This window comes from Serinus canaria, chromosome 3, assembly GCF_022539315.1.
Source record: "Serinus canaria isolate serCan28SL12 chromosome 3, serCan2020, whole genome shotgun sequence".
Lineage (NCBI taxonomy): Eukaryota > Metazoa > Chordata > Aves > Passeriformes > Fringillidae > Serinus > Serinus canaria.
The window spans coordinates 58,910,284-59,040,641 of record NC_066316.1 but is presented as its reverse complement, the minus strand read 5'-3'; the positions used below and the strand labels follow the sequence as shown (position 1 = coordinate 59,040,641).

The 130,358-nt window shown below is 39.0% G+C and overlaps 2 protein-coding genes across 3 annotated transcripts; one reads left to right on the top strand and one right to left on the bottom strand.

The window, feature by feature from the left end:
- Nucleotides 1-14,797: 14,797 nt before the first annotated feature.
- AKAP7 (A-kinase anchoring protein 7) lies at nucleotides 14,798-96,887 on the top strand. 2 transcript variants are annotated; one of them, XM_050972853.1, is made up of 8 exons: nucleotides 14,798-15,062; nucleotides 20,016-20,165; nucleotides 21,200-21,345; nucleotides 26,060-26,196; nucleotides 30,370-30,530; nucleotides 37,030-37,142; nucleotides 47,291-47,435; nucleotides 95,598-96,887. In XM_050972853.1, the coding sequence occupies exons 1-8, from the start codon at nucleotides 14,906-14,908 to the stop codon at nucleotides 95,795-95,797; spliced, it is 1,209 nt and encodes a 402-aa protein (XP_050828810.1). In that variant the 5' UTR covers nucleotides 14,798-14,905; the 3' UTR covers nucleotides 95,798-96,887. The 2 variants fall into 2 exon arrangements, with proteins under 2 accessions (XP_050828810.1, XP_009093467.1); XM_009095219.4 differs by lacking the exon at nucleotides 95,598-96,887 and adding an exon at nucleotides 94,635-95,207.
- MSH5 (mutS homolog 5) lies at nucleotides 41,318-43,926 on the bottom strand. Its single transcript, XM_009095218.2, has one exon. The coding sequence runs from the start codon at nucleotides 43,924-43,926 to the stop codon at nucleotides 41,491-41,493; it is 2,436 nt and encodes an 811-aa protein (XP_009093466.2). The 3' UTR covers nucleotides 41,318-41,490.
- Nucleotides 96,888-130,358: the final 33,471 nt, after the last annotated feature.

The following is a 130,358-nucleotide window of genomic DNA, read 5'->3' as shown; positions in this document are numbered from 1 at the left end:
CAATGTTGTACAAATATCAGGATGACAAAGATGCTTATTTCACCATAGGGCTGGAGTAAAACATTGCTGCAGTTTGAAAATTGTACTAGAGCAGCCCAGTTCTGAGAAGTATCTTACAAACCTTTTTGTTTAACATTATTTTGTGTTTTCTTTTTACTATTTAAAGTGTTCTACAATTAATAAACCAGATAGCCTGAAGTGGGTTGTTTGTTCCTCTACTGAAATGACAATTGGGGCTACCAAAACAAAGCACTCAGCACAGGACTTGTTTACATGTTTAGTCTACTTGCTTATCATATTTGAGTGCTGATCAGTGCTGCCTCAGTCTCTTTTTCCAGAGCCTCTGGTTGCCAGCCTGGAGTAGAGCCTGCAGTGTGGGTTTTTTATTAAATGCTTAACAATAAAAGTAAAATTCACAGAGAAATATTTTCCCTTTATAGTGTAGAAATCTCAGCAAGCATATAAAAAAGTCTATGGCATTCGGAATGGGTACATCTGACATTTCATTCCTGTAAAATGCGCCCACAGACTAACAATGCATCATTCAGAAAAGAAACCAAGTATTTTCAAGGTAGAAACATAAGCAAAAAGGTATTCCTGTACATAAATGAATATTACTGTAGGAAAAAACGTTTTTACTGATTGATCTGTTGGAATTACAAAAGCCTACAATTGGCTGAACAGATTCAGTGTGGAATTAAATTCAGTGTGGAATTAAAAATCAAACACTAAGGAACTAATTGAGATAATTTCTGCTCCTAAGCTTTTTTCTTTTTTGGGGGGGAAGTAACTTAGCAATGCAAGTCTCTTCTATTTGTGATAGTTATAAAAAAATGAAAAAATACTTTTTTAGTTGTGTATAAATACTATTGCATAATGCCATGTTGGTCTCTGATCCTTGTGAATGCAATTATTTCCTTTGGACAAAACCCTCTCTTCATTAGCACTGAATGGTATTTGTCAGTCTTTTTCCTGTTTAGATAATTTGTTCAGTGTTGATATATTTGAAAACATTCAATTGGTTGGAATAGTATCTGTGGCTTTCCATCAAAGGAGTGATGGCAGTGGCTGTGGGTCTAAATCTCAAAGCACCACTCTGTGGACTTCCTAAGTGATTAGTACAGAGTATTATCGCTCTCCACCATCTGGCTATCTAATATGGAAACGATATTAAAGGAATCAGAAGACCTATACAGACTTCGTCACTTTGGATGTACACAATGTCATAGCAAAAATGTGGAAGCTACATTTAAAACAACAGGAGATATGCTTAAACATAAAAGAATTGTTTCTATTTGCAGGGAAGATGTACATCTGTCCTCCCTATTTTAATTACTTGCAAGTATATAAAGCCATACATATGTATACTGAGACAATGCAGCTTAGCACATATAGGCAGGCCGCATGTTTAGCATGCTAGGAGTGGAACCTGTTTAAATTAAGAGTCTCATTTTGGTTTTGATGTCACTTCAATTAGTTGATATGTTTCTGAGGCTTTGATTCATCTATGCTTTAAAGGTTTTGAAGTTAAATGCTTTGGGTAAGGCAGAATTAAATAATCATCAGAAATTTCTGTGCTAAAGCCTCACAATCCAATACATAAAAACTCTTGTAATTCAGTGTACTGTATATCTTTGTGTATAAAAATATCCCTTTATAAGGAAGAACAAAAGATACGCTTCTCCACTCCAGGAACATTACATGGAATAAAGAGCCTCTGAAAACCTCCGAAGCACAGAATGCAAGCTTGTGCTGCCAGACAAAAGTGAAAGCCTATCCTGTTTTCTCTCTCCCTGATGTAGTTGCTGTGTCAGATGAGGGCATCAGGGCAGATTCAAAAGTCAGAATAAAGAAAAGAGAAATATTGCAGAGAGAAGTGTGGTGAATTTAGTCGTATGAACACCTAGGTTTTCCCTGTGCAAGCCCAGTTTTAGGCTTTTTAATTTGTTTGTTTTACAGAAGTGCAGATAAAGGCGGTAATTAAAAATGAGTTATCAAATTCCACTCATTTGTAGGTGTTGTGCTCCGGGGGACTGTAAGCCTTGTATCCGGCAAAGAGGAAAGAAGAAAAAAGGGAGGTCTTTTCTCCTGTTTCCTTCAAGCTGTTTAGGAAGTTATTTCTTTATTTCTTTTTAAACAGTTTTATTTTTATCTCACAATGAAAATCAGCTTTGCCTTGCCAGAGAATCCTTAGCTAATGGGCTTTCTACTCATGTTACAAAAGTGCTGTAGCTGCTTAAGAGGAAACAACATGTTTGGCTGAGCAGCACAACTATTAGAGTCTGGTTTGGTAAAGATTTTAATGTCTTTTGGTCCTGAAATCTCCTTCCCCACTGCAGTGATCTCAGGTTCTCCTGTGGCACCTGCCTCAGACAAAAGACAGGATAAACGGCAGCTAACCAGGAGGAAGCATGGTAGCAGAGCTGAGAACCTTTCCCTCTGCTAAAGAATTATTTTCCTTTCTCTTCTTGCTAACTGTAGGGGTTTTTTTAACAAAGCTTTTTTTACAAATTCATTGTCTTTAAGATGACTATCCTGTTGCACATATGGCTGAAATTGGTCACTGACTTCAAATGATAAAGGGCAATGGCTGAAAGCAGTTGCATGGGCCTAAGGAAACTAGGCTATCAAATCACTTCTATATTTTATATTTGATATTCTCAGTACTTTTGACCACAGTTCTCTGACCTTTGGTTATGTTCTTCATGATATTCAAGGAGTGTAGTAAGTAAGAAAACCCAACAAACATCATCTTCTTGTCCAAAATGTCTCTTCTCTTTCTTCTCCATGTATCATGAAAAGAACACAGCATCTTTTCCCTTCGTGTACAAGCTACTTATTATACACATGAAGGCTGTGGAACTGTGTAGCACTGCTTTTGGCAGCAAAGCCAGCTCAGGTCACGTTGATGAGCTCTGTTTACTGCTCCCAGTCTGATCTATCAAAAAAGATATTTGTGGACAGAGTTGCCTCTGGACTCTAGGATAAGGTGGCTCATTAAAATTACACACATTAAAAACCCCACAGAACTAATTTTTTTAAGGTATTGTTAATCCAAATTATTTCAATGTTCTCATTCTCATTTCTTCTGCTTCAGAAGTTCAGGGGCAAATGTGCACTGCTGGAGTGGGGAAAGGAGCTGGGAGATGAGTCTTAAAGCAGATCTGCTACCAAAGTGGAATAATTTTGAGTTATTCCTGAAGTGTGAAATTCTGTTCTGACTGAAGATACAGCAAGTTTGTCTTTTACTGCAGGATGGATAGAATTCCATCTTGGGCAACCACAGCACCAGGGCAATAATCCAGGCCCTACTGACATCAGAAGTAAAATATCCCATGAATTCGACATTGTGGCACTGAATAAACTCCAATAGTTGCTACTCTGTTCTAGGAGAGCTGTAAAATCTGTGAAACGTTATCTGTCAGAATCTCCCCTGCCATTACAAATTCCAATCATAACTATGGAAAAAGAATTATTAAAGGACCAAAAGATAAAATTAAAATTGCTCCATACTTAACTGTCCCAATCTTTGAGAAATTATTAAGGATACAAATAACTTTCAATTCTACTGTGCCTACATTTGCATGCATAGTTTAGGCAAATATTTTAAGAGAGTATTTAAAATTTTCTTGTACATTTTTTTTTTTTAAAGCCAGTGTCAATTAGTACAGACTGTGACGCATTTCCCATAAAATTGGCACTAACAAGGCAGACAGGGGCACACAGTTTGGCAGTACTAAAGACACAGGTTTCACATACCTAAAAATAATCAGGTGTGGTAGAATATATAAGGAGAGAGAAGAATTGTCAGCCTCTGTGCAGGGTTCAGCCAGTTCCTAATAACCTTCCATGTCTGGTTTGTAATGTACAGGACCTTCTCATGAAGTCCTAATTCTGGCAAAGATTCCTTTCCCTGGAGTAAGGAGCATAGAGCAACCCCACAGTGAACACTCAATAACAAAGCCTATGAAAACTAGCACAAGATGGTTTTTAGTATGGAAATATGCATTTTCCAAACAACTTAGACACTTTATTTTCAGTTTACACCCAGAAGTATCAATGTAGTCATAACATTGTAATAAGCTAACTCAGTTAAATGTAGTTATTCTCAACTTTAACTCATTGTTAGGCATGTACAGTCTGTGGGTAAAAGCAGGAACACAACAACAACAGAGTTTTTTCCTGATTTTTCCTGATTTTTGGCAGAAATTGCCTTGGTATTCCAAAAGCTACTGTCTCCTTCCAGTGTGCTAGTGGTCGTGTAGCAACTGTAAAATCTCTATACAGCATAATGACAGTAAGCATATACCCCCTTTTTTCTGCAAAGGACTTATTAAATATTCTCTTGTCCTCATTGTAGAGAGGCAATATACACATTCCCTTTTTTATGGTGTAAATTAGAGAAAGTATATGAAAATGCCAGTTTCAAAAAAGCAGATTAAAATAAAATATAAACCACTTTATAATTCTCTAGACTATTCCTTCTAGTACAGCTTTTATTAAGGCTTTACATCCTGGATTTCAACCAACATGGATGTCATTCTCATGCAATTAAACTGGACCATTTTCAACAGTGTTGGATGAAAAAAATCACTTAGAAATCTTTATAAATACACCTGGGGGACAGTAAACTTTTAAAGTAATAATACTTTAAAAGATTCAGAAATAGGTATTTATAAGAAGATATGTCTTTTATGACATATGATTTACTGGAATTCTTATGTGTTTTTCTGAAATTATCTACTAGTAGTTTAAAATGAGATTTTAAAATAAAGGTTTACAAAGGATACCAGCTCTTTTGTCAAGGCTTGATACTTATCACACAAACAAGAAGTTACCTTGTTCAGTTTTCATAGGAGAGATTTTAGTGGTGGCCATTTCCTTGGTTATAAAGCAGAGAAGCTCCATCTGAGCTAGATAGACTGCCGTATACACCAGGGAGCCATATGACAAGCATTAAACGGCTTAGAAGATTGTCTTGGTGCATTATTAGTTCAGCAGTTGTAAGGATTATTGCTGTTGTTGTTTGGGATTTTTTTTCTGGCAATATCATAGTAAACAACAGTTTAAACGAGAACAACAAAGCAGTTTTGCTGTGCTAACGGCGGTATTTTTTCAAACAGAAGGAGTGCAGGAAAAAGCCATAGATTCCGTGTCTGCACAGTACTAACACAGCACTGTCCACAGATATCTGAGCTGCTTCTGAATGACTTAAATTCACACTGGGAGCAGAACAAATTAATTAGTGCAATATTCTCTCTGGGCTGTTTGCTTGGTCAAGAAGCCCAGTACAGCCCATCCAGATGTACAGCCGCATCAAACACAGCCATCCAGGTCACAGTACCCAAGGCCAGTTGTTAAGATCTGGACTCTGCTTCTCTTGAGCTATGCAAGCACAACTAATAGCTCCTGTTTAAGTTACAAACCTTTCAGAGAAAGAAATCAACCTTCTCAGTATTAAGGACAAGATAATTTAGGCAGGCATTAACCATAAAGAATAAAAGGCAAGACATCTAAGTTGTGTGCTAAAATATAGAAGCTGAAGAGGCATTTAAGATAGGTTATATTGCAAAAGTTGAAATTGTAGAAAAAAATTACCTTTCCAAAGACATTCTAAATCACTGTACACTAGAATTAAATTGCATTTTTCAAGGCCACAAAAAAAAAAAAAAAAATCCACCCCAAACAAACAAAAAAACCCACACATATAAAAACCAGTTCCAGTACTTTAGACATAAGGTGAAGATCAGGACAAGAATTTCAATAGTAAGCATTACAGTTTATATTGACAAGACTCTATCTTAGGTAAAAAGTTAACTTCTGCCTAAAACATGACAGATTGAGAGAAGAGCTTTCAGAGGTTTGAGACAAACATAATGCTTATGTGATAAGAACTCACTGACTGGCAGGAGCTGTGCCTCCTGGTGACTGAAGGAATATGGAGAGCAAGGACGAGGACAAACCATGTTTAATGATGCTGCACATAGGCTGAAAGCCAGACATTCACAAACAGATCGTCAAAGTCAGGCTGAGATCTTAATTTGAAAAATATGAAGGAGAAAAAAACCTGAGAGTGAATTTGATAAAGATAGTAACTTGTTCATTAGATGGAAGACAGTAAGAAATTAAAGGTATACATAAAGGGGTCAAGGAATAAAACAAATCCTCCAAAAGCAATGCAGAAACGTGGGATAATCATGAGTCAACGTTATCATAAAAATCAAGTGCGACAAGGTTTCAGTGGCAGAAGTTTGACCCTGATTTGAAAGATGTCAACTAACCACAAAGGACAATTATGGGCCTTGGGTCATTTGAGACTTGAGTGAAAAGAGATTCAACTGTAAGGCAGACAATGGACTGTAGAACATGCAATTTTAAAAGAACTTACACAGCAAATGTAAGCAGAATATTGACCGAGGCTGGAGATGAATGGGTAAGACATAACATTTACAAAAGCAAGTACATACCTTATTTTCAAAGGCACAAAGGCCCCTTAGTTTGCCAAATCCCATGAGAAGTCAGTGAACTCTACCTAATCACACTCCCCTCTCTGAAATCCCCCTAATTATCATTCTAATTACACGGATATGACAAGTCAACTGTCATTAGTGCTACATCCCATGAGTATCTGGAGTCTTGCAAATACAGTATGAAATTGGTAAAGCCTGCTGTAGCCCCACTTGACACAAGTGCAGCTCATCATATTGTTCAGCAATTCAGTTTGCTTTTTTCCCTCGTTTTTCTGAAGGTCCTTCTCCTCATCAGTTAAGAGAAGAGATCCTTGCTATATTACATCACTTCAGGAAAGCATTAGTTCTTTCACAGAACTTACCTCAAGTGAAGGATCCTATTATTGCCTTCCCAACTCTCACAAAAGCATAAAGCAACCTTTTTCTGGGTATTATTTCACCCTTTTGAAAGTCTCCATGCACCTTACCTGTCTAAGAGAGCTGTGTTGTGAGGAAGGTTGTTCTTAGGATTGTAGATACCATTTTGCCAAGACACAGCAGAAAGACACCTACATGTCCCGTAGTATTATTTGTCTGCTATTTTCAACTTGTCTGTTATTTTCAATTTTGATGCTTATATGTTTGCTCAAAATCTTGATGATGTTTTTAGGAATCAGTGCAAAGTAGAAAGACAGCAGTTCTGTCACCCTGTCATGCTTTGTTTCATGGGGAGTTCCAGCATTTGGCCAAAACACAATGCAAGTATATCTCATACTGAATATTCTGAACCGAGTATGAGTTATGTGTCAAAAAAATTCAACGATTCCCTGGATGCCCACCACAAATAGAGTTTTTGATAGAGTACATTTTGATGTGTGCCTGAGCTCCTTCCTTTCAGTGTATCAAAGCATGTGTAAGCTGTCATGACTTTTAAGCTGTAGACTGATTCTCTTACATATAAGCAAGTCCAGCTCTCTTAAAATGAAAACCATCCAGAAAGTAAATAAAAATAACACCAAATAACACCACTTTGTTTTCTTTCCTACATGGGTACAAGTTCATGTGGTAAGACCAAATAGCTTTCATCAGACCAAACGAACTACAGTTCTTCTAGAGCCCTGAGGAGATGTTTTCCCCCTCCATCTCCTCACCTTATACTAGCTATATTAAACAGCTGTTAGTCCACTTTTATAGATACATGATAATAGTCACATGTTGGCTTATGGAGACAGACTGGATGTCTGTCAAAATGACCCAAATATGGTTCTTTCAATAGGGATTTTTAAAACATTGTTCTAGCCTGGACTGAAAGTTAGATGTACTACAGGAAATGCAAATGTTTTCCTCCCTTTCAGTTATTGCAGTTCATCTAGTGCCAGAGTATGAATGTGAATTGAAAGTGACTCAACAAAAGTCTGCAGTATTGAATAAGAACTGTATGATATAATCTATTAAAGACATAGCAGTGTGCTAATCTGGAGAATTAAAATGTGTCCCTTTCCCCATTAGTCAGAATGTGTTTTTCTTTAATTGTAGTTTTTCTTTCATGCTTTGTCATACTAAAATGTGGACATGAGTTAATGTCTTTGATCTAGGTTAAAATCATGATTGTAAACAAGGGAGCTTTGAACTGGTTCATCCTTGTGATTTTATAAATTAAAACCTTGAGCCTCAAGAAGAGGATCATGAAACTCCATCATCAGCAAAGAGGTGGTGAATAGCCTCAGATCCGTACATACAGATGGATCCAATAACTATTAAGAGATTTCAGTGACAGAAACTGGATGCCACATCACATTGCTCCAAGTGTGAGTGGTAGCTAAACCAATGTTAGAATTGAGATCTCTCATTTCTGTTGAGGTCAGGGGCGCTTTTCTTCTTCAAACAATAAGTTACTGTTTTCCTGAATATGTAGTAGGAAAGGTATTTTGAGCATCACTGCCTTTTTGTTCTAGACTTTAGGTTAAACATAAACAGACTTAAGAGACTGCTGATGTGAGAGGTGGGTGAGATTTTTTTTCCATGGTTACACCCAGCAACACCAGGAGTAAATCAATTTCAAAATTCATGTGAAACATAAAACAACACCGCTTAACTATTTCTTCCTAGGTAGGCTCTAATTTGGCAGGATCACAAAAACCTACACTGCGTGAAGTTTTCTGAGCACTCAAGCTTTGCAACATTAGCCATAGCCATGGCAGGTTCTTCCAAAGTGATGAGGGTTAGTATAACAATCAAGAAATGCTGTTTTGACTCAAGTGTTTCCAGTTAGACAGCGGATGTTGAATTTAATTGTCTGCGCTTCAAAAGACTTTGCCAGAGCAAGTTTTGGGCTAAAACATGAAGTAATTTTCTTAATTCTAAACCAGGTGATAACAAATTTGTTATCATAAATGGATCAACAACCAACGTTGATCCATTTCACCCAACATCAGCCTTCTAACCAACATGCAAATTAGAAGTTGTGCCTAAGCAACACAATCCTGGTTGTTCATGGAGGGAGTAAAGCATCTCTAGAACAACTACTTACTTATTATACAAATTACAGTTCACATAAGCCTCTGTCTTTATTGACTGGTGAAAAGTCCCAAAGCACATACATTCACACCTTAGCCTAAATGAGCAAGTGTCAGAAGCTCTGGTAGTGCTTGTGAACTAATGTCTGGGCTCCTCTTAGGAAAAACAGCAGGTACACACCAGAAATGCATGAAGAGAGAATGAAGAGCTGAACTTCAGGAAAAATTCTAATATGTTCTGGCAATAAGGAACATAGATTTGTTTTTTCTTTATTGGACATGCAGGAAAGATACTGCCTTTATTCCACAGACATCCTAACTTGACAGAAAATCTATGGATAAGAGAAGGAAATAGATACAAGGCCACACACAAAGCCTGCATCGTGGTCACAAATACAGCGTGCTTGTACAATACCTGAAGATTGAGAAGGTAGGAAGACAGAGCTAAAAAATAAGCTTGTGTCTGAAGGGAGAGACAGAAGAACAAGAGCAGAGAGGAGTGCAAGAAACAGAACAGACTGGCAGCATAAAATCAAGATTTTTCAGTTTAGTAAGTAAATACGTATTTCCCCCACCCACATCTGGAATAATATGAATTCTGGATTCAAAACAGCATTCTTTATTTCCTTAAGACTCCCAGTAAAGTGTCTTTTGCTCAAGGAATGCAGGATCTAGTTAGTGTCAGCTGCATGACTTCCACATGTAGTTGAGCATATTCACTTAAACTTTTTAATTGCAGGCAGTGTCTTCTCTTACTTAAACACTTTCCATCCACTTTTCCCCTGCACATGCTTTTTTCAAACCTCTTTTTCAGTCAGGAAAAAAGAACAGCTCCAGGGAACTGGACATTCCAGATCAAACCTAACTTGACCTCTAGAGCTAAAAACTGGAGTGGGTTTAGTAAAGTGAAAATGAAATCTGCTTTTATTTCAGTGTACAGTCCCTTATATTGCAGGTGTGTGAAGGTTTCCTATCAAACTGAATGTTGTCTTCACCCTGCAGACTAGCATGCTTAAGGATCTCCAGGACAGGCAACTTTTTGCTTCAATCCACATTATATTTGTCAAGAATCAGAAAAACAAGATTGTGGTAATCAAAATCACTTAGACTTATTTTCTATTTTATAGTTTTGTTTGTGTGTATATAAATATTTAGCAAACAGAAACCTATCTACTCACATTACAAAATATGAACCACTAGAGATACTCCATTATATTATTTGTATTCTAATTACCTTACATTTTAGAAAATGTAGTGATGTATACCACAGTGATGGATTTTTTGCTTCTGAGACAAAACTAAAGAAATTAATATCTTCTTTCAACATGATGGTGGATGGAGCAACATAAGGAAGACTGATTTTGTTGACTAGGAAAGGATGATGTAACTCTGCAGCAGAATGAGGATTTACATGATTTCTGGTGGATTTTCTGTGTAGAAAAATGAAAGGAAGATTAGATGAGGAAAAGCATAGATACAATTTGCAAGGTGAAGGGGTAAAGCAATAAATTAGCTTTAATAAATGCTAATTATGTTCAGGGAGCAAATACTGTAGGAGTTCAGGCTAGAGATTACACCTAACAATAGAACCCAGTGAAGAGTCCAAGTTGGTCAAATATGTCATGGACCATTAAGTTAGGGCACAAATGCATCCAACCATTTTGGCTAAAACCCATCAGGTGCTAGATGCAAGGTTTTACAACTGTCTTTGTTGAATTTTATGTAGCAAGCATCTGCTGTTCCACTTTTCAAGCCTACTGGGGTCCCCCTAAATTCCAGGCAATCTCTGCTATCATTCTATCCTGCATCTGCATTCCCATTATCTACCACTACCCCTCTGTCTGCACAACAGCTTTTAGCTCTTCCAGTTCTCCAGCTTAGGTCTGGTGGGACTGCTTCTCCATCTTTCAGCAACCTAGTTTAAAGCCATCCTTATGAGGGTGGCAAGCCAGTTGGCAAAGATATTATTGACACACTTTGTTAAGTGAATCTTCTCTCCACCCAACAGATGTCATTCCTCAAAAATCCTGGAGGAACCTGGAAGTGTCTGAAATATTACATTGACATTCACAGCATTTGTTTGTCTATGCTGATCTTTAGCCCACGTCCCTAGCAACAGGTCGCTATCCAGAGGGTAGCAAGAGCTGCTCCTCTTGGTAAGCAGTTAATTTTTTAGCTGCCTTCTGCTGTTCTGTTCCCTCCTCCTGAAATGTAAATGAACTGCCTGTGATCAATAGATCATGAAAATATCTATTTATATTATTTTTCCTGTCAGCTGTCAATCAAATACATTTTCTATTTATTAACTATATCTGATAGCATCTTCACGCACTTCTTCCTTTTATACTAGTTATTGTAGAGACTCCAGACTACTTGCTTTTTGACCTTTGCATTAAATTACCTTACCCTAGACACTCCTCTACCTCTCATTTTCCATTATCTGTAGTACTGCAGCTCAAAGTTTTCTTTGTTTCTCTGGCAAATCTATTATTACTATCAGGTCACAGCTTGTTATTCTTCTTCGTTTGTCAGAAAACAAGATGCTGCAAAGCAGTGACAGTAATGAAAACTTGTTTTGTATCAGTTATGTCCTCCCTTCTTATCACAACAACCCAAGCTTCCCCTACAGCTTCCATGCCCTCTCATTACAATACCTTCAACTCCCTCCCATGTCCTACACAATATCCCAATGTCTCCTCCTAGGCTCCCTGCAACACATCCCGTTCCTGCCTTTTTACTACCTAACTTCCCTCAGTGAGTCATGTTCCAAATACTCCTAGCTCATAGCTCCCCCGTATCTCTTGCTTGAATAAGATAAGACATAATATGTATTGATAACATGTGAGTTGGCCAATACTCATGGACAACCACTCTTGGAAAAACAGGCACACAGCCCTGTTTCTTCTTTCCCTCATTTGGGACTGAAATTGATCTTTCTTTTCTCCCAAAACACCCACTTTCAGGAAAGCTGTGGGAATATCATACTTCTGAATCCTCTAACACTCTACAGAATTTGCCTGAAATTGGTGGGTACATTAAGAGAAGGAAAGGTAGGTGAGAGGCTAACAGGCATTGGCAGTGCAGTTGTGTAAGCAAATACAACCACAGACCTGACCCTGCTTCCTCTTTCTGCCAGTGTAACTCAGCTGTCATAATGTGATTTTTTTTTTTCCTTTGAAGGGACAACTGTACTGCTGAGAGGTTAATCAGAAACTTTCTTTAATAAAGGGAAGGCCACAGAAAATTGTTAAAGTGCTGGCTTTAGCCCAAACCTAAGCAGTAATGAAAAGCAGTTTCTGCCAGGCATCAGGTCAGTGATCTCAGTGAAACTTGTGCAGTATTTGGACAGGCAGAAAAGTCACAATTTGTTACTTCATCTTTCTACTCCTCAATCGAATGCTTCCCTCCAACACCACTTCTGTGACTTGCAGGGACAATTCACGGGAATTGCTACCAGCTCTAGCTGAGGTACTTTTAATTTCTCACTTCCTCTCATCTTGGAGGTAGTATATTCAGGCAAGTTGTGTGACCAAAGAATACATCTACAGGCATTTATCATTTTAATGCCAGGCTACTAGTTGCTGGTTACAGACAATTTTAGCTTCATAAAATGCACTGCATTTTCATTTGTTGAGAGCACTATTAAATGCTATCTTAATTTAAACATTACATTGGACTCCCCAGTCAATTTTTCAAACAGAAGTGTTTTTTCCTGAAGTTTTCTTGCTGAATATTTCTGCAAAAAACTTAATGAGTTGATTTGGAGTAGTTTCAGATCCAAATTCCTTTTTAAATTCATATTTATAAAAAATACACCTAATTCCAAACCCATTTTTTTCCAGTATTTGATCTATAACTCTCTAGAATCAAAGTTTTATGGAAGTACTGCAATGGAAATGGGCTAGGAAGATATGACCACTTATGCATTTAGTCTCCTAATGATAGCTGATATTTAAATGAAATGTGATTCAAAACTGCCAGAAGCCTCATCCTAAAGCTTCTCATGGATCTCACAGAACTTGGATTTCTGCATCACATTCAACCTTTGGCCTCTACAGAACTATGGAAATCAAATAAAAATTCAATGGGAATAGCAAACACAGCTCAAAATGGATCAAAATAATTGTAAAAAGAGTAGCCAAATACAGAAAATGGCCTCATTTTTCACTCTTCTTTCAACCAGCTTCTAACCTGCAGCAGATATGCTGTTTCCTCCAACCATCCTATTTTATTTATTTGCTTTTGCCATCTATGGAAAACCAGACACAAGCATTTTTTGTCTCAAACATTGCGACTGTTACAATGGGAAAGGTGAGATCTAAAGATATAGAGGTGGGGCAGAACTGTTCTGACCCAACTTCCTGCTTCATCTTGACACTTGTGCTCAGTGTCCCTGTCCCCACTCACCTCCCGTGGGAGGGCTCCAAGGGCTGGCTGTGCACGCATCAACAAAACAGGGCAAAAGATCTGGTTTATGCAAAAGGCTTGCACCAGGTTATCTATAAAAGAAAACAGGTCAGGCCCTATCATACTCTCTCTTTCTCATTATGCCAGCTCCAGACCCTCCAACACAGCAGGACCAATGCGGGATCTGAGGATCTGTGATATTCTTTGTACTCTCTTTCCCTTTTCTTTCTTTATTTCTCTCCCCTCTTGCCCCCTGGGCAAAACAGGGAGGGTATATTCTACCTCCCATATTGAACTTTGCTGTGGATGTAGGGAGCTCATGGAGTTGTGCTGTGGCTTCTGGGCCAGCACCTTTCAGTAGTTTGTTTTGCAAGGTGAGAACGTAATGAAGTGTATGGTATAAAACTGAGGATTTGCTAGCTATAACGTTTGTGGAAATGTATTATAAGATTCAAGGGCTTCTTAGCCAACAACTCGATGCTCAAGAGCGGGCTGGTTGCCAAAGTTAAAAACTCACGAGTTCAGCCTGATGAGAATTTACAACTAATATCACCCCTCTACTGATGAGTCATAACACCATCCGTGTTCTATTTACAAATGAAAGTAGGAATCTTTATGTGCACACATTCCACCTGCTCCCTCAGGTCTGGTTTACATGGATAAGCCAGTCAGCAGAAGCACCAGGTGGCATTTAGCTTGGCTTCTCCCACCCAACGCCCTGACAGGATTTGGCTTCATTCGGCTTCTGAGAGGCACCAAGTCTTTATTTAAGCAGGAAAAGACCATCTCCCCTTCCTTCCCTCAGACAAGCGGCCTCTCCCATACACTGCCCTTTTTATGTTTCTCCACAGGTTCCAGCCACTCTTATAATCTTGTGTGCATAACTTTACGTCCTTTTCTCTCTCCTTGCCAGTCAGTTTTTAAGGTCTATTCGGTAACTGCAGGTAAACTCAAAATTTCTATTCTTTGTGTAATTTATCACCCTTGAGGCCATTCCCAACACGAGACTGTAGAGCCAGAGCTGCACAGTTGTACAGAGCCATTACTGCCAGCGGTCAGAGCGCCCGGGGCTGCGGAAAGCAGAGCACATTCAGAGCAAGACTGGCTATTCTCCGTTGCTAAATTACTGCTAATTATCGCCGCCCTAAGCTACAGCCGCTTATTTTGAGGGACGCCAAATCCCGCTGGCTGCAGCCCCCCGCGGGGCCGCGGGGCGAGCGCTAGGACAGCCACTCCTCGTTAAAATACCGAGTGAAAGGAGCGCTCGCATCGAGGCTCTCGGGTCGCTGCCCCCGCCGCCCGCTGTGAGGGGCGGCCCCGCCGCACGCCGCCACCTCGGAGGGCCCGCCGGGGCAGCGGAGGGGCGGGGCCGTGCGGCCGCCCCATTGCCGCCGCGGAGCGTACCGGGAGCTGTAGTTCCACGGCCGCAAGGCCCTGTTCCCTCGCCGCTTCCCCGAGGGCCGCGGCGGCTCCGCCAGACCCGCTCCGGCCCCGCAGCTTCCAGGCGGGCAGCGCTGCTCGCCCTGGCCAGGCATGCGGCCGCTGCTGCGGCGGCTTCTCCCCGCGCTGTGCTCGGCGGCAGCCCGAGCCCTGCTGGCCCGGCGCGCCGTGCCCATGGCGCTGCCGGCGGAGGGAGCGGCATGGGCCGGGGGCAATGTCCGGAGCGCGGCCGGAGCGGCCCCAGAGCCCGGTGAGAGGCGGCGGGGTGGGGGCGGAGGGCCGGCGCTGGCGAGACCCCGAGCCCGCCTCCCCTGGGCTGCGGGCGGGCGCTGGGGCGTAGGGGAAAACTTTTCAACTTAATTATTAAGTTTTTAATTATGAAGTAGGGCTTTGGCGATTCCCTGCCTGCCCCGCTCAGTCCCTAGGCTTGCCGACAGTGTCTGCATCCCACCTGACTGAACAGTAAATCTACCTTTCTTTCCAATAAGTTTACTACTACTCATTTTCTTTTTAGTTCCATGACTGTGTATGTGACCTGGCTGAATGCTAACCCTACTTTTTTTTTCCACAGGAAACTACATTATTATTATTAATAATAATAATAATAATTTCCTTAGCTGTGGTAAATGTAGTGCCAGCACTGGAGGTTCAAAATGTGTCAACATTAAGAATGTCTACTTCTACAGCAGCTCTCAGTTAAGCTGTCTCTAAAGGATTAATTTATTATTAAAAATATGAATAGAAAGCAGCAGGTGAAAGCTCAGCAAGAGTCAAGGTGCTCCAACCCTTTTGCCATCATGCAGATGGAGGGGAATGGAATAAGGTCCCTGCTCAGAGGGGTGGAAGAATCTGCTCCTGGCATCCTTTGCCTTCCCAGGTCCCCTTACAGAATAGGTAGGAGGCCCTGGATCTTGAGAGTCAGGCAGACAACAGTGGAGAAGGTTTATCTGGAGGGTCTTCCAGACTAATGGAGTCAACCAGCTGGATCATAAATACATGTATTAAGAAAAAAAGAAGGGTAGTTGTAGTGGGTGACTTGCTTCTGAGAGGAACTGAGGGCTCTGTATGCTGGTTGGACCCATACCACAGGAAAGTCTGATGACTTCCTGTGGCCCAGGTAAGGGATATTACCAAGAGACTCCCTGAGCTAATTCTGCCCACTGGTTACTACCCATTGCTGGCTGTCCAGGTTCACAGTGACAAGGTTGATGAGAAAAGTAGTAGGGTAAGCAAACAGGACTTCAAGGCACTTAACCACTTAGGTGCTCTCAAGGGTATGGATCTGGATGGGATCCATCCTAGGCTGATGAGGAGCTGGCAGAAGAGCTCATTATGCTGCTGTCCATTATCCATCTGTCATCAATCATGGCTAACCAGGGAGGTCCCAGGCTACTGGAGGCTGGCCAGTGTGATGCCCATCTATGAGAAATGCTGGAAGGAGGATCTAGGGAACTACAGGTCTGGCAGCCTGACTGCAGTGCCCAGCAAGGTGACAGAGCAGATCATCTTAAGTGTGATCATACAGCACAGGCAGAACAACCAAGAGATCAGACTCAGCCAGCACAAGTTTGGGAAAGGCAGATACTTCCTGACCAACCTGATCTCCTTTTATGACCAGGTGATGCACCTGGTGGATGAGAATAAGGCTGTGGATGTTGTCTACCCGGACTTCAGCAAAATCTTCAGCACCATCTCCCATAGCACACTCCTGGCAAAGCTGGCCTGGCTTGGGCAGGTGCACTCTTCTCTGGGTTAAGAACTGGCTGGACAGCCAGGCTTAGAGACAGAGGTGGTGAATGGTACCACATCTTGCTGGCAGCTGGTCGTTAGTGGTGTCCCCAAGGATCACTGTTTGGTCCAGTCCTGTACAAGATCTTTATTGATAATCTGGATGAGGGGATCAAGTCTTCCGATAGGAAATTCACAGACAAGATCAAGTTGGGTTAGAGTGTTGACCTGCAGGAGGGTAGGAAGGCTTTGCAGAAGCACCAAGCTGGATCAATGGGCTGATTTCAATGGTATGAGGTTCAACAAGAACAAGTCTGGGTCCTGCACTTTGGCCACAACAATCCCCTGCAGCCCTACAGGCTGAGGACAGAGTGGCTGGAAAGTGGCCCAGTGGAAAAGGACTGGGGTACTGGTTTTGACAGTCAGTGAAACATGAGCCAGGAGTTTGCCCAGGTGGCCAAAAAGGCAAGTGGTATCCTGGCCTGGATCAGTGATAGTGTGGCCAGCAGGACCAGGGCAGTGGTTTTCCCAGTGTTTCTGGCACTGATGAGGCTATGCCTCAACTCCTGTGTCCAATTCAGGGCCCCTCAGTTCAGGAAGGACACTGAGTTGCTGGAGTGTGTCCAGAGAAGGACAGTGATGCTGGTGAAGGGTCTGGAGCACAAGTCTGATGAGGAGCAGCTGAGGGAGTGTTTAGCCTGGAGTAAGAGGCTCAGGGGGATAGCTCTCTCTACAGCTACCTGGAAGAGACTGTAGCCTCCCTAGGTGGGGATTAGCCTCTTCTCCCAGGCAACCAGCAACAGGACAAGAGGACACAGACTTAAGCTGCACCAGAGGAGGTTTCTGTTGGAGATTCGGAAGAAATTCTTTGTGGAAAGGGTGGTTGGATATTGGAATGGGCTGTCCAGAGAGATGTTGGATTCATGTCTCTGGTTCTGTTTAAGGAAAGACTGGACATGGCACTTAGTGACATGGCCTTGTTGACAATGTGGTGTTCAGTCATAAGTTGGACTCAATGATCTCAGAGGTCTTTTCCAATCTAATTGATTCTGTTATAAACCTATTAAACACATTAACATAAACATAGTGAGCAGGGAACAGTGCCTGAAGATCAAGTCTCACTGTGATCTGTGATACTTATATGTCAAATAATAGAAGATTGTTCTATCTGAAACTATAATCTGAATATGTAGAGAAGGCAGCTGGTATCAGAGGGCAATCAAATGTTTTATTGCTCCTTATTTTTGTGGTCTCTCCTTTATGAGGTTGGTGGATCACGATTTTTTTTTTTCTGCTGGAACAGATGACAAATGCTGGTGAAGATAAGCAGTCACTTAAATACAAATAAAGGAATAATGGATACACCTACTCATATATGAAATTTGGGCAAATATAATTAAGAAAAAAGAGCTTATCCTATAACAGGGTGATGGTCAAGGAGTTCCTACAGAAGCTGATTTTGTACTTTAGGTTTCAGATTATCAACATTATGTCAAGAAGTTTGAAAAACCTTTTTTTCTAGTTGTATTAGTGACTAGAAAGCAACTCTTGAATTTTGTTGGTGATTTCTTTAATTAGTATTTTCAAAAGAGTGAGGGAGGTTTTTTTTTTTTTTGTAGAAGCACAACCTGTAGAATTTAGACACAGTGCCTGCTCAGTTCAGTTTACTGAAGGTGCATTGTTAATTAATTTAGCTGTGCCTTTACTATTGTGAACAGGCTGCATTTTGCCAAGTGGTACAAGTATGTTGCTTTTTGAGTAGACAGAGCAAAGGAAACCTGTAATCTGCAATATATACCCCTCAGATTTATGTGAGTCCTTGTTCTGTAGCTGATGCTACCTTCACAAACCCCATTTGCTCTCAGCTGATGATCCTGCACTGCTGAATTTTGAGGTTTTTCTGCCTCAGTCTGACCTACTTGTTTGTCAGTTTCATGGACCTCTGTCTTGTCCTTCACTTGGAGATCTCTTTGGATCCAGGGTTGTTTTCTGTATGCTCATAGATACCAGAAACAATCTGTTTTGTATGATCTTTAATCTAAATGTTAAGTAATAATTTTATTATTGCTTTAGCATCTGTTTGTTATGCATAGTTCTTTAGTGTCTGCAGGGAACAAGTAACAAATCTAAATACTTTGTTTCCTTTGAATAGCCTGTGGGGATAAAGTTAGGTGTCAGACTACAACCACAGAGTGATTTATGCTTCCCTACTTTAGCCTGGAGTGAATTAGCATTTAATCAGGTTGTTCTTTTATTTATCTTCCCTAGCAAAAAGTGATATGTGTAAGAAACATTCCACAGGGTGATAATCACCTGCACTGGGTCTGTAATATCGATTTTATACGTGTGTAGCCTTGCATGCCTTAAGAACATAGTGTACACTTTTGCTGCTGAATTTTCCTCTTAGGCCAGATTTGGGCCATCCACACTGGTCCTGAGAGGAGCTTTGAAAGTTGTTGTCTGAAGTAATGAGCTGTCCTGGGATAAACTGCAATTCTAACACATGGCTCCTTCCACTACAGTAATTCCATTGTAGAGTTGTCCCAAAAGAGTATTGCTGGGTGTCTGATTATATGCCCATTTTTGCTGCTAGAGAAGATTTTGCTTATTCTTCCTTTTTTTTTTTTTTTTTTTTTTAAGGTATGACTTAATATGCCAATATTAGAGTTTACTGATGCAGAAGCATAAGTAGACATAACAAAATGACTCATGCTCAGTTAGTACTCTTGGGAAAAAGACTTTTTCAAAATCTTGTTAGTGGACATTGTTCTGTCCTGTCTAACTTAAAATATTCTGTGATTGTGATATTATTCTGAGGTAGAGCTTCATGTATACCTTTGTACATGCAGGATGTGTTTTCATTTACATTGACTTTCTTCCTTAGCTTAAATACTAAAAGTCAGTTTTTAGAACGAGAAATTCAGATCATTGCTGTCTAAAACATGCTATACTGAGTGGGAGATGCAGGAATAGAGTGATCATCTCATTCCTGAGTGATATAACAAAGCGTTCTCAGCTGACTCTATGTGGAATGATAGGATTCCCTTCCTGCTTCTTCATGCCTCATTTTCAGTGTGTTTACAGTGGAATTAATTTGTCAATGTTTGCACTGAATTTCATATGCCATTGCTGTTATCTAAAATTAACTTTATTTGATCTCTGAAGGGTATTATTTTTTATGCTCAGTTCTACGTATTTTTTGCAGTAATTTTCATTTACTTGGAACCAAACAAGACCCTAGGTTATTCAAATATAGAAAACAGAACTCTATCTTTTGCTATTTCACATATATGTTACAGTATTTTTACTGATCTATTCACAAAGAAGAACAACAGGATCCTTGCAGGGTTATATGTCAATATTTATTTGCTGATAATTAATGAAATATTTACTTGTTATGTTGCTTATGTATCGTGCCTCTTAGCTGTCTATATAAAAAACTAAGACCCAGTGTGTTATTTTAAATATATTACAGATGGGCTGGAAAATATACAGCAGAAGAAAATCTTTAAAGAGAATAAGGAAAAAACACAGCAGAGTGAAGAGCCATGTGCTGCTGATTCAGTAGATTCTTTAATGGCAGAAATGCCATTTGTGGACACAGATATTGAAGATGAACATGCTAGTAAGTACATTAAACAGAAGAAATGTGAAAGCATTGACACATCATGCACTCAGTTCTTGGTCCTACCTGTTGGCAAGGATACATGGGCCAGGCACATGGAACAGTCTCCCTGCAAACAGGTTACAGTCCAGAGCTTCTCTCTTTGCTATTCAGTCCTGCAGTACCTGAGCATATTGAGAGTTCACCCTTTTGTTATCCTGTGGAGCAATGAGTCACAGAATAAAGACATTTTGTAGTCAATTCACATTACTGTATGGGAGCTTCTCAGGTGAGGGGTTTTGTGAGCTGTCCTTCCATATGTGTATTCCCAGTGTTAGGCTGGAAGTACACTTCTGATTGGACAGTGGATGTCTGCAGCCTGGTCAGCTTGTGGGTGTGTATGGCCATGTGGTGGGAGAGGGTCTGTAAGGCTCAAGGAAATGAGCTGAGAGAAACACAATTATGTGTGAAGAAAGAACTGAGGACACACAGATTTCTTTCACTATATCAGAAGGTGTTTCTGGAAAAGGAGGAGGTAGATAGCAATTCTGGCTGGGATGATATTTTCCTCTGGGCTGGGTTTGGTTCATGTGCTGTTGTTTGGTTAGTCTTAGTCTACTACAACTTTTAGCTTTAATAATCCTATGTATTGCTGCTTTTTATATTTCCAAATACAGAATGCATGGGATTTTTGAAGTTTAATATTGGCCCTTCTGCTCTACAGTCATGTCCATGTTCAAATATGGGCAATTTGCAGGCCTGTTGTCCTGCTGCATATGTTGGCTAAGCTGTGTGTCTGTCTGTGTTAGCAGCTTATAAATCTGGCTTAGAGGTGTAGGGTGATAGTTCAGGTGTGGTACTTCAGTTGCATGGCTGCATTAATTCAAGTCAGAGTCGGATCCCAGTCAGACGGTTCAGAGCATGGGCAGAGCAGGTGAGTGGGAAGACATGCTCCAGCCAGTTGACTCAAGTCCAGCTCCTGTTGTTGTGATACCAAGAGTGTCTTTGTTTAAATGTCTGTGTGCTGAAAGTGATTTTGTTCTTTTTCTCTTCAGTGTGTGCAACTTCTGAACTAAGTACTAAGAAGAAAAGAAAGCGGACTATTGGAAAGGAAATTGAAGAAGGCATTGAGAGAAAGAAGAAAAAGAACAAACAGTATCAGCCAAATTATTTCATTTCTCTTCCAATTACTAATCCAAAGGTGATATTCTTTATTATACTAATTTGGTATAACCAGAATTACTTCAAAACCTGCATGTGTTTATAAGAACAGTGTTTGATATTGTGCAAAAAAAATTTTTTTCAGGTAATTTTAAAGAAACATTAGCAGTCTATTCATTGAGGAATGCTATGTTATGTAACATTTTTTTGTGAATAAAATTGCTTTTCTAAGAAAGAATGGAGGAAAAATACTTACATTTTTATTCAGTTTATCAGGTTTTTGGATTTCACTGAAGCTGGCTGAAATTTCCCCTCTGCAGTGTTCAGTATTGCCTATTTTGTTGTTCATGTAGAATAAGGAAGAGAGACATTCCTGTTGAATTTAATGGGGAAAATTCTAGCAATGTGTTTAGATTTCTTTATAGATAAAAAATTATATTTGGATCTGTTACTGTTTTAACTTGGCAGTTTGTAGTTTAGCATTTTCCAATAACATGGTTAATATTATTTAAAATTCAAACAACTGCTGTTTTAGTGAGATGTTGCTCACATAAATTCAGAAAATGCAAAGAACTCTTTAAGAAAATGTATTTCCTTGCAGTTACATAAGTTGTCTCATTTAGGCAATAAATTAAAATGATTTCTTACATGCTGCAGGTTGTCTCTGATATATCTTTGATATCTTTTGTGTCTGAAACCAGCAAAGTAGGTGCCTTATGTTTAAAAAGTTGAACCCAGCAGTTTAACAGCATTTGCAAATTTAGTTTGTGGGGTTTTTTAATATCAGAAACTATCTTGGATGAGTTTTAACTTATATTAAAACACATTAACTCATTTTAACTTAAATACGTTTGTATTATCAGTTCTCTGAAAAAGTAAAAGAAGATTAAGAAAATATGAAATGAGACTAAAATAGGTTTGAGAATGACACTGCAGTTCTTGATTCTTCAGAACATAATATGTGAAGAAGAGGTTTTAAAGGCTGGTTTTATAAGATCCAGGATAGCTCATTACAAATATTGTAGGATATCTTTTTGTGACATCTTATTTTAAAATATATTTTCTTCCAGATCTGCTTAACAGGTTCCATGATTTAACAAGGGCCAGAATAATGTAGGGGTTATATAACCTGGTAATTGAGAATTCCTGCTGACGATTGTTACTATGCCCAAGGGTTGGTTAGGAAGATCTTAACTATGCTTGTTTTTTTATATGTCATTATTTAATCATATTGTTTTTTATATGTCATTATTTAATCATATCATTTACAGAGGTAAAGAAACAACTCTTTAAATTTAATCTCAGAGCATTTGAGAACTCCAGGACTCTGCTAGAAAGTTTTGTTTATACTTGCCTTAGAGGTAGAGTTTTTCTGACAGTAGAAAATACAGATTGGAATTTTTATAGTCAATATTAGCCAAAATTTAGACACCTCGTTTCTTGATAGCCAGAATGAATCTGGTAATTGCTGGTAGTATTTCAGTTGGTAATGAGAGACCTTTATTTTTGAAGGGCTTATTTTGTTCCAGTGAAGTATTTTAAGCATGAGTGTTTATTTGTATTTTATGAAGTAATTTAAGCTTTACACAGAGGAAATTTTGTAATAAAGGATACCTCTGAAACATTTGATCAGCTGTTCCTCTTGGAAAATGAACAATTTCCTTGTTTTTATTTTAATTGTTTTGAATCTTTAGAAATGAAAAGTGTTCTTCCATTAATTTTGAATTTATATTGAACTTTGCATTATTACTTGTGTAAAAATAGTTAAATAGATTATGATCATTGTATCTTTTTCTATTTGTTTGGGTTTTTGTTTTTTTTTTTAAGTTATGACTTACATGATGTGCCATCACTTGGAAGGTTAGCCTTTCAGGGTTCTCCAGTCTTGACTATAATTACTATTGATCTGTTAAATCTTTAAAGCTTTACATTTACTTACTAGTAGTATCCTTGTAATAAGCAAAGCAGTATTACTATTACTCCTCAGAATAATGTACTTCAAGTAATGGAGGGGAGATCTTGAAATGAGTAGTTGAGGCCTTTTTTTTGAACTTTTTTTTAGAAAAAAATTCAGAGGAAGCAATTGTTTAGTGTGATCTGCCTTAAAAAGGTTTTGGATTAAGTTAGGACATCTCAATTAAAAATAAATAGCATAATAGCAGTTGAAATGTAAAACAATACTTTTTAAGGTAATGTAAATAACAGATTAAATAGCAATTCAAAATTTTTATTTATGCAAAAAAATTTTATTTATGTGGGTCAAAGCTTGTTATATAGCATTGGGAGAGTCTTAGTTTGCTTCATTAGAATAGTACACTCAAGTGTTAATTGCACCTTAGATTTATTGGAGAAAACAGAACAAATCTGAAATTGTGATATGCATTGTGATAGCACACCTGTTTAACAGCTGTTGTCTTACACTTTGGTTGCATAACTTCAGGGAAAACATCTGAAAAACGAGTTTCTAAAACAGAAAAACTTACTTGAACACTTTTTTTTCTTTCAATTAATGTTGATTGTGTAGAGCATTGTCATTTAGCCAGTGAGAGAGGATGTGCTCAGCCTTCTTTTTATTTTACCTGTATCCAAAGGGCAGGATTTTTCATACTTTCTTGATGGATTCAGCAATAACTTTTCTCTGGAACTGATAACTGGCTATCTTTGGACTTAATCTTGTTCCAAAGCCATATTATTTGTTAGGTTTTTAGCTTGGTTTCCTAATAGAGTTTATACATCTGTGAGCCTATCCATTCAGGTTTTTTGGGTTTTCAACCTGTTGTCCAGTTTTGGACAGAAAAATTAACATCTCAGAGATTATAATTTCCTACAGTTTTTGTGTCATTGGTGCTTGCATGAAAGAGTGAGCCGTGAAAGAACATGCTTTTCTAGCAGTACTATTGAAGGGAACTATAGGCGTATGGGGATGTGGGGTATTGGCTGCTAAACTAAATGCTGAGTAATATTGATCTCTTTCAAAGCTAGGATGCTTTTACCTGCTGTGAAAACACAGTTCCACATCTGTCTTCTGTACTCTGAAGGGCTTGTATGCTTACATTTATATTTTTTTTTCTTTTGCCAGCTCACAGGTGCAAATTAAATTTAGACACAATAGTTGAAAATGTAATAAAATTGCAATTAGTATGACACATTTAATTTTTCAGTTTTGTTTCGTTTTTTTTTTTTTGCTTTAGCTTATAAACTTAAATAATTATTCAGTCAATACATTGTAATTAGCAGGGATCACATTACCAGTTCTTTGCTTAAATATGGATGAAATTCCTCCTGTGTCTGAAACAATGAAACTGTTATTTATCCAGGTTAAGATCAGTTCTGACATATGAAGGAAGATGATCTCATTGCAACATGATTTATGATAAAATGTTGGCAGAATTTTCTTAATATGTCCTACAATACTTAAGACACTTGTGATTTTGTGAATGCCATATCCCCTTTTCTGGCAAGTAGCTTTTACCTTCCATCCTTCTTCCTACCCTTGCTAGCATCAGTTCATTTGAGTTATGATTTAATTATATTTATATGACACTACTAGATATCTATGGCTCATTAGGTAAAACATCTGCATGGCACAACTCATCTTAAGAAATTCAGTCAGAAAAATACTGAACACTCCCATTAGATTGTGGTTTTTTTCGCCAGAAAATTTATATGTTCCTTATGATTAACAGAGCTACTAAAATATATCAATGCTTTTTTTATACCTAAGAGCTACTTGTGCTTATTTTATAAAAGTCAAGTCTGTACAGTACATTTGTGAAGTGTTCACTACTGAATTTCAAATAAGTAAACAACAAAAAAAGCGAGATTGGAGTTTTCAACATGCTTGGTTTAGATTTTATACACCAAAGATGATTTGTCTTTGTTCACTGTGCTTTAAGAAGTAATTCATTTTGTCAGATGGTCAGGTTTATTTGACTTGATCTAATTTTCACTAACATACTCAAGAATTCTTGCAGGTCTTTGGTGTTTTGTTTTTTAAATTGCTACAATACGACAAGCACAAATGTCAAGCACAGTAAACATTTTGGATACAATTTATAGAGCATGTATAACTATATTTTAATTTTAATTTAAAAATTTAAAAAAATAAATTAAAAATATTAATTTGAATTTTAAATTAAAAAATTAAATTAAAAATATAATTCCAGTGTTTTTAAAGAGAAGGACTGATGAAGTTAAAATTCTATACCTGTTGCAAAAAAATTTTTCTAAATACATTTGAAGGGAGTATACATTATATCTGTCTATTGGACAGTATAATCAGAATTGCAAATCAGATATCTCTACTGAAGATTATTTACTGAATATTCTGGTTTTGTATGTGCCCAGTCCTGCAAAGATCAGGTTTTTTTCAGTCACTTACCTGTGCATAGCAAGACAGATATTTAGCAGAGTGTGCAGAGCAATTCCTTGAAGAAGCTTTTTGTTGGTATTACTGGCAGTGTAAAACTGGATGATCTTAACCTGCTTCGGGAGTTTATGATACTTATGGAAGGAAACTCCTATTAAGACGTGATGGGGAGTGTCCAGTGATTTATTAATCACTCTATTTGTACCCAGTTTGGCTTCACTCGGGTCAGTTAGCACAGCTTTGTCAGCAGATAAAACTTTCTTCTGCTAGAATGGTTTTAATAGAAATGTTTGGTTTTAGTTTGAGTGCTTTCTTGTTCACTTGTGTGATGGGATACAGTAATTGTTGTAGTGGCTAACTGTTGTTTCTGTGTCTTTCTTCCCAGATTACTGGCAGTATTCAGGCTGTCCAAGATGCAATAATACAAAAGGATCAAAGGTTTTCCAAAGCAATGGTTCGCTCTGGCTCATTGCATGTCACCATGTTAGTGATGCATTTATCCAGTGAAGAAGAAATTGGCATGTAGGTATTTATTGTAAATTAAGTATATACTAGTATTTTTGCCTAATTAAGTATATACTAGTATTAAGTGTTCATAAAGAGACTAGCAGGGTTAACTGTCGCTTTTTTGTGCCATACACAGCCCTAATTTACTAGGATTATTGAGCATTTAATTAATGTTGTTTTTAAAATGCTAGTCTTAATATTAGCCATTTTCATAACTTATATGTCATAAACTTGGAACAAAGTATGGGTTTTTCCATTGCATTTTTCCTACTGTGTGCTGAACTTGCACACATAGATCTCATGTTTGCTTAAGTAATTCTTTTAAAATAATGTTTTGATATAGGGGACAGGGGAATTAAAAAACTGTTGAAGTGCAGATTGCTCATAAGAAAATGAAAATCCAAGGTAGAATGTAGGAACCATTTGGTAGTCAAGGGCATGCTTCTAAAATGTAGAAGTATTTTGGCTGAAAGCATTTGACACACCTAAAAATAATGAATGATCAGTATATCTAAATCAGCTGCCTTGTTTTTACATGCTTGTTTTCTTTGAATGCTATATTCTTGAGATCTCTATACTCCTACCTGTCTTCTACTGTGAACATGCAAATTTGTCAGCATCAACAGTCTGGTCTAAGGGGAGAGAAAGAGCCAGGAGCAGAGAATAAAAAGGCAAGCAAAGGATACTAGATCTGGTAGATTCTCTCCCCTCTCCATGTGCCTGGTTAATGAGTAAACTGTGATAGCACCTGAAAATTGGTGAGAACAACCACCAGCTGTTTATGTGAGATTTTTTTTAAAGGGTTTGAAGCAAACTTTCAAAAAAAGAAGCATGGGATAGTACTTCATAGCACATGTGCTTCTTCGTGAGTATTTTTTAAGAGTCCAAAACTGTATACCAAAACAAATATTCTCTAATTCAGGATATTCTGCTACTCTGTGAGCCCCTTCTCAGCTTTCACTGTCTGAATGCCACTGAAGCACTGACTTACAGAGTTCTTCTCTGCCTCTCCCAGCAGAACTCTACAGTCCAGGCACTCAGAACTGTCCTCTAGTCAGCAGCAGCTTCCTCAGAGATTCACCCCTTTCCTGGCCAGATGCCTCCTATAGGTTTCTAGCTCAGCTATCCTCAGGTATTCTAGATTGCATGTTCTTTTTAATGAGATTTTTTCAAAAAAATTTCATAATTAATGTTTTTTTGTTTAATCTTCTGGGAGATTTGCTGGGAGTAAAATGCTGAATTTGCCACCTTCTTGCTTCACCATTTTTTGATACGAGATTAATGGAAAGAAACCAGGATCCAGGCTGGCAAACAAACCTGTGTGTAATGCAGGGGGAGAGTAATCTCTCAAACAAAGTGTAGCTAGTCAACTGGGCATCTGGGAGTTCAGAGATCTTTAGGTTTTGATCCACTGAGTTACTTAGATATCTACAGTTTTTCAACTGTGTTTGCACAATAGTGCCTCTGTCTATACAGAAATGAAATGTGTTGAATGCTATTTGAAGTCAAATGCGTGATAAGAATGTGCTAAACATAACATTCAATTCAGCACAAAGCCCTTTGTATGGTATTTTAGTACATACAGCTTTCACCCTGAAAATGGAAGATCTGTATTCTAGGCCGCTCTTTCTAAGGGAATCCAGACCTGCAATTCCCATGTGAGTTTCCTAAGTGATTGACTGTGGTCTAGCCTTCATGAATACACTATACATCTCTTTTTGTAGGACTGCATGAAATCAAAAATGTGAAATTTTGAAACTAGAAAGAAAGCAAACAAGCAAGACTCATGACAGCACTCCCTTCAAGCCAGGAAGTTCTACTCTATGCTAACTGTGCATAGTCATGGGATCAGGTGCTAGAAATCAGGATGCCTGCCTTTGCAGTAAATGCCTAATTATGAGATTACAGTGTCAAGATTTTCTTGCTCATTTTCTGTCAAAGACTCTGTGAATCTCACCTTTGCATTACAAGTAACAGGAATGGCAGAATTGAGTTGGGCTTTTTTTGTGATATCGCTTTTTTCTAACAAGTCATCAAAATTAAAACTCAGAAATTTCTAAAAAGAAACTTGGTGAATTTTAAGTGCTACAATATTTACATTACAACAATATAGGAAAAAAACAGACGTTGCTTCTATAATTCTAGCTTGTGTTCACTTTGATTATGCTGTTTAATTATTTTTTTTAATTTCCTTTTTTGACTTTAGATCAAAGTGCTTGTAAACTTTTTGGGTATCTCTGTGGATTAGTTGCACTGCTTGTAATTACTAGCTGGCATTGTAAATACTATTTGGTATGGAATAACAAGAAAATAGCACTGTTGTGTTTTTAGCTATTGACTCAGTGGAAATCCTTGCGCATTATTCTTACAAAAAAATTGTTAGGTGTTATGAAGTGGTTGATAGAATACAAAAGGTAAGATAGCTAGAGTGAGATGACAGCTATTTTTCTACATAATTTAGTGTTTCCAAGGTTATAAATAAAAGAAAAAGTAGAACTAGATCTTCAATGCCACAGTGCTAAACTGAAAACACACTGCACTGTGTGGACTGACCTTTCATGGAACTCATTGAGTAGACTTGGTCTGGTCAGTGAGTTCTGCAACAGACTCTACAGTATGGAAATATAAATCTGTGTTCAGCTGAGGAACAGAGTTTTCCATGGACTTTCTCTGGACTAGTTCTCACATGTAAAAATCCAGAGATGGAATTTAGATACATGAATGAATCAATACTTAAAAGCCCTCTGCAAGCTTTAACTTAATTTGACTCAGTGTATTTGAAATTTCTGTACTTGTTTTGGACCAATTTTTAGGTTCATGTTGATAAATAAATCTTAGCCTGTTTACATGTGAAGTAATCTGACAGGTAGAACCAGTATTAGATGGTGTTTTTGAAAGATCTTGAAGTACAGCACATAAGGAAGACACAGGAACTGTCTAACAGTGATAAGAGGGTAGGTAAGTGACAGAGACTGCACTTACAGGAAGATATCCTTTACAAGGAACAAGTAATGCCATTGGTGTTTACAGTGGTTATAAAGGAGCTAAAGTACTTCTAGCTTATAGATTAAAGCCCTCTAAAAAGACTACAGGAGGGTTCTATCAATGAAGGCTATTCTGTCATGTAATCAACCTTCATGTGTTTCTTGACTTGCCCTAGGTTCGAGTTAATGCACATTTCACATCAAGAGTCCACCTTGTTAAACACAATGAGAATGTGTAGAGATTCTTGGAATTGTACAGGCTTCAATGAAATAATTTAACCTACTAGAAATTGGTGATTGCTTTCATCCAGCTAGCACAGAAAAAGCAAACATACCTCTTTTGAGTATTTTTAACCTATTACTGCCATCTAGCGTTTATAAAGTCTGCATTGACTTGGGGAGAAGATTGAATTCAGGTTAATTGAATAGAATTAAAACTGTGAGATAGGAGAAATCTTTTAAAAAACACTAAAATGTTTATGTGTTTTTTGTTTAGAATTTAAATCACTTTTAGTGCAGGTCAAAACAATTATTTCATGTAAGTGTACATGCATTTGATGTGGCTAATTAAGCTGATTGTTAAAAGGTTTCTACCCTGTTATTGCAGTTATAGTGTGCACGTCTCTTAGCTCTTACAGAAAGTAAATGTAAATTGAGATTATGCTTCTTTTAATAACAGTTCTCCATGAGCTTAATTGTAATTTCCATATAATTTTATCATTATATATGTAATGTCATATCTGATAATAATTTAACTAACACTGTTGTAACTTGGACTGAAGAAGAATCTTAGTTCAATTGACATAGCAGGATAGGCAAAAAGCTAATTTAAGAATGGAAAACGAAATGCTTCTAAGTAATCATCTTTTTTAAATGGGATTCACAAAGTAATAGGGACACTGTCATGTTAGTATCTGGATACCTTGAGGACTGAGATAAACTCTTTTGAGGAATTACACTCACTACTAAGTCTGCTTTTATTATTTTTTTGGTTTTACAGCATAGTTTATGAACCACTTTACTTTTATAAAAATGTGGTAGCAATAATAACAACAACTGTATTGATAGAAATTAGTGCAAATTACCACAGTAGGTAATAAATTGGTACAAAAAAAATCTTTGTTACATTTACTGATATAATGATTATTAGCCATATTAACAGCAGAAATATATTTGACATTGGTCTTTTCTTTCCTCTCAACAGAGCAGTTGGTGCTCTTTCAGACAGCAAGGTTTTTGTAGATAATCTCCTGAAAGGAAAAAGAGTGGATTTGTCTTTTCAAGGAATTGATCACTTCAGAAATCAAGTTGGATTTGTGAATTTGGCAGAAAATGATCATACAGCACTACTTAAGGAAATAGCAGGTACAACTTGTCAATCTAGTTTAAGTGTTATAAAGACTTCTCAAAAACCTAAATGAGAATGGAGCACAAAGATAAGTTTGTGCTAATTTAGTCAATATTAATTTACCTTTAACAACTGTAAATGCTACATAGTTAATTTCCTAGCCTACTTTGCATATTTCAAAATGATGTTAATGAATTACAGACAGTGCTGTTCTCTGATAACTTTTTATTTAGTAAATGTAGAAAACATAGTGCAAATTTGTAAATGGGATGTAAAGACTCCATGCTACCTTGTTTTGGTCCCATTTTTATCTGCCTATGAGTCTATACTTAAACTATGTTGTTTACAGATATTTAATAAAAATTCTCAAAGAACAGTACTGTCTGTAATTCATTGGTGTCCTTTAAAACTATCCCAGTAATTCCAACTATTCCTTGGAAAGATTCTTTAAAAGAGTTTTTCAGTATTGATGAATTATCTTTTGTGTTCTGAGGAATGTGAGGTCACACCATTTTTTAATAGAGCAATAACCCATTTTGCAGAGTAGCAAGGACTGCTGCTGTCATACTACCTCTTTGCAGTCCAGTACAGAGGGAAAAATTGAAAAAGTCTTTATTAATACAGTGTTTTCTCTAGCAATTCATTAGTTTCATTTCTGAAGTGCAGCTGGTTTGACCTTTTACAAAGACCTCAGTTGAATTTATTAAGGAATCACTGTTTCGCTACTTCAAGATTATGTATGGCTTCTGCTATGTTCTAAGGTGAATTTTGATTTCAGGTTGTTATTTTGTGTTGTACATGAATGAAGGAGAAATATTGAAAACATAGTCAATAGAAAATAGATGTAGTTAAATTTTCTTCCAAATGGTAGGAAACCATTTAGTTCCATAAATTGTATAGAGAAATTGTTTGATAATAACATCATAACATCTGAATGTGGTCATTGCATGTCTGCTAATACCAGTGTAGATGTAGGTTTGCCAGAGATGGAAGTCCAGGAAAAGCAGAGCTAATGTGAATCTTCTGTTCTGATTTCCTAGTTACTTCCCAAAAAGCTATTAAAAGATTATCATTTAATTATCTACCAGGAATAGTGCTTAACAGTTCTGACAGAAGTTTGAGGAGTATTTTAATAACTCTTTGTCCAAGTCATTTTAGAAATTGTGCGCTTACAATGACATATACAATTACAGGACATTTTGAAAAACTTTCTTTTTTCTGCTTTGCTGCACCACAGAATATTTGAAGGACTGTTGAGGTTTAGTCCCAGCTGGCCGCTCAGTCCCACAGCCACTTGCTCACTCTTCCCCAGCTGTTTGGGGGAGAGATTCAGAAGAGTAAAAGTGAGAACTTGTGGGTTGACATAAAGACAGTTTCATAGGGAAAGTGAACACCATGTGCTCAAGCAGAGCAAAACAAGGAATTCATTCACCATTTCCCATGGGCAGGCACATATTCAGCCCTTCAGTGATTCAGCAGGGCTCCGTCACTAAGAGTGACTTGGGAAGACAAAGGCCATCGTCCTTCATTCTTCTTTCCCCAGCACTATATATGCTGAGGGTGATACCATACAGAATGGAATGTCTCAGTGGGGGTCTGCTGTCCCAGCTGTGTCCCCTCCCAGCTCCTTGTGCACCTCCAGCCTGCTTGCTGGAGAGGTGAACTGAGAAACAGGAAAGTCTTGGCTCTGTGCAAGTGCTGCTCGGTGGTAACCAAGACATCCCTGAACTAACAAACCTCTGTTCAGCATAAATCAAAAAAATAACCCTATGCTAGGTACTATGAAGAAAAGTACCCAGCCAAAAACAGCGTAAATACTAAATGAATTTCAAAAAAGTAATGTTTTTATTTTGATAACTACATTGTAAATGCTGCTTAAAGCTGATAAAAGTGAATAAGTGAATTCTGGTTTTTTATCTACAGGATTTGCATATGTTATTTTAATGGATTAATATGCGGGTTATGGTCTGACCATGAGAGGGAGCTTGAATTTCACAAATAGAAAAATTACGCTTCAGTTTATACATACAAATATTTCATTTGCTTTTGGTTCTTTGTTTTAAGAAATGTTGATTTGTTGTCTTAAATATTTTAATTCAGTTAGGGCAGCACTGTAGTACAACAGTCAGTTAGGCTGACATGCAGTACAACTGACTTAGTAATTTTCTTTAACTTTATTTGTGTATAAATGGCATTTAGTCTAATCTCTTTGAGTTGATTTCCTAGCACTTAACACTAGAGAGTGAGAGAAGTGGAAAGGGAGTCATACTGTCCATCATCTTCTCTAGATACATTACAGCTTTACTTGAGCATAAACTTACATTGCCACCATACCAAAGCAATCTGACCCCTTGTGCAGCCACGTGGAGAATTCAGCTGTGGAAAAGTTAACATTTTTACCTTTGCCAGCTAATTTTTAGCTTATTTAGCTTGCCCAGGAAGTTTACTGTATAGCTACATAACTGTTGACAGGAAAGATAGGAGCAGCGGCAGGCATGGGGCTGGAAAGGAACAGTCTGTTCTGACAAGGATGATAGTTTTAAGCTCATCAAGGATGAACTTCTTTAAAAGTCGTGAATCCACACATTTAGCATCCATTTGAGGGTGAATTGCATTGCCCTCCCTTCAGGCAGCCTAGGGAAATAGTTTAATTCAGTTAATTTAGTTCGCTTTAGTTACAGATGGCTGAAGCTATGATAAATGAATTTTGCCTCTTGTCAGTTGTTCTTAGGTCATTTCACATGATGAAAAAATTGGGAACTCAAAGGTATTGTAATTTTCCATTAGAACAACTGATTTGAACAAAGTGAACAAAAAGGTGACAGTCCAAATTGCTGTTGTTTAGTTAGGTGGGACTGGAAACATTCTCTAAAATGATGAAATGATTCTCTGAACTCATACTGAAAATGAGGACAGCAAATGCTTTTCGATTTTAATCTGCATTCTTTTTCACATTGTGCTGCCCAACACTGAATTACAATAGCTCTGATAAATAGCTCACTGAAATGAAGCAATATGCTTACTGTGGTTTAAAAGAAGGTATTATCACTCCCTTCTTTTTGTGGTCATAACAAACTTGTAGGAAGTATTAGAATGGCTTGAAGCCAGTATAAGAAGTTTTATTAGGAAGTTCTAGTTATGTTTCTTTTTCATTTTAGGACTTTACCTTCATGTTGTCACTGTCTTGTAAGGCTTACCTTATGTACTGACATTGCTAGACCCAGCTGCTCCATGGATCCTACTTTATGAACGGGCTCATCTTTATTATGTGTGTGGTGATGGAGATAAACAGAACAACCCATGCATACTCTTGATGAGTGCTTGAAATAACAGTATAGCTTGCTGATACATGGCAGTGGTCCTGGACAGTGACAGCTCACTGTAGAAAAGTCAAACTAATACACAACTAATACAACAAAGGAGCAATGGAGGAATTACTGGGAAACTGGCTTGACTCTGCCTTATCTTTTGGCCCATCTCTTAAAAAACCCTAAGAATTTAATAATTTTAGCAGGGCTTAACATGATAGTTCTAATGGTAAGTTATCTATGCTCAGCATTTCATCATTTCCAAGTGTAAAGTCAAAAAAAATTCAATAAAAAGACAGAATACTGTTTCTAAATTGTAAGCCTTTTAATTGAAGGAACATAGTTTTGAGACAAGCAAAAATTAATAGTCTGGAAGTAAACATACATATGTAGCAGGTTTCTGTATCTAATGAAGTCTTCAGAAAGGAGATGGCCATTTGAATTATAGAATATGGCTCAATCTTTTCCCATGTAAAGTGGTTCTGAGTAAGCTTCATATATCACATTTCCATTCTAATTATAGGGAAAGAGTTGTCTAATGGATTCAGCTGCATCCAGTGTAAGAGGCAGATGATATTCAGTAATTTTGACATTATAAAAATGTGGTACAAAATGATATTACAGAGTACTTCAAACTGCATGAAAGGCAGTCTAAAAGCTGTCCAAAAATTTGTTCCAGGAAGTCATTGAGCTTGTAAAAATAGCTTTAACATTTCTAGGGTATACTTTGAAGCTGCAAACATCAGTCAGCCTGAGGCTAATAAGGGAAAACATAGATTTTGTTTGATTTTTCAGTCTAAGTAGTAATGCCAATGTCTGGAGGAAATGGAGGATACTCATTTGTCAAGATGCCTTGGCATTGTCTATCTGTTTTTCTCATCACTGGCCTCTAATTTCTTTTAGTTTAGGTAATCTCCATCATAAACTTTAACTTTTGTGTATTTGCCAGTCAACAAATCCACTTTTATGCTGTTGCACAAACCTAGAACTTTCTCTTGCCCACAGCATCCCTGTGTCCTTTCCAGTTTCTATTAAATCCCTATTTGTAGCCATTTCTTCAAAGAGCTTCACGGATATTAATAGCATTACATTATCTTGTAACCTTCCTGTGCTCTCAGGGAAACATTTCTCTTTATTTCTTTTTTTCCCCTCCACTTAGTCAGATTTCATTCTATTTTTCATCATTTTTTGAAGAAGAAAACATTGTGTTAATTATGTTCATAAGTTACCTTAACCAGTAAAACGTCGCGCTTTTTGTTCATGCTAAATTCTACAAAGCTGGGGTTGTCTGTAGTCCCAGCAAGCCCAATGTCTTGAGCCTGTGGTGTTTAATATGTCTGTGCCATGACAAAGCTGTGTGAGAAGTCTGATGCCCTGAGAACATGTATAGACACACACCTACACACACATAAATCTGTTACGTTGAAACTACGGTCTCTCTCTCTTCTTGCCTTTCTCTTCTGACCCAGGTTTTCATTGTTTTTTCTTGATTGGAATTGCCAGGTATGAAAGAGGATTTTGGAAAGATAAATCTAATAGATATCGAACAAAGCTATTTTGCACAAAGCAAACACAGGCAGGCTGGTGGTTCTGTTCAGCAGGGTAAAATGCAGGTGCTCAGCTGTCCCACCCACCTCTCACACAGTCACAGCACTGTGTGCCAGGTCTGCTCTGCTGAGATCCCTGGGTTCGCAGCCCCGTGATCAGAGGCACGGTAGCAAATCTCTGCTCTGATACTAAGCTCTTCCGGGAGTTAGGAGGGAACACCTGGAGAGGTGCAAATCTTCATCAGCACAGATCCTAATTGCAGAGTGTTAGATAAGAATGCATGGCCTAAGATGTGATGGCAGAAAAAAAGTGGAGTTTTCAGAAGGGAAAAAAAGACTGCTATGCACAAGACTGAGTCAGAACATCACATGATAATGTAAATCTGATAAGATTTACCCTTTGCTGGAACATCAATGTCAATGGGTCCCCAAATTGTGCTTCTCAGAGAATAGATACAGGAGCCAAAAAGTTCAGTGGGGATTCAGTTTAAATTTAGAAATGTCTCCCACAGACAAAATTTAAAATAATACAAGTAGGTCAGCTGTACTGGTGTTGTTTGCTTCCTGATGTGATGCTGTTTCTTCCAGGTGTCAGAAAAAGAACTGTTTAACTATCAAGCAAAAAAATAATATATTTAAATAAACATACACTGTTTTGTTAAGGGCTAATTGAATTTATGTGATAGGATTGATAATGTTTCCCCTATTTTGGTTTTAGTTTGATTGAATGAGTGAGCTAGACCTACACTGAGTGAAAAACTGGAAGTTGTACTTGCAAAGAAATAAAAAGCTTAAGGCTTTGCAGTTTTTCTGTTTTTTAGCAATAGAAATACTCTATTTTCCAGTATTATTTTTACCACAGTTTTTTTCAATTTTATCTAAACCTTTTTTCAAACAGAAATTTTTCATGTTGAAAGTATTTAATCTAAATAAAACCATGGAACATAATTCAAAAGTTGCACTGACATTTATTTCCAAGACATTAAACATTACATTGGGCAGATGAGTTGAAAAATAGTAAACTAGGTCAGTATTGTCGAGTTGTTTTGGCCTGAACTGTAAACAAATAAAAGTAGGAAAAAGTACATTAAAAGTAAGAAATTAGCTCAGAAGGCAACAGTGAAGCTTTAAAACCCAAACAAAAATCATCAGCACACCTAATATGTTCTCTAATGCTGGCATGTAAATCCAGTGCCAAAACTTAGAGCTTTCACTTCCAAATTTCCTTTGGTCTGAGTGGGAGATTACACAAATAGAGATAATAGAATTACCACAGAATACTGGGTTTCAGTTGAGAATTCTATTACATACTCAGAATTTTCCTGAAGTTTCCCACACTTCTAGTGAGAGTGACTTCTGAACAGTGCTCATGTTGAGTTTCTATTTTGATAGCAAAATCAGACAGCATGAACAGCTTTCTAATTGCCATTATTTAACTGATACTAACTGCAGATATGTCACATGAAATATCATATCCATTGTCACATGAAAGAATATATTCCTCTGAAGAAATAATATGTAGAGATCTCCCTACGTTTTAGTACTCATCATCTTGTTTCTTTCACATGAAGGACCCGTGACTAAAATTACATTTGAAAGCACATTTTAAGCATTATATTATGTAATATCTTTGTATTTATACAATTTTCTCCTCCCGTCAGAGACTATGAAAAAGATATTTCAAGAAAAGGGGATCATGACAGGAGAAGAAAGATCTTTTAAACCACATCTGACCTTCATGAAGTTGTCAAAATCAACAGAGCTGCGTAAGCAGGTGAGCTCACATGTCACAACTCAGTGGCAATCTAGGAAGTTTAGTTTGGAGATGGACAGTGTTGTTTATGCTGTAGCATCATATTTGCCACTGTGTAACCAGCTGAAGAGGTAAGACTTTAATGCTTGGTTTTTAAAGAAATAATTAAGGTATCTGCCATATGAACAGTCCTGTACTGTAATTTGCCACTCTTGATATTCTCGTTGCAGTAATATCATGGTCTGTTTTCTGTTGGGAAATTAGGCAAGACCAAAGGATGAAAGTACTTGTTCAGAGTTGCAGAACTCCCATTAGGGCGTAGATTTTATCCATGCAGTTTGTTTGCTGAGTTTTGTTACTGTATAGGAGAAAATGAGCAAAGAAACAGTAGAATTTCTGTTTGGATTATGCATAGTAGGCAGTTAGTTCTCTACTGAATATGCTTTGGTGAATTTCAGAGTAATGAGGAAAAACTATATTAATAAATGTATATAATATAATTAGTATATCTTCCATATTTTCTCTTGCAGGAAGTTATTTCCTGCGTGTTTATTTGGGTTTTTTGACAAAATACACAAATACATGAAAATAAGATTTAACTGTGATTAAAATATATAGAAGAAATACTAGCATACCTTTTTAAAATTTCATACTAATTTAACTGTAGTCCTGTATTATTTAACACAAGGTATACGTCCATACATTTTTTCCTGTCATTGTGTAGAATGTTTTATGTGATTCTTTGACTAGGAAAATAATTTTCAGAAAAAATATTTTAAATAAGAATTAAAGTACATAAAACTAATCTTTTAAGTTGATTTTTCCTTAATAGTCGATTAAAGTTAATACTTAAACTTTAAAGTTTAATTAGAAATATCTCTAAAAATGCTGAAGGTGCACGTTTTAATTAGGTAGTATTTTGAAATCAGTAGAAAGAAGGTAGTGAGATTTGAGATACATCAAGAAAATTTGAGGGTATGTGTACTTGCTCTAAAATAGAAATAAAGACTTAGCCACAGCATGCAGGTGGTATATGATAGATATTAAATTTTTCAACTCACAGAAGCTTTTGCTTGAAATGACAGTTGGGCTTTTAAAATGCCAATTTTAAAAAGCCACAGATCTTCTAGAATATCAGCTGTTCAGTGATATAACTGGTTAAAACATCTCAGACAATCAGAGTGGGATTTTTGCTATTCTGTATTTTTGATGTTTTTTTGGCTGGCTGGTTGTTTCATTTCCATTTATCTACCTTCCATGAAATATTAGCCATGATACATCTCTTCTGTGTTCTGATATTCACTGCTGCTGACAGAACCAGGTCAATGTCATTCCAAATCATCTTCCTGAGCCCTCTATAATGCTGGATAATGCATATGATCTACTGCATAGAAAGATACTATGTATTAAAAATCTGTACACTTTTCTCTGTCAATTCAGTGTGAGGCATAAACATCAGTCTTTAGTATAATTTTTTCTTTCATTTTGTTCCTGCAGTTAGTTAGATAGTTTCATGCATTTACAGAAAACAGTAAACAAAAATATCTATCATAAAGGAATAATTATTTGGCAGTACATTTTGATACAATGTCTAATTGCATTTTCAGATCTTACTACAATATGAAAAGCAAGAAAAGGGAAGTGGATGAAGGTTACATGAGCAAGCTTATAAAAGAGAAAATGGTACTGAAGTGGTTGAGTATAGTTCTCAGTCATAGTTTTATATAACTATATTAATTTACTTTTTAAATGTAAGCTTCCTTATTTGAAACAATATTCTATTAAGTCACCCTCTTCTCAATGACATCTAAATTTCACCAAAGTTATATTTTGGGGGAAAAAAAAGCTCTTTTTTAAACCTTAATATAACTGTAGTCATTTTTAAATGTATATATTTTGTAGAGATTTTAAATTTTCCAAAGTTAAAGATTATATTTACAAAGCAAAGAGTTTGAGAATTCAGAACTAGTAAAGATCTCAAGAAATAAAATTTTCTCTTTGAAGGCAGATAATTAAGCTAACAATGGTAACTCTAAAAAACTTGGAAACAGATATTAATAAAGGATGGAAGTGTGAAAAAAAGTGGATTAGAAAAGAGCTATCTGGTTTACTGTACCCCCTTCAGCTTCTCAAATTCAAGGACTTATTTACCTACTGAAAAGTGGGACTAATTCATTCTTCATGCTTATGGACATTTCTTCAGGTTAGATGTGCCACTGAACACTTCCCCAAAAACAGGAGGTATAGTGTGCTCCTAAATGTCCTTGTGGAAGGAGACAAAGGGATATAATTTACTTGCTCATGTTCTGCTATTTCCAGTATTATTTGAATGAGAAGAATCCTGGGTTAGTATCATTATCTTCTATGGAAAGAACCTAATGAAGCACAATAAAAGAAGCAACTGGAGTTTTGCATTTGAAGATAATGTTTCTGTTCCTGCTTCCCTCACTCACCTCCTAAGTTGCCACAGTCAGTCACAAGCCCTGTGTTTTCCATTTGTCCAGATTCCTATTTATTTCAGGGTGTGTTGTGAGACACTTCATAAATGCTGTATGATGTTTGAAGGTCCTTTGATACCTAGTACTGCCAGAATGGCAAATGCTGTGAAATGAATTTCATAAGTAGAAGATGACTGACAGCTAAATTGCTCTGATGGCATCTGCTTAATTAGTGCAGAGTATATCCCTAGCCTAGACAATGGTTGACAACAAAAAATGCCAAAATTCTAAATAATGAATCTTTTGTATATTATATTCTTTTCTATGGTGTATCTTTAAGATGCTGCATGTATAGTTAGTAAAAGAGAATATATTATTGAGAAAAATATTTGTATTTGCAACACTTCTGAGTATTGTTCAAGGCCTGATTCACTGTTGCCATTCACTTCAATGGCAACATCATGATACCAGATATTATGCAGACAGCAATTATTATGATTGCACTGGAAATAGCATTAAATGCACAATTCCATGATTTATTATTGTATTTTTAAATGTAAAGTATGTTAAACTTCTGTCACTTTCCAGTTTCATACAGAAATAGCATAAGGTACTTATTTAGTAATAGTTTCCTTTATCATCAAGGAGGAAGTTCCACACTGAATCAAGCCCAAAGCAGTGTCTTCAATTTCAGATCTTTTTGATGAATGCTGATAGTCATCTTTTTGCTATCTTCAGCTAGATATACCAGATAACTTGTTCGATACTGATAATTATGAAGGGATTTCATTTTTTTAAATGTAAATTTTCTCTCAGTTTATGTGACATTAATATTCTTGGCTTCTTGAAATTACATAAAGATGAGAGATGTAGTATGTCTTTTCTTTGCCATAATGTAAGTGGTTAGAGCAAGTTTTGGCAGAGAGTAAGCTATCTAATGTCTCCTCTGTCTTTTTTACATGAGGAATCTCAGACACTTGCCTGGCTGCAGGAAAGGTTATTGCTTTGATAGTGTTTAGATATGGCTCTTACATCATTACTTTGTTAATGAATTTTTCTTGCATATGCATACATAAAATACTGTGTTCAGTAAAGATCCTCTGCATGACAAGAGAAGTGAAGGGGAATCCTCCCTTTGTGGTATTAATCTTCAAATCTTAGTAACTGAAAATAGAATAGAAAATGTAAATTTCTCTCTTAAATTCCTAGATTTGTAATTTTGCCTTTATACCCATGTGGCATAGACACATAGTATGCATGATACAACTGTATCATACAGAACCTTAAAGAAGAGAACAGTTCTCAGTAAAACTAAGGTACTTCTTTCTATTTATCAGTCCTTTTTATAACTCCTGGGATCTCTGGCATTTGGACAGAAAAGCTGGTATAAGAAAAGCCACAGAGCCATTAAATCCCTCTGCACTGCCACTTACGCTAGTCTCTATGTCAGTGGTTTGTATTGGGACAACTGTTAATTGTTGCTACAAGAGTCTGAGCCACGTATTTATTTGGAATCTTTTATGCTGATCCTAAAATGGCTGAAACCATCACTTTGGGAGAATATGAAACAATAAACACGTTCCTTTAATAGTCTTCTAAGACCAGTAGAAATGCGTTGTGATTTTTCTGCAATATATTTTTGTAATCTGAGGTTCCAGCAACGGGGACAGAAAATGCACAAACTGAGTGACCCAACAGCTGGAAGAGGTTCTTAAAATTCTTCCTCTTCATACACTCATATGATGCACCATATGATTGCAGGGATAAGCAAGTACTTGGTTTAAACAAGAAGAAGAAGGAAGGACGTAACAACAAACAGTTTGTTACAAGCTAAATGTCCTGTGAGGGGTCACATCATGGTGATCATTCTTTAAAGTACCAGACTCTCCATGGTAGATATGATACAGTCTATGTATTTACACATACCCTTGCTACAGGACTGAGGCTGCAGAAGGCAACACCTCTTTAGACATGAACTCTTCCAAGTCCACTTGGGGATCGTCAAGGTCTATTGAAAGAAACTTTTCCACAACAGACTTGCATTTTTCCATCTTATCACATTTTGAAGGATGATCAAGACGTTTGATAGGTTTTCCATTGCGAATCAGTTCTGATACTTCCACTCCTCTTTCAATAATTTTGGCTGGCATTCCTGCTAAAGCAGCAATATTGGCAGCATGACTAATGGTGGACATGCCCTGTTTGATCTGGTAGAAAAATATCAACTCCTCTCCATCCTGATGGGTCTCCATAGTCAGGTATTCCACAAGAGGTGTGTCAGGCAGGAGTTCTAGCTGCATTAAACTGTGAAAATTAGTGGAGACAAAGACCTGTGGACACTGTGTTCCTTGTCTGATCCAGTACCTCAGGACAGCAGCCAGAAGGGACAGGCCATCCAGTGTGTTGGTGCCTTTACCAAACTCATCAATAAGTACCAGGGACCTCTCTGTGGCATTGTTTATAGCCTTGGCAACCTGGTTAAGATCAATCATGAACGTGGAGAGCCCTACAGAAACTGATTCCCTACTGTGGATTCTTGTGTAAATCCCATCAATTACTCCAATCTCTGCCTCTGCTGCAGGGACGTAACTGCCAATTAGAGCCATGAACACTATAAGACCTACTTGCTTTAAGTAAACACTCTTTCCAGAAGAGTTGGGCCCTGTGATGATCTTTATTCGTCTGGTAGCCTCGCCGCTGTCCACAGGATTGGCCACAAAAGTCTTTGCACAGAGTTCCATGAGTGGATGTCTTCCGTCCTTGATGTGGAAGCCGTGGCGGTGAGTAAAGCGCGGTCGGCAATAGGCGTTCTCCCGGGCCATCGCTGCCAAGGCTAGCAGCACATCCAGGTGCGCAGTGTACTCAATCACACTGTTAAGTACTTCAGACTTCTCCAAGATCCTTGTCTGCAGCTGGTGCATGATGAGTGTTTCCTGGTCTCTGATTTCACAGTGCAAGTCACCTAGCAGGCTGTCTAGCTCCTTGGTCCGGGCACTTCTGTAGTGCAGTTTATCTTCTGACAAGAACATGAAGTCCAAGCCTTCAATTTCAAAGTCAGTCTTATCCACCATATTTGGTAGGCGTGGAATGGAGAGAAGGAACCCAATCAAAGGAATGTAGATTACACAACAGGAGGGAATATGATTGTCCAAAGTCTCCAGTTCTTTTCGTGCCACTTCTGTAAGAAAGTCTGACAGTCCCATCAGCTTTCGTTTCTTCTCGTCAATCGTGGCATCTACATTGGGTCTAACAGTGAAGCGGTTCTCTGAGAGGCTGCCTTCAAAGTCTACCACTTTGCTGATCAGGTTAGCAATGTAGTGCAGATCATCAGTGAAGACACGTGAAATAGTCTGAAAAAGTTCAATAGTGCTGGGCAGAGAACGGCACGTGTCTCTAAGGCACACTGCATTGTACGCTGTCTTATACAGTGCTTGCCAGTCACTAACTTTTGTGTTGGAAAGGGTCATTCTCTTTAAAATAAGAGGCACATTTTTAATATTCTTGAGGCAGTTTTGAAGAGTGAGGACTGTTTCATGGTTCTGAGCTAGCAGGAAGAAGTTGATAACATCCAGCCGTTTGTTCAGCTCTGTCAGGTTCCGAGTAGGTCGTGTGAGCCACAACCTCAGCAGTTTTTCTCCCCATTTGCATCTGCAACGGTTTAAAATTCCAAATAAGCTAAATCCTTCTTTTAGTCCACTGGATAGCTTGTACACAGAAGGATGGATATCACTTTTAAATATCTGAAGGACACAGTAAGTGTCTTGGTCCATATTCACAGTATCTGACATCACAAATTTTTTAAAGGCCAAAATAGGAACTGCTATACTGCTGTCTTCAAGTTCAACTCCAACCCTTCTTCTGTCTAGAAACTTAAGGAGCCCCCCTAAGGCTCGTATCATGAGTGGACTCTCAAAAGGGATGATTGAGGACAAATAGAGAATTTTCTCCGTGGCAGTCATGTGAGATGGGATAAATGGAAATTGCCTAGACAGGATCCGTTGCTTGCTGACTTCTAGACCAAAATCTATGTTGGGAAACAGGACAATTTCTGGTTTTCCTATGTCTTTATCACCAGCTGTAGCTGTTAGGTTGGTCAGGAATTTGGCAATATTCTGGTCCTGTTTTGCACTGGTCACTATGCATTGAGGGTTAAGTTCCCCAATCACTTTTTGCAGTAGCTTGAGGTCTTCGTTATCAGGTATGTCAGGCATGAAGTAGACTGAGCAATCTTCTGTATCATAGTAAGTAATTGCCAGCTGCCCTGCATACCACAGAACAGACATATGTGTCTCCGAGCTCTCTTGCTCCTCTTGCTCAGGCCCAAGCGCTGGTGGCAAGGCACAGCTCGTGGCTGATGTGGCACTCATCTGTTGGCAAGAGGTATTTTTATTCACAATTCATCCAAAACGTCTTGAGAAGTAATTTCAATTGACAACAGGAAGTTAATAGAAAGCCACTCTTCCAACCCTGAAGAATATAAGATGCTACCAGGAATTAACTATAAATGTTTGAGTGACACAGCCAGTAACTACCGCCACTATTGGCTTCCAAGGAAGGAGTAACAGAGCTAACACCAGCATTAGTTTTACACTTATTCTTTGTATCATTTTTTTTTTAAAGTCTTCGTAGACCCGAGTACCCATAAATACAGTAACATGCATGGACATGTATATCCATGCACAAAATCATCCTCCCTCAGAGGTTCGTGACACGCACCTGTGCTGACCATGGCTTCTCTCAGCAGTGCAGCCCCATGGCCTGGCCATCATTTCAGGGTCGCAGCCCCATATTTATGCTGCAGCATCACACAGCATCAGTTTCTATAGAAGCACATAAGGGATGGGACAGATCAGTCCCTGTCAGGACCTCACTTCCAATCCTCTCCCACTTCTTTGCTCTCTACTCACCCTCCTCACCACAGATGGGCAGCTCCTCTCAGCTGCTGTGCTACCCTGCGGCCCTAAGGCGTTGTGCTGTCCCCTTTCCCGTCCTCTCCGGGCCGGAGCTCGGCGCTCCTTCGGGAGGGCCCGTCGGGGGGCCCGGACCCGCCTCTCCAGCCGGGCCGCGCCCACAGCGGCCCTGTCCCCGCCCTGTCCCCGCCCTGTCCCGCTGGAGGCTCGGCCGCGCCGCTGGGAGCGACCCTCGGGCCGCCGGCGGGCTCCGCATGGAGGGAGCGCCCAGTGGTGTGCTGGCTTGTGGGCTCTGGCGCACGGAGCCCGGAGCTACTTCCGTCTCTGCTACCTGCGCTGTCACCACTGGAGCCTTCCTGCCCCTGGTCCCAAGGCTTACTGTGGCAGTGGCTACGGAGACTGCATAGGGTTCAACTGCTGGGATAGCTGGCTGCACCTTCCCAGAGACAGGGGCAGAAAAACCGGACTTTGCAGGGATGCCAAAGGCATTCTCCCTGGTGCCCTGGCAGTCCTGCAAGAGCTCCTCGTGCCGTGCCTCTCCCGGCCCGCGTTGCTCAGCCGTGTCCTTTATAGGCATCATCCATTACAGTGCTTCCTCCAGAGGCAGATGTCTTCCTCTCCCCTTCCAGCGCCAAATGCTTCAAAGGGTCCTCTTGAGTATTCTTGTTTCTCACTCTCCACCATTACAGCTTATCTTATTATCAGTATCTGTACTATTCCCATGTGGTAACTACTTTTCTCCTGCATCTTTACTGCTCTAGACCCTTTCAGTTAAGAAATGAGCCATGACCTTCATATGCTCCTGCATTGCTTCATCCTTTCACATCTTGCTGCAAGCTGCACTCCAGAAATTGTTCCAGTTACTAAAAATATCAGTTTTCCCATGGCTGCTTTTCCAAATACCTTTCAGTAGTGCATCACAAGCATGATTCAATTCCTGAGCATTCAACATTTGATTTACACCTTAGCAACCTGTCTTTGACAAGCAACATCCCAATCTCTTGTAAATGTGGTTGTTTCTTTTTTTAATTGAAGCATGAATATGTGATTTTTATCTTTTCTTCATTTCATTCCGGAAGAACTCAGGGCTTCACATTTTGAAAAGTGTTCTCCTGGCTGAAAAGGTCTTTTTTACTACTAATTGATGTCTAACTGTATTTCGTAGAACTGTCAGCCAAAAAGCAAGGAATGATGATTTAATGTCAGAATAACTTTAGTACATAAGGTCTAGTCTAGTCATAAAATATAAAATGTTACGTAATTACTGTGAGGATGGAATAAATGTAGACTTCCACAGAGATTTAGACTGAAATTTCCATTTCTTGAAATGAAAAGCATCCACCACTAGATGTCATAATTTCAGAGATTAAGGAAATGAAGAGATATTTGACCTTTTCTAAAGTAGACTTTACTTTTCACACTGATGAGCTGTCAAGAAACCACGGGCAAACCAGGACTTTGCAGCCATTGGGGATGTAAAGCCGAGGGTCCAGGATGTTGGCAGGTTGACTGTGCAAATGCATGGGGGGTGTGCCGGGGGAGAGGTTGGGGAAAACCAAAAGAGGAGTGGATGGCGCAGGCTGCAGAAGGGTCCAGTCCTGTTTAAAATGAGGCTGGTGGGTGCACCTGTCCAACTGTTTGCCAGGGGCAAATGTCTGTATCCTCCCCAAACTGTGTGTGTGGGAGTGCAGGTGTTCACTGCCAAACCTCAAGCTGGGCCAGCAGCAAGTGGGAGACCTGTGGACTCAGTAAGAGGCCGGCAATATGGGCAGGGGTGCTGGGGGGGACAGAGGGGCCCTGATGGTGCTTCAGGAATGCACAAATGTGAACACAGAGAGAAAGTGATCTGCATCCTGCGCTGTTGACCTTCTGCTCCTGCCAGGAGCAACCTGCACTTGTGTCTCCTGTGAGCCCTGTCTGCAGGTGCTGGTGAAGGCAGTGGCATCCATGTAGCCAGCCATGTCCATGTCCTCTGAGCATGGGTACGTGTCTCTAGGAGGTGAAAGCAGCAGGTACATCCATCAAAGACTGAGTCTCCCATATTCTGGACTAGAGTCCAGCAGCCAGGCAGTAGGGAACACACCAGTAGGGGCTGGAGCTGCTAGAGGCTCCTAATATTCCTTAGCATAGAATAATGATATTTAAATTGCAAACAGCATTATTGGGACATAGATTGAAGGAGGAAATACTGAATTTCTACAGAGATCATATATTTTTATTGACGATGCAATATAATGAGGACCCCATAACTCTTAAAATAACCACTGAACTATTATGTTCCGCTTCATATATGCAAAACTGCATAATGATTGCAATATTATAAATCCCAGTAAGTTTTTAGATTTACTGAGATAAAAAAGTCTAGTGCTAGTGCAATACAACAAGTTTTTCCTGTGAGCTGATTTTAATGACTCAGAAAACTACCCTTGATGACCATTTGAGATTCTTCCTTGTAGCAGCGTGCCCAGTGATGACAGCAAGAATAATTTCCAGTTGCACATTCCATGAACACTGTTGCAAAACATTGGAAGTTAAAGCAGTTGTAGCATTGTGTATGTCTATTTGTTTCCTACAGGACTGAAAAGGAAATGGCACAAAGGAGGACCAATAACACTTTTATTTTAATAAAACTTCTGCAGTAGATAGTGCTTCCCTAAAATGGAAGATTTGGCATATGATTATTTTTCGATTCTTTTTTGCGTCTTGAAGTACTTTTCCATACTAACTGTACTTATGGTTAAAATGAAAACTGTAGGAATTAAATGTGAAAATTCAGTCTCCAAGTAGAATGCCTAACTGAATTTTATGTTGCTTTTTAAAGGTGAAAAAAATTGACTCTAGTCTGTATGAAGATTTCAAAAACCATTATTTTGGAGATGAGATCTTGCACCGCTTTGATCTTTGCTCCATGTTAAAAAAAAAGCAGCCAAATGGTTACTACTACTGTGAGTCCTCCATTGTTTTTGGTGAGTACATCACAATTTTCTTCTGGTCAGTTGTGTCTCTGAGTTATATGTGCAAAAAGCCATTTTTTCTGGAGTGTGTGTTAGGCAATTCTGTCAGGAGTCTGACAGAAGTCTCTCCCTCAGCCTTGGCTGTGCAGGAACTCTGTGCAGTGCAGTGGTTCTCGCTGACAGCTAAAGTTCATGTTCAATTATCCATCTCCAGAATCCTGTTCCATTTCTCATCCTAAAATGAGTATTTAAGGTAAGTGAGATGTATCACTCCCCAGAGCTGCTCATCTCTCTGTTGACTTTAAAGACAGACAGTGACTAAGTCAATTAGACACAGTACTTATGGATGATTAAAGCTAAGTGAAATTTCTCTGGTATGGCAGAGAGGTGACCTTACTTGGACTGCATTCATGTACAGAGAGAATTGCAGTGGTACCACTTTGATTTGATAATAAGTCTTCAGCATACCGTTAAACTTTAAACATTGTACTGACACCTTGCTAGATTATTGCAATGCCAGAAGCCAGAGTTGTATCTTCCTGCTTTGTCTGAACAGAAATCAGAAATACCACTGTTAGAAGTTAGTGCTGGTTTCAGGACTTCATGTAGGGCTTTAGTGACAATTTGGTTTTTCCCTTGTGGAGACTTCTTTGTGCTGCAGTATTGCTGCTAGAAGTGCTTACCTATCTTGAGGATTGTTCTGAGGACTTTTACTTAAACATGCCAAGCACCTCACAAATTCTGGTTGTTGTTAATGTTTTGTTTGTGCTTAGGGTCACCTTTTTTCAGCTTAGATAAATTGTTGCCAAAAAAATCAAAAGCAGTACAGAGGAAAAAAGTATAGGATATGGCAAAACTGGACTGCAGACTGATCTGGATTGCAAAATTCAGATCAGTCAAAATCGAAATGAGATACATTTATACATTTTATTTATCTATAGATTTGTCTTACCATATTTATTACCTTGTGTAATGTATGTCTCATAGTTATGTTTACCCTTGTGTATGTAACTATGTATATAATGTCTTCTGTATGTGTTTGTGCTTTAAAATATTATTTATATGCATCCAAATAATTGAGAAGGAGAAATTACAGGATCATTTAACATGGTATAAAATTTTTCATTTGGGTGAAATTGAGGCTCTGTTATTTACAAATATTCTTCAGACTGTTCTGGAATATGATTAAGAAATTTGGATTATAACTCATTACAAAAAAAAAATCTGCTTAGTAGTATATTTGGTAGATATGTTTTTCCCAAACATTTGTTTAAATCTGTCTTCTTGAACTTGTCTTGTTACTGACATCTCAGATTGCTAAAATGAGACAGTCTTTCAGCGGCGTTTTAAATGTGGGTCCCATTAAATGGTTTACAACAGCAGTCAATCAACCAGTATTCAGAGCAAGAATCAGATGCTTGTATGGCTTTGACTCAGTCCCAGTATGGCCATGCGTAAAGAATTTATGTGTCATTTTCACAGTCCAAACAGAACTCTGCTTTGAATTATTTTTACATGAGCACTACATCTGACTTTCTCTAATAATAGAGAGAATGGATGTTCTTCACTAATATTACATTAAGAAAGGGCACTGTCATTATCCCCATTTTTCCCAGTTCTATATGGATTTAGATGCATCTTGGTGAAATATGTGCATTTAATTTCTTGGTTTTGTACATGGTAATATATATTTATTTAAAGCCAACAAGTGAAGGAAAACACTATATTGGAATGGAGTTTAAATTACTCATTTTTTAATTTCAAAGAAGAAGAAATTTTATTTTAATGAATTTAGAAAAATTCCTTTTGATGTGTTTTAAAATGTGATTTGGACAGTGGTTTTAGCAATTATAGGTAGCTAGGACATTAAAACAAGGGAGGTAATATAGTTCTATTAATACATCAAAAATAGTGAATTTTGAAAACTACTTAATACAGACAAAACACTGTATCTAGGTCTAGCTCTTCCTACAGTTACATGTACTTATCTTTTCCTTGAAGTACACAGAAATTACAGAAACAGAATTTACTTATTACCTAGAGTTTGGTCATGGTTGAGTGTTTTGCATTTAATAAGATGAAAAGACCTGAAAGGGGGTCAGAATTAATGTCAGAAATCCATTCACAATGGAGATTTGCTTACTACCACGTTCTGGCAGTCAGGATGACCGAGGGTGTCCTGGGGTGCATCAGGCACAGCATGGCCAGCCGGGCAAGGGAGGGGATTGTCCCACTCTGCTCTGCACTGGGGCAGCCTCAGCTCAAGTGCTGGGGGCAGTTTTGGGTGCCACAATGTAAAAAAGACATTATAATATTAGAGAGTGTCCAAAGGAGAGCAACAAAGATGGTGAAGGGCCTTGAGGGGCAGCCATGTGAGGAGCAGCTCAGGTCACTTTGTCTATTCAGCCTGGAGAAGAGGAGACTGAGGGGAGACCCCACTGCAGTTACAATTTCCTTGTGAGGGGAAGCAGAGGGGCCAGTACTGATCTCTTCTCTCTGGTGACCTGGGACAGGACTTGGGCAAAAGGCAAAAAGCTGAGGTGAGGGAGGTTGGGTTCCCTTGAAGAACCAGGAAAAGGTTCTTCACCCAGAGGGTGGTTGGGCACTGGAATAGGCTCCCAAGGGAAGTGGTTACAGCCTGAGTTCAAGAAGAATTTGGACAGTGCTCTCAGGTGCATGGTGTGACTCTTGGGCTGTTCTGTGCAGGGCCAGGAGTTGGACTTGATGATCCCGATGGGTCCCTTCCAGCTCAGCCTATTCTATGATTCTATGGCTAATAAGGGTCACAACACATATCAGCTGCACATTTATTCAAAAGTGTGTTTAAAAATAGGGGAATCAAAAAAGAATTATATGAATAAAAGGCAGAAGTACAATACTTGCTGAACTGCATCAACATACACCTCAGGTAATCAGGCTTGGACAGCGTGTTACAGAGCAGCATCCACTAACTTTAGCAGAGCCTACATTTGCACCAGAAGCTTTCTCTATCTGTGTGCTAGCCCCACAGGGTATGTGTTCAGGAGTTAAAAATTGATGTGATAGTGATTAAAAATTGATGTGATAGTGTGAATGTTGAGGCTTCATCTTCAAAGTAGAGTTCAGTTTGCTGTTTAAAGCAAACAAAACAGCAAGGCAACAGTGTCCTTCTTTGGACCACCCACCTCAGCTGTTGTATGCCACCTCAAATCCCAAAGAAGGTGAGTGGCTTTCAATCCGACTAGTGAATGCTGGAATGAGTTGAGCTTTTCATTATATACTCCTTCACCTGAATGATTGGTCAGTTTTTGATATGGTGGTAAAGATGTACAACAGATCCTCTGACTGTCAGAAAGAGCATTATGTAAATCTTATATCAAATATACCTCTAGCATTAAGTATCTCAAATATTTTCAGGATCCATTAATAAAGATTTTTGTAGACTTGTTTCAAAGAAAATTGGTTTGTAGTATTATAATGTGAAATGATACACATTATGAAATACATATTAAAGAAAGTTACCACATTCCAGCCTGTTTTCTGTGATGTTTCTTCTGAGTGGCTTGTAAGAAGTTTATATATCAGATTTCCCCCACACTATCTCTGAGGTAGAGGAACTTCAAGAAGTCTGTAGCTGCATGGAGACCACACAGCAGGTTACTGTTACTTTCTGCACAGCCACAATTCATATTTCTGGAATGTGGACCAACCTGGACTTTCAATCTGGCATTAGCAATATGGAAAATAAAATATCAGACTACAAACATCTGGTTTATCTGCATAAAAGCATAATCATATGACAAAAGGTAAAGCTTCTTTCTGCTCAAGTAATACCTCAAAGAGAAGCCTTTTTAAGTAGCAGAACACTAGTGGATCAATTTGCTTTTCAGTGGATCTGTGTACAACTTTGGTGTCCAGTCTGACGTTGCCACCAAGGTCATTCTGCAGACTCTCTGAGATGGGAGACACCTGCAGGAATTCTGTCTTCCGATCCTAAATGGAATGTCTAAGGCAGGATCTAAACAGGGTCTGTGATAGCCAAGCTGTGAGCATAATATGGATTCACTGCTTGAGCAGTTGTTAGTATTTGTTAATTAGCTCATTTTTAATTCCATATATGTGTATATAAAAAGATACAAATTTTCAACTAAATAGCAAAAAGTTGCATTATATTTGCAATCTTTTAACATTACAAAACAAATTAATATTGCCAATTGCTGGTGTTAGGCTATTTAAACCATTTAAGTAACATTTTTGATCCTTTAATAAACCTGATTAGGCTTTCATGGTGAAGTTTATGCTTCCACATTACATTGTACAATGCTAGCCAAGCAGCTGCTCAACACCTATGTCTCAAACAAAGATACTTCTGATAATAAGTTTCATATGAGTCCTCCAGACTGAAAACGAGTTTGTCAGCAATAGGTTTGGGAATTCCCACAGGGAAGAAAGAATTGCAAAAGAAAGAACAGAAGAAAGACTCATCTGTACCTGAAACAGAAAATAGATATGATAATGTCACTCTATGATCTCTGAATAATACTGAGAAGAAACAGAAGACTGAAAATAAAGGAATTGGAAACCAATTGATAGTTGAATAGATTGTCAACATCCCTCAGTCTGCTCTTGATAAAAATGCACTTACAGTGTCAAGTAAAAAAATACAGTAGCACTTCACCTTCATCATCAAGGACGAAGACATTTCAAATACAGTGTGCAGTATGAAGTTTTGACAGTTTGTCTGAAAGGTTTTTATAGTGGCACTATCTCAAGTGAAAGAAAGATTTCCATTTGTCTCCTGTAGATGGTCTCCTGCTTCTCTGTTTACTGATGGTTTGACCTCAATGTCGTTGATTTTATTTGTATGGTAATTGAGCATTTTACATTGGGAATAGCAACGGTAAGCTGGTAAATACTGCTTTAATTGTCCAGATTCTACACTCAGCAAGATTACACATATTAAGTGTTGGTTTCTTTTCACCTTCCCTCTTAATTGCATGACACTGAATCCCCTTTTGTAAACTAATGATACATTCTTTAGTTGTACCTCTTATTTGCCCTTCTTTCCTCTTTGTAATTTCAAAATACTCTTAGGCTTGTTTCTTTCACTTCTTAATTTTCTTTTCTTGATGGTCTATTTGTAGCCTAGCTTCTACTTTCTCCATCCTATTAGGTTTTGAGTAACTGTTTTTGAGATTCTTGCATATCTGTGACATTTCTACTGAATTTTAATTAATTATATGGTAGTCATGGTGCTTCTGGATAAAAATGTCTTGGGTGGTTTCCCTGGGGCTCTTTCTTAACATTAGGAATTAGTAATTAAATCACTGTGTTGAGTTTATCCAGAGCTGCTGCAGTCTTGTGCATGCAGTGTGCTAAATTATTTGCCTGAATAAAAAGCAACAGGTATTACATGCACATCAGTAAAGTCTTTCCCTAAAGCATTGTTTCTCAGCTGAGTCATGTGGTAGAATATTGTCTTATAAAAATGGTTCTTTTAAACATGGCAGAGAAAAATTCACATATTGGTTATTAACCTATAAGCTAGGCTCTTTATGGACACTAACTAGAAAGTAGCGATCCAGGGGTTTCTCACACACATCCAATACTTTTTTATTTCCTAATGACAACAGAGTGGTGCCCTATTGATTCCTTTTCACTACTTCTGCATTAGAACTTGATATATGGGCTCTAGCAATGTATCTCATCTTGTATTGCTACACTGGACAATTGCTTCTGTATTTGGTAATTTTCTGCTATTGATCATTAGTATTGCATTTGTCATAATGAGATAGTATTTTTGTATTAGTTTTGTAATACCAGTTACAACCTAAAAGCTGTATGGATACTTACTGTGTCTGGATAAGGAGAAGGAGCTAATTAAGAGGGAAGTAGCCAATATGGTTTGAAAATTGAAGCTTTCATTTCAGAATAATATTTAATTGTTCTGAGGCAAATTCTAATATTTGAGCTTTAATGTTGGCAAATGTATGGCAGACTCCTCATGAGACAGTGACAGGGAGCTGTAAAGACAGGAACATGATGCTTAGAATTCAATCATTCATCTCCTAGTACTGAAAACAAGCAAAAAAACCTCATCACTTTCTGTGATGATGAGATTTATTTTTTGTATGTGATTATGAGATTTACTTTATTGTACAGGTTCATCTTTGCTACACTCTTTCTAAAATACCATAATGCAGTTCTGTTCAAAAGACTGTTTTCCTTTGTTTTTCAACAAAAGAGTATTTGAAGTAGTGATGTGTTTTTATGCCAGAGCTGTTATCAGTAGTTGAAAGTAAGTCAAAATAAGTTTTTCCAAAATGGTTTTCAAAAATATGTGCAAACAATGGGATTAAACTGATGAAGTAAATCTAACAGGAGAGCACAAAGTCTTACTTGACATCACTAAGATTGTGATTCATAGCTGAAAATTTAGTTGCGTATATGAAAAAGGCAGAATTGATTTTTCACAACAGAACATAGTGTGCTATAAAAAAAATTTAATAACATCCAGCAGGTTTTGAGTGTCTTAAGTATTTATGCTTTAAAGTTACTAACCTCAGCAGACTTTGGTGTTCGAACAACAAATTTATTTCTAAATTTAATATATTAAAAATACTTTGAAATGCATAAAGCATTGATTTCAGTATACCTTAATTGCAAAAAAGTAAACAGACCACTTAGGTGGTGCAGAGTAAATTAAATAGGTGATGTTTTTTATTGAACAGATCAGTAAATGTATAAAATTCTTTCATTGAATGGATCAGTAGAAGATAAATAATTTAAAATGTTGCTAGCTAGAAAGGTGCTTTTGTTGATGCAGCTTACTTGAATAGTGTTGACATTAAGTAAAAGGTATTTTTGATTTACCATAATCAAATTACGCTCTTTCTGCAATTTCTGAGTCTTTTTTAGTAGTTTGAAGGGCCTTGAATGAAAGGACAGCCAGTTTTCCACTGTTCAAATGTTACCATTTTTTACTTGTTTCTGGTTAGTGTGGAACTCTTACCCAGGGTGCAGCATGGTTCCACAGTCTGTAGGCTTCCTACCTAATCCTTATGAGGTATACTAAAATAAGATATGGTTGCAGATCAGTAGAGGTCTGTACCTCAGCGATTGTGACAAATGCTGACATAAAAATTCAGGTGTTGGGGAATAACTTGAGTTATACCACAAGTTGAATTTCTCTTTCATGACAGTACTCAGCAATTTATCAAAACAGTTATTTCTAGGATAGAAACAATTGTTTTCTTATTCTGACTGTGCATAAAATATTTTTGAGGCCCCTAGTATTTGTAAACATAGATTCTTTTAGTGAAAATAATTTCAAGATAAATTGTGAAAGATTTAAAGATGCATTGTTAATTTTGCTTGTAGTGTCATTTCTTGTTTCCAACAAAGCCACAATGTGCTGTTTCTCATGGAAGCAGTAGAATGTAAGAGAAAGATTACATCATCCGCAAGCTAAAATATGACATCATTGTTTTAACAGTAGCCTGCCAAGTTACTTGGTTTTAATCTGTTCTTAAACACAACAGAGAGTGTTGTCACAGTACCTACTAAATACATAGTGTGTGATCTGTTTTTTCACTGAAGATAAGCTATTTAAGATCTGCATTAATATTTGTTGACAGCTAAGAGACCTGAACCTCCTCTCTGCTTATAGGACGGTTAGGCTGATATGTTGGGTACAAAGGCTGAAGATGTCACTCAAGTAGTAAAGACCTTTCTGGGAGGATACAACATGCAATTCACAAACTTCTTGCTCTATTACATACATGAAGAGGTTTCATTTCTTAGTGAAGTATATCTGAGTCTGCCTGTGGACCCTTTTTTGTCAGCCATCCACCCAGGGATAGTCCAGCATTGCACATAATCCCCCTGCCCCACATGTACCAGAGGATGTGGAGTTTTTACACTCCCTTTCATGCTAGTGGCAGTTCCTTACCTGTTCCATTGCAGGACTGAATGTGCCAACCACCCATGGCATAAGCTATGTGGAGTTACTCCCATGTTTGATGTACCTTGCTTGCTTGTGCTGTGGAAGTGACAGGGAGAACTTGGGATCGCATGGAGATGTCAATGCTAAATGCAGCTGTTCTTCCTGCTTCTCAAGTGTGGGTGCCACCACTAGGCTGATGCTATAATCTTTAGCCATGTACTAATTTCTGTGCCAGCATCAGCGGCTCAGGAGGGTTACATGTCCAAAGCTGTGGTATCCAGGCGTAGATTGAACATGCAAACGTACTTGTACTTAACCAGACATACTTACAGACATCTGTAGGTAGGCTTCCAATATTTTAACTTTCTAAACATGTGTACTGTTTATTTTCTGAGACAGTGTGTGTGCACACTGCTTGCATTCTGGGCAAATATCCAGGGATATGTGGCTGCCAGAGTGCTGAGCTTGACAGTTTCAGTTGGCAGCACAGATTTCTATTCACCTGGATTTGGATCAGCTATTGCTATGGCAAGGATGTCCTCCCTAGACTGCATGGTTTTACTTTAGGTAAATAGTTTACTTTCTGAAGTCCCAAGACATTATAGTTGACCCATACTTTTAAAAACCTCTGCTGTTACTTCATGTTTTGCAAAGAGCAGGTTTGACTTAACAGAATTCTGAGTAGGCATCCATAGCCTAGGGATTACACCAGAAAGTAATTGCTGACTGAAGACTGTTTGAAAAACCTTTTGGCTTTTAAATCATTTATTTAGAGAAGCAGTGAAAATGCCACAAATGAATTTTAATACCTAGGCTGCTATGGATTTTTTTTTTGTTTAATGTTTAAGATGTTTTAAATCAGAAACTTTAGATACTGAACTTTATTGTTTTAATCAAGAGAACAAACAAAAGCCTTTTTTACACATATAAATGCTCCTAATTAAATGCTTTTGGAAAGTGGGTCAAGCTGAACAGGAACAAAGCACTCTCTTATTCCAAAATAAGAGTGTTCACATATGGAATTATTCAGGAACAGCTCTTAGTACTTTAAAATTCCCAGGCAATGCTAATCTGTCTTATCTTTCAAATGCAGGCAAGCTCTATAGTTTCCCTTCCCCATTCCTATCATATTGCAGACTCAAAACATACTGGATGTTAAAATTTTTCATCACTTGATTAGGTTGTTACACCATGTCTGGAAGAAGGGCAGATTTGTTAGTGTATCTTTAATATTAGAAATGTTATTTTCACATGAAAGCAACTAAAAGCAATCATTATTTTGCATGGGATGTACTTTTTCAGATGATTACGTTGAATTCTTTATGAACTTTATTATTGTTAAATTCAACTTTCTATACATTGTAGTTTCCTTTCCTGATGTATACAATATCTCAAATAACATATCGTCCACAATCCAGATTATAGTTACTCTATTTCCTTTTTCCAGTTGTCTTGCAATTAACTAGTCAGGGCTTCTCTTTTTAATTTTTTTATTATCAGAAATATGCAGAATATCTGGTTTAACTTTATTCATAATTCATTATTTGGACTGATTTTAATGTACGTAGTGGTTATCTCTAGTCCTGGGATAGCTTTTCTTAATTTCTGAGAATACAAAACAAATGAAGGTATGCTGTGTCTCCAAATGGAGTTTGAAATATTATAGTACAACTCTTTCTATATAGGCATAAAACCCTATGCATTTCAGATCAAACCAAAATCTATAATTGGAAATATAGATGTTTAAACCCTAATGCCCTAGTTATTTGAGAACTATGGCAAATATTTCCCAGAGAAAGAGTCATCTGTATTTTCACCTCTGTATCATAAGCAGGTGCCTTTTATTGGCTTATATGAGCAACTTGAACAATGTTGTTGTGTTAATTCAGGTGCTTTAAGGGTTTAAAGATTTGGTTATTTCTTACTGTTCTTTCTTCATGTTCAGTCTTAAACTCTTCACTTACTTTCAGTCCTTTTGTTCTCTTCTTTATCTGTTTGGAACTTAAGTAGTACAGGGCCTGTGGTGGTGAGGCTCACCTAATGAGATTCTAAGGAAAAGAAAATTATCTTGGGAGAATATTGGTTTGTGCTAGTAGATTTTAAAGGTGAGAATTATAAAGTAGAATGCAATACCAATACCTTAGTATGATTTTTTTGATTGTTTGGATATATTTGAACTATTTACCATCCCTTTGTTTAGAGGAGGGATTTTGTCTAAAGAGTTGTGCTGCACAAATTATATGGAATTAGTCAGCTGCTAACTGATAAGCAGCTTATATACCTGATAACTTTCTCTTCTGTAGCAGTAGCTATTCTGACTGTTGAATTTTTATTTGAATATTTTTGTCTTTATGGTTTATTTAATATAGTGGAAGAATCTGTAAGGGTTTGTGTTTTGTCACATTTGCATTTTTTTGTGCAAATTCAATTGTATTGGTCTGCAGTTATATTAATAACTTCATACCAGTAGGGCAAATACAATAAGAAATCTGTAGATCTTCAGACTCTTTTAAGGGCTGTTTCCCCAAACAAATTTTGGTCCACAGTGCTGGCCCAAAGTCTCTTGCACTGTGAAATACCACACATACTGAATGTATGTTATCTACTGGCTAAAAAGTGCATTTCATAGGTGTATTATGTTGAAAAGTCCTTCTGTTTCATATTAGAGGAGGGGATTGTTACATATCCTTGTATATAAATGAAATTTAGAAGTCATAAAAAGGTTTTAGATTAATATCTTTTGTAGGAATTTGGCCCCAGAATGAGATGCCTCCATTTCCAGTTGTGTGGAGTCAGGAAAGGCTGAACTGAATCCTGCATTGAACAAACCAGGCATCAACACCTCTTTGTCTTACTTTGATTTTTGAGTTAGGCATCTCACCCAACTGGGATCCAAAACCTCTGCTTGGGATCCATTGGTATTTGAATCGGGTTTCACAATTTAATTTTATTTTAAAGAGGAAATATTTTTTACATGCATAGATTGCTTGCAAATGCAACTGGACATTGGGACTTTTTCTTCTCTCAGCTTGGGGAAGTTCAAGCCCCCAAAGACTAGCAGAGCCACAAATGGCAGCTTAGCATGGAAGCTTAATGATGCACCAGTGTTCTTCAAGGAGCTTCACCACAGCAGCAGAGAATTCAGACATCACAGAGTCAAAGAATGAGCCCCACCACTGCCCCAAATCAGAGTCTGTAATCCTGTGATTATTTCCTGGAGTGTCTAGTCTTACGGAAGTCACAAGTACAATACTAAAATGCTCACTGAACTCTTAATCTTGTGACTGGTTTAGAGAAGGGAGTGTCCAATTTCTGGATCCTAAGCCCAGGCTGTTCAGTCTGAGCCAGTTCTGAACATGACTATTTCTGCTACTGGACAACAGGAGAGTATGTGGGGTTTATTCAGTTTCTGGATGCAGAGGTATCACTGCTGGCTAAATGCTCAGTTTGATGCTTGTCTTTTTTTAGTTTTTGTTAGAAACAGATTATCAATGTATAGGATTCATACATACATATTATATTTATGTCCCTGTGTGTATGTTTGCTAATAGTGCACATGCATGTGTGTTTACAGTAAGGTGATGTAAAACACTGCTTTTAAGCAGCTCTTTTATTGCTGAAATCCTTGCAATCAATTCAGCCCCAGCAGTGGGTGATGTTCGCTTGCATGGAGGAGGTTAAAAAAAGCACAGCAGAAAAGAATTGAATACATGTGGGTTTGGACAGCCTTTGTCTATGGGACTTGTATAGTACCTTGACATATATCCAAGCTGCTTGCACTGTAGATGCAACATGTACTATTGTTAGTACGTTTCATTGTTCCTTTTCTTTGGAGCCAGTACAGAGAATCTCATACTTAAATGTCCATTTAAAGGGGCATCTTTTTTGACTGTTGCATGTTGTTACCTTTTGTATGTGAGCTTATTTTTCAAGCTACGCTAGCTTTTGAATTCTTCTATAAGAGGTTCCTTAGCACTTAAAAAATTAATGTTTAACATCATAATCAAAATACATAGAAAAATCCTATTTTATCAATTAGCATAAAATAGCAATTTTGAAATCAGAACAGATACTGGCAGTATTACCAGTGATTTCTCCTCTCTCCAAAAATATTTGTCATTGCTAAGGATAAAAACAATGTCTTTTTCCCTTCTCAAGGAGTTGTACAGTACACAGAAATTTTATGGAAATAATCAGAATGAGAACAAAAAAAAGAAACTGTTTTACTTCATCTAATGCCTGCTTACACGAGTAATTTTTTTTAAGAAATACTTTTCAATACATTGAGGTAAAGAGAAAGAATTTGCTATTTCACTTATTTGATATTGTATCCTCTTGTTCACAGAGCAAATGCAGAATCATATTCCCTTTTTTATGACCTTTATAAATACCACTGTGTCCTTGGAGTATAGAAATATGTGGGAATGCCCACTCAGTTAATTACATTTTACTCAGTTATTAGAATAAGTATCTCAGTCTCCCAATTCTTCAAATCCTTTTTAAGAATGAAAATATTTTTCTCAAAATGGCACAGATTTTGTAGGTAATAGAATAGGTAATAGGTGTTCATGTATGAAACTAAAATTCCAGAACACACTTCTTTCATATTTATAGATCTCAAATACTGAGATTGGAAGGCAATAAACGTGTTTCTTGGTGAAGATACAGGAAGGTCTTTGAGCTGTAGTCCTAACTGGCTTATTTTTGAGAACCTTCCAGTAAATTGCTCCTAGCTGTTAGATCACTTTGGACTCCATAGTTTTCTAGAACTTTGAGATTATGCACTTTCAGAGTTCCAAATCTTATATTACGTAGATATCACTTTTATATCTTTTTATAGAGATGTGATAGAAAATCACAATGCATAATCTTTGCTTCACTTGTTCTTACTTTACGTTTTACTTCTTCCAAGTATGCATAACTTTCAGATTAATTGTTGTCAGTAATCTTATGTGACCTACAAAGAAACTTATCAATTTATTTTAAAAATGCATATCTTTTAATTTTAAATCTGTAAGCATATTCTGTTAATGTCTGAGTCTCTTGGGTAAGTCCTATAATTACATCTACATTATTTTAGTGAGCTCCAATATTTTATCTCATCTGTAATTAGAGGCCAGTGAAAAACTGGCAGAACTATTTGTTTAAATCAAAATTAGGAGGCAGTTAATCTGTAGCAGGAGAATGGCTGCGTTCTAGATTAAGTGTCTGTTAACTTTAGGACAGGACTTGATTTTTTTTGTTACTTAGGGGTTTTAGAGAAGAATGTATGAAAGGAATAACAAGAATCTGTGTATGAGTAACCACAGTGAGTTCAGAGTCATCTGAGAAAGCAAAAGCTGGCTGGCATTCCCAGTTCTCCTTTTCTTTCCATTTAGAATGAGTTTTCTGCTTTGGTCTCAAGAAAATCTTGGAGCAGAATAGCATAAGAAATGAGTCAGTGTTACTGCCTGTCCTGATCCTTTAGCAGAGTCTATTTGGCACTTCTCTTTGTGATGATAAATGTGGTAGATTCACACATAGGCAGTCATGGCAGTGTAATGCCTTTTAGTTAAAATTACACCAGCAGTTACCCAGCTCTCAACCCGTTGGTGTGTTTGTGATGTGTTGGTAGACCATATGCTAAGGGGTCAACTGGAAGTGATAAATGCAGATTATTCACTACACTGACTGCAAAGATATATTAATAATGAATGCATTTTTGTGCCTGTTTTTGAGATGAACATTTCAAATTCCATGGTCTTTTCCCCTTTCCTTTCATAGTGCAAATTTAAACAGTGATAAGAAAAATGCAAAAGGAAAGAAACAGCTTTTTAAAATTACAGTGAGTAAATGATTGCTGGACTAAATGTTCACAACATTCAAGAATATGTGCTCTAGATCCTGAAATATTTTCCAATTTCCAGTTTTTGTCTTTTTTAGGAAGGAGTGAGAGCAAAGTTTTTCTGAAATAAGTTTTATTTTAACTGGTATACTCAGAAGAGAATGTAACAGTTTAGTGCATTTGTTAATTGCAAAAGATTGTTCTTTGTTTATCAGTTTTAGCTGAACATAGATTTGAGCTTCGCCTGGCATGTACTGCTTTAAGTAGCATTGTGCATCTCAGATGAAAGCCATGGTGCTGCACATTAATCAGATAAAGCAGTTTAAACAAGAGGGTGGCCTGAAGGATCCATATTGGTTTCTATTTGAAACTCAAGGTAGCGAGCTCTTTGCTGAGGTGAATGGGTTTAGATAGCCCAAAAAGATGATATTCCTGAGGAATCTCACAGATGTGTGGTGCAAGTGTGTGATGGGAATATTTTGCCTGCTGCCAGTGGCCAAAACAGGAGCACTGGGGGAGAATTAACTGCTTAGCAGACTAAGTTGCTTTCTATCTCACTGGCATGGAGGAAACTAGAATTCTCTGGGCATTGACTTTGACCTGACTCCTTGCAGATTTTGTGTGTACATGCCAGTCAATCTCTTAAAATTGAGGATTGATTAGGACTGAACTTGATCACTGGTCAGAGCATCCTTCTTCCTCCTTGCTCCTTTCACAGACTTTCTTTCCACTGCCACTGATCTTTTTGAAGGACTGTTGGCTGTGGAAGAAAAGGCTGTATTTAAGAATTTATTCAAAACTAGAAATTCATTTTCAGAAAGGTTTTGAGGTGAAATATGTGATTTCAAAGGAAATCATTAATCCTTTTCTTTCAGAATATTTATTTTCTTTATAATCTGACCAAAGAGATTGGTTAAGCTGTGTTCCATGTACAGTTTACTAATGCAAACAGCAACACAAGAACAGATTTCAGTGAACCATATTAAAGTGCAGTCTAGCTGATGACATCAAAACTGTCCTTATTAATTGTGGTTTTTCAATGCAAGTTGTATATGGATTCCTTTAGTGACTTTTTGCTACTTTCCTTCCCCCCCCCCACCATCAATCATTAAAAGCCTTTGATACAGCTTCAAAAACATAGCTGTAACACACAGTAACCAGTATTGGTCCCTACATGTCTGTTCTTTAATTCTAAGTACTTGTTTGCACAGTACCAAATACCTCATTTTCACTGGCATTCTGGAATAATATGGCAAAAAGTTGAAGAATTACATAAAATACAGGATATTTGTTCTCAATAGAAAGTCAGGGAAAAAAACCCTTTTACTACCGATTTCCATGATTTCAAATAGTATAGGGCATCTGCCTATTCAATATTTAATTTTTCCTCATACTGTAGAAATACATATTTAAGGAGCTTTCTGAGATTGTACCATCAAGTACTGCTAAAATAAAGGAAAACTTTTACAGAAAGGACCACCTTAAATATTAATTCTGTCTTGGCTTGCATTCTTGCCAGAAGTTTTAACAAGCAGGGGAAAAGGAACTTTGTAATTTCTTAGAAAATTAACAAATGGGTACTGGAGTACCAGATGTAGGAGATAAGGGAAAAGCTGCAATACTGAGGGGTGTTGCAACAGGAGTGAGAAGGGGACTGCAATAAGGACCTCCCCATGCAACCTTATGCCAGCTAAATTTTGGGCACATTCAGTGAGTTATTTATGTATTTAAGTATTCGAAACCTGAGAAGAATTTCTGTAAAGAATGGTAATGAAGAACAATACATCAGCAATAAAATACCAACTAGGGTCAGTGGCAGTAGCAGATTGGATACACAGAACTGAGGTACAGTGTCAGTGCCTTTCAGTGACTTTCATGACAGTCTTTGATGGGAAAGAATATTAGTAGTCACAATTAATTGTAATTTCTTTTTTTCCTTTTGAAAAAAGTGTATTAAATTGGCTTGTTTTTAGTGGAGAACTCATTTCAGGCTTTTTAACAAGAATTGTTCTTCTAGTCTATGCACAACACTCAGCATTTCAGAAAGAAAATTTTAACATAATGTCATCAAAAATATATGCTCATGGCAAAAAATATCTCACTGTGCTGTGTGCATAAATGTAAAAGTTTGTCACATTTGAATGAAGAACAAAGGAAGGATGTACAAGAGTAGATCCCCAACTTCTTTTTCTTGGTAGCAGGGTTTCCCAGTTCTTCAAAACAATAATTTAGAAACACTACCTGTAATCAGGAAAGTAAAATATTCAAAACAACATTTGGAGAAAAAACAAAAGTCCTCTTAAAACCAGGCAAACTGCATAGTGATAATTTGTTGGAAATTAAGATTTAGCAATGTAGATGTCAGAACATAGTCATTAGACACTTGCTACTGCCACATCTTACTCTTGTTTAATTTTTATACACATAGGAAAAACACCTATCATTATTTTGCTATAGTAAATAATTTGAAGTGAAAGGAATCTTTTATGTTCTCCTTAAAACTTCTTTGGTGCTCTTACAGTCAGGTTGACTCTCAGTAAACCATCACTGGACAATAAGAGCTGTCTGTAGCTACTGACCGCTCTGTAGAATTGAGAGACAGCACACTAGGAACAGAACTCTTTTCAAGACTTACTAACTCAGCTGCTCAGTTTCCTTATTTCAGACAGAAAAAATATGTAAGTACCGAAAATTTTCCCTTGACTTTTATTACAGTTTTTTGCACATGGCATTTAATAATTCATATTAATGTAAGAGAGTCAGGATTTTAAAGGGCGTTTTGCTCACAATAATGAATTACCCTTCAGTTTCTGGTCCTCCTATTTGTATATATTTAATCTTTCTTTTCCACAGAAACTGCAGGAACTACCTAAATATTGAATGAAACGAATGCTTAGGAGGTCTCAGAGGCTTAGGCTTGTAAACTAAGCCTTGGCAAGACCCTGAAGTGTGAGGAGGACCTTGCCCTGGTTTTGCACATTGTCATGGGACTTATCTACAAGTCTTTGTATGTCAAAGGGGACACATTCTTGTACTGGCAAGCCAGTATGAAAGTCCCTCTCACACACATCCTCTTAGTGAGGCCAGATCACTTCAGGAATAGATAGGCTACCTTGGGATGTATACACCATAGGTGGTCACATCCACTCTGCAAAGAAGGGGGCCATGACATGTTTGTGGTTTGCACCAGAGGTGCTGGATGGCTTGTTCTAAACGTGGCTCTGAATGCATTCCTGAGGGTAACAACTTGTACAGTTTGCAGATTCGGTCTTGAGCCTTGCCCTCAGGTTGCACTTAAAATAGAAGGCAGGCTCATTGGTGGCTGGCATCCCAGCCTTTCCTGAAAGGTACAGTGTGTTCCAGAAATGGAACTCACAGGAATAGTGATTTGCAGTGAGTAGGAGCAAGATTCTCTCTCTAGAAGGCAGTGTTGTAAAACACATATTAGTGGTGAGAGTTCCCTGGAGAATTTTAATGTGGTTTTAAAAAGCATAGCTAGAATATGCACTCCTGTTTTATAATGCAAATGCCAACTCATTTGCTTCTTTTTTTTTTTTTCCTTTTCTTTTTCTTTTTTTTGTATAATGCATATTTCTAGGAATATTCTTAAGCTATTGAAAGAAAATAAAATACAATAAATTTAATTTAGGCTCGTCATTTAAGCTTTTTCTCCAGAAAAAGAATTGAAAGTGTTTTCAGAAAGACACAATTGAAAAATTGTTAAAATTATACAATGCATTACAAACCAAGTATCAGAAAGAAGTGGGAGCATAGTCTGCACTGTCAAACACACTAGGAAAATGTTTGCATATTGGCAAGTCCAACAGATCATTTATTTATCCCTGTTTTATCTTCTAAATGGGGACTGTAATTCTGATTTGGTAGGTGCTCCCCAAACAGAACTTACAGTGATATACTGTCTTCTGCACTCTGTGTGTAAGTGTGTTTTTATACATAAGCTTGGGAACAGCTTAGGTTCTGAGTGCAGAAATACTTTTAAATTGAAATGCAGATCAGCTTTTCCTCCTCACCCACTTTTTACATAATTTGCACCACAAGCATCATCTAAAAAAAGCTAGGTTCCTTCTGATCAGCTGAACAGTATTCAGGAGCATTAAGAAGGCTGAAATTGCCTCTGCTTAAAATGAATACATTTTAGTTTCTCTTGGTCTTTATCTGCTGTAAGGAGAGAGACTTTCCAAGATTCAAAACCATAATTTCTACTCAGGGAGGCTGATAGTTCTGTTTGCTGTTTTTATTTCAACCACTTTTTTTTGGCTAATCTGAACAGCAATCCTTGATAAAGGATGGTAACTTGCCATTCCTCACCTGGCAAAATTTTATCCCTCTGTTTCAGTCTCAAGGTGTCCTTCAGTTTCTCTGCCTCCCAACAAAATATATACCAGTATCTTCTGGGGGCCTGTTCATTTTTAATAATGCTTTGGCTGTTTAAGCCTCATGTGGCTAGAGTTATTATAGTTCTATATCCAGCCACATGTGCCTGATACAGCTGAAAGCTTTGCTGCTCTGCTGTAACTTGCATCAAAATTGTACTTTGTATAGCTCACCAAAATTTCAAGAGGTGTCCAAACAGAACAAATGGCAGGCCTTGAGCTAGCAAAGCACTGAAAATGTGATCAGACCCACTTTTGTTACTGAATTTAATATTTAAAATATTTAAGATGGACCCTCTCCAGCTCTGGAGGTTTCAATGGATTTGATGGTCCCTACCCTCATCCTGGAAGTTAGAATGCAGGTAGAATGATGGGACCAGTGTTAGAAAGCCAGGGCCCTTCTTGACTCCTCTGTTTCTTCCTTTTACCCGCATTCATGCTTTTGTATTTTGTTATTTTTGGCTTAAAGATGGTTTATAGATGGATGAAAGTGGTCTATCACTGATTGTGACTATTCCAGAATTGCTTAATAGATTATTGTCATCCTGACATCCATGGATTGCCAGGACTGCTTAGAAAGTGATCAGTAAGAACTGTGATTGTTGCATGTTTTAACAGAGGGATTCTTGGTTTTAAGAGGACTGTGCTTCTTAATACTGCTTGGTTAAACATACTTGTGGAAAGATGAGAGCACTAGGAACTCTGTATTCATTTAGGAACTACATAGATGTGATATGTGTATATAGAAGGAGATTATGCTTATATAAAACTGAAAAATATATGTTAATGTTTGTTTTATTACTTGAACATTTTTTGATTGTTTGGGTTTTTTCTCTTTTTTAAGTTTTTTTTTTGGTTGAGAATGTCTGGGGGGGGTCTGCCTAAAATGTTGTCTGTTCTTCTTGTTTTGATCCTGAACTGAATGGAAGATGCTGCTCACTCTTAGAAATACTTTCTCCATGCTTAGATGACTGTCTTCACTTATGCCCTCTAGTATTCATGTTTAATTCATTTATGTTGTAGAATATGGGTCATGTTCTTTTCTTTTTGCTCTGGGTTAGGCTGACAGCATCTCCTCAAGTGAGGCAGCTACACAGCTCAGAGGAATTTCATTGAATGCAGAATGTAAAAATTGTTGTAGTTACTTAAAAAACTTCTATACTGTTCTGATTTTTTTTCTGCTACTGGAAGATAATAATTCTTTAAACAGTAGGTGATCTAGTTATTGTTAATAACAGAGTAGTAATGGAAAAGAATAAAAATTACCACCTACCAGCCTTATACACTTATTTTTTTAGTATTATGTAGCTTAAAGACAATTCTAATTTTATGAAAAACCATGCTTTACAAATATGCTAAATATATTACACTTGTTCTTCTGAGATAAGCTGACGTATATCTGTAAAAACTAAGAAATATTCATAGGATTTTCCTGTCTGAGATTCTTACTTTTGGGAAAACAAATATGAACTAGAGCATTTTAAAAATGCAAATAGCAGCAGAATTCATACCTTTACCTGTGTGGTAGCTGGATTCTTTTCTCATATGTAAGTATTAGTCTTTATAATGGAAACAAGAATAATAAAAAGTTATCTGAGCCTTATGTTTTATTTCATCAATGTCATAAGGAGAAACTTGCATGCCTGAGCATCCTTCATATTAATATCAAATGTTAAGAACCATTGCTGTCACAGGCTGTCTGTAATGGTGCTCAAGTGTCAGTGACTGCAGGCATCGCCAAAGGAGATACTAGATGCAAGATTAGGGCTTTAAATGGAAAGTGACTGTGGATTTGGTTTCTTCTGATTTATTTTTACTTCCTGAATGTAGAAAAAAATTACTTTCAAAAGCAAATTGACTGCAGTCGTGAAAGGCTGGTTTTTCAATTGCACATGGATGATCTCTCAATGAAACACCGTGGTTTTCCTGGATCTCCTGGACAGGAAATTGTGTTGTGGTTTAACCCCAGCCAGCAACTAAGTACCACACAGCAGCTCACTCACTCCCTGTCCACCCCCACCCATGGTGAGATGGGGAGAAGAAGCAGAAAAAAAATTAAAAGCTGTGGGTTGAGATAGGAACAGTTTAATAACGGAAATAAAGTAATTGATTAATAATAATAATAATAATAATAATAATAATAATAATAATAATAATAATAATAATAATAATAATAATAATAATAGTACAAAAGAAGAATAATAAAACCCACTGACAAATGGGTTGTCAGCCTGTCCCCAAGCAGCTATTGGTGCCTCCCAGCCAACTCTCCCTGCTTCAGGTACAGGGCACAACATTCTACAGTCTGCAGTATGTCTTTGGCCAGTTTGAGTCAGCTGTCCTGGCTGCACTCCCTCCGAGCTTCTTGTGCACCTGCTCACTGGTAAAGCATAGGAAATTGAAAAGTCCTTAACTTAGAGTGAACACTGCTCAGAGACAAATAAAATATCAGTGTGTTACCAACATTGTTCTTATCCTAAATCCAAAACACAGCACTGTACCAGCTTCAGGGAAGAAAATGGAACTCTATTCCAGGACAGCGTGCAGACTTTCTAGTCTGTAATCCAATCATTTTTCACCTGCATTCCTTCATTATTAGCCAAGTGATAGAAGATTTGTGTGATCAAGTTTTGCTTATGTGTATGTGAATGTGTCATCTGCCCATTACAACATTAACTTTAAAAGTTGTTGGAAAATTTCTGGTAAACCAATCAGATGAAGAAATCTTGAAGTATTAAATAATCTACGTGTTGGCAGAAATACACATCCAGACAGAAGAGAGAGATATTTTATTAATTCCCACAATGAAGCAAAAATTACAGTATGAGCTTGAGTTTTAAGAGCCACATGGCATCAGGGAAATTTGCCATTATGAATGGCTGACCATGGGTCAGGTTCAATAAAGGTTTATTGGACACCAGAGAGCTACTTCTCAGCCACATGTCATGTACATTCCCTGTTGTTTAACAGAACAGCTTGTGCTGACAGCTAATTGCAGCAAAAGCATGGATATTCACATAGATTTACCCTGCAAAGATGCTTTGATAGCCAAAAGGGTAATAACCCCAATAATGTTTGATTCCTATAAATTAAAGGAACCACAGGACAAAATAAGTAGAAAGCCGTGTGGTTTTGGTTCTGGTGAATGGAAGAATACTTAAACAAAATGTATGTCTTTTCATTTCTTTTTACTGACTGACATACTTGGGCAGAATAGACTCAGTTTGCCAAAGCTGTACAGTCTGTGCTTATTTACTGTCCTTTCTCACGGTGTATGCCAAACTTTCACTCTTAGGGATTTTATAATTTATTTACTTTCAAGTTAATAATGACTGGTGTTGAGTTAAGTTAGGATGAATACTAATCCTTGTAGGACTGCCTTTGATTATTTTTATCTTTAATCACTAGCTGATTGCATCTTGTTAGCATTTTATTACCTTAAAAAATCCTAGGTTTAATACATCCACCAGGTGACCTTCATCGCCCACACTTGCAGTACACGCCGTGTTGAGAAAGGAGGACTGGTAACTTGGAGTGAAGGTGGTCGGCTCTATGCCTGCTGAAGTCGGCGGCAAATCCCCACCACGCCCAGAGCCATGATCCCCGTTTGTTACTCAGCATCTCAGGCTAGGGCTGCTGTGCCAGCTCCTCCAGCTGCTTGAGCAGCTTTCTTCCTTCCTTCTTTAATCTTGTAACTTCATTTTTCATTATGAGGGGAAAGAAAAAGAGCTCATATATTAACTATAAATACTGATATACAGAGACATAATACGTCCTTAACTACATTTTCTCCCGTTTCTCAGCACTCGGCTGTGGGGCGGAGGGGAGCAGTGGTGGCAGGGGCACTCAGCCCCACCGGCCGGTGCCGTATTTAAGGCGGCCAGACGGCTGCCTCTATTTTCCAGCGCCCATCCCTCCCGTAACGTCAGGACGGGAAAGGGAAGATCTGGCTTTAAGCAAATTCGATGCCAGGGAGACAGGTGCAGGATGCCAGTGATCCCCAGCCCCGCGGGCTGGCGCTGGGGCGGGGGCTTGGGTTTGGGCTGGGGCTGGGGCTGGGGCTGGGGCTGGGGCTGGAGCTGGAGCTGGAGCTGGAGCTGGGGCTGGGGCTGGGATTTGGGCAGGGGCTAGGGCTGGGGTTTGGGTTTGAGCTTGGATTTGGATTTGGGCTTGGGCTGGGCGGGGGCTGGAGGGGCCGTGCCGGGGGCGGGGCGGGGGGGGGCCGCCGCTCGGTCCCCGTCTCCCGGTCGCTTCCAGGGAGGAATAAGCAGTTTTTGCACAGACCGCCGCCCGACTTGCAGGTTTTGCTTAAGGTGCAAGCAGAGAGGACGAGGGAGAGGCTGAGGCGGCCGGTGCCATGGGCCAGCTCTGCTGCTTTCCCTTCTCCAGAGGGGAGGAGAAGATCAGTAAGTGCGCGGCGCTGGCTGCCGCCGCCGCGGGGAGGGAGCTGCGGGAGCATTCCTGCGGGGTTTTTCCCTTTGGAAAATTAACTGATTGCTTTTTAGAAAATGGGTGGAGAAAAATGCAGCAATATTTTCACCAAGTAGATGAAGATTTCTTTCTAATAGTGATAAGTGATCGGGTCTAATTTTGTTTGTGAGCATTCTGTCAGTCCATTTCTGCAAGCAAATGTAGCCAAAGTGAGTATTTTGATTTTCCTTTTTGGCAAGTGCGGTTTAGAGTGAGGGATGAGAAGGTTTTGACGTTGTAAGCATGTGCATGTTGATGGTAAAGCTCATTAGCGACAGATAGAAAGAATGGAGATTTTGTTGATGTCAATGTTGACAGATGACAAAGGATTTCTAGTTGGGTGTTGGTTGGATGTGTAGTTTTAAGATGACCTGGTGAAGGAACAGTCACACTTTATGTATGGATCTGGTAGTGTCTGGTTTTGCTTTCAGTTGAGTAAATATAAGTTGAATCAGAGGGAGCAGTTCTGATCTCTTCATCCTTTGGTGTACTGAGTCAAGCTAGCTAATTTGACTGGAATGTTGTTTCTGTTAAATTCTGTGCTGAAAATGATGTTTGTCCTAAATTTGGTTACACAATAAAATATTTACTCTCGACTTCTTGCTTAGTGAAATGCTTTCAACCTTTCTTCTAGAAGATGCTGCCAAATTTCTGTCACATTGTGTCTGAAATCAGTTTTAACTAAATTCACATAATTCATTAGCTGTAGGCTAGAAAATCCAGTCTTCTAATCTGGTTTCTATTCCATTCTTGTTTCTCAGGAAGCTGTCTAGGCATAAATAAAGTGGGAGTTTATACCATCAATTAAACAATAAATGGGTCTACCATTAGTGCAAGAATATAGAAAACAGATAGAAGATGAGTTGGCAGTTATTTTAAAATGTTTCCTTCCCAGGTCATGGTATGAGGGTAAATGTTACAAATTTTGCACTGGGGAAATGACTAGGAACATTTTATATTTGGAAACTATTTTTTCATCTAGCCAGTACAGAATGTCTTTATATGAAGAGCAAGTAAGTAGCACATCTCACTTCTAATATATGATTTGGCAAAGACAGACAACAAATACAAATGAGTTTTAAAAATTGTTCTGTTGACAGAAAGCAAGAGAAAGAGAAAAGCACCATATTCTCCATCCTGCTTCTCTCAGTCCCCTCACTTCACTGCCTTTTAACTTTTCTTCTGACATCACCTGTGATACACCAGCTTTCTTTGTATGTGCTCTTGTGAGAGACCAGAAGATTCACTGAATATAACATTTAGCACAGCATGACCTCAAACTATGTGTAATTAAAAAAAAAAAACAAAAACATTCAGGACATGTCATTATGTATGTGCAAAGTCACAAAAGCTTTTGAAAGATGTCTGCTTTTGGCATGCACAGCAACTGAAAGGTGTGGCATAACCCCTTGAGAATGTGGAAAGGGAGAAATGGATAGTTATAGGATGAGGGGAATCTGAAGCAAGGTGATCTGGCTGTGGGTGAGGTAAGGAGGTGGTGTCTGAAATGAGGAGAAAAAGGTAGACGTGGCACTGTTTTACCAGTGTTCATGAGGGAGTAACATGACTGAGCGATCTTAAAACAGGAAAGAGAGAGGAAGTATTGGATGAGCATGGTGAACGTGATTGGTTTTTCCCTTCATTGACTGAAGAAAACAGAGAGAAGGGAAATTGTTTTCCTTTCATCTAACCTCACTCCCTCTCCTCTGCCACATCTGTTTTTCCCTCTGTGCATTGGGAGGAAGCACTGCTGGGCATCTAGCTTGGCCCCAGCCAGAGAGGCGGTTTGAAGCTGGCCACGAGGAACAGGCCGAAGGGAATGTGTCTCATATCCGTTTTTCCTCTTCTTATCATATTATCATGGTGACCTCTAAACTCATTGTGTTTAGAAATTAACCTAGGCTTTTTATTGCTAAATTATCCTGGTTAGGAAACCTGCAGGTGCAAATCACAATCATGTGGCTGTGGTACACGAGAAACAAAAAGTACATTATAAAGGTGCAAGCATGTGCGGTAAACAGCAGCTCACTGTGCTACTTGACTCATTTCAGTTGCAGTGAAAATGAAAATGTATGAAATTCATTATGGTTTTTCTTTAAGTTTTGTTTTAGCTGAGGTGTCTCAAGTGAACTCAGACAGTTATTGAATTGCTGAAGGTTTGTTTCTTATGCAGTAAGGAATTTTTTTCATTTCATGTGAAGCATAATTTCAAAGAGTGTTGTAATTGTATTGTCTGGTACTGTTGCATTGTACATCTTTATGTTGAGTGAGGTGAAAGCTCAGTGCTTTCATAGTGTGCTTTTAAAAATTTGAGTTTAGATCTATTTTACAGCAAGTGTGAATTGAATTTTGCTTCAACTCAATCAACATTGTTTAAAAAGAATTAACGTATTTTACCTTAGAAATTAATAGGTGCTTATGACCGAAACACACCAAAGTGCTGACAAGTGGAAGCTGAGTTGTATTATTATGTTTTAACAGCCACTGGCTTGCATCTTGTATCCACACACAGTTAGATATTTCACATCTCTTTCTATTCTCTTCAAATTTAGGTATAGCCATGGAAAACATTTAGCCAAGTTTTATGGTTATGGTAAGATCATAAGAGTGGTTGTCTGGACCAGATTTAGGATCTGCCTTCCTAACACGTCTAACATGTTAAAGCCATTAAAAAAGGGCAGGTGTGTAAGAAGGTATTTCCTCAAAACTAAGTTCTAAGGCTGCAGCAGTTCAAGATTTGTGCACTTTTTGAAGTGAGGTGGCATCCTTGATAATAATGAGTCTCTAATTATTTTTTTCCAGTCTCCTCTTGAATCCATAGAAATGTTTAATATCTCTACTATCTTCTGGCAAGAGGCTTTATGGCTTAAATATGGTTTTTGTTAAGAATCTTACTAGTCCTGCCTACCAATACAATTTCATTTACTGAATATTATCTTAATAAACAGTTTTTCTGCTATGCTTGATAGAAATGAATTCCCAGATCTGGGTAGATCTAGGGTATTCTGCAATGAAGGAAAGGAAAAAAGTATCTCTTCTCACCACTGATTGTGGGATAGACACAAGTAAAGCATGAGTAGAAACTGTTGAAACTTAGACGTGTAGGACCTTCACAACCTGTTCTTTCTGTTGTGTTAGTGAATGGTCATGTAACCACTGTAAGGCTGAGAAAGCTTTCTACAAGGATAGAGACATTCAATTCAGCATGTTAAGTTCCTGTGATGTTGGTTGGAGTTTCAAAACTTGGCTGTCTATGTTCAAGGAGGAGCTTTTCAAAGAGTATATATTTCAAATAAAGATTAGTGTTTAGTCTAACAATTAATTCCTTATATTTCTGAGGTCATGAAGGAATTGCCTGCATGATAACCCTGTAGTTAGACCTTGTAATGATTTGCTTATGTCAATGCTCAATAAGTGCTTTTTCATTTTGGAAATGGTCTCAAATGATTTTTAACTGCTTTTTGCAATCATCTAATTGTAAGTTAATTTCTGGTCTAAAGTTGTTTGTTTTAACTTCACAGCATGACACTTTTTAATCTGACATAAAAGAAAGCACTTTACAAAATAAGCTTTGTTATATGTCATTATAGCTGTATATGTGGTAGCCCATTTGCTACTTGATGGGAAACCAAGGAACAGATACTTTGCTGTACTGGCCAGAAATTGTTTTAAAAGGCTATTAAATATTGAATGCATACAAAATTCTCATATTATACAATTACTGATGTGAAATAAGGCTGGCCATAAAATGAAAATAGAAATGAAACTTACTTGCATTCTAGAAAATGTGATTCTTAACTTAAAAGGGCAGAGAATAGCAGTGTGAGCACTTCTGCATATTTTAGTTTGAAGAGATTTAACAGTTTGTTGTTTGATAGCTATTATAAACAGAATGAGAGCAGTGCTGCTGAGAAGGACTTGGGGATGCTGGTGGGTGAGAGTCTGGACATGACCCAGGAATGTGTACTCACAGCCCAGAAATCCAGTTGTATCCTGGGCTGCATCCAAAGTAGTGTGGCCAGCAGGGCCAGGGAGAGGATTCTGTCCTTCTGCTCTGATGAGACCCCACCTGCAGTGCTGCATCCACCTCTGGGGTCCCAGCACAGGAAGGACATGGACCTGCTGGAATGAGTCCAGAGGAGGCCACCAAGATGATCAGAAGGATGGAAAACATGTCCTACAAGGAAAGGCGGAGAAAATGGTGGTTCAGCCTGGAGAAGAGATGTATTTGGTGTGAACTTATTGCAGTCTTCCGGTACCTGAAGGGATCTGCAAGAAAGATTGAGAGAAACCTTTTACAAGGGCATGAAGTGCCAGAACTAGAGGGAATGGCTTCATCTGAAAGAGCATAGGTTTAGATCAGTTATTAAGAAGAAATTCTTTATTGTGATAGTGGGGCATTGGCACACGTTGCCCAGAGTAACTGTGGATGCTCCTTGCCTGGAAATGTTCATTGCCAGTTCGGATAGGGCTTTGAACAACCTGGTCTAATGAAAGGTGTCCCTGTCCATGACAGGAACTAGATGATCTTTAAGGCCCCTTCCAACTTAAACCATTCTATGATTTTATTATTACATGTTAATACTCATAGTGCATATTGAACATAGTGGATAAATAATTGTGGAAGTGAGTAAATAAAGTGGGGCTCTGTAGCCTGTGCAGAGGAACCAAGCAAGCTGGCAAGTTCCAACATCTAGCCAGGCCAGCTATATGCATTCCAGATCTTTTGGGCCTGACCAAAAGTTACTCAGCTGTATTAAATTAGAAATTGGTTTTTTGAGGTAAAGCAAAGTGCAATGAACAGAATGTAACTACTTTATTGAAGTCTTAAATTGATTTTGAAAATACTGAAAGTTGCATTTGCAAATCAATGACTTGGTCAAATTTGCAGTTTGGTGTAAGCTATTATGATTTGTTTTTCGTTTCTGTAGCTGTAGTACAAAAGTTGCATTGTCTGGCTTTTTGTCATGAGAGACAGGACAGGTTTGCCTACCATAAATAGTAAGTCAATCCCTGTTGTTAAGCAGGCCTTGTACATTTGCCAGGTTGTCCAGTGCTGACTGCTCCCTGTCCTGCAGGTTGTGTCCTTCTCACTTCTGTTTTGTGAGGTTTTAACTCTTGCTTGCTTGTAGTGATACCTGCTGTGGTACTATAAAGACACTATTATATTCCCTTCTTCTTCCTGAAATGTGAAAACGCACTCATCAGCTGAGGTTGGTGAGTCCTATTTATAGTCATTCTCCAGTGCTTATGTTCTGTCTTGCCAATCTCCCTGTGTGATGTTGTTTCTTCACTCCTACACATACATTCACACAAGATACACACAAAGGGATGCATGATGTGGATGAAAAAAACAAATAATTTGAAGGAAAGGTGCATTCCTTGAAATGACATTTTGAATAACAACTAGGTGTTGTTTGTCTTTTTTCCTCATAGAACTTCACAGTGCCTGTGATTAGATTGTTAACATTGTTTCCATTCTCTGTGGGGAAAAAAAGAAAGAAAACTTAACCTAAACCAAAACTAAGTATTCAGTACTTACAGTGTCAAAGTTAAGAGTTACACAAGTCATCCTCCTGCAACCAACATTAGGTTTGATGACCAAGGCAGTAAGCCCAACCAGGGCCTGAAGACTGTCATTAATGTCAGTAGAATCATGAGTATTTTACATGTATGTCCATTCTTGGGTCTGACAGTGGCTGTCAAAAATAATCCCTCAGTAATGCAGTAATGCAGCTAGGTTGCTAAGTGAACACTTGTTATCTTCACACTAGTAAAGAAAAAAGAAAATTTTTTTAAAAAATCTAGGAGAGAAAATAAGGTGTTAAGTTCACTTTCACTGCAAAGAGGTACCAAGGGGGTGGATGATAGAAGGACAGGCTCTTAAATCAGAGGAATGATATTTAAGAAAGCCATCAGAAGTGGATGCCTTTTTGTGGCTTCAAGAATGAAGAATCTAAGTCATCTTGAGCTAAAGAGGATAAAAACATTGTTGACTGTGCAATTGGGAAATTTTAAAAATTGTGTTGGATGTTTCCATATGTCTTAGGCAATCCTCTTTGAAATTAAAATGTCTCAACATATTTGGGGTTCTTGGTTGGGTTTTTTTTAATTAATAACTACATTTAGAAAATAGTCCTACATTGTATGAACACATATTGCTGATTTTTTTTCTGTGTCTGATCTATAGTAATTTTAGGTGGCATTTGACTTTAACTGAAAAGTGGAATTTAATTTTTTTTCTCCCTTTGATACAAACACATGTAAGCCCAAATTTAAATCCTACCAGCATGTATGGACTGTGGAAAGACATTAAATTATTGAATTTAATTTTTGTACCAGTTTTTATTAGGGTATAAGGAATTTTGAAACATAGAATTGTGGGGTTTTTTCAAATAGGCTACATTTTGCTATTTCACAAGTATGCAGCAGACTGTCTTGCCTCTATAATCTATCACACTGCAAAAGTTGGGCTCCCTTCCACCTTCCTGACAGGATATTTTGTATAAAATAAATCACAACTAGAAAATCTGGAGATCGATCAAGTCAAATGTGATTGCCTTGTGATTAGGTTATGTTGCTGATGGTGGGAAAAAGCAGAAGTGTTTATTACATAATTTATTTAGGGATATGACAGAACTGCTTCTTTTCCTGAAAGGAAACATGAGCAAAGTCAGGGGGTTCTGTGGTTCATAAGCAAAAAATCTTGAGGTTAATTTGTAGCTGTTCTAAAATACTGAACATTGTAAATTCCACTAAAAGTCTAATCTTTATATGATATACACTTATGTATGAAATGTGCATGTATCTAGGGCTGAAAGCCTTATTTGGAGTACTATTGGCCACAGTGATCCATACCTACACTATGCTGGGAAAATTCAGGAAAAGTCTTAGCTAAGCCTGTTTGTTAAAGGACTTGAAGATTAACTCATGAGAAGATAGGAAGAGGTTTCATTTCATTTCAGCTGTAGCAAGCAGAAGACCAGGATTAGCTAGATGGGACAGGTACCAACACTTCTCTTGATCCCAGTAAGTGATGAAAAATAAAATAAAAAAAAAGTACTAGAGTTCAGAAGACTCTGATGAGAGACTTTGAAATGGAGATGGAGTCACTAAAATTGGCTCCATGTTGATGGAGTTGGAACTTTAATGAACTTTAATGATCACTTTTCATAAAAAGTGTGTCAGCAGAGAACCAGTCTCCAGTGAATTGTGACTGTGTAGCAAGATGAGAACTGCCCAGGTAACTGTGCAGCCATTCTCATTATAATAGACTGTTTCCTGTCTTCCACTGATGCCAGTGGGAGAAAATGTCAGGTTAAGATCTACTTTCAGCTTCCATCCAGGATGTTTTTTGTGGGCACTTTGCCACTGTGTGTTGTATCTAGACTGTTAGCTATAGTGTTCAAGGGCTATCTTACTTTCAGCTTAATTGCCAAACCATCACTCTGCGTAGGTGGAAAAAATAAGTACCTTTTTGGCTATCAGGTGTCACATCATATTGTGCAAAAGTGTTTACGTAGATTCCTCCTAAGTTACTGAAATTGTATTTATTTTCTACATTGAGCCCAAGTGCTCTGTCTTCCATTCACATGCTACTATTAGTTTAATGTCAATACCTCTGGAACTGTATTAGGTCCCAAGCATATTGGGAGGGAGTATCTTTTATATCAGTTTAATGACTGGCAGAGGAGGATATACATAACATAGCTGGTTTTTGTTTTCACCCTCTCTAAAATCTCAGTCCTCCTTACCCTGATGGGGAAGCTGTGTGACCTCTGAATAAGACTACCAAGGTGAAAACTGGCCACACATTTTATAACCCTGTCTGTATTTTGTGGGAGGTTGCTACAAGCTGCCATCTTTCATAGTGAGTTCTAGCAAGAAATATGTGATCACATGCAATCCTGGTTAACCTGGCTTCTTACAGATCGATGTTGATAGAAACAAAAATAAGCAAAATAGTAATGGCTCAGTGACCATAAAACCCTTTCCTCTTCTAGATTAAAAAGGGCCAACAGAAGAAATTACAGACCCCATGGAATCATTGCTGCCACCATCCCTGTTTGTGTGCACTGTGTGCTGGTGATCTGTGCTGTGTAGACTGATCCATAGCAGAGCAGGTTTTATGTGAGCACTCCTTTAATAAAGGCAAAAACACCCCAGTGAGGTTAAGAGCTTCTCCATCATGAGCTGACTAACCTGGGTAATTTTGTTTTAAGTGAATTAAGGAATTCTCACAAACCCTGGAGCAGCTAATGGTGAGGGTCACATTAGCCACAGTAGCTTCTTCCATTGTGTCACTGGATCTAGTGAAGATTAATACACAAGAGAAATACACAGGCTGAGTTTTGCAAAGTGCTGAGCAGCTTTGATACCTTGTGAACGTGTGTACACATGGAGGTGACTCCCTACTGCCAGCAGACTGTGCTGGAGTGGCAAGGAGCTGAAGTTTCTGATGCATGTGGAAAGGACTAGCAGAGTGGGAAGAGGAGGCATTGACCAGAAAAGCTGATTATGACTTCTTTTCTCAAACAGAGTCTACTACTCCCTTGGTGTGGTGAAAGAGTTTTTACTATGTTTCAAGTAATAAGTTCTGCTTCTGTGCAGATTGATCCATTGGTACATGTGGATCAAACATTAAATCATGTAGATGTCAGATGGGTCAGCCTTTCTGCTAAGTGTAGCAGTCTCAAGATAATGAAATGGTGTCTCTCTACTTACCCTGGACTCAGATAGAGAAAACAAGGAAGCCCTGCCTGGTTGTAGCCGAGTGCTTTTCAGAAACTGCAGCAAAAACATTGGGAGGGCAAAGCTCTGAGAGGTGGACTCTGTATCTCCCTTCTGCCACCCCTCCCAGTTGTATTTCCTCGTATGGCTGCTGCTCTGCAGGGCAAAGTCCTGTACTTCTTATTGGTTGGCCAGCTTCCAAGGTCCTGTAGCATTTATCATGCTTGTATTTCACAGGAAGGTTGTCTTCATATTTGTGTGCTTTCCTATCCTCTTCTGATCTGCAAAGCTATAATTCAGAAATGAGTTTATTGACAAATAAATGATTGTTAGTTAATGCTGGTCAGAAAATATTAAGAGACGTGAAAGAAAATTTAAAAACTTATGCAAGGTTTTCTGCTGTGAAGGGCATTGTATGAGCCATCTGTGGATTTTTTAGGTAATCACTGTTTAGTCCTGTTAGTATTGCAGTGGATAACTCTGTATGGGACTTTATATTGAGCGCAGATGAGAGACAACATTAAAACTGTTTTGTTTAAAGCTGAAGGCTTCTTAACTGATATGGGAAGCGAGCCTGTGATCCCAGTGAGTCCATACAAAGGTCACCACTGCTGGAACTAGTCAGCACACTTGTCAGGCTGACAGAGGCTGCTGCTTGAGGGGACTGTGGTTGCATTATTAGTTATACTATGGTTATGCAGTTTTTTAAGTGGAAATAAAACACAGTAAGCGGTGATGATGAGTACCATGCAGTATTGCTGCTATTGCATGTATGGTACTGTAAAGGAAAGAAAAAAATAATCCTCTGTCAAGCAAAGAGACCTTCCTTAAAATGTTTATTTTACTGCACATTGATGCAATTAATTATTTCTGTGATTTGTGTTCTTGATTTTGCTCTCTATTGTAAAAATTATGGCCAAATAACATTTTACTACACTTGGCTACAAAGTCAGACAATCTATGTAGGGAAGTCATGCACTGGAAAGCTGCTTATGTGGAGAAGTTTCTAGCCATGACATTAGCCAGACATTTTGTTCATTGTTTCTGGAAAGTATTTCATTCAAAAAAACACATGAATAAAACCAGCAGATTCCAAAGGAACACTAGTATTTTCTTAAACTTACTGAGCACACTGATGATACATCAGTTAAATGGATTGACAGAAGTTTGGGGAGTCAGAATACTTCAAAAGATGCAGAATTGAGTCCTGTATTTCTTAGGTTATATAGATATTAGTTAAATTCCATCCACCATAGGTAATTTCCTTGCCTTGTAAGAGGGGGTAAAAAGGCGCAAAAATATATCCAGACACTCCACTGGCGGTCGGAAAAAAGAAGCTTTATGATGATCTGGAATATGAGCAAATTCTGCTGCAATCACACTCAAATAGCCCTGAGTATTACTGTGGGCCACCAGCTGCAATGGCAGATTACAGCTGAAAGTTGCATTTAAAATTCCAAACTGTGCTGCTTCTTGGTTCAAAAAGCCAAACAGACCAAAGAGTAGTGAATACAATTTCTCATGGGCCTAAATCTTTCAAATGCAGTTAATTTGTTTTGTAAACCTCCAGCATAAAGTTAGACAAAAAGCTTAAATAGAAATGAATGACACTTTAAAAATATACTGTAATAAATAATTGCTTTTCATCTTTTATAAGTAGGTAATAACTGACAGTTAACTACTGTCTATTAGTTTGCAATATAACAAGTAACAGTACATGTTGCTTTTGCCCAAAAAATTTATTTTTGCATAATAAAAATTATTACGCAGGTAATTTTTCTGGTAGTGATAAAATCTCAGAAAAATTTCTGATGTCCAGTCACAGAATTGTTAATTTTAATAATTTTTATATTAATTTAAAATAATTTCAATAACAATACACCATACGCTGCAATGCTTGAAAGCTGTCTAAAAGGATGCTTCAGTTGGAATATTCAATTAGAAACAAGCTAACAGTGTTTAAGGATTTTTGCTAAACATGCAAGTAAAACCATAAAAGTGAAACATTAACTGGGGCATGAATCAAGCAGTACTGAAAATGTCAAGTGAAGCCCTTAGCAGCAGTAAGCAGGAATAGTGCTGATTTATACCAACCAAGGACCTGGCCTGCCAAGTGTCATGGCTGTGACAGTCCACTGGCAGCCCCTGGAGTCCAGAGCTGCTGAGAGATGGATGAAAGTATCAGCCAGCCCATTTAAAAGCAGACCTGCTATAAATAATACCAGAAAGATTGGTTCAGATGGCAAGCCAACAAATTGCCAACTCCATCTGGAATCCTCTTTCTAAGTACATACGTAGCAAGGGAAGGGGCTTGGGTAAAATGTTGTTTGTGCAGCCCTGGGCATTAAAAGTCAGACTGGTAGTCTGCTCTCTTGGCTCTTGCAGGAGATTTCCAACACAATTTCTTTAAGAGAGAGTGAGCCTGGAAAGAAATTAAGATCACTTTTAAATTTCATTTACACTAGTTTTTCCAAGCAATGTGTCTGCTGCCATCCCATATTTTTGGGGGGTTTAAAAGGGAAAATAAAGGCCAAAAGAAAAAGTAAATATACATAAACATGTTGTGGGTGAATTGAAGATTGTAATTTCCCTGATGGTCCTGTATGCAGATGTTCAACTAAAGAAGAGAAAGTGTAATGGATTTCTCATACTTCTATAAGTATGCAGGTTAAACATTATTGCTCATTAGTGGAAAATATGTTTGGTATCTACCCCATATACACTTAGATGTGAGATATTCAGTCTTTTAAGCTGTTTAAATGATTTAAAGATTATCCTAGTAACACCATTGCTACAGCAAAAGTAAGACTGGGTTCTCAGAGGAGCTTTGTTTGCTTTACTCTAGATATATTTGAATAAGCAAAGGCTACAGCACTATGTTTTTATTGATTTTCAGAGGGTAAATTACAGGTCATTGCTATCAGATAATATTAAAAGCTGCCCTGTATTCCCAGTGAACAATATCCAAATACCTTATTCTGCATGATGGAAGTACTATTTCTCTCATTCATTATTGCATGCTCCTGTCTCAGTTTACTGAGATTTGTGTGTACTCTGGCACAGTGCTTCTGTCTATTCACTATAGACACTGCCACTCTTTACACACCAAATAGTAGAAGGAGCTGCATGGTTTTCTGAAGTGCTGTAAGGCCTGCCTTGAAAAGTAAAAAACATTGGAAGATCTAAATGTTTAGATTTGTGAATTTTGCTTTTCCATTTCCTTACTTCTGCAGGTTAAATCAGAACTGCATCAGTCATATTTCATTGTAGTAAAAGAGGAAATGGAAATTCTGTTGTTCGCACAGCTTTACTGGAGTCAGGAGCCAAATCCTGTCCTCTGGCATACATGTTACTCTAGCTACTACTGCATTACTCTCTGAAACTGTTCTTAGTTCATACTTCTGTTTTCATTTGTGCTGGGCTGCTTTGGAGTTACGATTCAAAACTTCTGCCAGGAGAAATCCACAGAAGTAACTGTTCCACGAATGCAGAATTTGGCTCAATGTACTTCCCAGCTTTCCTACCTACAGACACAGCCCAGCTCTGTGACTGCTCTGGGTGCCTTGGACTCCAGTACACTGCATGCCAGCGTGTCTGAGGCTGTACCTGGACCCTGGACTGCCTTGCCCATGCCACCACCCTGGCATAGTTCTGGGCCTGGCAAACATACTACAGAAACTCCTGGGCGCTGGTTAGGAGTTAACACCAACCCAAGTCCTTTCCCAGCAGGCAGTTTGGATACAGCCACAGCATTTCAGAGGCCTACAGAGCTGGATGGAACCTGAGATACTCTGTGCTAACTGGCCTTAGAGCCAACAAGTACTGGCATTTTAGAGCTCACCTGTGTAAATATAGGCAGGTGCCTCTGCATGAAACACCAGGTTTCAGAGATGCTTTTCATGGTACTGTGAGAACAGGTGTTTGTCAAATGTCAACAGAGAACCCAAGCTGAATTTTCCTTCTCTGTTTGAAAGTGATCAACAAGCAAATCCATATTACAGCCAAATAGAAAGTGCAACATGCTAAAGATGAAATACCATTCTCTAGTATATATGTAGTATATATGAACAGCTACCCATTCAATTCATTTGCTTCCACCTATTGTCTTGCTATATGACAAGTCCTACTGTAACCTAATCCCCTTACAATGTAGAAATTGTACTTACAATGTAGAAATTGCAGCATATGGATAAAACATGTATTACAGAAATAGAATAGCCACACTTGAGAGTGGGAAAGTGTTTGTTACACAATCAAAATGTGGTAGTTGTCTACTTCTTCCTTAGCTGATATTTTAAATGTATTTTTTCCCCTTTGTACTGTCTGATTTGTGATGCTTAATGCTAGGTGATTGAAGACTTTGTTAATGGAGAGTGGTATTCCTGGAAGCAGGTAGGCATTTCCTAACCGTAATTCCAAAAACCATTAAAAAATGAATTTTTTTAAAAAATTACAAAATTGGTCTGCATAGCTTCCATTAAAAATGCCATATAATTAAGAAAGAGAAAAAGAGTTATTTTGTTTCATTAAAGGTCTCTAGAAACTAGAATATGGACTAATAATCAGAGTTTTGATTTTGACATTTCTGTACTGACCTAGAATAATCAGGAAGCTGTACTTGGTCCTCTTTGGGGTGAAAAAGGGGTGAAAACAGATTTCATCTGTGGAAAGGTTCACTTCTGGGAAGGAAAAAACAATTCCCAAAATCTACCTCTTTTCCCGCTCCAGCAAGGTTGTGTGCCACCAGACCTATAACCTTTTAGCAGAAATAGCATGCATGCAGTGCTAGCTAAATCTGCCCTGGGAAGATCAGAGTAACTTTTGTCCTAGAAGCTCAAGAAGCTCCATGAGGAAGAGAGGAAATTGATGTTTGGAGGAAGTACTGTGTTTCCAAAAGAATATAATGCTCAAAACGTGAATTAGGAGCCTAGGCTGTGCTTCAGAAAATGCCTGGTGAGCTGCGGAGCTGTATCTTGGGGAGCTCTGAGAGCAGGAGCGAGCTGATTTGGAAAAAAAAAAAAAAAAAGCTATAAAGCCAGAAGGCAGGAGGAGGAACTGGTTAACATGATTAAGCAACTGTTAGGATAGCATGGGATTACTTCTATTGCATCATGTGAAATAAGAACAAGAGAGAACATTTTGTATATATTTCAGGGAAAGCTTCCTGTCAGTGACAGATGCTGGGCTGCAGAGAGTCTACATTTTGCAATGTTGTGACCAAGATTTTGAGATTAAGGCAGACAAACAAAGAAGGCAAGACAAACAACAGGTCCTTGGTGAGTGAGGGGTTGTCCTTTAGATGACATTGGTCTGTTATTATTTGTGAAATTATTATAGGCAAAGTGGAAAATAAGATAACTTGAAAAGTATCATAGCAAAGCATACTGATGCCTTGTTCAGCAGCTGATTACTGATGGTTTAATAATGTTTTATGCCAAATCATTTTGCCATTCCTAAAACTTGAGTGGTTCTGTTTCCGTAAGTGTTGAAAAGCTGGAGAACTGACAGAAGAGATTGGGATTTAGAGGAATTTGAGGTATATGGTTGTATATGCTATGTAAGTTAGCATGATGTCCCTGCCCATGGCAGAAGGCTTAGAACTAGATCTTTTAAGGTCTCTTCCAGCCCTAACCATTCTGTAATTCTGGGAAGCATGAGGTTGGAAATTGTCTTAAATATGAGCTGGGTGCAGGCTGCCCTTGAGCTTTAAGCAGCTAGAAATAGGCGGTACCAATGACCAATTTGTCACTGCCGAACTGTACCATAGTCAGTACTTGTAGACCTGTAGTTCCCATCTTAGCATACATAGCCGAACTTTTGTCAGGTTCTTGCCTGACATTCCTTTTGTCAGGACCCTGCCTGAATGGTTGTCCTAAATTGGTGTAGGGAAAATGCACTTCTTACTAGGTATCCCCTCTGGATCCCAGTCCCCAAATCTCAGAATACACCATTAACTTTATCTTTTCTGCTGATGGCTTAATCCCTTTGAATATATGCCAATCTCAGGTGAATTTGATCTGGGCACTTGCTAAGTTTCCTGTGAGTTATAATCCTCAGGCATGGATAATTCATTCCACTCTCTAGAGGGATTGTATCCTTTTGCTAAGAGGCAAATTGTCTTACCCTATTGTCTATTATTGTGTTATTCTGTTTCACATCTTAGCAATAATTTTTAAATTACATTTTATTCAATCTTTCATTTTACTACAAAGCAAAAAGATTGAACAAAAACATATATAAGACATGTTTTCTGTATCACTTACTATGGCTGAGTACAGTCAGCACATGTACATTTTTTTCTGTCTTAAAAATCCATTACCATCTAGTATAGCCTAATGCTGTCAAAAAGATTTTCCTTTCTTTCTCTCTCAAATCCTCTTTTTGCTTTTCACATACACCTCATTAATACAATGTGAGAGGTTTTCCAGCACAGAATGATGAGTTTAGTCTTGCAGTTCTACAAACTGTAACCTCTGATGAGGTGAATTCTAGGGATTGAACCCCCTTCTAAAGTCAGAGTTTACCTTTCTCTGTTAAAATGAAATTTGCTGTAGTGCTTTTGTGTTTTGAAGCACAGTTGATCCTCTGATTTAATGACAAAGACGTTAATTTATGTTGACCCCACCTGTGTTTATTCATACATTGTGTGTGTGTTCTCGGCTACAATTGATCTGAAACATTTGGAAGAAGGGCCACGTGTAATACAGCCCGGATCTTGGAGTCACTGCCTGTAGTGCTTGCTTCAGCACAAGTGAATAATAAGTCCATTCCAATAAAAGTGCATCATTTTACTTTGAAAGATCCATTTTATTCCCTTTGCCTTTTTTAACCATAACCTTTAAAGAAGACATAAAATTAGAAAATAGTACAGGATTAGATTTTAAATAAAAACATGATATATGTTAAAGTCTGGCCAAGTTTAATCTTCTCCATCAGCAGCAGAATGTGTGGATGCCTGTGGTGCTGCACCCAGGCTGTGAGGACAGGCCAGTTCTCAAAAGCTCTAGGTTGCTTCTGGTGCCCCACATGATAACCCTCAGTGTATAGCTACACCTGCATTCTTGGAGTTCAAACCACATTGCATCATGCTGAGCAACTGTTGTATGTTCTTTCCTGTCCCAGGAAATCTCGAAATCATGAATGACATAACCTGCTCTTGAGGAGAACCATTGCCCATTTCTTTCCTTCTCCTCATCCTTAAAAAACTTCTCTTGGCCCCTCTAGCCAGATATAGAAATGGGAGAACTTTTCTGTATGGAAAACAGAAAGGCAGAGCAAACTTAAGTACCAGCTTTTCACCACACAGTTGGGTCTGAATAGGGTGAAAATAAATGCAAAAACTGGTTATGGTGTGAATATCCACCCTTTATTCTTTTACTCTTGAATTGAGGAAAGGCTGAGAACAATTCTGCTTTAAAATAAGAGGACAAAGAAAATATATAAAACTCCAAATTAGAACTGTTTAGCTTGATAGAAATAAAGGCCCAAAAGACCAGCTGGCATGAATAAGCAGTTTTCTACTGATGTTATGTGACAGATATAGAATTATTGGGATGATAAAGAGGAAGGTGTGGAACTCTTTATACTATGTAGGCAGAGAGAAAATTCGCAAATGGAAAAAGGAATGTAAAGAGATGAGAGCTATCAGTTTTAAGGCATGGTAATGAGCAATCCATTATGGTACAGAGAAAAATTGGTAAAAATTGTGATGATTAGTTCAGTTTTTGGCATAGCAGACATATTTTTCTGGATTGATTTCACTGAAGTGTTGCTAGAACAGTCTTTGACTCACTGAGTTTGAGGAAGTAGAAATATGGGGGAAGAAAGGGAGGGGGAGTTATTATTTTCCTAGAATGCAGTGTCAGAGCTATAGGGGTTTACACTCATCAAAGTGTTGTATTAGGTAGGGAAGTGGGGTTTTTAAGGAGTTTTATGTTGTTTCAGAAAGAAAATGCTTTTATAATGTTTGATATTTAACATTGGAAGGATATGGAAGTAAGGTCCAGTGGTTTAAAAACAGTAATTAGGACTCAGTTATTCTTGATTTTTAATGGTGAAACAGACTCAAGAATAATGTTAATTTTGATTATTAGGTGCTTGCTCAGTAAATGAGGTTATTTGCTCTATTCATAAAGAACATAGGATGGGAGAAAAATTAGTAATCTCATAATCTTTCAATGTTTTCTTGCTCTAGATTATAAAGTCTGTTTTTTCTTGTGAAGGATTGATTGCATTAAATTTAGTTCTATGGCATGGTAATGTTTCAGGATTTTTTTCACCCACAGATTTTGTTCTGCCATCCTCTAGCAACAATTTTTAAATTTCTGTGAATTAGATTAATTGAGCTGTAATCATACCTTCAGCATTCTTAACTCTTTATCTACAGATATTCTGATTTCATGTCTGAGGTCATCAAAGCTCCCATGACACAGAGCAATTTATTATGACTAAGCACATGCCTGAATTTGTTGCTTATCTTTTCTTTGGAATATTTTTCTTTAGAAATCAAGAGGAACTTTTTTCAAGGTCATGTGGTGAAAGGACAATGGGTTTAAACTGAAAGAGGGTGATGATTCCAGAGAAGCTGTGGATGCCCAGTCACTGGAAGTGTTCAATGCCAAGCTGGATGGGGCTCTGAGCAACCTGGTCTAGTGAAAGGTGTCCCTGCCCATCGCAGCAGGGGTAGGACTTGATGAGTTTTAAGGTTCCTTCCAAACCAAATCATTCTCTGATTCAGTGTTCTTGCAAGTGGGTATTTTAGGGCTTTTAAAGAGCAATAAAAGTTGAGGAAGAGCTTGTCCTGAAGAAGATCCCAAGCAGTGGTTTTCTGGGTTCAAGGCCAGAGAATTTAAAGAGAGGCCTAAGCTTCTGTGTACTAGTACTCGCCAAGTATCAAAAGTCAGCTTCATGTTTACAAACTTTTGTGTGGTAGAGCAGTGAACGTTTATACAGCTACATCTTACAATGTCAGTTTAAAAACTGATAGCAAATTCCAGCTCTTCCATTTAGAGTTAGGAAGTTAGGTGGCAAACAAAAGGGAGGGAAGAAGGAACAAAAATAAATATATTATTTAAGGCAAAATCTATGATAGATAAAGGGGATTCAGATAGGAAAGGTCATGATAAGTACTTAATGTTAGGGGGTGTTTTTAAATGCAATTCAAATTGATTTAAGCGTGTTTTGTTAGTTTTCCCAAAGCTGTTAGCAAATTTGGTCAGATTCTATAGACTTGATGCATGAAAGGAAAGACAACAACAATCCTACTCATATGTTCAAAACAACATAATTTCGTGGTTTGCATAAGAAGCTTATGAAGTGGGTTCAGTTCCTTCAAGAGGAAGATTCTGGAGGAAAATGATTAGACCTATCTATTTTGACTGCCTTTGGATGCAGTTTTGCTACCAGTTCAAATCTATTTAAGATGCTCATACCGAGAGAGGGGACTCTAACGTTCTTCCATTAGATTCAGAATCTAATAAAGCATTTTTATCTAATCTAATTACAGAGATGTTAAAAGCACCTTGCAGATAACCTTTTTTTTTTTCATTATAATGATGCAGTATTTACAATTATTAAATAAAATAAAAATTATTATGGTATTTTATGTACACTGTTGGACATACTCTTGAATTGCAATTATATCTCTTTTTTTTCAAGATTTTGTCTTCCTTTTGCAGTTCAAACAGTATGCAGCTGTGTTTGACAACTCATGCTTCTGCAACTTAAATAATTAAGTGAAAATGGATGTTGATTAAAATTTGAATTTTCTGTCCATAACTTAAAAGTACATTCATAATTGCTTTCTTTACTATGTGAGAGACTGTGATAACATGAGTTTGTATGGAGCCTTTTTCTGAGCTCAGGAGGAACAGCAACACAGGTTCAGCTTGTTAAGATTCACTTATTAACACTTGTTTAACAATCTGTCTTAGGCCAAAAAAGATTGCTTTTTTTAGTATTCTTGACAGCACCATGGAAAAGTCACAGCCAAAATAGCATCCCTTTGGAAGCTGTATAGTAACAAATGAATCCTAAAGACATGACACTGAAGTTCCCATGACTATGGGAAGGATAAGGAAACAGTAGCAAGAACTGAATGTTTATTAAATGACTTGCCTTGGCATGCTGATGAGTAAACGTTTGATTGTCATGGCTGACAGGTCCATAAGCAGTGACTTTAAGGTTTTGCAAAATATTTGGACTGTGGCAATTAAAATCATCGTATATACCTTTTTCATTAGAGGCTGTGGTTTTGGGCCTATACCTCCCTCAGCTTGGTGACCTAGCAGGGTCTAGGTCTTTCTGCCATCGGGACCATCCAGCTCTGTCTGTGGTCACTGGTGACCGAGGTTGATGGGGAAGCACCCAGAGCGTGTTACATTCTCAGTATTATTTCTGGAAGACCACTGAAGGCAAGGCACTGATGTGTCTGTCGTTTTCCAGAGTTCAGCTTTTCCCTGGGAAAACTGGGAAGCCTGATCTCTCTCTTCGGCTCTGAAAACAGCAGGAGGCTTCCTCCTTGGCACCAGCCTAGAGGGCAGAGCAACTCTTCTGCTCTCCTTGATCAGCCTGCTGACCCAAACTGCCCTTCCCAAGAGCTGCTGGCACTGGGCAGCACTGTGGATGGTGAAGGAGGGTGAATAATGTTGCCTGGATGTTTGCTATCGCAATCTGCCTCAACCCATTGCCATCTTGCACAGTGGATATTACTGTGGCTGTGTAAAACCACTTGTATAACTTGGCCTGTTTTATCTACCGGAGTGTTGGTGTGAAAAATCAAGTAAAACTCACAGCTTTTTAAGCCATCTTGTTTCCTTCAGCCACTTTGCTATCTTTCCTGCCTGTTGCACTAGACTTCCTATAAATTAGTTCAATTTAAGCATTAAACTGCATTAAAGGAGCTGGGGAATATCTCTGTCAACAGGTCTCTTTTAATAGAAAAATAAACTCAAGATATTTAACAGAACTCCCTGTATGCCAGGACTAGAGTATAATATAACTTTAAAATTGTGTTTGTTCTGGAGGCTCTTGCCTGTGGCATCACATCTCTTAGTGCTTGCAGTGGGATGAGTAGGTTTAGCAGATCATATCCTCTTTCTTCATTTAGAGGTGGTCAGAAAATTTATATCAGAGCTTCACAGGGGTTTGTGTGAAACCAAACAAACTTTTGCCATGTTTGCCAAGTCTGCAGCTCAAAGGGACTTGCAGGTATTCCTGTTGTCATTAATGAATCTGGAAAGAGCACTGCTTTCCCTGAATAGCTGCAACACCCTTCATTTCCTCTTTAGCAGAAATTCCTGCTTTATCAGGTTTGTTCCATGGTGTGCTAAATTAAATAAAAAACACTTTTCCAGCAAACTAGAAACCACGTATTCAGCATGAAGGACAGATTGGTGTTACTTTGTAAGACAGTCCTGTATTTACAGAGCAATACATGTAAACCTAAAGAAGTTTGTTGGATGTCCCACATCAGGTGGGAACATCCACCAACAGAAATGTCATCACCCTTCTGTCATAATGAGATTATAATTTCACCTTCCTCCCAGTGCCTTATTTGTGTCAATTTCTTAAGTGACCACTTAAGAGACTTTTCATGCAAGTCCTTCTTAATTAACAAGGAAATGTTCAGAGTTGTGGCTTTCCTGTCTCTACTTACTGTGTTGATTAGATATGGGCATGTGCTCATATTTGTGTTCATAGAGTTTGCAAAAACTGTATTAGAAATTATTATTAGAATAACCCAAAAGGTTGATAGAGGATGTCTGTTACCACAGCCCTCCCTAGGTCCCAGAGCAGAACCTCTGCCACCAAATTTCTCATCAGGTTTCGGTCACCTAATCAAAATACTAAGGGTCTCTTTTATAATGTTCCCTGTGTTACCATTGTTTTGTTGCCAAGAAAGGTTGTTGGAAGGAAGAACAAAGCCCAGTGTGTTGAGGCCACAAGGGAAGGATTGAAGAACATAGTCTTGGAGCATTGCTGGTAAAAGGATGTAAAACTGGCTTTTCCTATAAAAGGGATCCCCTGTTGCTTCCTTCAATTAAATCTGTTACAAAAAAAATCACAATCCGTGGGCTAATCATATGAACAATAGAGAGATTCAAACTGTCCTGCCTCTCTCCAAATCTGAGATACCTACCTGCACTCTAAACAGGCAGTGTCAGGGCTGTGAAAATGCTGTACCAGGACCATGATATCTGATTTGTTCCAATACAGTATTTCAAAATTCAGCTCACAATCTTGTAATGTGAGGGGGGTCTAGACTTGGAGAGTAAACCTAGTCCAGTGGAAAGATACAGCAGTGAATTTCAATCCAAACTTGGCTGTGGTTGCAGGCATCTGGTTCATGTCCATAACTGCTAGCAGTAGGATGTAGGATCACAAAGCCTCTTTTGAATAATTCTGTAGAGCTGATAGTTCCCTTTGTAAAAAATTATGGTCATTTCAGGACAACTGGTATGCTTCAGTTTTAGTAATAAAAAACGCTGCTCAGAGTGAGTGCATTGAGGTACATTCACAGAGTATGAATTGGTTTTCATATTTTGAAAATTATAGAAGAGAATTCTGGGATAAACAAAATGAAAGGTTTTTTTCATTTTTATTCTGAACAACACTGAGGAGAATACTGGAATTTTTTTATTCACAGGCACAGAAATAAAGTAGTGTCACAATATTGATGCAAATTCAGTGCTGTGGTATATCTGTTCACTTTTCAGAACAGAGATTACAAACAGCAAGTGTGAATTTTTAAACCTCCCTTTTGAATCAAAACATTCATATCTGCAATGACTTCTATAGATATTCCAATAATTCCAACAATGTTAGACAGTGCCCTCAAAGAAGCGTTTGCCTGCTGCAAAGGAATTGTATTCATCAAAGAAGCAGGCGAGCAGCAGCTGCAGCATGGGAGGAGTGAAGTAAACAGAATAGATGTGTGTTAAATTGTCAAGTAGATATAGATGCTCAATACTCATTTCTATTACATGACCTGTTTCATTTTATCAACAGTCATGAATAGGAGCGATACAATGGTACCCAGCTACCCTGCCAGCCAACCATGGCATTGCAGACACTCCCACAACTGCTATTTTGGGAGTATGAGAATAGAAACAGAGCATCAGGGAATCATATAGGTCCATGTGCCTGTTCACCAAGGTGGCTGCATGGATAAATCCAAGCACAATCTTCATGCAAGGATGTGCATGCATTTGCATTCGCATGTCAGTCAGATATCTTTCCAGTGGGAGTGCAGAGCTCTCTTAGGAGGTGCTGCAGTCTTCACCCTAGACTTTTGATGAGCCTTGAATATCTCAAAATATTAAAAATAAACAAACAAAAAAACCACAAACCCGGTCTTCTGTAGCTATATAAACTGTACTAATAAAAGTACAGTTTTATAAAAAACTGACTTTTTTATGGTTGAGAAAGTACTTATAAGTGAGCTACCTGCTTATTTTGAAATAATAAACGCAATAGTAGCTGCATGGATTTTATACATATATCTGTAAATGAGAGCTGTTCTGCAGAAAGTATTCATGGGAGAAGAGCTCTGGCCTTTTTCAGACCATAATACATGATGTACTACAACTAAAATTACACTGTGAGTAAATATAATCAGTACTGTTGTGTGGTATCTGGAGGCCTCTGTGACTGATTAGTCATATTCTGCATATTAAGCACTGCAGGGTCAAGTGTGAGAGTGGCTGTGCACCATATTTCCCATTGATTTTTTTTTCTGAGTTGCATGGATAGATCATTAGCACTGTGTGAGTAACGATTTCTGTGACCCATGAGCAATTCTGAAAAGCAAGAAACTCTGCAACTGGAAACCAGTTTTACTTTAAATAATTATTAAGTATTTAATTATTTTTTCTAGTGACTAAATAGACCAGGGCAACCAACACATTTTTGAGCATCTTTACTAGAAGCAAAGGAAATCAGTAATCTAAGGGCTTCGTTCAAAGGAGTGTGTGGGATCAATTCAGAAAAGCTGTGAGGAGATGCTGCTCATAAATACCTTGGGTGCCCTGAGAGAGAAGAGTGTGAATTAAGTTCCTCCTTCCTGTAAGTTAAAGGATTAACTTAGACCCAGGATTTAGAGATAGCGATATGGTAAGCAGTGAGTCAGAGAATGTGGAGTATGTAGCTGTTTGGTTTTGGGAATAGTGCCTCTGCCTCTGTTGCATGGTAGCCTGAAATATTTCTCCTTGGAAATGATAATTCTGTTTTTAATGTGTTCTCATATTTACATTCTCGTGACATACTCTTATATTTGGTTTTAATCCAAACTATCCCCCTAGATATTCTTTTTAATATCTTTAGAATATTTATCTATGCTTTCTGGAAAATGTAAAGAAATGCTTTACCAAGATGTAGTCTGGTGATTCTTCAGGGGGAGAGCACAGTTCTTCCTTTCCTGTACTAACAGTGCTGTGGAGGCCCAGAACTGGAAGAGCTACTGTTCCAGAGCAGAATGTTCAGATTAACAGCTAATAGAAGCACTACCTCTGAATATGAAGAGTTTGTTGGCTTTTCTCTCTCCTCCTTGAATTCCCATATGAATTCTGCTTTATCAGTGAAATCACTTCCAGGTTGTGCAGTACAGTAGGAAGACTAATAAAAGTCTTTCATAACTGTTATCTAAATGTGCTGGCAAGCTGTAATAAATTTACATGGATGAAAAATGACAAATTTAGGTAGTTGAACAGTACAAAGCTTTGTGCTGAGAGCATACAATAATATCTCTTTCACCAGATGCCTCTTAAGCAGCCTCTTATTGCTAGTTGTAGAATGCAAATGCCTGAAGAGGACATGAAATGTATGACCTTTAAATACAGATGGAGGGAAACAGTTATTTACCTAGGGCAGGGGACTGTGAAATAGCAAATGGTATGAACAATGAGAATTGGACAATAAAATTTGCTTTTCCTGCAACAAATTCTTCATGAAAGGAGGTTTCTGCAGCAGGGTTTATAGTTTATTAGGAAAATGTTTCGTGGAAAAGCACCATTTCAAATTACATGTAATGATATATGAGAACCCTCACTATGCTTATAGTTGTTTGTATATGTTATTCATATGAAGTTTTAGCAAAACAGGGCAATTTCAGCTTCTTGTTTTTACCATCAGATATTTAAGAATGGACTGCTGGAATCTTTTGATGTTAGAGCTTTAAGATAGAAGACAGAAGAGAGGCAGGGAGGGACTATATGTTTTTTGTTAGTTTTATGCTTTGTTTAGAAAAATATTTTTAACCTGTTCTTTGAGTGTTTTAGTAATTTTTCCTGTGAGAAACTGCTGAATTACAAGAAATGAATAAATAGATTTAGATTTATTAAGCAAAATCACAAAAGGGTGGCACCTAATTTTGGAATGCTAAAGTATAAATATGCCTCGTGCTATATATGACCCTGAGATTAGTTCAGTTGGTCAGAGCATGGGGCTGATAATGCCAAGGTTGCAACTTTGATTTCCTTAAGGGCCATTTACTTAAGAGTTGGATTTGATGATCTTTATGGACCCCTTCCAACTCAGAATATTCTGTGATCTTTGCTCAGATGTCACTGGTGATCACTGGCCAGAAAAAAATTTACTCTTCCCTGCTGAATGAGGGCTTATAACATTAGCCAGTGGCTTTTGCTGGAGTGTTATAAGAAACACGAGCAGTGAAATATCTTTGATCTAATACACTGTACACATCTTTATGGAACACTTTGGTTTGAAGCTTGAGGGGGGAAAAAAATTACTTTTTACAAACAGGAAGAGGCTAATAACTTAGAATCCAGCTCAAGTCAGAAGCTTCTGATACAATCACAGCTACTGTCTTTGCAAGGCAATGAATTCCTTCTCTTGTCTGTTGTGATGCATAGGTGAAAAGCAAGCAGCAGAGCCAGACGATGCAGAGCTGGTGAGCCTGAGCAAAAGGCTGGTGGAGAATGCAGTGCTGAAGGCTGTGCAGCAGTATTTAGAAGAAACACAAAACAAAAGCAGGCAGACTGATGGGAGCCCTGCAAAAACTGAGGAAGCAGCAAGTGGCAGCAAGAATGAGAGCGACAATGATAACAGCAAGTGAGCACTGTGCAAAAAGCCTGGGAGCAAATATCCCACCAAGAATAACTACAAAAACATGTTCCGCTCCCTGCTGAAATTTGCAAAGTGGTGCTGGGTGTCAGGCACTCTGCTTTGTGAGTCTCTTATCAAAAGTTTGTTCTGAATTGAAGGACACTGTCTACTGGTTTAATAAGTGCTTGCACTGCTGAAAATCTGCTGAATGCTGGGAGGGATGGACAGTGGAAAAAAGGCAAGAGTGGTGAAGCAGGCGGCTCCAGTCTTCACTTGCTCTTGATACCAAGAGTCCCTTTCTTGCTTTTGAGGAGAAACTGAACATTTTGCATTTGTGATTTGGATTGTCGTGGATGACTGTGGATGAAGCCTTGCCATAAGTGGAAGCGATGCCCTGCGCCCAAGGGTTTGGCAGCGCTGCAGGGCTGCTTGCTCCGTGTGAGAGCACGTGCTGTTTCCTAGTCAACAGCAGTCAATACCAAGCTAAAAATTACCACTGCAGATACTCATCGCAGATACTATTACACAGTATGTAATAAGGCAGGAGTTTCCCTTAAATGTGATGCTGTACTGTTCTTTACATTTTGGTAGCATTTGTTGATGTAAATTATATTTTTTGATGAAATACCTTTTTATAAAAAATGAGTATGGGTGAAACACTGAGCACTTACTACTGTCCAAACCAGATATGATCTCTTTATCTCTGAACATTAATGATTCTAAATCACATTAGTTGTTATAAAATGTATTATATTGTTGTTTTCCTCTAGGAAAGAGCCATGAAGCAGACTTAGTAAAGGAAGCTTTACGCAGAGAAACGCAGGCCCTGTTACCCAGACTGAATCAGATAAAGGAGCTGTTAACGAGTCCTGAGATCCGCACAAAAATTAGCAAAGAACTCTTTGAAGACAGGCACAACTCTAACAGTAAATGGAAAAGTTGTATTGACTCTGAGTCTCCAAATGCATGACTGTAGATTGCCATTGTGGAAAATCTCAACAGGTTGTTTAAAGACAAAATATTGTGGCAAGAAATTTTTTAGGTTGGTTTGTTTGGGGTTTTTTAAGTGAAAATGTGAATGGGTATAAACGGCTCCTGAGGAATCATGCTGCAATACTTGCACAGAAGGGTTATATTTCATCATAATGAAGTATAGCCACTTCTCAACACTGCATTGAAACCTTTTTGAGTGTGCAGGTATATGTCATGACTCCAAAGTAGAAAATACTGGTTTCAAATAGATCTGAGCAAACACTGTGCCCTTCCTTTATCATTGTAAATAATTCAGGTTTTTTTCTCATATACTCCTTCCCTAACAATGATGTACAAGTACTAAAAAATTGGTGGTTTTAAATACTTCAAAATGTATATTTGGGGAAAAAATTCCTCTTTTAATTATCTGCCTTTTGTATATGTACTGGCATTTTGAGTTAGCGTTGTATGTTTTTTATTGTTTTTTTAAACAGCACTTGAATACTTGTATAGATGCTGACATTTAGTTCCTGCTGATGTTTACACTAAAGCAAGAATGTTTTAAATTTCAGTATGAAATTCAGGCTCCACTGATCTCAATGGCATACTCGCATTGGCTTTAATGGAGTCAGGATGCTGCAATTAAGATTTCTTGTGCAAATAATAATATTCTTTGGGATAATATTTGCCTTTTTACTTTTGTAGAACAGTGTTTTTGTCTTTTGTTTTTGATGTTCCTCCATCTCTACCTTCTGCTGCCTGAGGTGGGGTGTCAGTTTGCTCTCATTGTTCCCTCCACACACCTGCAAGATTCGCTGAAGATTTGGATGATGGACAGCAATGCAGGAGTAGGTCCAATATTTGCAATTTTTATAAGCATTGTCATAAAAGCTATATAATATGTTGTGATTGGTATCAGAATTGTGCTGTTAGAACAGCTGTGTGCATGTTCTTCATTTGTCTCAAGCACTGTTCATTTATCTCACGTCAGAGCTTTTTTTTCCTCATTTGATATATAACAGTATATTCTGAAACCCATCTTTTACATGCCATGTTCACAATAAAATATTTTTCCTTTGCACACTGTGTACATTTTCACCTGTTTCCAAATGGACTTGAATAAAATTAAGTGCTTGCAGGTAACAGAGTTACAGGAGAGAAATGGTGCTCCAGTGAATCACACCATTAAGTTGACTACAGGGTGTTGTGCCAACATGCTGCTCTGGCACTTGGCTGCTGAAATCATGCATATAAACTAGGACCAAGTCATTGTTGTTTTCAAGGAAAAATCTTTGAAACTCTTGGGAATAATTTATGGTCTGGGCAGGGCAGGTTTAGAAATAAATACTGGTTACAACTTCCTAGAGGTCCACTCTTGAAGTATGAGTTAAAGGAGTATTGTCAAAATGCTCTAGAATGATAGATTTAAAAAAAAAAACAACTCAATCTGAAATCATTCCTGGAGATCATTGGGAGGTAGCCTTTTATAGGCTATGAAGCAATTTAAATCCAACTTGCACATAAGAACACAAAACCAGACACTCAGCTGTGAAAACAGGAAAACAATTTATCATATTATATCTGAATAATGGATTGTCATCTCCCATTCCTCTATACAAGTCATTTCCATGATGAAGGGCCTTTTTATATAATTCAGCTTGTAACAGTCATTGTTCTCATGTTTCAAGTAAAACTGTGAAAATTAATCACTGAATTTATGTCCAGGCACTTTGATAGGTGACCTCATTATTTGAGAGCCTGCTCATTCAGTTCCAATGGATGGCATCAAGAATAGCAGCTCTAAAAAATGTTTGGGAGGCTTGAGGGCCTGAGCAAAGCCATCCTCTGAGATGTACTGGAGTGTGTCTGCTAGATATAGTGCAAACCATAAAGGGGACAGTTCTACTAGATCAGGAACTGTGGGATAGGAGACGCTCCAGAGCCTCTAAAAAGACTGGATATGTGTGTTTAAGCAAACCAAACCCAGCTTTAGTTTTTAGATGTTTTGAGACAGGAAAGTCAACAGGGCTTTTTTTTCTGAACCATTCATGTTTTCTTAAAATTGTCTTTACTTCTGGTTTTGACAAGAACGACAAATTTGTTAATTTACTCAAAAAATAGGGGAGGAAAACCCTTGCATCTGGATTCATTTTCTTACCCTTCTTGTTTTCTCAAAGTTTTTTTTCCACTGGCAATGAAGCCTGGCTGCCAAACTGAAGGATAAATCTCTTGTATGGAGCTGTGAGATGAGCACTGAAGAATGCAGATACAAAAAGACTGAACCTAATATAGGCAGGTGTGAAGCTCATAGCTGCACCCACCAGAGCAATGTTGCCTTCCTCACACTTACAAATCATTTTCAGACAATTTTGTTTCTTAAATAAGCTCTTCTTCTGAGGAATGTCTTAAGGTAGTGATGCACAGGTTATTCTAGGAAAGTGTTGGCATTTCAAAGCAGATGGTGCAAGTTTGTCCATGTTTTGTTTTCAGTTCTACCTTCCAGTTTGCTCATACTCAAAGAGTATTTCTACACTGCTGATTGTAGACCTGTCTGTGACAGATTTAAAAGCAGTAGCTTAGCTTCATGGACTGATCTAGCTGGAACTGCCCATGACTTAACTGAGGAACTTCTTGACATCTAGGCTTAGTCCAAGCATAGACCAAAAGAATTGTGGAAGGCATGCATTGGATATCTGAGCAACCCATGCCATTAATTCCCTATACTGTGGGGCTGTGCATGAGAGCAGTTTAAGAGTTGACAGAGTAACCAGAGGGACAGTAAATCCATGTAAGTCCTGAATAACAGACACCAATTCTCTGATGAAGGAAGGCAGACTGTTGTGGAAACCCACGTCTCCAAGCACAGGTGCACGTGGCATAAGGATGCTCAGTCTGGTAGCTGAGGGGTAATGCACCAGCTGAATGTGCACCAAGGCCTTTGTGAGAATGAAGCTAATGATGTTTCTGAGCTGAATTAAGGTGACCTAAAGCTGAAATGGATTGGAGCTTAAGGTCAGATTTGAATGCTGTATCCAGAAATACAGGTATTGGGACCCACGCTGGATAATGCCCTATGTCTGTTGGTGTCCTACTGAATTGTTTGGTAAAATACTACTTCTTGGCAAGGTTATACAGTCTGTAGGTTAGGATTCAAGAGACTTCATATTACATATTTATAGAAGTTTCTGATTATAACTGTGCACACTTCTGTGTGTGCTATTTTAGCCCAAAGACCATGTGAGCGTGTCATGGATCAGAGTGTGAGCCATGCTTTATTCGGGTGACAAGAATTATACTGTTTCATTTTTATGTCAGTCTAGACATGACTCACATATTCTTGTTACCGACTTTTTAAAGGTCTTGAGAGATATCCTACATATTTATGTAGTCAGCAAGCAGGAAAGAAGAGCAGGGCTGCTGCCCTCAGTGGAACTTTTAAGTTGAAATTTAGTAAAAACACACATTTAATTTTTTCCAGTTATGTCCAAGAGTATGCTTGTGGAATGAAGTGTAAACTGAAACTTTTTCACTGCAGATGAAATACTACCTGTAGAGCTGGCTGCAGCCTAGTGGAAGGCAGGAAGAAATCTCTTTGTCTCAGGTGGAGCCTGTTAGCCAGACACCTGAGGGTTGCTTCACTCTGCTTTTAGCCTCAGTCTTGGTTTTCACAATCTTTTTCAAAACAATATTTTATCAGTGAACACCCTCTGCACTGTTCAACTGTTAGTGGTATATTGTCTGGGCCTGAAAAAATGAGGGGCTGAACTGCTACTGTGGCTTTCAGCTGTTTTCATCCCTTTGGAGGAGGGGAGGAATTGTTTCTGAAATCCCAAGGAGATCGATGTCTTTGCAGAGACACCTCTGGTCTCTCTCAATGGGCCAGAGGTTGAAGGAGGGCTTACATGACTGTTCCCTGAAGTCTTCATCTAGCAGTGAATACTGTCTTATCCTGCCCAAATCCACTGGACAAAAGCAGCTCCCAGAAATGACATGGTGAGTGGGTCAACTGCATGATTAGTGAGCAGCTGGATAAAGTAAGTGGTGTTTTAGTTTCATGAAAATTGTGTCAAGTCATGGTCATGTAATAATTTAATTTGTGAAAACCTTTTGGAATTTCGATTCTTCTGTAAGTGTTCACATAGTGACCGGGGGTAATCTCTGAGACTGATGAAGGTGCACATGCTTTCAAAGAGCTCTTTAGTGCTGTACCATAATCTTCTCTAGAAATGCTTTGCTCTTGTTTTTTTCACTTAAACGAAGTTTTTCCTGGCCTGGTTTCAGAGGCAAGGAGTCACACTATTCTTATGAGAATGGAAACTGTTTGAACCATGGAAGTAGGAGCACGTTAATGCTGACATGTGTTTTACTCTGCTGTTCCTTTGATCAATAGTTTCTGTATAAGCAACTTCTTAGCATGCACTCATCTTCTCATTTATATTCTCCTCATGTTAAGCCTTTATAATGAGAACATTTGTACTGAATGAAAATCAGTCCCAAGAGACGGCTGGGCTGAGGAATAAAACACACTCATAGTGGAGCAATAATTAGAACAGTACAAGGGAAAACAAAAAGTGATATGCCTGCCATTCCTGGCATAGCAAAAAGGGCACTCTGGCATTGATAAGCAAATAATTCTGCAGCAAGAGACTGGAGTTTGACTGCTGGTTTGTGGTCTCTGGTCCCACTGCTGTTTATGTTCTTTGTTTAGTGACTCTTGGATGAAAAATGCATTAGCAGAGACTGGGATGTGGAACTGTTTCTTCAAGGAACTCTCCTCGTTGCTGGAAAATAAAGCCCCTTTTTTCTCATGGTGATTAAGGATTAAACCAATCCAAAATGCAGAATTATGGTAGTTAAGAGGAGATAATTAAAAAATTACACATGGGGATTTCAGTAGAAGCTTATCTGAAATAAAAATTGGTTCTCTTTCATATAAGAAAGGCAGAGATGATTTGAGGTCAAGATTGACTTTAGAGATTCTAGTGGGAATTTTTAGCAAAATGGCAATTTGAATAAAAACTCAAAGAAAACATTTCATTTCCAGATACATTTTACTTTAATTATTTTTTTCCATTTCTTAGCCATACAGAGAACTTCAGGCTCTGAAACACTCAGAAGATAAGAAGAAAATATGGTGATACGATTTAACTTTGGTCATAACTCAGCAAAACAAAACATAACAGAAAAACAAAACAAAGAAGAAATACCAGCAAGTAATGACAAAATTCGAAGGTAGCTGCCAGTGTGAAAAAAAAAAAAACCAGACCAAAACCTAGTAAATCCAAATGTTTAGAAGAATAGAGGATGCAATGAGGCAAAACAATAGTGTTCTCTGCATCTGATCAGTCAAATAATGAACACTCGTGTTTGTCACTCTGCTGTACTGTACAGGCAAATGTCCCTTTTCCCAGTCCCATTTTCCAACCAGATACATCCAAGGAAGAGGGCTGAATGAGCATGTGGTCACTCTAGCAGAGTGCTGAAGTGAAGGGTTACAAGAAATATTGCAGGATAGAGGCTAAGTCAAGGTAAAGTCAAGGCAAAGTTCAGGGAGATGATCTCTAGAGGAGCAGGAAGAAGCAAAGGAACAAAGTGTGCATTTGAAGCTCCATTTATCACTGTGGAGGTCCTCTGAACCTTCTCCATTTTCAGAAATTACCCCTTGTCACTATGTGAAAACTTACAGAAGAATCAAAATTTCAAAAGGTTTTCACAAATTAAACTATTATATGACCATGACTTGGAACAATTTTCATGAAGCTAAAACACCACTGCTTTTATTGAACTTCTGTCAAGTGGAATAAGTAGTCAAATCCTTAAATGTGCAGAGAGCTACAGGAAATTAATTGCAAATGATCTTAAATTCTGAGGCCAGCCGAGCAGAGTGGGCAACAAACCTCCCTCCTCCAGAAACAAATGGATGACTGAATGTTTGCAAATGGCTTGAGGTGATGGCTGCAACATTAAGCCTTGTTCTTGCCAAGTACAGGAAATTTCAATGCAAACATCAGCAAACTTATATAGGTTAATTAACAAAAAGGATCCACAGCCAAACCAGGCAGAATCATCAAGTAAATATGATAACATGATAAAGCCTTCTTAACCATTGTGCTCTAAAGTTAGATGTATCACTGGACTGGGATGGATCCTGTTGTTTGCAGAATGATTGTTAACTAAGGGAATATGTGAAGAATGGCAAAAGCAACATCGTAAATTAATAACTCTGCACAGGCAAGGAAGGTGTTTCAAAAGTGAAGAAAAGTGAAGGTGCAAAAAGGAAAAAACAAAAAACCCCTTACTTTTTAAGTAAGTCCAGATATTCTTAATTTCATCCATCCATCCATCCATCCATCCATCCATCCATCCATCCATCCATCCATCCATCCATCCATCCATCCATCCATCCATCCATCCCAGTAAAACTTCAAGTGCAGGGACAAGTCTAACTGGTATAGTTCCATTGCACTTAAAGTGTTAATCAAGGAAACATAACTGAAACTGCTTTTAGTGGTAGATGCAGAAAACATAGAAAAATAGATTCATTGCTCATCGAGCTAACATTGTCAGTGACCTGCCTGTTACATTTTTATTCTACAATTTTCCATGTAGACATGGTAATACTTTTTCTAGAGATACAGGAAAGTCACCAAAAGACAGAGAACACCCACTTAATTTGTTCCTTAAGATTATAAAAAAGGAAATGAAGTAATGCATTTTTTGAGAGACTGGAAATTAACTTTCTTAGTTATATACTAGACAGCTCTTGTACTATCAGTATATAAGGGTGTCCTACTTTGAAAATAACATGGACATTATGGAACATCACTGGCTTTAGTGATGGATTTAGTTACAGAAAAGATAAGTACAGAGAAGCCACAGATCAATTTTTCTTGTTTTGTCTTGTTGCCATCCTGTAACCTCAGACTCTTGGAAGACCACTTTTCATCTCTCATAACTGCAGAGATGCTCCTTCATAGTTACTTACTAAGTCTCTGTGTTTTTTACTTCTGTAGTGTTTCTGGATCATCCACATGAATTAATAATTTATATACATTCATAATTTACACTGGTGAGTGTGATGGAGTAACAGAGGCTGGAGGCCATGGGATTAAAGGGAAGAGATCTTCTCTGTAGTCAGGGAATGCACCAGGGTCATGAAGAGAGGCTAAAAGACTGCGTATGGGGAGCCTGATCTCTGGGTAGGGCAATGTGCTTTACCAAACTGGGGCAGCAGCCTACACCACCAGCACATGAAAACCTGGGCTGGGAAAGTGAACATGATCAGGTCTTGGCTCAAAATGTGTTATCTTTCAGCTCAGTTTGTTTAACATCTTTAACCAGGCATAAAGAGACTCCACAAACTGGACATGCACAAACTCCAAAGCATAAAATGACCATTTATTACCTAACACATTAAAAAGGGGGGTTTTACAAGCTACTAATCTAAGCTTTAATATGCTCCCCCTCCCAGAATCTCTCTGCTGGTTGGGTGGCCATGAGTTAGGAGGAGAGAGATCAGTCTCCATAGTCCTCTGGATCAAAGTCTCCGTGGTGCTGAGCCACCACCTGCCACCCCCTCCAGCAGTACTGGTCCACCAGCTGTGTGAGCCAGTGACTCCTGCATTGCTGACCTCCTGCCACCCCATCTCACATCCTTCATCCAGCCTCTGTCAGAGCTGCACAGGGCAGCTGTCAACATGAGACCTTCTTCCCAGGCTGGGAGAGACACAATGTGCCCAGCAGCCTCACCGCATCCACATCTGTCATGTGGGCTGTTCTCCACACCAGCAGACATTTCCGTCCAAATACTACATTAGCTTATGCATGGGTGGATTAATGTTACTATTGGTATTCCAGACTCAAACTGGTCCTTGCAAGAATTAGATTAAGGAGGTTTCAGAGAAGTGTTAGAAATTATTAACATTTGTTAATCATTATTCTTGAATGTAATCTCAGAGCCCTTGGCTCTGCCAAAATATCGGACATTTTCCTCACACTGTCTCCTTCCCTCACTCCAGATAAATCCAAAGAGAAGCTTGCTTTAGCCACAGCTGGCCCCAGAAGATTAGGCACAGGAAGCCTAGGGACAAAATCAAATGCAACCCTGTGGCAATGGACACTAAACACACAGATAAAATCTTCATATTGCACGTAGCCTTCTAATTCCTCTGGTTTCCTTGGAAGTCATTCTGCAGTGCTTCTTTGGTGGGGGCTATGCCACATGGGAATGCTCAGTTCGACTGTTTGTGAAATTCATCCTTCACTAACCATGTTATTTAGACTTAGAGGTTTGTGGGAGACCAGTTTAAAAATAAACACAAGCCTGACATAGACCTAGCACAGTCTGGTGTGAATACGTTGCAGCACCTGTGTTAAACTCTCCTGATAGTAAAGAAGCTTTATAATCCTTTCAACACTTAGCCTGGAAACCACACAAATATTTTAAGAAGATTTCAAAAGAAATTAGAGTGGGTTTAGCAGCTATCTCAAAGTTTCATTAATTGTATGAGCAGCAGACACACCAGGTTATGCACAAAGCTCTCGCATGCACTTTGTTCTGCTGCTGCAGAAGTCCATGTCATGTAAGTTACAGGACAAGAAGAGTTTTGCTCCTTCATGTGAACCATCAGGCTCTTTATTGGAGAGAAAAACAGGCTCAGAGTGGCAGCACACCCAGGAGCTGAGCAAACCTGGGCTAGGAAACACCAGATCTAGAGAATCTGATTTCAAACCTAAGTAATCATCATGAGGGTCTTTCATCACCCAGATTTCTCCATTGAAAGGACAGAGAAAGAAGTAGAATCCCAAAACTGAACCAGTAAATATTTATTAGGCTGTTGTTTATAGAGTGGGCTGCTGTCTAAAATAGCCGTTTTTAATCATACTACTTTAGAGTGTGTTTAAAAATGGAAAATACCCTTGCTACCCAAGTGAGGTAAATTTCCCCAGCAGCCTATGGGAAAAATATAACCAGGGTATCACATTTGCATTAACATAAATGAAAGTATACTAAGGCCAATACTGAATAGCTTTAAAAACCTTGTTCTGAGCCTCTGGGATAAACACTGTTAAATAAAGGCAAAATAAACCTGCAAGCATACTTACAAATTCATTCCACAAGTCACAATGTTGCTTTTTATGGGATCAAAAATCATGCAAAAAATTATGTATGGATATTCAGCCAAGTTTTTATGACAAAAAAAAATTAGAGAAACTCAACATTTTTTGTCTCTTTTTGACTGTTTCCCTTATGGGCCCCCTCCAACTCAGAATATTCTGTGGTTCCAAATGAGAATAGGAAACCTGTCTCCTGCCTTAACAGCTAGTACACATGGCTGTAGTTTACATGCAGTAACATATCACTTTAAACCAAAAATTTCTCCCCCTCTTTACTCATGTGACTGTAAGAGCTGAGATAGCACAAAGAGCCATGTAGGAGCGGTGGCTGCTTCAGCTGAGTGTTTCTTTCCCTGGCACATCCTCCCAGTTTCCAGCAATCAACCCTTAAGGGATTTTGTGAGTGGGAAGTTGCATCTGGAACAGGCTGTGATTACTAGCCTGATTATCAAAAATGAAAATTATTTCCGAAGAACAGAGAAGAGATATAAGATGATAATAAAAGACAGTTGAAGTTGTAAGTGAATTAATGAGCAAAAGAAAAACTCAGTCCTATTTCACAACAATACTTTGAGTGCTATTTGTTATATTCCTGCTCTCACAGAAGCAGAGCTGGGCTGCAAAAATGGAGTGGCTTGGGTTGCTCTTATGCCCTGCTAGGCCAAGCATCTGTACCCACTGTGTGCACAGGAAATGGCCAGGCTCATACTACACTGTGGTTCTTAGCATCCTGTAGCAAGCCTTCCTCAAAGAGCCAAGCTCTTTGATACTCAAACTGACAGCTGTCCTTGTATTGCTGTGCCAAATCCAAAATGTTTGGCTGCCAAGGTCAGCGAGATGTTCCCAGAAACAGGTTGGTGGGCAGCTCTGTCTCTCTTTTTTGAGACAGGACATGGCAATTCCTCATCCCTGGGACGATTTGCCTCCAGCTGAGGCACCATAACCTCTAACTGAAGAACAGCCATGTGCCTGTGCCTGGCATAGGTGTGGTGCCTTGGACAAGATCACCTCTTCACAGGCAGGCAATCTGGGTAATTTACACCTCCCAGGGCAAGTGTATTTCAACTAGACGAGAGAGTCTAATGCAAAACTTTGGACCAAATAGATGCATGATAGATTGTGATTGCAGAAAACTAAGAGTTATTTTGAAAGAAAACCTTTTTAGTGTGCTATTAGATCAGGATGAAACATTGCCTGAATAATAATTACAATTGAAATTACACTTTTCTTTTTCCACTTTGGGATTTGGAAGTGAAGTAGGACTGCCAGAGCTAGGAGAAAGGCTGGTCCTTTTCAGTACACCAGAGCTGCTAACTGGAAAGACTGCACCATTTATATTGCTTTTCTGTTATGCTTCTTTCCTAATTATCTTCTATTAAATTATGGTCCTTCTTGAAGACATGCCAGCAGGTTGGGTCTGTGTTATTACTCTGTGCTTCAACAGCCTGGATCCTTTCAAAATACTGTGTTGCAATAAGGGACATTAGAGGAAGCTGGCAGGGCACAAGCAGAAGAAGGGTTTAGAATACAGTGGATAATCAACCTGTGGAACCTACTGCAGAAGGATCCTATTGGTGGAAAATCTTTACATGGCTTGGGGGATGAATGGATGACAGGAAATCCATTGTGGGTTGATACCAAAACCACAGCCACTTTAGGGAAGCCCCAGCTGTAAAGCTCTTTCTCTCTTTTAAAATATGGAATTTTATAAATGTTTCATTTGGCCAGTTTGCAAAACATGTGACCTTTGTTATCCTTACTCCTTGGGCTTTGGAAAATTGCTGTACTATTCATTTGATCACATACAGAAAAAGCATTGTTATCAAGCTGAGATTGGATTACCAACAAAAATACAATCGTAGGCTTGGTAAATTCACAAGAGCCTACTGAAGGTGATAATATGTGCAGATTGCTCTTTTAAAGCCCAAGGGGATTTTCATGCTTCAGCAGTATTCTTCCCACCCCTGGCACAGGGAATTGTTTTCACCCCTTGCACCTTAGCTGAATTAGGACCTCCTTACTAACACAGAAAACCCACTTGCTATTTCTCTTCTATTTGAGATTGTGTTTTCTTCTCATTTGGAAACCATTTTATATTTATGCATTTTTATCCCTGCTGGCCATTTTTACACCTCTTGTGCCCTAGGACAGACCTTCTGGACTGATGTGACTGAATATTATCATTCCAGAGTCACATATAGTCAGGCATGATGATGTTTCCTTTTATATTTTCTATTTCTTTACTAATAATTCATAACACTCAGTTTAGCTTTTTGATCATTGCCCTGAACTCAGGTGAAATTTTCAGAGAATACTCACAATAATTGCAAGATCTTTCCCCTGGGTAGCAACAGCTCATTAGCAGACCATTATTGTGAATGCATAATTAAGGTAGGTTTTGTGTTGATTTGTATTTATCAATATTGAATTTATACAGCCATTGCATTATTTATTGATATTCTCACAAAATATTTCTACCGGTGTTGGTAGACTTAGCTTTGACTACTGTGATCAATTCAATATTATCAGCAAAAAGCGTTTCCTAAGTCTTCACATTATTTTCATGATGACTGACAAACATCTATGGAACTCTACATTTCCTATTACTCTACTAATTTTATAACCATAATTGCCTAATTTCTTTAATGCACTTTGAGAAGAGAAATTGTTAAAATGATTTGATGATTAGCTCATCCTTAATTGTATGTTTGTTAGTATCTTCAAATAGCTCCAACAGCTTTTACTCTAAAAGCCATGTTGATTCATTCCATATATGACTTATTTATCTATTTCCTGATGTTTTCCCATTAATCTGCTCAGTGTGTAAGGCACATTTTTCTCCTTGTAATTCTCAAAATTTCCCCTGGGGTTTCATTAAATATTGATGCCACATTTACCACTTTCAAATCCTTGGGATCTGAACTAATTTTAAGCAGTGGTGTACTGTGTGGTCATTTCAAACCATCCTGGAACTGAGTCATGCAGAAATTACTCATGTTCTGGTAGCCAGGCTTCACTATGTCTGTTCTGCTGCATTGCTTCATTTTGGAGGAAAAGCAGGGCAGACTTAGCAACTCAGCTACCTGTAGATGAGCAGCACCTTTCATTTGTATCTGTTGCTTTCAATTCCAGGACTTTTGGATTTGCCATGCTACTTCTAATGTCATGGCAGGAAGTAGTAAGAACAAGCCCCTGCTGCCAGTGACCTTAGTGGACTGTAGGGTGCCCTTTCAGCTGGAAGATTTTAGTGGTCCCTGTGCCAAAATGTACTGTGAAAACTGTGCTAGATCCTTTATCAATACAAGTGTAATAAATCTGGCATGGATAAGCTACTTTCCTACAGGAGAAGCTCAAAGAGTTGAGTTCATGTGCAACTGCCTACTTCTCAATTCAACAGTTACCAGAAGAAACTTGGACCACACAAAGCCTCTCAACCAAAAAGAAAAAGGGCCCTTCTTCTCTTTCAGATGAACAATTTGGCTAATGAATGCCCCCAAGAATGGGCTCACCTCAGGGGAGAAAACCAAGATCCCAGTGGAGGTAGAATTGCTTGGCTCTCTCCTTCCATACTTCCACCAAGGCTCGTGCAGGAGAAATTACAGCACAAACCCAGACAGCCATTCATCATCAAAAGGTGGGGATGGGAGAACTTCCAAGTATTACAACAGTTCTTTACTCTTTACTGGATTTAGATTTGATCAATTTGAGGGGTAGGAAATAAGGTTCTGAGAGAGAAATAATTTCACGAAAAGAAAAACCCTGCATGCTGAAGGTGATAATATTTTATACAAGAAACTTTGTTTCTGGCCTTCAAAAAGAAAGACGCTTTCAATTTCCTGCAATGCTAAAGCCATTTTGCACCATCTGGACTTATGTTCCAGTTTTCAAACAGGAAATTTTTTCATTCCTGTGTAACCTTCATATCTTAGTTGCAGTGATCTCTAAAACTCAGTTACAGTAATGATATTTTATAAAATAGACTAAGTATCCATCATCAAATACCAGACTGATTTTCTCTTCAGAGGTTCCATTTCTTTAATATGGAACTTATTTTGTCCTTCAAGGAGTCTGCTACAGCACTTTCCCTTCTGCTGTTGATGGACTCAGAACCCTGTTCAACCCATGGCTTAAGCCCAAACCTGCTAAGTGTTCTGGCAATGCTGCCTGTGATTTTAGCACTATGGAAAGCAGACTTGAAAGACTCAAGGTCCCATCAGCCTTCTGGGGGATGTGGCAAGAGTAACAGATTCAAGAATCCAATTTAAGTCTTCATTTTCAAATGTAGAACTCAGCACTGGGGAAGATCTTTGGGATATACCAATGTAGTTTTATTGACTTGAGTTTATTCTACATCAGAACAAAACTACCTGAAAATTTACTTTTAGGATCGTGTTTTCCAAAATGCCAAACAGATGTATCCAGGCAAAAAATTTCTTGCATATTTAGACACAGTCCATAGCACAAAACTCATTTACAAGAGTACAAATGCTTGAATTTCAGTTCACAGAATCTGTCACCTTAATATTTAAAGTAAATTCAGAGCAAATGAAACAGTCTCATGGCTGCAGCTATCTCAGCTGCCAGCAGTAAGTAATCCTGGTAAATCCACTTAGAGATATCAGTAGGTGTTTAGATACACAACTGAAAAAGCACCTTAACCTTGTCCCTAGGTTAGAACAAAGTCTTCCGTATGATTACTTGGATTTCCTGCTTCCGTTTGGACTGAAACTACTTCGGGAACAATTTAACTCAACTATGCAGCAGTTTCAGTTGCAGCAGCACCTGTGAAACAGAACAGAAATGAAAAAGAGAAAAATTAGCAAGTCCTAAAAATCCCATAATATTTGTTCAGCATTAGTTGCTCTTTTGAAATTAAAATCTGAAGCAGAAACTTTCCTTTAAGGAGAAGCTGCTCATACCTTTCTTTTCTTGGAAAAGAAAGCATTTTTCTTCCCTCAGAAAAATGCTGAAAATACCAAGAAACAAACATGTAATCTCTGTAAGTTTTTCCATCTGGGCAGCTTTGTTCAGCTAAAATATTCTGAATCTCCTAAGCGTGATCTGATGCCACTTCTTCACAGGCTTCATGAGTCCTCTTCTGACCTTGTAAATTGAGTTTATATGTGTACTCATCTACAGATGCCCTGCCGTTTGCAATGCCAGAGGCAATCCAATTGTTTGGTACTTTCATTAGTCCCCTATTGATCAGTTCCTCTTCCTCCCTGCTGTGCACAGAAAGGCACATTTCCTGTTGCTCTTTGCTGTTTAACAAAACCCCCTTACTGGTTTTTGGCATTTTGATGCTATTTGATACTAATCTTACCTGGTTGTTCTTAAAGCAGCATTTTTATTTAATATTTTATTTAAAGCAAACTTTGAAGCAACTTTACCTGGCCCTGGAAGTTCTACTCTGACTGCTTTGTCAATCACTTCTCCCTCCCAGCATCTGTAAGACTGAGTAGTGGGCTGAGAAGTGGGAGGCTTTCCTCACCAAGCTGCAGGCATTCCTGACAAATCCTGCAGCAGGCCCTCTAAGGCTGCTGTCCAGCATATGCTGGGAAGCACAGCACCCTCACACACCGTGGGTGTGTCATTAGCTGGGACACTGGGATCTCCGAGTCTGCCATTGCCAGGTGACCTCACTGGAGTCAGGTGAGAGAGCACCCTGGTCAGGGATGTTACACAAGATCACTATGATATATTAATTTAAAACAAGCTTTCTTTTATGCTGTAAAACCACAGCACTCCCATCCCATTTCTTCAGCTGGTGTCTTCTGTCCTAGGACATTTGCTGACTCATGGGAAAACGGATCCTCTGGTTCACAGCCTCTGGAGGCAGCTGGGATTGCCATGGGGGGATGCCTCTACCTTGTGTTTTGCTCTCATTCTGCAGTCATGAGAGGGTAGAACTTTGTTTTCAGTTTTCAAATGCAAAATCTCATTCACTTCAATATTTTTTATGACATTGATTTTGTTTTGTTTTATTGGGATTTTGAACTTTTGAAACAGCTTGGAGATCTATAGGCCTAGGAGAACATGTTGTTTAAATACTCACTAGCACAGAGGAAAAATAAAAAACTCCTTTCACTTTTTTTTTTTTTTTACAATAAATCCTAACAAATTCATGCCATGTCTTTCAAATGCATTAATTTTAAATTGTTTATTCTTGCATTCAAGGGTCTTTAGGTGAGTTACTGGAGCAGTGACCAGCTGTGAGGTCTCACAACACGTAATTTGAGAGGGGCACTAAACCTTAGGGACAGAGGCCAGATGAGTTTGCTAGTCAAGAAAAACCACGCTGAATTTCCAGGTCTGTGTTTTCATGTTCCCCAGCCTACACAGAACAGGACTAAAGTCATTGGAAGTGGCAGCATGCCACTTCATCAGTGCTTAATCCTTCTGCCAGAATGACTCAGCCATGTGATTTGTAAGCAAAAATAGGAATAAAGCATGGGCATTGACTTATGGTATGAAAGATCAGATATTGAAAGTTAAATAATTACCAACTTTCTTTTAATCTGAAAAGTAACACTGAAAAGTAATAGAACAGACATGAAAAAGCTCTGATAGTGAAGGTCTCCGTTGCAGAGACCTTTCTTGATGCTACTGGAAAATGTCAGCTGAATTTCTGATTCAATCTCCAGCAGGGAAATCCTCCTGCTGAAGTCCCATGATCCAGCATGGAAACCCCAATGTCATGTAATATATCCCTGAGGGTAAATATCAATATTGGAAACTGTCCATTTTTTTTTTTTTTTTTGTTTCTGGCTGTTGCTCACCACTTCCCAGAACTTCACATTTGTCCATGAGGTTTGTTTCCATGGACTTCTTTTTCCTCATCCCTACCACCTGTTGTGGTTCAGGCAGAGATGGGTTTTGTCCACCTGTGAGCACATGCAGGGGCCCCAGGCTCCCTCCTGCCACAGAAAAAACCCTCTCCCTGCTGCCATCAGTGGCAAAGCTTGGGACAAACTGCGTGGCACAGAGCTACAGAGTCCTGCTGCATCTCAGACAGTGATGAGGGCTGAGCACTTGGTGGGGAAAAGGAGGAGGAGTTACCAGAGCAAGGTTGGAAACAGGGAAAGCCCCAGGGAAGGCAGACCAGCACCTGCCCCTTTTGGTTCAGCTTTGCCCCAGTGACACAAGAGAACAACCTGGGCTGCTTGGGGTACATCCTTACCCTGAACCCAGCTCTGATGGACATCTCCTTTCCCTGCCCACTCACTGGGGTTTGACACCATGTTGGGAGGGCAGTAAGCTTCCTGTAGGCAGGAGACCCTTTCCCCTGGCTGGGACACCCCATTTCAACACAGACTTGGTCAGAAATGGCTTAATATGGTGCAAAGCTCTTGCCTGTGGGAACAAAGTCACTGAGCTGGTCTTGGGACAAGTTCTTCATCTTCCTTCAGGGAAGTTGAGTGTCTCATGAGCCACAGCAATTCCTGAGCTGGCTGAGGGCCCTCCAGCCCTGCCCCATGTTGCAGACTCACCACCTCCCTGCAGAGCCCCTTTGTGCCATCTATCATTTAAAATGACATTCCTGTAGTGCCCAAGAACACAAGCACTTGGTGGTCTCTGGGGCCCTGGGTGTTGCTCCTAGGCATACTTAAAGGCATCCAGATGATGGCAGCAAAAAGGACAGGGTACAGCCACAGTCCTCTGCATTTCCAATCTTTAAAACAAATGCAATCCTCTATAGCTTGGACAAATGAGTAAGATTTAATTACATCCTGAGGAAAAGCAGCATGATCCTTGCTGCTTGGAGAGTTCAGGTTTCTGCAGAACAAACCCTTTCCTTCAGCTCCCCTGCCCAGAGCTGGGCTGCTCAGGGCTCCTTGGCTTTCTTTTGTCCTCACTTCACTCTACAAAACAGGAGCTCAAATCCCCTGTGGATGAGGGCTGGCCAAGGCAAGGCAGAAAAAAATCACCACAGCTCATTTGGCATGGGATGAACCCCTGGACTCTGGGGTAAAGTGCCATTGGACACCCAGGAGCTACAGACTGTGAAAGTTGTGCTTTCCCACTTCCATCCTGAGCACAAGGCAGCCTGTCAGAAGTGGGATGACAAAGCCAGAACCAAACAAGCAAAGAACCAAATCATCACATTTTGAAGAGCCAGAGCTAAAGGGCAGCTTGGAAATGAGGTGCTTTCACACAGGCTGAATCAGCAGTGACAGCACAATGCTGCAGTTACTGCATGCAAGCACTGGCTTTGCAGGAGTGCTGAACTGAGGCAGAGCAGCATGCATACAGGTAATGGATGGATAAAAAGGACCCTTACAGAAGCCATTCCCAACAAATTGTAGCAGATTTAAAACCTGCTGCAAGAGATCAAAGCCAGCAAGTATTATGTGCTGGAGAGAAGAGCAGAGAATCATAGGCATTGTCTAGGTTTCAGATTCACTGCATTAAATTAAATCCCTGGACAATTACAGAAAATGGCTCGTAACCAAGTGAAAACAAACCCAGAATACTCAGTGCATCCAGTCCTGCCTCACTGACATGCTGGAAGGATCACCCAGACAGTTCAGTTTTGCATGGACCTCTGGGGTACATGAATCTGGCACCTGGGCAGTTGTAGGTGACAGGAGTACCAGGATGTCCATGCCCTGCCTTTGGGTGCACAGCCCCTGAGAAAAGGGAAATGGTTTACCTGAAGCAGGCTGCAGACCACCAAAATAGCACATGTCAGACATCTCAAAGCTTTTATGTTTAAACCCCCACCTGGACTAAAGCACCAATGCTGAAAGGCAGCAGATCAGATTTTAGGGAGCAGGGATTTTCCTCTCTCCAGAGAGTGGGGGGGTCTTGCCTCTGCCCAGCAGTGTGCTGTGACAGGGCTGCTGTCAGTGGCTCTGTCTCCCTGCCCCACGCAGTCAAACTCATTTTGCATGGCCAGCATGCACTGTGGGTTCCTGCCCTGTTCTCCTACAAATGCATTCAGCTTTCTCTGGAAAACAAGAGATTTCTTCATTTCTGTAAGCAGCTTGTCCCTCTAAGCGCTCTTGGTGGTAAGAATATGATCCTAATTGCTGATTGGATTTCTCTGGATTTGCATTCCAGGAAGGTTTTTTTTTCCTTTTTTTTTTCCCTCTGATAGCTTAAGGAAGCTTTTTATATCTTTTATTTTCCACTTGGAAAGATACATTCATGCTGCAATCATGCCACTATTAGTACCACAGTTATCACCTGGTAACTGAAATGAACTGAACAAATCCTATCAGAAGTGATTCTCCATTTTTATTTTTAATTATTACTTTTCCTAGGATTTGTGGCAGGCTGGTCTATATATATTGCACTGCATTACTCACAATGATATTATTTTTAAGACTATTGCCACTATATTATCACAGTTCCACAGCATCTGAAACTTCTCTTAATACAGAAACGCCTTCTCAACAAACTCTTTTGGGATGTGGATTGTATCTACTGCTTTTAATTTATTCCCTGAATTTTCTTAACTTCCTTAGGAGTTACTAGTGACATCCTAATAGGACACAGGCATCCTAATAGGACACTTGAAATATTTCCAAGTATAGAACAAAACATGGAATAAACATGCAGGGGTTTTTAATTATTCACAGAAATGAAATGGTTGATTAGTTGTCAATGGGATTCACAGATATTTGTACCCATTTTTTTTTAGCAAGTCCCTCTAGTTTTTTATATGAGGTGGAAACATCAACAAGAGACAGGAATTTTAAGATCACTCATCTTATTGCGTGCCATCAGTGACATTTGTGTCCCTTTGAGCAACACAGCCAGTGCATGGTAGACCAAGCAGAAGTGATGCTACTGCTATTTATCATCCATTTTCTTTTAAAGCAAAAGATAGTTTAAAAATAGTAAGATTATTTATAGCTAATGGATATCACCCACCAGAGCACACAGGGAGGTGTGTGCTTACAGACACAGACCACTCTGAGGACTTGAGCCTTACCAAACCTGGGGCATGTCCAGCACAGCATGCAAACAAATTCCATCTTATGGCTCATTTGTTCAGTCACAGAGACTGTTTGTGTCCTATCAGCCCAGAACACACAGATGAATAAGATATGTATTCATCCATTAACACAAAACCTCAGTACGCTGTCTCAGTTTTGTTTCAGTCTTTGCTCTGGACTGATGTTGAGGGGGTTTTGCTTTAATGCAGAGATCTAAACCAGCATGTGTTATTTCATCATAAATTAATTCAGCCTGTTTATTTGATAATAAGAAATTGGACCTAAATGTGAGGACTGACAAAATGAAGAGATCCTGTTGGCAGTAAAAGTCAATCAGCCTTTTTACAACTCAATTAATACATTTTGAGGACATATTTCCTCATAACTTCAAAGGAGAAGCAGATCTTTGAACATGCACATATCTGTTACACCAAACCATTGCTTCAGGCATTGGAAGAAAGATATTGCAAGCATGATTAAGTTACAGGGACACTGTGTAAATGTATTCCTTTGGATTTGTTTCCCCGCTCTATTTTACATATTAGACAATCTATGCAAGGCTTGCCCAATGACCACACAACTGTACAGGTGAGTAGCACATGCAACTGTCTTACAGAATGTATATTCAGGGAGGGAAGCTTTTTCAGTTGTTATGAGTAAAACACAACCCAAAGACACAGCAGTCATATTTTTGTGAATATTCACTAACATGCTTCTATCCTGAATGTGAAAGGAAAATGTATTTTTCCAGGAGTGCCCCCAACTCTTTTTTGTGAGTAGCTGACACCAAGGGCAGAGAAAATGCTTGGAACTTTCTCAGAGAAATCCTGCTATTGAAGATATCCAACTATGTTGCCCATTCTTCCAGGTAAATAATTTCTGTGCCTCTGAAAAGTGTGTAAGGCTCAAATGCTGGAGAAGAGACATGCCGGAGTCCCTGTATCCAGCAGGCAGAGCAGATGCCTGCTGTCCTGGTAAGCATAGAGGGGGTGCCAGGAACAGGAACAAAAAGCCAGATCCAGCATCCCTGTTAGACACTGGGAGTAGGGGGAAAAGAGATGCAGAAAGATCTGATGGTTCATTAGTCTACTCCCACAGCAGGATTAGATCAGTTGGATCAGTTTTCTAAAGGCTTCATATGATTGAATTAGTCAAGGATAGGTCAGATTATTTCTGCCTTACTGCCATCATTATGGCACCATAAACATATCAATTAAAAGAGTTTGCTCTGACAGGATTCCTGCTGTTACTAATTCAGGGGCTCCTATTGTAAAGAAAACCATCTTGGTGGTAGCTCTGAGGAGGCTGTGGTAGCTGAGTGTGTTGGAATGTCTCAGCTTGGGAGCCAAGGAACATCTTTTTCTTGAGAAGAGTACCCATGACTGGCTGTGACATAAAGCAAGCAGTGATATGGGGCCAAGACCCCAAGTTTGGGTGGCAAAGCTTTCATCTACCCAAGTAAGAAAATTCATTTGTGCTTGCTGTTGAAAATTTTGGGGGCACTGCCCACCATCATGGGCTTGTTACCCCCAGTTAAGTCAGCCCCAATGCCATGTCACCCTCCCATATATGAAATAAGTCTTTTTCCCTGGACACTCTGGGAATGTGTTGCAAAGATGCAGTCATACCACAACCACAGTATGCAGTGGGCTCTTGAGACTTAAACACAAAGACCATTTGTCTTCTCACCAAATACTGTGCAGAACAAAAAATTAAATCTTCAGACTGAAAAAGTCTCCTCCATACTTCCTCAAAGCAGTAACAAGAACAATGGTGTGTGATAGCACTGCAGGTGGGACAGCCATGATACAAAGAACACCAGCATACAATTTCAGGAAGCTTCAACCCACACAGAGTAACACCATACCTCATCAGAAGGCTTCATGTGTCTGCCCATACAGAGTACCACCACATCACCTCAGAAGGCTGCAAGCATCTGCCCTTTCTTGTTCTTCAGCCCAACCTTTTGTAGCCCTCATTGCTCCTGCATTGCACCTGTGTGCCCTCTGTTCCCTTTGGTGATTGGTCAGCACACCTGGGCACTCCATAGCTCCTCGCTGTCAATGCTGGTCACAGCTGTAGCCCATTGGGGATGTGGCTTGGCTGCAGCCCCACTCCCAATTTCCACAAGCTGTGTGCCTACAGGATAGCAGAACTAGCATAAAAGTAATGTATGAAGAAATCCTTATCTGAATAATCGTGGGTGAGCTAACAGCTCACTGATCACAGAATCATAGAATTGCTAAGTTTGGAAAGGACCTCTAAAATTATCGAATCCAAGCGTTAACCCAGCACTGCCAAGTCCACCACTGAATTATGTTCCCAAGTGCCACATCTAAATGTCTTTTAAATATCTCTGGGGCTGGTGACTCAACCATTTCCCAGATTAGTCTTCCCAATGCCTGACCTCCCTTTCAGTGAAGAAATTTTTCCTAATGTCCAATCTAAACCCTCCCTGCACAACTTGGGGCCGTTTCCTGTTGTCCTGTCACTCGTTACCAATTAAGGTTTCCAAAAACTGGAGGACATTTCCAAATACTACTTTCTGAAGACTTCTAGTTAAAATGCAGATCTGTGCTCTGACCTGAGGATTATGAGATCCTGAACCTTTCCCATCAGTCACCCATATTCATATATCAGGAATATTTTGTTAGTATATTAGTTATGATTTTGCAAAACCAAATGGTGTGTGGGACTCCTAAGTTCTGAATATGCCATTTATTTACATGAAATACATACCTCTTCCAATGCACACTAGGTTTCTCACAGACCCTGCAGAATGGGTGGATCTTTCTTTCTAATGCCTGAAAACTCTTAAATTCACAAAGCAGTACTCAGATGGTATTTATTAGCATTACAGCCTGATCACTTAAGCAAAAAATGTGGAAAGAGCCCTTTTATGAGAGGGTGGCTGCTGTAGCCAGGGGTGGTCTGGCCTTGCTATCACAGACTGACTCCAGCTGATGCCTTGCCAGTTCATTGATGCAGCACAAGAAAGCACTGCTGCACAGCTCTGTCCATCTGGGTTGAAATCCTCACTACTTGTACATCTTGGCTAGAAGGGTGGTCACATTTATCACTCAAAGAGTGCTCCTATCCATCATATTTTCCTTCTTTTCAAAGATTCCTCTGTGTTTGTCCATTCTCCCTGTGCCCAGAACCAGCCTGCTTTTCTATTAGATATTTCTGTGACCTTTATTCAGTGCACTCTGCCAAGGCGCTGCTGGAACATGAACCCGAGGTTGTGTTTCCCAGGACAGACCTGTCTGGTTGTGTTACCCCTGTTCCTCTGCACACTGCAGGCCTGGGGCTCTCAGCTGCACCAGCCCCTTGTGCCACTGCATCACTTCATCCTCCCACGTGGCCCGTGGTGGCACAAGAGAAGCCCGAGCTACAGCATTGCTTTTTCTCTAGCACTGGCTGTGGTGGGGACCAGCAGCAGCTGCCCAGCACTTGCAGTGCCATTACTGCTGGGTAGTGCAGCCTTTGCTGCCCTTTAACAGCAGAAATGCCCAAGAGAGAAGGGCATGTACTAGGCAGGAGTTTGGAACATCCAGGTATGCTGGAAGAGGACGCTGACAGCAGGAGTAGCAGGGAAAGAATCACAGCTGTGACTGAGACAGAAAAAGGATCTTCTTACTTAAGGGACAAAGGTCATTTCTTCACAAACTGCAGGTTTCCAGGGCACCATGGGAAAATGATCATACAAAAAAACAACCAAACCAAACCAAACACCAACCAACTAACAAAAACCAAAAAAAAAATTCCCCAAAAAACCCTCAAAACTTCCCCCAAACCCCTAATTCATATACATGAAGGTCTATTCACTTTCAGAAAAAGGGCAAGAATATCTCTAATCAGGCATCTCCAGCTTTATGACCTGGTTCATTTCTACTGGAGTCTGAATCAGGATTACTCATATTCACCAGATTACTGTTGCCTTTATCATGATCCAAAAAGAAAAATAAATGGCTCAGGCCAACCTGAAAATCTTCACCAAAAGCTCTTTTAAAACCCTTCACTTTAAATTTGAGTTTTCAGTACAGAGAATTAACAATTGTCAAGTCACATCTACAGCTCTCAGAGGCCTTTTTGCTCGAGGATGTCCACTACAGATTTACATTTTCCCACATTTTCAGTAATTTTGCTCATCATCAAGGTGGCTGGAGACAGCTGTGAATGAGAAGGACGAGGAGGTAGAAAGAGAGCAGGGCCCCAGGGGGAGCTGCTATAGCTGGAAAGCTCCATCTCCTCAACAGGGACAGGGGACACCACTGTGAATTCTGACAAGAAGAAAGCCCTGCTCTGGCCCTGGAGAGGCAGCCTCTGTGGTGTGCCCTCTTCCAGAAGGGAAGGCACTGCAGCCCATGTGGTAAGGATGCAGTGTGCCCCAGAAGAGTGACCTCCCCTAGCACCTGAGGACCAGGCTGGTTGTGCAGTGTGCTATGTGGCTGGTTAGGGACTGCTGAAGAATGAAAACCTACAGAGTCTAATTACTGCTCATTTATTGCATCAACCATTTAAAATCGAAGAGTGGAAGCAGAAAAAAATATTTTTTCAGCAAATGAAAAGTATTGAATTAAGCAGATTGAGTCTCTCACCACCTCTCTCTAATCATGGTGTTGCTTCTGCATCTGCTGTGTAGGTTTAGCTGGAAGTGTTTTCTAGAGACAGGAAGACAATTAGACAAGTACCTGTGAAAAATGTTGGTGTTGGTTGGTTTTGGTTTTTTTTGGTCTGCTTCACATGGAGAACACTGCCAACAAGCCATGGGAAAAAATATGGAATTGCAGAATTCTTTAGGTTGGCAAAGTCCTTTAAGATTATCGAGTCCAACTGTTAACCCAGAACTGCCAAATCCAACACTAAACCATGTTCCTATGTGCCACAGCTACACAGCTTTTAAACAGCTCCAAGGCTGGTGACTCAACCCTTCCCTGGGTAGCCTGTCCCAGGGCTTGACAACCCTTTTAGTGGTGATATTTCTGTAATACCCAATCCACACCTTCCCCAGCACAGCTTGGGGCCATTTCTTCTGACACTATCACCTGTTTTTTGGGAAAAGAGGCAGACCCCTACCTGGATACAACCTCCTTTCAGGTAGTTGTAGAGAGTAATAAAGTCTCCCCTCACGCTCCTTATCTTCAGTCCCAACAATCCCAACTCTCTCAGAAGCTCTTCAGTCTTGTGTTCCAGACCCTCTTCAGAAGCCAGGGAGAACTTTACTTTTCCCTGCTGCTAACTGGGAGTGTGACATGGAGCAAAGTGCTACTGGGCTTTCTCTTCTTTCACATATGGCACTGAAAATATTAAAGAGCATCCACTTATTCCAGACATCCCTCACCACTGAAGTGGGATCCGGTGGTGGGAGACATTGATTTTTTTATGTCTTGCTTGCTCTCCTTTGGAAGCATAAAATTTCATTCTTATTTGAAGATGCATCTCATTGCTTTCATCAGTGACACCAGACATTTATTTCCCTCTTTCTATGTCACTGCAATTTCACAGCAAGCAGCTGAGAAAAAAAGTCTGAATGGCTCTTGGTTCATGGGCTGGCCCTGCTGTGCTGGAGTGGCAGTGCTATAAAAGGGCTAATTGCAGATAGGACCCCTGCAGAGTTACATATGCTGAACGGGGGGCTAATTTCTTGTGCCTTTCCCTCAGACTCCCTTGCTGTAGTGCCTGCCTCGTCTATTCCAGCAGTGCTAACAGAGATTTTTGTGAAGGGACAGATGGGGTGGGGGCAAGGGTCTGACTCTGCCCAAACCCTGTAGTGAAGGTTTCCCTTCTGTGAAGTTCTTTCCCTTTGCTTCCTCAGGTCAGGTTGCTTGGCAGGACAACCTGCCTTTTGGCTAAGTACCACATTTTAAATACAAGATCCCCAAAGCTGCAGATCAAGGGTATCCTGAATTCTCAATAAACTTTCCCACATAGAAAGTAATTTGAATTTCAATCAGGATATAAAATGTAGTGTATACTCAACAAAGCAACCAAAGGCAGGCTGAGAAAACATAAATGAGCTTCATTTTAGTTGCTTTCAAGTTCCTTCTGTATAATCTTTTCAGTTCTTATTTACTGTAATCAACATCCATCTCATGGCAATTTGTAGGCGATTGTGCACTACAGTTTGTTCAACATTCAGAGAAAAACTGCATGTCTCTGAAACCAGAGGTAAACTCCACAAATACTTAGAACTCTGGATAGAAGATGAAAAGGCCTCATAACAGGACACATTGTTCTGCTCCAGAAAAAGGTATTGGGAAGAACAAAGGAGTACCAGTGCTCCAAGCAGTTTTTTTACATCAAGATTATTCCAAAAACAAAAAATTTCAAAACAGATTCAGTTCTTCAACCATTGTGAGCTGTGGCAGGCTAAGTAATCTGGATTCAGCACCTCCCATTGGAGAGGTTTTCTACTGAGCCTCTTCCTCTTGCCCTTCTCAGAGCCTCAGGGTTGGAGATGGAGAAACACATTCTGCTGAGTGAGTGCAGGTGTGGTGTGGGCAGAGCAGGTAGCACTGGTGAACTGGTGAACTGGCTCTCCTGACGAACTGAAGCAACACAAGAATTTTGACCTATTTGCTCAGCTGTAAATGCAGGGCAAAGTGCATCTCTTGACATCACTGTTTCTGTCCACACTGCTTTCTCTTCTCATGCAGCCTCCTTCATGCAAAGCCAGGTTTTATTGCATGAGAAACAGCAGAGGTGGAAAATGCCTGCTGTTTAATGCTCCGTTTTTTCGACTTTGTGATTGCTGTTTCAATCGTTGAACGAGCTCTTATTGCTGCCAATACCAGGTGAGAGAGGCATTAGCTTGAGCTCTGCCAGGCTGAGATCAATAAACTCCCCCACATCCTTACACTTCTCACTGATCACAGTTGAATAGCTCATTAGCCTTGTTCCAGCTATTATCCTGGCACAGTGCTTTTTAAACTATGGTCCTTCCTTGTGACACTAACGATGTGTTTATGTTTGTAAGGCATCAGGCACAATTACAGGTCCTGCCTCAGTCGTGAGCAATATTGATCGTACCAAAGGTCAGTGCAGCCACCGGGCTCTGTGTGGCTGTAAGTAGCAGCCTTGGTATGAAAAAGCTACTGCAGTTACACACAGATAACCTGATCCTCTCAGGTAAATCTGGTGAGATGCTATCCCGGGGAGAAAATGGAGCAGCCAGAGTGAAACTGCAATTTAAGGGGACTGAACAGCATGTGCACATCTTAAACGGCGGCTGCAATTCAAGAAGGGCATTTTCCCTGCGGGTCTTGGCATTACGGAAAATTTTCAGGCTCTGAACTGGTTTGATATCTTGAGACAGGCTGTGATCTAATTGCTCTCTGCCTCCATGTAAAAGGTACTTAGTTTCTATGCATAGTTTTTTTCCCAGAGCATAGGATAACTTGAATTTGTGATGTGATCAGAGAAAGCACTTTTTGTGGTGAGCCTGAAGTGTGACAGATCTAATTTTGAATAAACCATTCTTATCAGATGGATCAGCTATTGCCTCTGCCCTGGGCTGACAACCAGGTCCTTTTGCTTTGCAGCCAATAATGTTTTAAATCTTCCCTAACACCCCAAATGCCTAGATCCTTGCATAAACAAACCCACAAAGCTAATTTGTGAGAAGTCAAATTCTCCATGGAGGTCTAAACACTCTGCAGCTGAGAGACACATATGAAAGCTGCTTTGGAATAGCTAAACCAATTTAAATCCATTTAAAAGCCTCACAATTAAATTTGCATGCAGCCAGCTACTGCTCTGTCTCTCCTGAGTCACAGTGGGCTTAGCAGGCTGGAGAAAAGCAGGGCCACTTTTTCACCAGCACAATCCCAGATGGTTTTCTTCCCCACTTTTACCCAGATGAGCTCTGGGAAAAGGGCACTGTTGCCAAAGTGCCTTAGTGGGAAGATGATGGGGATAATACAAAACAAGCAAAGTACAAACAGACCCAAATAAAGTGATGTGAGCTCAGTAACCTCTCCCTGAAAGGATGAACCACTGAGCAAGGGATGTCAAGGGCCAGGTGTGTCTCCCTGACGAGGCACAGGGGTGGATGGGAGCAGCATGCCCATGGAGGGGCTGCAGGATGCCATAGAGCTGCTGGGTGCCTGGCACTTCAGGCAGCACAGTGCTGATGGAGTGAGAGTGATTCTGGGGTAGAGTCAGCACGAACAAATGGAGAAGGCAGCAGGTAGTACCAAAGAACAAAGTGTTGCTGGTGAGCAAAGCTGCTGCTGGTTTGGGGACAGAAGAGGCCATGTGTCAACCGGACTCCCAAACACCTCCAGCAATCACTGCCTCTCATTAAAAAGCTGCTGATGGCAGAGTGTTACTTGGCAGCTCTTTGTCCTAGGAGACAGAGAGGAAATATTATCTTTGCCATGCAGATTTAGGGTCCCACCTGTCCTTGGGTGCAAATGGACCTTATTGAAACAGATGGCTGCTGTGGATTGATAAACTGCCAAGGGCTTCTCTGCCTGTGTTAGAAAAAGAACATCTTCCTGCAGCCACGCAGAAATCCTGGGGTTGGTTAAACAGGCATTTCTGTCTGCTTTCAGATATGGGCCAGCGCCATGTGTGACGGCAGCTGTGTGTTCCCAAAACATTTCCGTGCAATTAGGTTGCAAGGAGACAAAAGCAGCCAGCCAGACTGGCTTCCCTCTTTCTCTGCTCCAGCCTCAGGGACTTTTCCTGACACCAGCCTCAGCAGAGATGCTGCCTGTGAGGCTTTCAGCATTTTCTAACCCAACCTTACTTTCTAACTCCTGGAGCAAGGAAAGCATCCATGTCCCTGTATCTCTCACCTTTTTCCTGCTAGCTTCCACAGGAAGTTGATCAGGAGGTCACTGAGCATGTTTTTGTGATTTTTTTCTTTCCTAGTTATTATGAACATATTCTTAGCAGGTTATTCTGGGTTTCATCCAGAAAGGAGAAAGCAAGACAAGACACTGTTTCAGTCTGAAAAACACAATAAGGAAAGCACGAGTGACAGTTTGCATTCTGAAAACCCTGTGAATTAAAAAAGTTGTTTTTACAAGATCAAAATGTAACAAGGCATCTTTTTGAGAAACAAGACTAACCCCACCTTGACCTATCCTTTATGTGTTAGAAAGTATTTTATGCTTTTATCCAAGGACATCAAAATGCTCCTGTGCTCCATACAATACTCTTCAGTCTCCCAAACGCCCTTTGTCCCCCTGCATTGCAAGTCCTGCTGCTCCAAGGAGTTGAGATCTGGCTGCTGAATATGTGCTTTGCTAGATGTGAGCCCATATTATTATCATATTGAAAGATATGTGCCTCTCTTTCAGTAATCTAGATCAATGACTATTAATCCTTCAGCTGTTCAGAAATACTGCCAGAACAAGCAGTTTTAGCAGAAGAGAGCAAAGAAGGTGTGTGCTTGCCTGCGTATTTGCTATGTTGTGCCTTCAAATTCTCCAGGCATGAAATCATTACATGTCTAATTAAGTGGCAATTACAAAAGCAACACTCTATATTAGTCCCTTTGGTGTAAGGGATCTCTCTAGATGTTTTTGATCTCACCTTTCACAGATTCCACTGAAATCCAGGGTGAGTTTCTGAAGGTTTTTTTGCCGAACTTCAAAGGAATCAGAGTTACCTCCAGTGGCACGACGGCGGGGAGAAATTCTCCAGGCTGGGATGAATTCTCCAGGCCAGTGCTGGAGAGGCTGAGTGTTTAACTGGCTAGTAGTAGTGGTAGTGACACAGCCACTGTGGATTCAATTTGTGGAATATATTACAACGGCAGCGTGAAAAAATTACTCTTACGTTTTGCAAATTGATTCACTAGAGCTTTAAACTAGGATAGGGAGGGACCAATTTACACTTCAAAACCCAAATGGTGCCCTTGGATATATTTGCCAAGCTCCATCAGAAATTAATAAGGACCGTGAAATCAAAGAAGATACAATTTAGCTTAACTGTTTAGATGGCTAATCCATTTGACTGCGGCTGTTCTACATCTTCCACAACCCAGTTTTTCAACTGAGTTTCTGAATGTTCAAGCTGAGGCATCTTAAGGAGACAAGGCTGTTTGAAGGCTTGTCCAACAGAAGTCTCCTAAAATAATAGATATCAACAAATTAGATAATCCTCAAATCTCCATGTTCTTCAGGGAAGAGGGTCTATGTGTCCAAAACCTCATTTCTTTTCCAGCTAAGCTACTTCATTCAAGTAAAATGTAGGTCATCTACCTACAAACCTTGCCTCTTCAACATGCCTAAGAATCATGCCACTCTTTGGAATGTTCCTGATTGAAAGTTTCCAGTTTTTCTGTGGAGAGAAGTTTTTTCTCTGTGTGTTCCTACTCCCTCCTTTTTTATATCAGTCTTTTGACTGAAAACAGCAAAATCTCCATTGTTAATAGACTGGCAAGATTTTTTAATGTAAATACAATTCTAAAATAAGCTTAATATTTTAATTCCTCTTCTCATACCACTAAAAAGAGCAGTGGAAAAGGATAAGTGAAGTATTTCTTTTTCCTTTAAACCTATTCCATACAAGGAAGTGGCTTAGAGCTGGTCTCAGATAATTCAGCTCCTTTGTTTTTGTGGCAGGTTGTGCCTAGCTGTGAAACAGACAGAAATTAATTTCCAGTGAAGGATCTTCTAAAGTGGCTTAAAGTGGCATAAAGTGAGAGTGCAGGAAGGTGTCAGAGCATAAACACAGTGTTACCTTTCTCTACCCCACCTTGCTCTAAAAACAGCTGGTGCAACACTGGCACAAGCATCGTGGTGGTTTCTCTAATGCTTGGAGGGCCTAGAGTGAGGCAGAATTCAGAGCAGGATCTCAGTTCCCATTAATTTTTTTTTAAAAATCTGACCAAATCTTTTTAAAGCAACTTTTTTTGTTTTTGCTGTCGTTTTCTTTTTGGTATTTTTACTGCACTGATAATGCACCATTTATTCCTCTCCTTCCCCTCTGCCTTCCTCTGCCTTGGTTTTTGGGAGTTTAAGAAGCTGCTGCCACAGATATTTCAATGAAAAAGATGCAAAATTAGTCTGAGGGCCTTCCACACGGCATAGGAAAGCAGGAAGAGACAAGCATGGCATTCAAAGCCACAGCTGGAACAGTATGAATAGTTCTATACTATAACTATAATGCACTTCCACAGCGCTTGAATGCTCGAGCCAGGATGCTGCTGGCTGCCACAGCTTCCCATCAGTGCTTCTGGAAGCTGAGCTGTCACTGCTGCCTCTTGGCTTCTCATTCCCTTTACAAGCAAGGGGCACACTGTCACTGCTCACCTGTGTCCTCTCACACTACAGCCCTCTCTGCTTGGAAGCTCTGTGATGCTGAGGATCTGAGGAAGATTTTGAGCACAGCTCTAACTGATTTTGCTTTGCACTTTAAAGTCTGAGACAAATGACTGTGATGGCAATTCTGAGGTTAGAATTTTGGAAGGGAGGAGGCATTCTTGGTGCCAGAAGAGAGAAATAAAATAAAACATTTTCAGCTTCTCCACTTCTAAAGAAACTCCAATCATTTGATGTATTCCAGGGCAGAAAAAAAAAAAATAAAGCAATAAAGAAAGAGATGAGATTTCTGGATATTAAACTTTTTTCAACCTGAATGCTTTAATACCATGAACCAAACAGGAGAGGAAGTGTGGGAGTTTTTTTGTTGCTTCCAGGCAGGGCAGGCATGACTGTCTCTTGATGACATGAGAAATCACCAGAGAGATGTACTATACTAAAGCTGATGTGCAAATGTCTTAGGTGGAAAAAATATTTCTTTTATATACAAAGATACTTGATAATAGCTTATCTGAGTTTCAGAAGCAGCAGCAGACCCTGTTCTAGGTCTTTGCTACCCAGGGCCTTTCCCTACATTTCAGTGCCTAAAGTCAGCAGTGCAGCTTGTCAGTTTAGCCCATGACCATGCAATTGACTCACAGTGATTTTATTGTTAAGCCAATAAAAAATTTTTAACTCTCAAAAACCCCAAGGCTAAAGGTGCATGCATATACTAAAAGAGGAGGAGTAGGAGCAGATGGAAGATTTAAGGTTTATAATACAACCTTTGACACTTAACAACAAAGCACTTCAGGAATCCCCTGGAGTTTGATGCTACCAGACTGTAGCCAAGCTGTAAACTGTCCTTAGCAGCACAGCAGGAAAACATGACTTTTTTTGTTAAAACAAATGAAAAAGTTTAGTCAGTTCACATCTATTTATTAATTAGACTCAGCAAAACCTTTGCTTACTCTCTAAGAAAAGTTTTCCAGCAAATTCAAATATTAGGACCACTCATTTGCTATTTTCTTGCTAAAATACTAATTTACATTTACTTAATCTATTGTAATAGTACCCAGTACTGGATCTCAGTGAAGAGTCATGAAATGTGTACACAGATCAATGTGAAGAAAAGCTTATTCTCTCAGTCAGTGATACTGTACAGGATACATCTTATTAAAGTGCTGCACTGAGAAGCTGTCATTTTTATGGTGCTGCTAATTGACATCTCCTTTCTGAAAGTAGGAGCACTGTCACCTTTCAGGGGTTACATCAGTATTTATTACCCTAAATACTAAAATATATAAATAACATAACATAAATACATAAACCCTAACAATGTCTCCTTACAAATGTTTTGAGTAGCTTTGCCTGCTAGCTACTTATTTTCCTGAGTTATTGGGTTATAAAATAATTTAAGATGGAAGGAGTCCCTGGGGCAGCATGACTTAGATCATGTTGTCCAGAGCCTTCTGTAGCCTACTTGTGAACATCTTCAAGGATGAAGAGTCCAAAGCACTTCTCATCAGCAGGTTAATTGATTAGTTGAATCTAAAGAGGACTAGGCAAAATTTTGTGTTTTCTTTTATCATTTGCCTGCAGCTGCACCCTGCCTACTTCCATGGCTTTGTCCATGTGCAGCACTAAATTAGTGCATTTTACCTTTCCCCTGTGGTCCTGTAGTCCAGGACTTGGACAAGCTGCTGTATGATGCTGACATCCAGAGCATATTCCATGTTCTCTGTCCTGCTCCTCAGCCTGATGGCACCTACATTCCATTGGATGCAGCAGAGCTGAGGCACTGGGCAGCACCCAGGAGCCTCTGAGCACACAAACCTGTCCCTGTGCCTTTCCTCCTCGTGTCCCTGTGCTGCCCTGAGCCACTTCAGCTGGCACATTCCACATGAAGGAGGCCCACAGTGAGCTATGACTGGTTTTATCCAGGCCATGAGAAACACAAATAACATTAGCTTTTAATTTCTTAATGTCAGAATCTGCTTTTTGGCCTTGCTGAACTGCAGGCTGCAGTTCTGAGATGGCCTTTGCACTCCAGATAGGAGGAATAGATCCTCCTCAGAAACATTAATATGTATTGCTCTCAACATTTGACAGCTGCAGGAAATAAATCTATTGTTGCTGCAAAATATTTGCTTCCTGAATAGAGTGGGAATAGATATGAGGAATCCCACTGAGCTTTAATGATCCCATGGTTCTGAAAAGCCACCTGGATCTGGTGATTAAAATACTGATGAGCTTGGTGAATTAATCCAGTAATGGCACAGCATTGCCTTGCAACATTTAGCTTGACTGCTGTGTCTGGTGCATTTACAGTGGGCTAATCTCCAGATTTACAAATGAAACTGAATTCCCTGGGGCACTGTGTGTGATTTTTCGGTTTTGTAATGGGAGATGCTGAATTGATGACAGCAACCAGCTGTACCTATAGGCTGGGGAGGCCACAATGCTGTTATTTATTCTCCAGGTGTGACCAGCTTGCACCCAGCATGGCCAGCAGGGTCCTTGTTAACCAAAATCCCTCAGTGTCTGTTATAAATACAACAGTGGCAGAAGTTTCATTACATTCAGAACGAGTCCACAACACTCTGAAGCCTGTGTTGGTGTATCTGCTACCACAAAGCTGAGCTCCTGGGGGAGAGCTGGACCTCTTCCAAGAAAGGCTTCAATAAAATGGGAAATGGAAGGCAGGATGAGAAATGCAACAATTGAGAGCAGACTGCAAAAGATGGATCATCAGACAGTATAAATTCTGCCGGCACCATGGATATTAATGACTCATCAGGACCTTTTCTTCCTCCAGGCCCAGTTTGAGTAGAATATTGATTGCTTTACAGTAACTTCTTGTTTACTGCAGCTAGATTCAAGTACAAAGCTGCATGATAGTAGAATTGGAAGTAGAAGTTTTCTAGGAAAAAACCCTACATATTTTTCTTAGGCTCCAATTCCGTACAGTTAGCCCTTAATCTGCTCTGTTTTTAAAGCATAGGCAAGAGCAAAGAAGAGAAAAGAAACCCCCAAAAGTGATCAGAAAAACCACTGAAATTTCTGGTACTTCTGTCTGCATGTGTTGTCACAAAAATAACCCAAAACCCCGTTACTTTAAAAGCTCCAGGGATAGAGCTGTAACTGGAGGAGCAGGACTGCAGAACTGGCATTGTGTCCTGCACGTCAGATGGCTGAAAATGCATCAGGCTGAGCGTCTGGCAGCACGTGGCAGCTGTCAAAACCAGGGCAATGTTTGTGTGTCTACAAGCTGTCTTCTCCATTTGCCTTTTTGACTCCAGGGGGGGTGAGCAGTCACTGGAATTCAAAGCAGGGGACTTGAGGCAATGCCTCTGATTCCTCCATTTCCCCACCCTTATGTGCAGGTGGTGCTGTAAGAGCTGAAGCACATGAAGTATTTTTGCATTTCTGGATGCAAAGTGCCATTGAGAACACATCTCTTGACAGTATTCACTGTCAGTGCTCATCCTTTTTTTCTGATGACAGGCCTCTGCATAGTGGAAATAGTCCCAAAATTGATAGCAAAACAGACTCTACTGTGTACTACCTGTACTGCCTGCTGGTCCAGGCATATTCTGTGCACCTGAGAGATGCTGCACCATGAGTTTGTTTTTTCTGTTTTCTCCCTCCTGGATTTTCAGTGGACTCAGGGCAATTCAGGTCATGCAAACAAGAAGTTATGCTTTGCATCAGGAATTTCTGAACCTCAACTTCCAACAGAACGCATGGGTAAGCTAATAAAAAAATGGAAATAAAAGGTTTTAGAAAGGTCAATAAGCTGCTTTTATGCAGGAAGTAGTAGAATTTTAACCACAATTATTTTTTCACCTTGAATTATTAACATATGCCATAAAGATGTTATAAACAGAGGACAAACAGGACATTCTGTTAGAATTTTAGCGTTTGATATTTTCAGCTAAAACATACCCTCTTTAATGATACAGCCATTAAAACAGGGGTGTCCATAAAAGCTGTTAAACATTAAAGGATGTTACTCTCTTATGGCTGATTTAAAATCCAAAAAGATTGAATCTTGCCTGTGCTTTATGTAATAATGACAAAGTTTATCATTTTACCATTATGACCAAGAAATTAGGCTGACTGCTTAGGAAAGTAGTCAGACAAACTGGAGTGTTACCTGAGTGTCTTCTACTGAAACTACTCTTCTGAGATGATGAATATAGCTTTGCCAAAGACAAAAATGTTTCTTTTTACAAAT

What these genes read in the sequence shown, in the direction of transcription:
- AKAP7 (XM_009095219.4), top strand. Translation starts at nt 14,906, where the DNA reads ATGCGGCCGCTGCTGCGGCGGCTTCTCCCCGCGCTGTGCTCGGCGGCA. An exon ending in CGGAGCGGCCCCAGAGCCCG is followed by an intron (nt 15,063 to 20,015) that starts GTGAGAGGCGGC and finishes AATATATTACAG; the next exon opens with ATGGGCTGGAAAATATACAG. An exon ending in CAACAGAGCTGCGTAAGCAG is followed by an intron (nt 37,143 to 47,290) that starts GTGAGCTCACAT and finishes TGCTTTTTAAAG; the next exon opens with GTGAAAAAAATTGACTCTAG.
- MSH5 (XM_009095218.2), bottom strand. Translation starts at nt 43,926, where the DNA reads ATGAGTGCCACATCAGCCACGAGCTGTGCCTTGCCACCAGCGCTTGGG.